The sequence below is a fragment of the Mobula birostris genome, chromosome 23 (genome assembly GCF_030028105.1).
Source record: "Mobula birostris isolate sMobBir1 chromosome 23, sMobBir1.hap1, whole genome shotgun sequence".
In the NCBI taxonomy this organism is placed as follows: Eukaryota; Metazoa; Chordata; class Chondrichthyes; order Myliobatiformes; family Myliobatidae; genus Mobula; species Mobula birostris.
In genome coordinates, this window is record NC_092392.1 from 34152525 (window position 1) to 34281310 (window position 128786).

Genomic DNA, 128786 nt, shown 5'->3' on the forward strand with positions numbered 1-128786 from the left:
AAACTTGAGGGGAAACCTCTTCACAAAGAGGGTGATGAGAGTGTGGACCGAGTTGCCAGAGCAAGTGATAGAAGTGATTTTGATTTCAATGTTTAAGAGAAGTTTGAAAAGATACATGGATGGGAGAGGTATGGAAGGCTGTGGGAGTAAGCGATTTAAATGGTTTGGGATGGACTAGATGGGCCAAATGGCCTGTTTCTGTTCTGTAGCTTTCTATGACTCTGACTCTAATGTCTTGCCACAATTATAAATGGCTTTTGTATGACACATCTGCACTATTAACCTGGAGTATTCACTGGACCACATCTGCACTGTTAAAGACACCATGGCAACAAGAGAAGATCAGGGGCAGGGAGTTCTACAGCATCTCCAAACACCAAAGAATCTTTCTGACATATACCAGACAGAAGTGTGACAGGGCACATTTCAACTGTCGAGACAAGTGTAACTCGCAATGCACAAATGAGGATGAAAAAGCACTTAATTGATCAACACCCCCCCAAACATCACCCTAAACCAGGGGTTCCCAGTCAGAGGTCTGTGGACCCCTTAGTTAATGGTAGGGGTCCATTGCATAAAAGAGGTCGGGAATCCCTGCCGTAAACATTCCATCACAAGTGCAACGTGCTTGCAGTGCGTGCCGTGCACTAAGTATTCTAGCTGCTTGCTAGGCAAGTATCCCTTCAGTTTCGAAACCTATGACTTCAACACCAAGGCAATAGTTTCTTGTCTGGCAGCACTACTGCCTGCCGATTTCTGTCATAGATAATGTTATGCGCTGCATTTGTATAGATGTGATTTACAATTTACAAGGCATCCCTGACGACACAGGCTTTGCTTCTTCCTGTTCCCTTCATGTTCACACTGCAGTGTAGACTCTAATTTCTAAAATGCTCTTCAAAATTGTGGAGAGCTTGATGTATTATTCCAAAACTATTTTTCCTTAGGGAACGTCGACTCAGACCATGAGAGGCCTGCGTCGGGTATTTTCATGCCTTACAAGGCGTAGATTGGAAGCCTGTGTGGGGCGCCACTCCTCGCACAGACACTAGAGCAATGTGTGATTAAGTGCCTTGCTCAAGGGCACAAACACGCTGCCACAGCTGAGGCTCAAACTAGCAACCTTGAGGTAACTAGACGAATGCCTTAACCACTTGGCCACGTGCCCAACACATTTTTCCTTAAGTTTTACTGAAGTCATTGATGCTTGCAACTTGCTGTTGTTTATATGTTGCTTCATCCGTAGGTGTTACCAGATTGCACAATGTTATGGACCACCAAGCACTCTACTATCAGACCTTGTGCAAGTGTCCAAATTTTATCTCTATATCTGATTGCTGAATGATGAAGTGGAGGTATGTCTTTACCAAAGGTGGAGTAATATGCACCGTCCCTCTGCTAGCCTGCAGGTCCCCCTTGGGCAAAGTGTAGCACCCGCTTAGCCTCCTTGATCAGGGTCACGTGAAGCCATAGGAGCAGGTGGTGGATGGTCGTATGAGCAGCTGGTGCATATCACAGGTCCTGGTTATATGACCACTGATGCCAGACAGACAACCTCTGAAGAGTATTGATAATGCCTGGAGTGACTCGTCTTTTAAAGACGCTGTCCAGAAGAAGGCAATGGCAAACAACTCCTGTGGAAAAATTTGTCAAGAACAATCATGATCATGGAAAGACCATGACTGCCCACGTCATATGACATGGCACATAATGATGATGTTGATACCTCACTGCAGAGGGAATGAGGCAGATTATGGTACCCTACCTTATCCTTGGATGAGTGTAGCTAATTCATTATAAGCTCACGATTCAATTTGGGATTTTCTTGTCATTTTTAATAGTTAGAAAACAGAGGGCCAGGAATCCATGAGCCAACAAAGAAATTCATTGCAAAAATCTAACAAGAGAATTTTACTTTTAACATTATGCTCAAAATGAGTAAATTCATGAATAATAATAAATCATGAAGTCATTTGAAATTCGGTAAAAAGCCTTCAATAAATTTGGAGACTTTTAAAATTTTAGATTGCACCAGGGACTCCTTGAGGTTAGAAAAGGGTCTCTTGCACGGTACCCTTGCATTCAAATATAAGAGTGTTATAAAAGTGTTCACTGTCTGCAAATTACAGTTAGCCTTTTATTGAACAGGTTTTATATGAGATCTGACGCCAAAGCATTTTCAAGTACCTTATGGTGTTTACAAAGCCAATAATTAGTATTCAATTATTATTTATGGTAAATCCCTATCTATTTGTCCCATTTTCCCCACAAATAATAGCAGAAAAGGACATTATTATAGGCCTGATTTGCAGCTCATCACTGTTCATGGAATATTCCACTGTGATAATCAGGATAATTGATTGCAGCATGGATCGTAAAGGCAGTCACTGATGTCATAATAATCAAATTATCATCATTGGGATTAATTAAGAACACCTACTCCACTCATCAAAGCATCTTAATTGAAACAACCCTGTGCTCAAAACAGTACTATATTAGCAAACTGTGAAACTGCACCAGGACAGGATTTAGAAACAGAGGTCAGAAGGCTGAAACATGAGGGATAGAATAAAGGAGAAATTCCTGTTCAGATGCAGATCAGAATTGAAAATGTCCCAACCTCGCTTGCAATCCCTTTCCTGTCCGTTCATGATGTGTACTTTTCCATTTTGTATGGCAAGATTCCACCAGCACTGCTAAGAACATTAAGGCTTTATTACTGTGCAAACCTCAGTGCTGGGCTGGTTGTCTGGATGAATGGAATTGACAAGAACAGAACAGGAGGTTCCATGCAACACCCTCGCAGATTTATTGAAAGTGACCTTAAAGTAATGTTCCACGAAATGAGTTGAACCTCGGGAAGGAAGGTTAATGATCGGAGGAGCTATGGACTGAGGAGGTGTTTCACAAGTCAGACATGATATCTTCCTTCCAAAGCACATCTACCTCCATCTGACCCGACTGCAGAGTGTGTTGCAAAAAAAAAGAGAAATCAATAAGTTATAACACAGGTTGCTAGTCCCTTGCCCTCTCTGCAGAGCTACACTGATGGAATGTTAGCAACAATAGTTATAAAAGTCACAACGTGCCTGAACAGTTCAGTTATATGATTACACTGTGTTACTAAGCTGGCAACCCTGTTATATCGGAATAGTTATTCAACAAGTAGAGATGGGCTACTGTTTGATCTTTTCAATGTCAGAATCAGATTCAATATCATCGATGTATGTCGTGAAATTTGTTGACTCTGTGGCAGCAGTACATCACAAACCACAATAATACAAAAAAAACAGAATTATAATAATTATATTTATATTAAATAGTTAAATTAAAATGAGTAGTGCAAAAAATAGAAATAGTTAGGCTGTGTTCATGGCTTCAACGTCCATTCAGATGGCAGAGGAGAAGAAGCTGTTCCTGAATTTTTGAGTGTGTGGCTTCAGGCTTCTGTACCTCTGGTAGCAATGAGAACAGGGCATGACCTGGGAGATGGGTTTTGAGGCATCGCTCCTTGAAGGTGTCTCTGTAGTATCCAAGACAAAGTAGACTGAATGCTGTTTGCTTCCTTCAATGTAGATTGCAGGCAGGAGAGGGGAATAGTTGACTTCCTCAATCACAACCTTCCACAATGACTGGCAGATTTAAATCAAAAAATTGAGCCCTTGTTCTTAACGTAAAATTTTGCAGCAATGTTCAGCATGTTGGGATTGATGTTTTATGTGGGTAGAATCATTTCCTGGCAGCTAATTTACTAGGTTCTAATTATGGAGGATGATTCCGAACTAGTTGGCTTAACTTCCTGCCGGCTATGATTCATCCTGTTGCTGCATCCCATATTGGCAATAGTTGAAGGTGAACTTTAACCAATAATTACATGAAGGTCTTTAATGACAGACAGATGAAAGCTACCCCACAATATTTAACTACGTTATTTATACTTCATGTTAAAGATCTTATTTTGGTGCCTAAAGCTGTTGGAACATGAGATTAAAATATTGGGCTCACTGCATTCTTCATTGGTTATGTAAGTTCAATGCACCTTCAGTAGGCCCTGATCACGCACAGTACAGATCCATTTCATTGAACTGGCTTTCTGTTTTTAAACACTATCTGATCATATCAGTAATTCACCTGGCTCACTCTGATGAAGCATGTACATTTTTGGCAAAGGCGTAGTCACTTTAGACTGAAGGGCTGTTCTTTGCTGATGCTTCTGATGTGGTGTCAGAAGCCAGGGTCTGGCCTTAACCAGAGTATAATTAATGTAGACAAGGAGATGCAGAACTTTGGTATTATTTGCAGTGGCCCTGAGGATCTGCAGTTAGGTGTATGCCTTGTCCGCTCACTCTTTCTGAAGTACATATAGTTAGGGAAAGGCCTACAATATCTGATTGGGAAGTGCTTGGCAGTGTGCTTTGGTGAGTGGGTTGAGGTAGATTAGATTTGGATGGTTTGAGGAGATTTGGTATGACAGCAAAAATATTGGCAAATTTCTACAGATGTACCATGGAGAGCATTCTAACTGGCTACCTCACCGTCTGGTATGGGGGAACTACTGCACAGGATTGAAATAAGCTGCAAAGAGTTGTGAACTCAATCAGCTACGTCATGGACACTAGCCTGCGTAGCATCCAGGACACCTTTAAGGAATGATGCCTTCAAATAGCAGCACCAATCATTAAAGATTGCCACCACCCAGTACAAGCTTTGTTCTCATTGGGAAGGAGATACAGAACTGTGAAAGTACACGCTCAATGATTCAGAAACAGCTTCTTCCCCTCTGCCATCCGATTTCTGAATGAGCATTGAACCTATGAACACCATCTCACTACATTTTTAGTTCTATTTTTTCCTATTTAGTTTAACTATTTGGTATATATTTGTTGTTTTCCTCTTCACACCTTGTGGCCCATCAAGTGGCAACCTTGCCGTTTGTTTTAGCATTTGTCCATTTTTTGCAATGGCCAAGTTGCTAGTACGACACTCAACCCAGCACAGATGGAAAGCGAGCAAGGAGTGGTCTGGAATCGAACCCAGGACCACTTGCCTCAAAGACCAGTCTGGATGCCACTACACCACCAGCCAAATAAATATGTATACATACTGTAATTCACAGTATTTTTCCTATTATTTTGTACTGCATTGTACTGCTGCCGCAAAGACTGCAAATTTTGCGACATATGTCGGTGATTATAAACTTGATTCTGATTCTGACACAGTTAAAAAAAAAAGGTGGGCAAAGCTGGATGGGGCAGGAGAGGAGAGCATTGGAAGGAAATGGTTTGGAGTGGATAGAACAGAACGGGTAGCCTGGCAGCTCAGGACAGAATGGAATCGAGTCGAATAGGATGATGTGAAGTGCAGCTGGGAAAAGTGGATGGAGTGGATTGAAGTGTGGTGAGGTAGGTGGTGGCAGGTGGATTTGTTTGTGCGAAGGAATGTACTGGATTGGAATGAGTTGGAATTGTGTGGGGTGTAGTGTTATGGGGTCCAAAGTTTTGGCATGTGGTGGGTTGGAATCAGGTAGAAAGGGATGGGTATTGTGGCGTTGGGTACTGTGGGGAAGGTGGAGTGTGGTGTTTTGCATGTAGTTTGGGAGATGGTGTAGTGATGGGGTGGATTGTAATTGACTAGAGTGAAGTTGGTTAGAGCAATTGGTTACACTGAGGTAGATTGGGATGATTCTCTTCCAGAAAACAACAGCAGTGAACCACTTAATAACCTTTATCTTCACCGGTCCAGCCCAAGCCTTGTCTGGGATCCAACTCACACTGGGGAGTCCTGCTCCAAAATGAAGATTAGGACAAGACATCTTAGAGATTCCAACTATCCCGGCAAGTTCCCACTTGGGGTACAGTTGGAGCAATGACATAAATGTACAAATTCAGGAACAATTTCAGAATAAAAAATGCAACCTTACCCTCTTCATATTATAAAGTTTGAAATCCCTCCAAAGCCTACATTGAATTTGCTTGTGTCATGTCCTATGGATGGTAAATGAGATGTTGATATTGAAGTTCAAGCAGTGATATTACTGAATCATTTTCAATCCCTGCATAACACACACAAAACACTGGAGGATCTCAGCAGGTCAGGCAGCGTCCATGGAAATGGCGTTTCGGGCTGAGACCCTTCTTCAGGACTGAGAAGGAAGGGGAAGACGCCAGAATGAAAAGGTGGGGGGAGGGGAAAGAGGATAACTGGAAGGCGATAGGTGAAGCCAGGTGGGTCGGAAAGAAAAAAGGGCTGGAGAGGAAAGAAACTGATAGGAGAGGAGAGTGGACCATAGGAGATAGGGAAAGAGGAGTAAGAAACCAGAGAGGGGAACAGAAGGGAGAGGGAATTTTTTTTTACCAGAAGGAGAAATTGATGTTCATGCCATGAGGTTGGAGGCTACCCAGATGGAATATAAGTTGTTGTTCCTCCACGCTGAGGGTGGTCTCATTGTGACACAAGAGGAGGCCTTGGACCGACCTGTCAGATCAGGAATGGGAATCGGAATTAAAATGTTCGGCCACTGGGAAGTTCTGCTTTTGGCAGATGGAGCAGTGGTGCTCGACAAAGCGCCCCCACCCCCCCCCCGCCCAATTTCAATCCCTTCCATCATCAGTGTTCTGGAGCTGCTCCGGCCTAGGGTCAGGCCACACTTAGATCCCCTCCAGTTCGCCTACCAGCCCCGACTAGGAGTTGAGGATGCCATCATCTACCTGCTGAACCATGTCTACGCCCACCTGGACAAGCCAGCGAGCACTGTGAGGGTCATGTTTTTTGACTTCTCCAGTGCATTCAACACCATCCGCCCTGCTCCACTGGGGGAGAAGCTGACAGCAATACAGGTGGATGCTTTCCTGGTGTCATGGATTCTTGATTACCTGACTGGCAGACCACAGTACGTGTGCTTGCAACACTGTGTGTCCGACAGAGTGATCAGCAGCACTGGGGCTCCACAGGGGACTGTCTTGTCTCCCTTTCTCTTCACCATTTACACCTCGAACTTCAACTACTGCACAGAGTCTTGTCATCTTCAGAAGTTTTCTGATGACTCGCCATAGTTGGATGCATCAGCAAGGGAGATGAGGCTGAGTACAGGTCTACGGTAGGAAACTTTGTCACATGGTGTGAGCAGAATTATCTGCAGCTTAATGTGAAAAAGACAAAAGAGCTGGTGGTAGACCTGAGGAGAGCTAAGGTACCGGTGACCCCTGTTTCCATCCAGGGGGTCAGTGTGGACATGGTGGAGGATTACAAATACCTGGGGATAAGAATTGACAATAAACTGGACTGGTCAAAGAACACTGAGGCTGTCTACAAGAAGGGTCAGAGCCGTCTCTATTTCCTGAGGAGACTGAGGTCCTTTAACATCTGCCAGATGATGCTGAGGATGTTCTACGAGTCTGTGATGGCCAGTGCTATCATGTTTGCTGTTGTGTGCTGGGGCAGCAGGCTGAGGGTAGCAGACAGCAACAGAATCAACAAACTCATTCGTAAGGCCAGTGATCTTGTGGGAATGGAACTGGACTCTCTGATGGTGGTGTCCGAAAAGAGGATGCTGTCCAAGTTGCATGCCATCTTGGACAATGTCTCCCATCCACTACATAATGTACTGGTTGGGCACAGGAGTACATTCAGCCGGAGACTCATTCCACCGAGATGCAACACAGAGCATCATAGGAAGTCATTCCTGCCTGTGGCCATCAAACTTTACAACTCCTCCCTTGGAGGGTCAGACATCCTGAGCCAATAGGCTGGTCCTGGACTTATTTCCTGGCATAATTTACATATTACTATTTAACTATTTATGATTTTATTACTATTTAATTATTTACGGTGCAACTGTAATGAAAACCAATTTCCCCTGGGATCAATAAAGTATGACTATGACTATGACTATGTATCGGAACTTGATGCAGAGGAGAAATAAATTTGTTTTATTACCTAAACTAGGAAGAAATCGATAATAACTGGAATGTTGTTCCCATGCCTGCTGCATGATCCTCGAGATGAATGTGCTGAATAAATATAACTTCCAAGGACTCCTTGGAATTCCTGGTTTATAGCAATTGAAGGGTCCCGTGGTATGACAAGATAGACTCTTGACCTCATAATCGACCTCATAATGGCCTTGCAGCTTATTATCTGCCTGCACTGCACTTTTTCAGAAACTGTAACACTTTATTTTGCATTCTGTTGTTGTTTTCCCTTGTACTACCTCAATGCTCTGGCGTAATGAAATGATCTGTTTGGACAACATTCAAAACAAAGTTTTTCACTGTACATCTGACAGTAATGAGCCAATTTACCAACTTACCAAATCAGAGAAGGAATGTGTGTGTTGGTGATGACAACTTGGAATCCATGCCCATGATGAAATCCTAGAGGACATGCATTTATGGTAGAGGTGGAAAGTTTAAAGGAGATATGCAGGGCAGGTTTCTTTACACAGAAGGTGGTAGGAATCTGAAGTGGGCTGCTGGGGGTAATGGTGGAAGCAGACAGTGGATTTTTAAATGTGTTGTGAAATCTGATAAAGCATGGGGTGTCTTACATCCAGTCAAACAAGATCCTCAGCATGGGAAGAGGGAAAAGAAGATGCAAGCAGTTTAAAGCATTGCGTGTCCAGCACTTGTGAAGGATTTAAAAAGCTGCCAAAACAAACTCAGTTGAAATGGGGGTTTTGAGAAGGTTTACAAAGTGAAGAGAATGGTGAATGAGGGAAGGAAGAATGATGGAGGCTATAGAGGTAAGGTGGCCATTAGAGGCTTCTTCTCTATGAACTTACAATTAAATAAAATAAACAGCACAGTGGTAAGTTATGATAGCGGCATTTAATAGGTCCTGCCATTTTATTCTTATACTCCACACCTCAAGGACTAAGATACATTCATTATCAAAGTATGTACACAGTATACAACTCTGAAATTCATCTTCTCCTTAGACAGCCACGAAAGAAAGAAAACTATGATAGCCTTTCAAAGAAAAACATCAACAGCCCCCACGCAAAAAAAAACAAATTGTGCAAAAGCAACAAGAACATCAACCCCACCCACACACAAAAAACAAATCATGCAAACGACAAGGACATCAACAGCCCCCAGGCAAAAAAAAAACAAATTGCTCAAACGGCTATAATATCAACCCCACCCGCACACAAAAAAAGAAAGTGCAAACTACAAGAACATTAACCCCACCCACACACAAAAAAAAACAAATCACGCAAACAGCAACAAGAGCATCAATGGCACCAAGTGCAAAATCATGCAAATGGCAACAAGAAAGTCATTTTGTTGCTTTATCATTTCCTGTCAGAGTCACCTTATATTCAGATACTTTATGTACATATGGAATATGTATATAAGCTTATTTTATGTGTATGTGTACAGTCATGCTTAACAGATACTAGTACATTGTGTTTTATATTTATATTTATTGTGTTTTTTTGAGCTACATTTGATCCAAAGTAATAATCACTTTGTTCTCCTTTACACTGAACAATGATGGTGGTGGGGTGGAGATGTGTCTTTACCAAAGGAGGTGTGATGCTCCTTCCTTCCATTAGTCTGCAGGTCTCCCTTGCGCAAGATGTAGCACCTGCCTAGCACCCCCCCACCCCCCGCAATCAGGGTCCATAGGAGCAAGTAGTGGACGGCCGTATGAGCAGCTGATGCATGTTACAAGTCATGGTTATGTGACCACAGACTCCAGGCAGACAATCTGTCAAGAAGGCAATGGCAAACCACTTCTGTAGAAAAGATTAGCCAAGAACAGTCATGGTACACATGGAAAACCATGATTACCCATGTCAAGGATATGACACACAATGATGATGCTGAGTCCATACTATATTTCCCTAATTCTGACTAATGAGCTCTGGATGATGTAGTTTCCACATTTTCTATTAATGGCCATTGTGTTACCTTCCGCCTTGTACCAGACACTCATCCTCATCCGTCCTTCTTTAGCTTCAGCCAAGAATTTGTTACTGCAGCTCTAACCCATGGTTCAAAGTGGTTCCTTTGATTTCAGAAGGGAAATCTGGGAAATTCATTAGAGACCAGCTTGTGCTGTTGGTTTCCTTTGATGTTGGCAATCAAACCATTAGAAACAATTTCACTCTGTCCAGACCCCAGTCATTCCATGTTGCAGATGACACACTGCAGAGTGAAGAGGAGGGTAAAATTACCAGAAAGGTTGATAGAGTAGTGGTACTATTTGTTGATTGTAAATAAAGACCGTGATGATTGCTTGCTAATTCAAGTGATCCCTTTCATTTACTTGAAAGGATTAAACAGCTTCCTTCTGAATGAGCAGAGAGACCAGATACATGCAAAGGAAAATATTACAAATGAATTATTTCTCTTTATTCTGTGCATTGTTACTTGTAGGTGGCATCTTCGCCTGACAAAGTATTGCCCTGGATCTTTGCCATGTCCATATGGTGGAAAGATTTTAGCAACATTGTTAATTTCAAAGGTCAAAGTAAATTTTATTATCAAAGTACATATACAACCCTAAGATTCATTTTCTTGTGAGCATATTCACTAAGTTATAGATTAATAACCATTATAGAATCAATGAAAGACTGCCCAACCAGAATGCAAAAGATAACGAATTGTGCAAATACCAAAAAGAATACATCATAATAATCAATAATAATAATAACAATAATAAATAAATAAACAATAAATCTTGAGAACATGAGATGAAGAGACCTTGTAAGTGAGTTCTTTAGTTGTAGGAACAGCCCAAAGATGGTGCAAGTGAAGCTAATCAATTGAAATGGATGTAATGTTATATAATATGTTTTGCTATGTTATTGACACAAACATGGGCCATTTGGCAAAAAAAAAACAAAGAAAATATTTCATTTCAGTTAGTGTGTGGATTGTACTTTCTCAGTATGCTGTGTTCCTTGGATTGGTTACCTTTTATGTCCAATTGTTTGTCTTTGGATTAGCTTTGTGTTTCAGGTGTCTCATTTGGGACCATGGGGATTGTAAAGCTCTTTTTGTATTTATCACTTTTATTCAATTTGGGATAATTGAATTAGCACAGAATTTTCAATGTCTTGCATTGTAGTTGTTATCTTGCAGGGTTATTGCTTCGTCTGGACACCGGGGCTGTCTGACTGGTCCTGAGTTCCTACGTGCTCCAGGGTGTATTTCAGGGGGGCTTGCCAACCCCTCTTTGCTTGGTCGTTGTGGGTCTTTGTCTGGTGAAACTCTGTCCGAGTTCTTCTATATATCATGAGTGATTCCAGTTCTTCAAGATTCTGTATAGGATGCCTGAGTTCTTGTTAGTTTTGCTGGTTGATTTCTGTAATAAATCTTTTGTTCTGTTTAAACAAAAGATTATACGGTGTATAACCATATAACTATAATGGTTATTAAGGAGGAGGAGGAGAAGATGGCAGTACGACACAGCGCGCGCGGCCTCTCCAGTGAATGATATCTGTTATGTGTCAAGTAGGGTACCGTGCACAATTCTGATTTGATGGAGACGGACGTGGGAGTACAGAGGAACATCTGGAGAAACTTCTGAAATGCCTGCTTCGCTGCCGCTGTTACTGTGTGGTCTGGAATCTCTGGAGCAGAGGGGCCGAATCCTCGGCTTTGCTTGTTTCGGCGGCCGGGGCGAGGTCGAAGGTGCTCGGCAGAGGATGGTGCTCGGGAGGCGGTATCGGAGGGGCTGGTCAGAGGCTCGAAGTTTTCAGACGAATGGACTCAGTGTCGGCTGTGGTCGGTGCTTCCAATGCATCGGCAGTTGTCGGTGCCTGGAGGTTTATGGCAGGGAGTTTCTCCCTTTTGCCGCCTGCTATCGGGGACTCGGGAGTCGATCGGGACTTGAGACCTTTTTTTTACCATGCCCATGGTCTGTTCTTTATCAAATTATGGTATTGCTTTGCACTGTTGTAACTATATGTTATAATTATGTGGTTGTGTCAATGTTAGTCTTTGGTTTGTCCTGTTTTTCTGTGATAACACTCTGGAGGAACATTGTATCATTTCTTAATGCATGTATGCATTTGTAAATGACAATAAACGAGGACTGAGTGTTCTCATAATCTAAATTGCCAAAGTCTCTGGGATTCCTGCACTAGAGTTCATGAGTGACTTTGACAGTTATGTTTCTCTTTAATTGAACTATGTACTTTGCCTTTAAGGATGTGGTATACATTGTGTGCATGTGCAATATATTGAAAGTTAATGAGGAAGTCATTTCCCTTTCCTGGTGATGTTGACAGGATGCCGCTGCTCCTTCCTAACTTACCTAATGCATGAAACATTTTCTCTGGTTTCTCTTTTTCATGGTACTTCTATTCTGAGTGTCATTTTCTACAGATGTAGTGTGGAGAGCCTTCTACTGCATGCATCACCATCCAGTATGGGGTGATGGGGCGGGGGTACTCCTGCTCAGGATCAAAATAAGCAGCAGAGAGTTGTAAACTCAGTCTGCTCCATCATGGGCACCAGCCTCCCCAGCATCCAGAACATCTTCCAGGATGATGCCTCAGAAAGGCGGCATCCATCATTAAGGACGCCAATCACCCAGGGCATGCCCTCTTCTCATTGCTACCATCAGGGAGGAGGTACAGTAGCCAGAAGGCACACACTCAGCAATTCAGGAACAGCTTCTTCCCTTCTGCCATCTGATTTCTGAATGGACATTGAACCTATGAACACCTCCTCACTACTTTTATTTATTTCTATTTTTGCACTACTTATTTAATTTAATATATATATATATTTACTGTAATTGATGTTTTTCCCTCTATTATTATGTATTGCAATGTACTGCTGCCACTAAGTCAATAAATTTCATGACATCGCCAGTAATATTAAACCTGATTCTGAATAAATTGAAGGTATATAATGTTCAGTCAGCATTCATTGACTGCAAACCTCACAGAACATTTGGATTTATTAGTGTAAGGCAAAACTCAGATGCTGGTTGTCATTGTAAGCATCTTTGCCGGTTCGCTGCGACAGGGACACTTCCAATTTATAGACACTAATTGTTTTGTGAAGAAAGAACATCGAAAGTCAAACTCCAGCTTTCAGCGTCTATGAATAGTCCTCCTGTAGCTTTCTGGCTGTGTTTTGTCTAATGTGGCATGTGGTGCAATAAATTAATGGTTTTTACCAGTGAGATGACCGTGACATTTCCAAATGATGAAATGAGAGTTCAGGCCTACCCTCAGGAACTATAATACATCACACATTTTAATTTTGAAACTGTTGCTATTTTACACATGGTTAGGAGGAAACCATATGTAGTTCACAGCAATATTCTACATTTCTGGACATTCTTAATGTATCTGCAAGACTGGAACCACTTGAGTGTTATAAATGGCTTTAATGTACCGGAGTGTTGAGAGCTTTACAAAATTAATGATTCATTTCGGATAAAGTATTTTTTTCCTACCAGATGGATGTTTATTTTAGCAGAAATATGGCCAAGGAATTGTAGTGCATCCTTAAGAATGCACTGGATAGATGTGCAGTGAAGTGCCAGTAGCTTTTTTTGAATTTTGGCTCCCCGTGTGTTCATTATTTATTCTATATTTCAAAGCAATAGTATTGTAGGAAAGGTAGATAATAGTGCTGAAAATGAGGTAGCTGGTTTACAAACAGAGGCAATGGGTAGTGAGAAGAGCCTGTTGATAGGGCAAAAATCCAGGCAACAGGATGAGATGCAACGTAAAAGGCAGACAAAATCGAAAAGGGTGAATAAAGGACCGAAGGTGTTATATTTGAATGCGTGCAGTAGACGGAATAAGGTAGATGAACTTGTAGCACAGTTGTAGATTGGCAGGTATGATGTTGTTGGTATCACTGAATCATGGTTGAAAGATTATAGCCAGGAGTTTAATATCCAAGGATACACATTGTATATTGTATCCAAAGGATAGGCAGGAAGGCGGGGTGGGGGGGGAGTTGGTGGTGGTGTTGCTCTGTTGGTAAAAAATGAAATCAAATCATTAGAGAGAGGTGACATAGGGATGGAAGGTGTTGAATCATTGTGGATAGAGCAAAGGAACTGCAAGGGTAAAAAGACCCTGATGGGAGTTGATACAGACCCCGATGGGGGTTGTATGCAGACCCCAAATAGCAGTAAGGATGTGACCTACAAATTACAATGGGAGATAGAAAATGCATGCCAAAAAGGCAATGTTACAATAGTCATGGGGGCTTCAATATGAAGGTAGATTGTGAAAGTCGGGTTGGTGCTGGATTCCAGGAGAAGGAATTTCTAGAGTGCCTATGAGATAGTTTTTTAGAGCAGCTCATGGTTAAGCCCACTAGGGGATCAACTATTTTGGATTGGGTGTTGTGCCATGAAGTGGAATTGATTAGAGAGCTTAAGCTAAAAGAACCCTAAGGGGAAAGTGATCATAACATGATTGAATTCACCCTGAAATGTGAGAAGGAGAAGCTAAAGTCAAATCTGTCAGTTTTATAGTGGAATAAACGGAATTACAGAGGCATGAGAGAGGAGTTGGCCAGAATTGATTGGAAAAGAACACTGGCAGGGATGATGACAGTGCAGCAATGGCTGGAATTTCTGGCAGCAATTCGGAAGGCTTGATGTGATGTGATGTGGTTGAGGAGCTTGGAGAAGTCAGAGAACTGTATCTGGCATGGGTGGGATGATTAAGGAGATCAAGGAGCAGCACCATGCTAGGGATGGGCATCGTGGAGAAGTGAGTCTCTGTCATGCTTCAGTTATGGGTGATGGTGAGATGGAGAGGGGCTGAGCTGAAGATGACATTACAGCAGTGTGTGAGGTAAGTCACATCACTGTGCTAGAGAATTGTATGATAGGAGGATTGGAGGAGGTGTGGCCTATGTGTTTTCGGATTAAGAGTGATGGGGAAGAGGGTGTGGTGGTAATTGGAAATGGTTGATGGAAACAATAAATCAGAATTCAACCATTTAACTCTCCCCAAGTTACAGAAACTACAGAACTAAATATTCGTCAGACAGATACTTAGCTAAGAGTGCATGTTAAGCATACCTTCCCAAAGGTTCTGTGAAGCATGCTCTGGGGACAAAGGAAAGAAAGAGACCAAGCCTCCCATGCATGCTATTTTATGCTTCCAAGGTACTCGGAAACAGAAATTGGTGCCATGACATGCAATCCAACCAATAGGAAAGAGCGGCTGCAGTCAGATGGACCAATCAATGACCGACATGGTGGAAGCGGTTTTCAACTAGCAAATAAGCCACACTCCCCCTCAACGCTGCTGCTGCTGCAAACAAAAATTTCATGAGTGATGATAAACCTGATTCTGATATGGGTCTCTGTTGTGGATTGAGAGTGGGAACGGGGCAGGGAGAGGGGAATCATGGCTGGGAAAAGGGGAAGGGAGAGAGGAGGGAGTCTGACGCACCAGAGAGACATTTTGTAATGATCAGTAAACCAATTCTTTGGAATCAAATTACCTTCCCTGGCGTCTCCGAGTTGGGTGTGTCTGTACCCTCACTACACCCACCCCAGCACTCCTTCTCTGCCATCTGTCCCACAGCGTTCCACCCTTCAACCATCCCCAGCATTGTTTGCTCTCACCTGATTTAAAAACTTGCTCTTTGCTCCACTTTGGCAAATACATTACTGTACAAAAGCCTTAGACACTCCAGCTATATCTAAGTGTCTAGGACTTTTGCACAGTACTGTAGAATCCAACTATTATATCATTTGCCCTTGATTTCAATGACCAAAAGAGCTATAAGTTTTCCCTATTCCCACCTGTGGTGTAGTGGCATCTGCTCCGGACATCAAGGTGCATAGTCTCAGGTTCGAATCCGGCCAGCTCCTGGCACGCTTTCCATCCGTGCTGGGCTGAGCTTCAAGCTAGCAACTTGTCCTCATAAAGAACAGATAAATGCTAAAGAAATGGCAGGGTTGCCACCCGATGCACCACAATGCGCGAAGAGGAATTACAACCATAAGATCATAAGGCCATAAGATATAGGAGCTGAAGTAGGCCATTCGACCCATTGAGTCTTCTCCATCATTCAATCATGGGCTGATCCAATTCTTCCAGTCATCCCCAATCCCCTGCCTTCTCCCCATACCTTTTGGTGCCCTGGCTAATTAAGAACCTATGTATCTCTGCCTTAAATGCACCCAATGACTTGGCCTCCACAGCCGCTCGTGGCGACAAATTCCACAGATTTACCACCCTCTGACTAAAGTAATTTCTCCACATCTCTGTTCTAAATGGACGTCCTTCAATCCTGAAGTCGCGCCCTCTTGTCCTAGACTCCCCTACCATGGAAAATAACTTTGTCATATCTAATCTGTTCAGGCCTTTTAACATTCGGAACATTTCTATGAACTCTCCCCTCATTATCCTGAACTGCAGGGAATACAGCCCAAGAGCTGCCAGACGTTCCTCATACAGTAACGCTTTCATTCCTGGAATAATTCTTGTGAATCTTCTCTGAACCTTCTCCAATGTCTCTGAGCCCCCACCTGTGCATAACAAATTCTGTCTCCTTTCACTTCTCTGGTGTCTTGTTCATAACTTACCTGTCAAGCAGACTCATTCAGAAAGAATGGCCATTGGGAATTTGGACTTCTGTGAAAAAGTGTTATCCTGATCTCTGCTGCCAGAAGGTAGAATATTCTACATGTTGCAGCAATGTTAAAGAGTGTCCATGGATCCTTTATCCTCAAAAGAGCGGAAATAACTTTTAGTTTTGGACTTACCATGATAGGGAATCTTAATGTTGAAGTAGCCGGGGGACATAGAGTGGATAAGGCCCCACTGCCTATTAAATTCTGCCAATGATGGATGAGATCTACAGTGAGATCCAATGGCTAGGAAGGCTGTATTGCAACACTCCATGGAGAGCAAAGAGTATGACAAGGCAGAGAAGATATCACAGTCATCTACTGCAACCAAGGAACACCCAATATGTTCGTACGACAGGATCCGGACTTCTGAGGTTGTGAGAGTGGAACTACCCCAGTGCAACTTTAAAATCTCTCCTGCGCAGGTTTCCTGTCATCATCAGACGCGAGCGATAACATTCATCCAGAAATCATGAGCAAAGGATTAAAAGTGGATGAAATCATTTTCTTTTGCAGTAGATGTCCAAGTATTTGCTAGAGGCCCTTAGGAACTTGAGCACCCAACAGAACAATAGCAGATTAGCATTTATATAGAATATTTATTGTTGCAAGATGTGCCAAAGTGCTTCATGGGAGTGTTATCAAACAGAAAGCAAATATTTATCCTTAAGGAGAAATGTGGAAGAGGACTAAAGATTCACAGGGATGTTGTCTGAGACATGGACTGAAAAATGAATGAGAGTTAGCAAGGTGAAAAAGTTTAAACCATAAGACCGTGAGACACAGGAGCAGAATCAGGCCATTCAGGTCATCCTGTCTGCTCCACCATTTCATCGTGGCAGGTTGCTATCCCTCTCAACTGCATTCTCCAGCACTCACCGGTAACCTTTGACACCCTTACTAACCAAGAATCTATCAACCTCTGCCTTAAATATACCCAGTGATTTAGCCTGCACAGCCATCTGTAGCAATGAACTCCACAGATTCACCACCCTTCTTGTTATGTTTTGCAACTCCAAAATATAAAACTGATAGGAAACCCTGAGCCAGGAATGTATGACTTAGTTACGTTTTTACTTTTTAGCGAGATGTGTGCATATGACGTGATGGCATACTGACATATGTCATTCACGTACTTTTACATATAACCTGCAATGCTTTAAGTAAACTTAATAGAGCGATATACTTAAATATTCCTGAAATATTAAATGCACAATGCTCCTCCTTGAAGAAGAAGAAGAAGAAGAAAGCCCTTAACTCCAACTGGAGTCATCGGGACGCCGTCATGATGGCATTTTTTTAGCAGGCTTTCTTATTTTTACGAGGCCGAGTTGCTAGCTCGACACTTCACCCAGCACGGATGGAAAGCGTGCAAGGGAGCCGGCTGGATTCGAACTCGGGAGCCTTCGCTCGGAAGTCCGGCGCTGATGCCACTATGCTGCCAGCCAGAAATTACATTTGAAATTTAATGGAGCAAAATTCAGATCCTGGAAATCTGAAACAAACAGAAAATGCTGCAAGAATTCAGCAAGCTCAGCACCATCACTGCTGGGGGCAGGGTCGGGGTTGGTGGTAAGAAAGAAACTGCTTGAATTTTCAAATGTAGGATGGCATGGCAGCAGAGAGGTTAGCATTACTACCATGTAGCCCTAGGTACCCAGTTCTGTTCTGAATTTGTGGAATTTTCCTATTTCAGTTTCTGCTTTTGTGGAGTTTACATATTGTCCCTATAGTACATGGGTTTCTGCAGTTACCCAGCATATTCCCATAAAAATAGCTGCAAGGTTGCTGGGCTATACCCAGTGTGTTCATTGGCCTTCTTTTGAATTAAAATCAAAAACAAATGTACTTAGTATCATGGGGAAAGAGGACAGCTGTAGTATTCATTGAATAACTACCCACGTGTTGCCGTTAAGGCATTTATTTGACTTTGTTGGTAACTATTTTCTAGTTAAAGTTAAAGGTTGATAATTAAGTTACAGTATAACAAAGGTAAATTCATTGTCTATGGTATATCGCGGCATGTGATGACATCACCTCCAGTTTCGCCACGTCTTATGTGTAACCTCCGGTTCGGAGAAGGTGTGAAGGTGGGTGCCATGTGTGCAGCATGATCGTGAAGAGCTCCATGTATTTGAAGTAAAGATATTAACGCGGTTTCTGTTAAGGAAGCGGCGGTTGGGGCGGCGTGCGTGATGGCTTTTCAATTTCAAACGCGGGGTCGGCTCGGGCCTGATGGTGGTTTGACGGGACCCCCTCACCCGCTTCTTGGGGAAGCTGGAGACACTCGCTAAAAGAAGAGAGCACACGTGTTCTCCAGAATGAAACGGACGCTGCTTATGTTTGTATTTTTTTATCAACAGTTTTCTCCATACGATGTTAATGTGGAAGAGTGAACAGTAAATGGTTAACCTTACTACGACGCTGTCTTCATTGGCTCTGGTTTAACTTAGTGTTTAGTCAGAGTTTCAACACACTGCACGAGAACACTACAACCCAAATGGGAAAAAACATTGAGAATGCTGAATTTGTTGTCCTCATTATGATTTAAGGATTTTCAAAAAATCACAGAATGAAGTTTTATCTAAGAAGCTTCAAGTTAAGATTTAATAGTTTATGTATCCTGTGTTTTAATCATATATTTTTACTGGTTTTGTTTAAATGTTTTTTTCAAATTTCACCAGTGTGGAGAAGTTATGCTTTGCAAATGGTTTCACTTTAGAAATTGAGATGCAATTGTTCCTCCTTGCTTAGTTATAAATTCCAACTCAATGCTTCTCAACTTACGTACATATATGTATGTATGTATGTATGTATGTATGTATGTATGTATGTATATATATATATATATATATATACAGAGAGAGAGAGAGAGAGAGAGAGAGTAATCTGTGAATATATATATAGCTATATATCCACAGATTATTATATAATACAATTACTATATAGACATCCACTGCAGAGTAAATTTTAAATTGTCCAATCAAGGCCTAAAGATTTAATCTGTGGAGGAATTCTTACTCTCCTTGGATAATGTCTTCCCTAACTGGGGGGTTGTTCACTCTGCTTGGTAGGTGATGCTTGTATCTCTGAAACATTTCAGGATCTGAAGCCTCCTCCATGGTGGTTATAGGAGTTGACTCCAGGGCTGCAGGAAGTGGTTTTGACAGCTCTGGAACCTTTCTTCTCCTTTCTTCTTTCTCCTCCAATTGAGATTGTATTGAGATACAATGCAGAATAGGCCTTTCTGGCCCTTTGAGCCATGCCACCCAGGAACCTACATGTTTAACCCTAGCCTAATCACGGGACAATTTACAATGACCAATTAGCCGGCTAACCAATACGTCTTTGGACTGCAGAAGGAAACCCACCAGGTCATGGGGAGAACATACAAACCCCTTACAGATAGCATTCGGAATTGAGCCTGGGTCGCAGGTAATGTGAAGTGTTGTGTTAATCACTATGCTACTGGGATGTAGGAGAAAAACTTGGAATGCCAAGGACTTTGCTTCAGGCCGAGCTGCAGAGCTAAGAATCAGGCAAGCAAATTCTTGGAATACTGTAAGCTGCAGTCTCTCTGAAGACTCCTGCAGATCTTATTGCAGTGACCCACCATATTTACCCAGGCCATCAGTGTTCAGCTATGTTAAAGCTCATTAACATCTGACTGTACACTCTGGCATTACAACCTCCTCCCCAACTTGCCACTGGACAAATAAGTCATGACTGCGAGCATTCTGAAATGTAGTGTCGAGATGTAAATCTAACGGGCTGACAGCTCATTCACCCATCTTGAACAAATTAAAAAGAAGACACTGCTTCGTTTTTACTAAGCTGATCTAATCACCGGCAGTTTGGAAATGTCGGAGACTGGATACTGAGTAAGAGGCCAATAAAGAAAACACACACATACAAACAGCCACACAAAAAAACACACACACACACACACACACACACACACACACTCACACCCCAGATGGAATTCGGTTTAAATTTCACAGGAACCTAATACCACTTCCATAAATTATATCCATCTGCACTGTGCACTTGAGACTTGCCATTACATTTAACAATCAATATTACTATTTTAAATGCATCAATGTCAGCCTCTCATCCCAAGCATTAGTCCATATCACCAGGAGCACATTTTCTCCATTTTTTTTCAATTATATTTTGGCAATGAAGACATAGAATGGGGAAATGTATTCAAAATTTGCTATATAAACTGCAAAATATATTAGGATTATCATTTTCCTAAAAACGTCACAGATTCAGGGAGCACTGAATCTTGACAGGGTCTTGAGCTCGCTCTTTACACCAGCCATCCAATGCTGTAGAACATCCCTGGGTTATTATCACTGGACTTCAAAGTTAAGAGTTCAAAGTTCACAGTAACTTTACCATATACAGCCCTGAAGTTCATCGTCTTGCAGTCATACTTATAGACACCTGTATTTATGTAAGAGCTTCCATAAATATTTAAATTCAACAATCAAATGTATAGTACTGTGTAAAGGTCTTGGGCACATATACAGGTAGCTAGGGTGCTTCAGACTTTAGCACAGTCCTGTAGTAACTTTACGTATTGCTCTGTACTACTACCACAAAAAAAACAAACAAGTCTCATGACATATGTGAGTGGTGTAAACAGGACCAATGGACAGCAAGCTGTGCAAATACAGATATAAATAAACAGCAATAAATAAGGAGCATGAAACAACAAGATAAGTGAGTGCTTAAATGAGTGTAGTTATCCTCCTTTGCTCAAGAGCCTGATAATTGTGGGGTAATAGTTGTTCTTAAACCTGGTGGTGCGAGTCCTGAGACATCTGTACCTTCTACCTGATGGCAGCAGTGAGAAAAGAGCATGGCCTGGGTGGTGAGGATCTTTGATGATGGATGCTGCTTTTCAACAGCCACGTTTCATGTAGATGTGGTCAATAGTTGGGAGTGTTTTATCTGTGAAGCACTGGACCAAATCCATTACCTTTTGTAGGATTTTACACTTAAAGGCATTGGTGTTCCCATACCCAGCTGTAATGCAGCCAGTCAGCACACTTTCCACCACACATCTATAGAAATTTGCCAAGGTTTTTGACATGCAGATTCTTCATAGACTCCTGAGGAAGTAGAGGTGCTTTCTTCACAATTGCATTTATATGATGGACCCAGGACAGGTCCTCTAAGATAGTGACACCCAGGAATTTAAAGTTACTGAGCCTCTGATCCTCCAGTGTTTACTGGCTCATGGACCTCTGGATTCCTTTATTAATCAGCAATATCCACATTAAATTAGTGTAAACCTCAGGGAAAAGCCATGATAAACCAACTCAGTTTACTGTCCAGTCCTGAAGAAGGATCTCGGCCCGAAATGTCAACTGTTTATTTGTTTCCATAGATGCTGCCTGACCTGCTGAGTTCTTCCAGCTTTCTGTGTGTGTGTGTGTGTGTGTGTGTGTGTGTGTGTGTTGCTTCGGATTTCCAGTAATTGCAACATCTCTTGTGTTTAGTTTACTGCGCTTGATAAGGCCCATAGAGGCAGATCTGTTCATCTGGCAGTACTTCTGCTTGAGTCAGAAGGTTTTACATTAAAATCTAAGCCATTGTACTGCAGCAGCTTTATATAGTCAAAGGAGCTAACTTTTAAATGAGACGTTTAATCAAGACCTTATGCGCTTGTTCTTAAGAACCTTTGAGACATTTTGAAGAGAACCAGCAGTTCTGGAATCCTGGCTGGGACACATTCTCCAACCAAGCCAAAAAAAAATATATTGGCTCTCTTCCATCTAATTTACTATTAATAGGGGCTAGGTGCATACAAACACTACCATACGGGGCACCACGGTAGCGTAGCAGTTAGCAGGACACTATTACAGCTCAGGGCGACGGAATTTGGAGTTCAATCCTAGCATCCTCTGTAGGAAGTCTCTGTAAGTCCTCGTCGTGAACTGCGTGGATTTTCTGCAGCTCCTCCAGTTTCCTCCCACAGTCCAAAGATGTGCTAGATAGGTTATTTGGCCATTGTAAGTTGCCCTGTAAAATCAGGATTATCGGGGGATGCTGGGTGTGCGGCTTGAAAGGCCGGAAGGGCCTACTCCACGTTGTATCTCTAATTAAAATAAATTAATAAAAGTATTACATAACAACAGTGGGGTGGGTAATGTGTTCCTCAGTTTGTAAGACTTCAAAATTATTTTATTTCATAATGCTAATTTATGTAGCCTGACTGCATTGTTGCAGTTTAGAGGTAAAGTCCAAGGAGAGATTAAATGATAAGTTATTTGCTGCCACTATAGCTGAGTTCACTTCCTTGTCAACTAGATCTAGTCTAAGGAGCAGTGTACTCAATATGAAGGCAATTCACATTTCTCTCATAGATTCCTGGTTTGAAGAGGTTGTCTAGTGAGAAACAACCGAACAGTTTAGGACTACATTCATTGGAAAGAAGAAGAACAAGAGGCAATCTTATTGAAATACATTTAATTTAATACAATCTTATTGAAATGCATATAATTCTGAGGGGACTTGACAGTGTAGATGCTGAGGATGTTTCACCTTGTGAGGGAATCTAGAGGGCACAGTTTCTGGATAATAGATAGCTTATTTTAAACTGAGATTAGGTGGAATTTCTTCTCTCGCCAGTCTGAGAAAGTATTTTAGTTAACAGAGGAGTCAAGGGTTATGGGAATAAATCGGAGAGTGTCATTGTCATTGAGATCATTTCTTAAATCTCACTGATTGGCGGAGTGGACTTGAAGACATAGATGTCTCCTTCCCGCTCCTCTTCTTATGCTCCTAAATAAAAAATAACTTGGAGACTATCGAACAATGTTGATACTGAAAAAAGTGGAGTTCTATTTGGAAGAGAAAACTGACCAAGTATAATTTTTGACCTGGCCCCTCCAAAACTGGGAAGGAATCTGATAGGACAGGCGAGTGGACCATAGGAGATAAGGATGGAGGGGGAGTCCCAGGAGGAGGTGATAGTCAGGTAGGAGGAGGAAGAGGCCTGTCACCTCCCCAGGGACTCTTCCTCTTTCCCTTTCTCCTATGGTCCGCTCTCATCTCCTACCAGATTCTTTCTTCTCCAGCCCTTTATCTTTCCCACCCTCCTGGATTCATCTATCACCTTCCAGCTATCCTCCTTCCCCTTCCCCACCTATTCATTCTGGCATCTTCCCCCTTCCTTTACAGTCCTGAAGAAGGGTCTTGGCTTAAATGTCGACTGTTTTAATAATTTCCATAGATGCTGCCTGACCCACTGAGTTCCTCCAGCATTTTGTGTGTGTGTGTGTGTGTGTGTGTGTGTGTGTGTGTGTGTGGTGTGGTGTGGTGTGTGTGTGTGTGTGTGTGTGTGTGTGTGTGTGTGTGTGTGTGTGTGTGTGTGGTGTGGTGTGTGTGTGTGTGTGTGTGTGTGTGTGTGTGTGTGTGTGTGTGGTGCTTTAGGTTTCCAGCATCTACACTTCCTCGTGTTTATGAAAAAGCAAAATAATTACAGACACTGGAAAACAGAAATAAAATGCAGAATGCTGGATACACACAGCAGGTCGGGCAACACCTGCAGAGAGAAACCAAGTGAATGTTTCGATGAATGCTGATTTGCCTTGTTGTGCCAATCCCAAACCGAGTGCTATCGATCGACGGATGAGAAGATAACGTTTTGTTCTCTGTGAAAAGCAGCAACTGTACGTGAGGAATAACTAGACTTTAAATCAGGATTTCCCAGCCTGGGGTCCATGGACATCTTGCTTAATGTTACCGATATGTCCACTGAGATGCAACACAGAGCGTCATGGGAAGTCATTCCTGCCTGTGGCCATCAAACTTTACAACCCCTCCCTTGGAGGGTCAGACACCCTGAGCCAATAGGCTGGTCCTGGACTTACTTCCTGGCATAATTTACATATTACTATTTAACTATTTATGGTTTTATTACTATTTAATTATTTATGGTGCAACTGTAACGAAAACCAATTTCCCCCGGGATCAATAAAGTATGACTGTGACTATGACTATGACTACAACTGTGTTATTGGTCCATGGCATAAAGAAGGTTGGGAACCCCTGATTAGAGCAAGTTCTACAACAATGGTGCTGAGTTAGTACATATGTAGTGCCGACAGCTTAATTGGAGGAGGGTAACGAAACATAATGAATTATCCAATGAGACACCGTCTCTAAATCCTCTAAATTATCTGTTGTTTAAGGGTGGAGCTCACGATTAAAGAGGGCTGTGTGATGATTACCAAGAAGCAAACCATTGGTTCACAATGACACAGTATCGAAAAGTGGAGATGACTGCTTCCTGTGGAAACATGAAAGTGATCTGTTAGCTTCCCACGTGCTACATCTAGGGTGGTCTGGAAGTGCAGATCTTATGATTGTGACAGGCAGGAAGAAAGTGCCATTGTTTTCAATTTACTAACGTACTGAGAATGTCAATGTGCACAACACATCCTTAATTCCTCCAATAAACATGGGCAGGAGCTGAATTTGAGATCACACACAGGAAGTCTAGATCCAGCAATGGCAAAGAAATGAAAAATTATTTCCAATTCTTTATGGCATACGAGCTACAGAGGAACCTGTTGATGGTTCTGTGCCCATGTACCCACTGACTTGGAGCAGAGGTTAATGGTATAGCAGGTACTTGAATAGTCAAGGTGAGTTACAACAATGCATCTTGGCCAGTGGTCTTTAGGGGTAGTGTACAAGGCAGTACTGTGGAAAAGTATATATAGCTAGGATGCATAAGAGTTTTGCACAGTACTATAGTCATTTTACATATTGTTCTGTACTGCTGCCACAAAACCTTGCCTGGTGTTTCGGAGCTGGGTGTGTCTGCACCTGCACCACTCTCCCCTGTCCCCACTGGCACTCCTTCTCTGCCACCTGCCCCACACCCCTCCCAGTGCACTCCACCTTCACCATTCCCAACATCGTTCTTTACTGCCAGATTTACAAACTTGTTCTTTGCTCCACGTTGACAGATACAGTACTCTGCAAAAGTCTTAGACACCTTAGATACATGTGCCTAAGATTTTTGCACAGTGCTGTATCTATTTGTATAACTTGTATAATCCATTTTGATACTTGCTTTAACCACTGCAGGTATCTGTCTTCGTTCTAATTTGATTGTTCCTTTTCAATGGAGGTACATACCTGTAAATATCCTCAAAATGGTATCCCTGGTCACCATTTTATCTAAGTGTTCAATCGCTGCCTCTGAATCGAATCTGAATTAATTGGAATATTTACCTTTTAGCAACTTGCTCACAGTTACACTTCCATGTGTGGGACAAACCTGCCACCTAGTGTTGATTGAGAGATAAATGCAGTTTCATTGAGTTTTGCTAGTGAATGCAACAGGCCAGGCAGCATCTATAGGAACAGGTACAGTCGACGTCTACTATAAGCCTACGGACTCTTGCAGCTACCTGGACTGTTCCTCTTCCCACCCTGTCTCTTGCAAAACTGCCATCCCCTTCTCACAATTCCTCCATCTCTGCTGCATCTACTCTCAGGATGAGGCTTTTCATTCCAGGACGAAGGAGGTGTCCTTTTTTAAAGAAAGAGGCTTCCCTTCCTCCACCATCAATTCTGCTCTCAAACGCATCTCTCCCATTTCACGTATATCTGCTTTCACCCCATCCTCCCGCCATCCCACTAGGAATAGGGTTCCCCTTGTCCTAACCTACCACCCCACCAGCCTCCGGGTCCAATATATAATTCTCCGTAACCTCCGCCACCTCCAACGGGATCCCACCACTAAGCACATCTTTCCCTCTACCCCCTTGCCCCGCTTTCTGCAGGGATCGCTACCTACGCGACTCCCTTGTCCATTCGTCCCCCTAATCCCTTCCCACCGATCTCCCTCCCAGCATTTATCCTTGTAAGCAGAACAAGTGCTACACATGCCCTTACACTTCCTCCCTCACCACCATTCAGGGCCCCAGACAGTCCTTCCTGTGAGTCGGCTGGGGTGATATACTGCGTCTGGTGCTCGCGATGCGGCCTTCTATATATTGGCGAGACCCGACGCAGACTGGGAGACCGTTTCGCTGAACACCTACGCTCTGTCTGCCAGAAAAAAACAGGATCTTCCAGTGGCCACACATTTTAATTCCACGTCCTATTCCCATTCTGCTATGTCCGTCCACGGCCTCCGCTACAGTCAAGATGAAGCCACACTCAGGTTGGAGGAACGACACCTTATATTCCGTCTGGGTAGCCTCCAACCTGATGGCATGAACATTGACTTCTCTAACTTCCATTAATGCCCCACCTCCCCTTTGTACCCCATCCATTATTAATTTATTTATTATTATTATTAATTTTTTTCTCTCTCTGTCCCTCTAACTATACTCCTTGCCCATCCTTTGGTCTTCCCCCCTCCCCCTTTCGATCTCCCTAGGCCTCCTGTCCCATGATCCTCTCATATCCCTTTTACCAATCAACTGTCCAGCTCTCGGCTCCATCCCTCCCCCTCCTGTCTTCTCATATCATTTCGGATCTCCCCCTCCACCTCCCACTTTCAAATCTCTTACTAGATCTTCTTTCAGTTAGTCCTGACGAAGGGTCTCAGCCCGAAATGTCAACTGTACCTCTTCCTATAGATGCTGCCTGGCCTGCTGCATTCACCAGCACTTTTTATGTGTGTTGCTTGAAATTCCAGCATCTGAAGATTTCCTCATGTTTTCATTGAGTTTTAACTGTTCTCCAATGCATATGTACTTGATGAGCTAACTATGCTTCAATATCATCAGAGATTTCTTATCTCCAAAAGACTTTCTTTTCTTTTCTTTCTTTTCTTTTCTTTCTTTCTTTTCTACCACTAATGTTTCAGAATTTTTCTTACAAGCCGTTCCAAACAGCAAAGTTATTAATGGTGATAATTACTGCACTATAAAAAAAAGCTTGTGTTGTTAATTTGGGAAGGGTGATAGTGATAGTCATACTTGTATGTTCAAAGTTCAAAGTTCAAAGTGCTTTTACTATCAAAGTATGTATATAATATACAACCTAGAGATTCATCTCTTGCAGGCAGCCACAAAACAAAGAAACACAAAAGAGCTCATTAAAAAAATCCCCACACAAAAGACTGTAAAACATCCAATGTGCAAAAAAAAAGAACAAATCACGCAAACAGCAAAAAAATGAACAAATAACACACAGCAAAATAAATGATGTTGAAAGTTTAAGCAAATCCGCTGATAGAAAGGTTGTGAGTGGTGGTAAAAATCTTCTGAGGTGTATATATTTCAATGCTAGGAGTATTGCGGGGAAGGTGGATGAGTTGAGGGCGTGGATTGACACGTGGAATTATGATGTTGTAGCAATTAGTGAAACTTGGCTACAGGAGGGGCAGGACTGGCAGCTTAATATTCCGGGGTTCAAATGTTTCAGATGTGATCGAGGCAGAGGAATGAAAGGTGGGGGAGTAGCATTGCTTGTTAGGGAAAATATTACAGCAGTGCTCAGGCAGGACAGATTAGAGGGCTTGTCTACTGAGTCCTTATGGGTGGAGCTGAGAAACAGGAAAGGTATGGCCACATTAGTGGGATTGTATTACAGACCACCCAATAGTCAATGAGACTTGGAAGAGCAAATCTGCAGAGAGATAGCAGGCAACTGCAGGAAACATAAAGTTGTGGTGGTAGGGGATTTTAATTTTCCATACATTGATTGGGACTCCCATACTGTTAGGGGTCTAGATGGTTTAGAGTTTGTAAAATGTGTTCAGGAAAGTTTTCTAAATCAATATATAGAGGAACCAACTAGAGGGGATGCAATATTGGATCTCCTGTTAGGAAACGAATTAGGGCAAGTGACAGAAGTCTGTGTAGGGGAGCACTTTGGTTCCAGTGATCATAACACCATTAGTTTCAATTTGATCATGGACAAGGATAGATCTGGTCCTAGGGTTGAGGTTCTGAAGGCCAAATTTGAAGAAATGAGAAAGGATCTAAAAAGCGTGGATTGGGACAGGTTGTTCTCTGGCAAAGATGTGTTTGGTAGGTGGGAAGCCTTCAAAGGGTAAATTTTGAGAGTGCAGAGTTTGTATGTTCCTGTCAGGATTAATGGCAAATTGAATAGGAATAAGGAACCTTGGTTCTCAAGGGATATTGCAACTCTGATAAAGAAGAAGAGGGAGTTGTATGAAATGTATAGGAAACAGGGGGTAAATCAGGTGCTTGAGGAGTATAAGAAGTGCAAGAAAATACTTAAGAAAGAAATCAGGAGGGCTAAAAGAAGCCATGAGGTTGCCTTGGCAGTCAAAGTGAAGGATAATCCAAAGAGCTTTTACAAGTATATTAAGAGCAAAAGGATTGTAAGGGATAAAATTGGTCCTCTTGAAGATCAGAGTGGTCGGCTTTGTGCAGAACCAAAGGAAATGGGGGAGATCTTAAATAGGTTTTTTGCGTCTGTATTTACTAAGGAAGCTGGCATGAAACCTATGGAATTGAGGGAATCAAGTAGTGAGACCATGGAAACTGTACAGATTGAAAAGGAGGAGGTGCTTGCTGTCTTGAGGAAAATTAAAGTGGATAAATCCCCGGGACCTGACAGAGTGTTCCCTCGGACCTTGAAGGAGACTAGTGTTGAAATTGCGGGGGCCCTGGCAGAAATATTTAAAATGTCGCTGTCTACGGGTGAAGTGCCGGAGGATTGGAGAGTGGCTCATGTTGTTCTGTTTTTTAAAAAAGGATCGAAAAGTAATCCGGGAAATTATAGGCCGGTGAGTTTAACGTCAGTAGTAGGTAAGTTATTGGAGGGAGTACTAAGAGACAGAATCTACAAGCATTTGGATAGACAGGGGCTTATTAGGGAGAGTCAACATGGCTTTGTGCGTGGTAGGTCATGTTTGACCAATCTGTTGGAGTTTTTCGAGAAGGTTACCAGGAAAGTGGATGAAGGGAAGGCAGTGGATATTGTCTACATGGACTTCAGTAAGGCCTTTGACAAGGTCCCGCATGGGAGGTTAGTTAGGAAAATTCAGTCGCTAGGTATACATGGAGAGGTGGTAAATTGGATTAGACATTGGCTCGATGGAAGAAGCCAGAGAGTGGTGGTAGAGAATTGCTTCTCTGAGTGAAGGTCTGTGACTAGTGGTGTGCCACAGGGATCAGTGCTGGGTCCATTGTTATTTGTCATCTATATCAATGATCTGGATGATAATGTGGTAAATTGGATCAGCAAGTTTGCTGATGATACAAAGATTGGAGGTGTGGTAGACAGTGAGGAAGGTTTTCAGAGCCTGCAGAGGGACTTGGACCAGCTGGAAAATATGGGCTGAAAAATGGCAGATGGAGTTTAATACTGACAAGTGTGAGGTATTGCACGTTGGAAGGACAAACCAGCGTAGAACATACAGGGTTAATGGTAAGGCACTGAGGAGTGCCGTGGAACAGAGGGATCTGGGAATACAGATACAAAATTCTCTAAAAGTGTTGTCACAGGTAGATAGGGTCGTAAAGAGAGCTTTTGGTACATTGGCCTTTATCAATCGAAGTATTGAGTATAAGAGCTGGAGTGTTATGATGAGGTTGTATAAAGCATTGGTGAGGCCGAATTTGGAGTATTGTGTTCAGTTTTGGTCACCAAATTACAGGAAGGATATAAATAAGGTTGAAAGAGTGCAGAGAAGGTTTACAAGGATGTTGCCGGGACTTGAGAAACTCAGTTACAGAGGAAGGTTGAATAGGTTGGGACTTTATTCCCTGGAGCGTAGAAGAATGAGGGGAGATTTGGTAGCGGTATATAAAATTATGATGGGTATAGATAGAGTGAATGCAAGCAGGCTTTTTCCACTGAGGCAAGGGGAGAAAAAAACCAGAGGACATGGGTTAAGGGTGAGGGGAGAAAAGTTTAAAGGGAACATTAGGGGGGGCTTCTTCACACAGAGAGTGGCGGGAGTATGGAATGAGCTGCCAGATGAGGTGGTAAATGCGGGTTCTTTTTTAACATTTAAGAATAAATTGGACAGATACATGGATGGGAGGTGTATGGAGGGATATGGTCCGTGTGCAGGTCAGTGGGACTAGGCAGAAAATGGTTCGGCACAGCCAAGAAGGGCCAAAGGGCCTGTTTCTGTGCTGTAGTTTCTATGGTTCTATGGTTCTATAGAACATGAACTGCAGAGTCACCGAGAGTAGAATCTGTTCATCAGTGAGGCGAGTGAAGCCAGTCCAGGAGCCCGGTGGTTGCAGGCCACAGCCATGGAGTCAGATCAGCACTGAGCCGAGTACCACAGGTTGCACGTTCAGCACTGACGTGAACAAACCGTGCAGAGTAGTGAGCAGAACACCAATTCATTTTTTACTCTCAGCCTTGGCGCCTTGATTAAATTGTACAGATAGTTTAAAAAGAAGTAAATAAAAACAGATGGAACGTGAACTGCAGAATCCGCGCAAGTGAGTCCACAGGGGCGTGGAGCCCATTCAGCGGTGAGGCGAGTCAGGCCCGTCCAGGAGCCCGATGGTGGCAGGGTAACAACTGCTTCTGAACCTCACGGCACGGGACCCAAGGCTTCTGCATCTCCCGCCTGATGGGAGTAGGGAGAAGAGAGGGAGGCCGGTCAAATGCAGGCAGACAGTGCTGAGCACTTGATCATTTTCCGCTCTCATCCTCAACAATTTTAACCTTGCTTGATGCTCTAATCGTCACAGGGAAATGGAGATGACCACAGATTTGTCTTCCACCATCAGGTCTCAACACAGTGTCCTTCCAACAGCAATGACTTCCCCATCTGTACCTGCACCCTCGAGAGTCTAGTTCACCAACACACACCCCTCCCAGACCCAGGAGATCACAAAAGCACCAGATTGTGCTGCAGACCACAGTGATCACAGTTCAGAAGAAGAAGTATATCTATAGAGTATCTAGTAGCTTTGCCTACAGACCATCACCAATGGTCACTTCTGCCATCTAAGTATGTTGCTCAGAATAAAAGTTGAAAGCACATATGTGAGGCAGCTGGTAAAACACTTGCTTGAGTCAGAAAATTAATGTCTCTCTCTCTCCCTTGATGCCGTTGAAGGATGGTATCAGTATCCTGTGTCTCGTGATTGACATGGTTTGTGGATTGGACTCTGTAGTTCAAGTTATGATGTGTTTCTGTTATCTGGTTGCTCCTTTTTTTGTTGCTATTTTAGGCAACTTTGAATTGGGGTGGCCTGCAGATCACAAAGTTCTACTGAATGTGCCTGGACTCTTTCAATTTTGTGTTTTGTATGCTGTGTGTTTGCTTGTTTTTTTGTTTCCATTTGCAAATTCGTGGGTTTTTTTGCCTGTGTGGGGTATTTTGATGTTTTTCTTTGAATGGGTTCCATGCTTTTCTTTGTTTTGTGGCTGTCAGTGGGAAGATGAGACCCGGGTGTTGTATACTACATACATACTTTGATAACAAATGTACTTTGAATCTTTGAGTTAAGATGCACTGCAGACTTTTAGTCTGGAAGTGTAGAATGGCAGCGTGAGAGGGTTACCACTGATGAAGATATTGTCATTTGGAACACACATTAAAATGAGGCCCTATCTGCTCATAGAGAATGGCATTAGTATTCCAAAGACTGGCTGTTACTTTTCTTTCAACCAAATTCTGAAAAAGGAAAATACTTGGAAAGACCAACTTAGGTCTGTTTCTGCAACATTTCTCCATGAACATTAACTTTGTGTATCCTATGTTAAATAGTAATAAACTAAGAAAATATTTGTAAAGCCCTGAGTAAGATTTCCACTGTTTTGCTGTGAGGTATTTTTATTTTAGCAGTTTTCTGTAGAAGCAGTGTGTACTGTTTATAAGAGTGTTTTGATTTCAGCTAAAGGTAAGGAGCCATGGTGTCCAACTTCGGAATGTGGTGTCAGCCAGTTGGGGTTGCCTTGGTGTGTGTTGTAACTTTCTACCCAGGGGAACATCTGAGAGTACTGGGTGGGAGTAGATTTCTGAAGGACAGTAGTTTGGTTTGGGGTCTTTTTTTGGCGGGAGCTGTGGAGTGGGGCAGATGGGAAGGTGGCGCAGAATGGGGAATCCCCATTGCAAGAAGTGCTCTGTGCAGATGAAAGGCTCCAAGGAGAAAGGGCCAGTACTCCTGAGAGAGAGAGAGAGAGCCAGTTCTTTTGAGATGGACTTCAAGGGAAGTTCAGACTGTGGTGGGTGGCTTCACGCAGACTGAGTTCAGCATGTGAGTAAAGTGATACGCACCCGACTACTCCAGAAATGAGCTGCAACATTGGATGGATTTAACTGGAATAGGCCCTTTTATTTTTCTTCTCTATTTTCTTTAACTGTAAAATTTGGTAAATATATTCTTCATAATTTTATGCCGGTGTACGATCTGTTAATTTTCCAGCGAATGATAACTTTGCATAGAGCAGTATTCACACAGTATTCGCTGTGTGATTTGTCCTTTAATTGCAATAATACAACGTTCCTGGTTGGATGAACCCCAAATCGTACCAACCCTAGACATATATTGTTTGTGAAATGTGACCTTCTCACTGTTGAGTCACATGACTGTTAGTAGCTAACGATCCAAGTCTGTATACGAGCCCCAGTGAGGGTGCTACATATTGTTAGTAAGACATTTTTGCCATTTTGAAGTCCTAGGCCTGCTAAGTGAATGCAAGACCTTTAGTAGAGGTGTGGGAAGGCATTACATTTTGAGATATAGTGGTGTAGTACTTGCTGGAGGACTATTATCCAGAGTGCTGACCTGGAATCACAAGTTCACATCCTACCAGTGCAGCAGGGAATTCAAATTGAATTAATGCTTAAGACTGATAGAGGCTAATTCTATTTTGTGTGCGTGTACCCACATGCCTAAGTGTTTTATTTATATAGTGTGCAAATCCATTATGTAAAAAATGTGACAGTTATTATGGATTGATGTGACAAATTAAAGATTTGCATTCATGAAAGGCATAATGCACTATAACCAAATAAGCCATTTACAAATTGCTGCTAATTTCCTTTGACTGCACTGGCTTACGTGTTCAAAGTTCGAAGTTCAAACTACGTTGATTATCGAAGTATGTATCCAGTATACAACTCTGAGACAGACAGCCACGAAACAAAGAAAACAGTAAAATCCGAGAATTATCAAACCTCACCCCCACGCGCAAAAAAAAAAACGAATTGTGCAAATGGCAACAAAAAAGAGCAGAAACACAGAATATAAAAAAAACAAAATCAAAGGTCATATTCAGTTAAGCTCGGTGTTCTTTATCTGCAGGCTGCCCTGATTCAAAATCGGCCAAACTCTCAATCGGCCAAAATAGGAGCGACCAGAAAAACTAGAAATACCTCATGCATGAATTAGAGTCCGCAATCCACAAACTGCAATGAGTAAACCTTGTTCCGGCAACAACCTCCGACAGCATCGAGGGGGACAGAGAGAGACCGTCACACACAGACACTTTACTCCAACAGAATCGAGGGGGAGAGAGAACAATTACTCGAACGCAAGGACCTTCACTCAGGAGCAGTGAATGAGAGGGAGAAAAAGAGACTCACACACAGACAGTGTCCTCTGACAGTATGGAGGGGAAGAGAGAGAAAGAGATCACTTGAACACAAGGACCTTTGCTCGGGAGCAGTGAGCAAGAGGGAGAGAGAGACCATCACACACAGGCAACTTCCTCTTTCAGCAGCGAGTGAGAGGTTGGTAGACGGTGCTGAACACTTGCTCACCCTCCACACCCTGGGCGCTTTAATTGGTGAGATCAGCGAGAGATGGAGTCGGTCATCGGCTTGAGCCCTGGCCCCTGACTTCCTGGCCTCTGCGCTGCACAGTTTGTTCACAGCCTCGTGAAACACTCTCGGAGACAGCAAAGCGCCAGATCGCCTGATGAGTCCGTAAACAAACCACTAGAATGGAGGTAACAGGTTCCAACTGAAGCAGAACTATCTCTGAAATAATCAGAATCAGATTTATTATCATGACATATGTCAAGAAAATTTGTTAACTTTATGGCAGCAGTGCAATGGTAATATATAGAAAAAACTGTATAACAGTAAGTATATTAAATTAAATAAGTAGTGCAAAAGCAGAAATAAAAAGAAGACATAAAAGAAGTGAAAGGAGTTGCTTTGTGAGACTCATCTTGAGGACGTCGCCTTTGGTAGCATTGTTTGCTGGCTTCCCAATCCCAGAGCAATGTGTTTGATTCATATCTGTCCATTTGGGGTGGATAATATATGGTAGAATAACCAGGTACACCATCAATCTGGGAAGGAATAATAACTGGGCACATTCAATAAATTGTAATACAAGAGACGGCAGTGACTGGAACCCAAAGCACCAAGCAGCCTACTGGAGGAAATCAGTGGATCCAGCAGCATCATTGAGAGGGAAGAGGTTGTCAATATTTCAGGTCAAAACTCTGCATCTTGCAGTAAGTATTTGGTGTTCAGGAAGGAGGTACAGAAGCCTGAAGGTACACACTCAACAATTCAGGAACAGCTTCTTCCCTTCTGCCATCCAATTCTGAACGGATATTGAACCCATGAACACTACCTCACTACATTTTTATTTCTATATTTGTACTACTTCAAAGTTCAAAGTAAAATTTATTTTCAGAGGACATGCATGACACCACATACAGCCCTGATATTCTTTTTTTGTGGGCATACTTAGCAAATCTATAGAACAGTAACTGTAAACTGTAAACATCAGGAATTGTTAACGTCAACAAACTGCGCAAATTAGATTAGATTAGATTAGATTCAACTTTATTGTCATTGTGCCGAGTACAGATACAAAGCCAATGAAATGCAATTAGTATCTGACCAGAAGTGCAAAAGAATAGTATTATTTACAAAATAACTGTACATAAAAAGTAAGTGCTACAGCATACAAATTTAAAAGTACTGAGACAGTCCAATATGGGTGCAATACTGCTTAGCTCTGTGATGTGAGGTTCAGCAGGGTCACAGCCTCAGGGAAGAAGCTCTTCCTAAATCTGCTGGTGCGGCAGCGGAGGCTCCTGTAGCGCCTACCGGATGGGAGGAGAGTAAAAGGTCCATGGTTAGGGTGAGATGCATCCTTGATAATGCTTTTCACCCTGCCCAGACAGCGTTTATGGTAAATGTTCCCAATGGTGGGCAATTGGGTGCCAATAATCCACTGGGCAGTTTTCACCACCTGCTGGAGTGCTTTGTGGTCCAATATGGGACAATTGCCATACCACACTGAGATGCAGTTGGTGAGTATGCTCTCAATGGTACGGCGGTAAAAGTCAGTCAGTATCCTGGGACAGAGGTGAGCTTTCTTGATGTGCCGCAGGAAATAAAGGCAATAAATAGCAAAAAAAAATACGAGCATGAAATAACAATATAACAGACTCTTTAAATTAGTGTAGTACCCCCTTTTGTTCAAGAGTCTGGTGGTTGAGGGGGTAGTAACTGTTCTTGAACCTGGTGGTGTGAGTCCTGAGACACCTGTACCTTTTACCTGATGGCAGCAGCGAGGAAAGAGCATGGCCTGGGTGGTGAGGATCTTTGATAATGGATGCTGCTTTTCTACAGCAAAGTTTCATGTAGATGTGCTCACTTGTTGGGAGGGTTTTACCCATGAAGTACTGGGCTGAATCCACTACCTTTCATAGGATTTTCTGCTCAAAGGCATTGGTGTTCCCATACCAGGCCATAATGCAACCAGCACACTTTTCATCACACATCTATAGAAGTTTGCCAAGGCTTTCAACGACATGCAAAACCTCCACAGACACCTGAGGAGATAGAGGCACTGTTGTGTTTTCTTTGCAATAATATTTATGTGATGGGTCCAGGACAGGTCCTCTAAGATAGTGACACCCAGGAATTTCAAATTACTGACCCTCTCCACCTCTGACCCTCCGATGATTACCAGCTCATGGACCTGAGTTCTATAATCAGTTCCTTCGTCTTACTGGCATTGAGTTAGAGCTTGTTGTTATTTCGTCACCCAGCCAAGTTTTCAATCTCCCTCCTGTATGCTGATTCATCACCCTCTCTGGTACAACCCACAATGGTGGTGTCATCAGCAAACTTGTGTTAGAGCTGTATTTAGAAACAGTCACAGATGTAGAGTGAAGGGAGCAGGGGGCTAAGCACACGTCCCTGCAGTGCTCTTGTGCTGATGGAGATTGTGGAGGATGTGTTTTTACCAATCCCAACTGACTGGGGTCTTCAAGTGTGGAAATCCAGGATCCAATTGCTAGAATCCAACTGCACAAGGTGTTATTGAGGCCTAGGTCTTGGAGTTTACTGACTAGTTTTGAGGGGGTGATGGTGTTAAATGCTGAGCAGTGATTGATAAAAAGGTATCCTGATGTATGTGTCTTTGCTGTCCTATGTTCTAGGGTTGTGTGAAGAGCTAACAAGATAGCATCTGCTGTAGACCTGTTGCTTCAGTAGGCAAATTGGATCGGATCCAAGACACCAGTGAGACAGGAGCTGATAAGTTTCTCAAAACATTTCATCACTGTGGATGTAAGTGCCACTGGACGATAGTCATTTAGACAGGTTACCATGCTTTTCTTGGGCACCTGTATGATTGAAGCCTGCTTGAAGCAGGTGGGTACCACGCACTGCCAGGGCGAGAGACTGAAGATATCTGTGAATACACTAGCCAGTTGGCTGGTACAGGTCATCAGTATTTGGCCAGGTACTCAGTTCGGACCAGATGCTTTCCTTGGATTCACTCTCTTGAAGGCAGCCTGCATGCCATCTTCAGATACTGAGACCGAAGGATCATTGGGAGACTTGGGGGTGAGTGATGGTTCCTCCCCGTTCTGGTGGTCAAAGTGAGCATAGAAGGCATTGAGCTTATCTGGAAGCAAAGCTCTGCTGTCCCCTATGTCACAAGATTTAACTTTGTAGGAGGTTATGGCATTCAAACCCTGCCACAGCTGCCAAGCAACTCTTGATGATTCTAGTCCAGTCCGGAATCGCCACTTCACCCGAGGGGTGGCTTTTTGGAGATCATACGTGCACCTCTTGTAGCATCCTTGATCTCCAGACTTGAATGCCTCTGATCTGGCTCTCAGCAGGTTCCGGATTTCATTGTTCATCCAGGACTTCTGATTGGGGTAAACCCTGAACAATTTCATGGGGACACACTCATCCACAGCTGTTTTAATGAAGTCCGTAATGACCCTGGTGTAGTCATTCAGGTCCTCAGATAAGTTCTTGAACATGGCCCAGTTCACTGACTCAAGTCAAACCTGTAACCATTTCTCGGCCTCCCATGACCACCTCTTGATTGCCTTGATCTCTGGAACCATGGTCTTTAGGCTCTGTCTGTATGCAGGTAGTAGGAGTACAGACAAATGATCCGATTTGCCAAAATGCCGTCTTGGAAAGGAACGATAGGCATTCCTTACTGTAATGCAGCAGCGGTCTCATGTGTTGAGACAGGTTACGTGCTGGTGATAATTGGTAGGGTTTTCTTCAAACAGGCCTGGTTAAAGTCACCGACTATAACTTGAAGAGCATCAGGATGGGCTGTTACTTGCTTACTGACAGAATCACATAGATTTGTGAGTGCTTGCTTATAATTGCCACTGGGGTATGTAAACTGTGGTCAGGATCACAGATGAGAACTCTTAAGGCAAACAGAATAGTCTACATTTAGTCATTAGTTGTTCTAAGTCAGGGGAACAAGAAGCTTACATAACCTCAACATCCATGCACCAATGAGAATTGACTGAAAAACATACTCCTCCACGTCTTTCCTTACCAGAATTCAAGGTTCAAAAGCCATTCTGAAAATCGTAGAACACTCAGGTCGGGTAGCTGCATCCGGCGTGTTCACTGATAACCAAGTCTCAGTGCAACAAACAATTGAGATTTGCCTCATCTGCCTTGCCCTGAGATCATCAATCTTACTTGCAAGTGACCGCACATTCGCGAACAAGATGGTAGGCAGAGGAGGCCTCAACCCTCTGTGCTTCTGCCTGCTTTGAATCCTGCCTCTCCTGCCACATTTTCAGCCTTGGCATTGACCTTTAAAGGCACCACACTTTACGGGCCCACATTTAACCTGCAAACTTGACATCTGAAGATCATTGATGTAATCCTGCAGAACGTTGTTAAGAGGAAATTTACATGCTGCAGTTTGCAATGAAAGTAGTTCAAAAGGGGCATACTTAAGAGGAAAATTGATATGAATTCCTGCAGCCTGCAGAGTCGCCAATGCACACGGGCACCATTTTAATTTAACGATTTTATATATATATATATATTTACTGTAATTATTGTTTTTTTCTATTATTATGTATTGCATTTTATTGCTTCTGCAAAGGCAACAAACTTCACGACATATGCTAGTGATATTAAATCTGATACTGATTCTGAAATAGTTTAGGACAATGTCAGCACCTTTATCATAGTGCAGCACAGTATGGAATGAAAGAACATGCTGCACATAACATTCTGGGAGCATATTTTGTGAATTTGTTCAGGAAATGGTGATTGAAGAAACAGTAACTCTTGCGCTTGCGTGATAGAACTGAAACATCTCCATGGACACTACTACAGTACACTGGGAATGCAGTTATGTTGGAGATTGGATGAAGATCTTCCTGTCTTCTTGAGAGATTGCAAAGGTTCCATGATCCTCCACAAAGGAGGTCAGGAAAATCGCCCTTGGTCGCCTGGTCAATATTTGGCCACCAACCAAAATCACATCAAATCACATTTGTTTGCTGGGTACAACTGGCTGCTGTGTTTCAAAGTTTCAAAATATATTTTTACCAAAGTATACAATCCTGAGATTCATCTTCCCCACAGATAGCCAGGAAGCAAAGAAAATCATGGAACCAATTCAAGGATAAAATTCAAACCCACCCCCGCCTCCACGCTCAAAAAAGAATAAATCATGCATATGATAACAAAAAATTGAGAGAGAAACACAGAGTATAAAACACAAAGTCGTAAAATCCCAGCATATTCCATTCAGCACAGTGTTTGTTACCTGCAGGCCGCCCCAATTCAAACACATCATAACGTGAACTACAGAGTCCAACCCACAAACCACGTCGATAAAAACCTTTCCCGAAACCCAGGACTCCGCGCCACCCTCCAACAGCATGGGGAGAGATCATTCAAATGCAGGAACCTTCCTCCAATAGCAGTGCGCGAGAGGCTGGAGGGCAACACTGAACACCCCCTCAAATTCCACACTCTCATTAATGATTCCAGTCTTCCGCGGTGGTTAATCGGCAAGATCGGACAGAAACGGCGTCAATCATGAAGACCTGTCTCCAGGCCGCATGCGTTGATTGAAACCTCACTGAACAACCTTGGAGACAGCAAAGCGCCAGATTGCTCAATCGGTCTGAAAACACACGACCAAAATGTAGATCACAGACTCCAACCACATTCGAAAGAAGCAGAAGACGTGAAAGAAATAGCTTCCTCTAGAGGATGTCGCCTTTGGTCACATTGTTCACTGACACCATCTTCTTCCGACTTAGAACAGTGACATTACTTCAAAAATAGCCACTTGGGATATCCTGAAGTCAAGTTAGTTTTTTATATTTGTAAAATGCAAGTCTCCATAATGATTTACAAGTCATTTTTATCTGCTCAGTGGAATCATATGTGAAAACTTCCCACTGATCTCCCTCCTAGCACTTAACCTTACAAGCAGAACCTGTCCCTGCACCTTCTCCTTCACTACCATTCAGGGCCCAAACAGTCCTTTCAGGTGAGGTGGTACTTCATATACTGCGTTTGGTGCTCCCAGTGTGGCCTCTCGTATATCGGTGAGACCCAACGTAGATTGGGAGACTGCTTCACCGAGCATCTACGCTCCATCCACCAGAACAAGTGCGATCTCCCAGTGGCCACTCATTTCAATTCCACTTCCCATTCCCATTCCAATATGTCCATCCATGGTCTCCTCCACTGTCATGATAAAGTCACACTTAGGTTGGAGGAACAGCACCTCATATTCCATTTGGGTAGCCTCCAATCTGATGGCATGAACATCGATTTCTCAAACTTCCAGTAATGTCTCCACCACCCCCCATCCTTTACCATTTCCCATCCCCTTGTCCCTCTCCCATGTTATCTCCTTGCCTGCCATCGCCTCCCTCTGGTGCTCCTCCCCTCTCACCCCTTTTTTCTTTCTTCTATGGCCTTCTGTCTCTTTCATCAATCAACTTCCTAGCTCTTTGCTTCATCCCTCCTCTTCCAAGCTTCACCTGTCACCTGGTGTTTCTCTCTCCCCTTCCCCACCTTTCAAACCTACTCCTCAGCTTCTTTTCTTCAGTCCTGCCGAAGGGTTACGGCCCGAAACGTCAACTGTACTTTTTCCCATCGATGCTGCCTGACCTGCTGAGTTCCACCAGCATCTTGTGTGTGTTGCTTGGGATTTCCAGCACCTGCAGATTTTCTCTTGTTTGTGATTTGAAAACTCCTCATGTTTCTGAATTGCATAAATGTTAGCGAGTCCTATTTTCACACATGTTTTCCACTAGTAAATATTAGTGGAAATTCCACTGAAGCAATCTAAGCAACTAATTACATCATGTTTAGGGAATTCCCATAATTTCATGACAGGCAATGGGGAAACTCCTCTAGAAATACTACCCCTACGTAATTTCAAATAATCTCTAATTCTTCACAAACTTAACTATGTTTTTCTTAAACAGAAATTGTTTAAGCTCAAAACACATCTTGCTTTCTTTTTTCTCTCCTTAGAAATACACCATCCATGCCCAATCCTCAAAGCACAAAGCAAATGATTAAAAGAGGATGATCTGAAAGTCATTTTTATGCGCATCCTCTATTCTGAGGCTGTGTCCCCTGGTCTTAGACTCTCCCACCATAGAAAATATCCTGTGGTGGGAGAATTTAAGCGCGGGGCTGGATAGATTGAAAAGGCCGGGCGTCAGGAACCACAGGCAAGGGTCAGGCCAGCTCTGCTTGCTGCTCCGCGATGATTATTTTGCTCTCCGTGGCACCGAGGCCGAGGCTGTGGGCTTGCTCCTGCTGCTCTTGGCTTCATGTCTATGTACTCACTTTCATTCTGAATGTTGTTACTTGTTTTATTGTTTGCACAATCTGTGCTTTTCTGTCTCTCTCTCTCTCCCTCTCTGCACATTGGGTATTTGTTAAATTTTTTAAGGAATTCTTTCAGGTTTCTTGTTTTGTTTTTATTTCGATAATGTGCTTTTTTTAAACCTAATCTCTATAGTTCTAACATATAGTAGCCTCTCATTCAGATTGTTTTTCCCCAAAAGCTTCACCAGAAATCCCAGAATGTTGTATTTCTATCCCCAGTTGGGATATCTCTTCCTAAAAGAAATGTTTGGGCAGTTAGACATTATGTGTCTTTTCTGAACCTACAAAGATAATGGACCATGGATTAATAGCCACCAATGTAATCCTTAATGCATTGACGATAAACAATTAAGTTACCTTCCAAAGGTTGGTGTGAATTGATTGATTCAAATAAGTGATAAAGCTGGTCCAATCAGCCAGTTAGTGGTTAGGAAAGGAGGTGGCTGAGTTGGCTCAACTGGAAGCTGGCTGTGTTTTGCTTGATGCGTGAGTGTGTTTTGGAACCTGTTGAGGGAAAGAGAATGGGGAAGGAACGGAAATTGCTGGGAGGGGGTTGTGTGGGTCCAGTAATGGCGGACAAGATAATAGGTGGGGTTGAGGGAAAGAAAGTGGAGAAGGAGAGGGATAGAGACTTGGGACCAGAGGTAGGCAGCTGGGGAGAGGTGGATTATTGTGAAGGGAAAAATAAAGGGAATGAGGAGGTAGTGAGGGGTCGGATGAATAAAAGCCAAGACAAAGGGAATAAAAGAATAAGAGATGATAGTGGAGAAAGCTCTGAAAGTGAGGAAGATGAACAAGCTCAGAGAGGAGGTGTTGCCATAATTAGGTTTAATGAGAAGGCTTAGGGACATATGAAGAAAATTAACCCGTTTGTGCTAACAACAACTCTGACAAATAAGATAGGGGAAATAGTATTTGCAGAAGTCCTTAATGATGGCAACTTATTGGTAAGATGTGCGAATGAGGAACAACTTGAGAAAGCACTCAAGCTAAAAGAGATAGGAAAATGCAAGGTGGAATACACTGAGGGTGGGAGCACAAAACAGTGGTTGTAAAGGAGTGATCACGGGGATACCAATGAGTATAAATATGGAGGAGATAAAGAGGAATATCAAAGGAGGGAAAGTAATGAATGTTCAAAGACTGAAAACAACAAAGGAGGGAGTGAAAAAGGAAAGTGAATCAGTATTGATTGAATTTGAAGAAGGAAGAGTGCCAAGGAAGGTGTTCCTAGGTTTCATGAGTTACCCAGTAAGGGTGTATGTGCCAAAGCCACTGAGGTGTTATAATTGTCAAAGGTTTGGACACGTGGCTAAAAACTGTAACAGGCAGAGGAGATGTGCTAGATGTGGGGGTGATCATGAATATGGAAAGTGCGGAACAGGAGTTCAACCAAAATGCTGCAATTGTGGAGGAGCTCATAATGTTGCATATAGTGGGTGTGCGGTTGTGAGACGGGAGACTAAAATTCAAGAAATAAGAGTGAAAAGAAAGATCACTTATGCAGAAGCTGTAAGAATGTCAAGAGAACAGAATAATGTTCCTAATGAACAGGGAGCAATAGGGATACGAGAGATGCAACAAAGAACAAATGACGGGATTTATGTAGACAAAAAGGCTCTAGTAACATTCATTGCAGGAGTGATTAACAGTACTGCTGAGGTAAAGTCAAAAAGTGACAAAATTCAGCTGGTGGTAAAAGCAGCAGTAAACCATTTAGGGTTAGTAGGACTGACATGGGAGGAAGTGAGGGAGAACCTCAGTAATCAGTCAAGCCAGGAAGTGTCATGTGTTGGTTAATACTAATTATGGTGATTCTTTTACAATGGAATGCAAGGAGCTTACTGGCCAATAGCCAGGAATTCAAGCACTTTATTAAAGAAATGGTTGTAAAACCGGATGTAGTGTGTATTCAGGAAACTTGGTTGAAACCAACTTTAGACTTTGTGGTATATGGGTATACAATGATAAGGAAAGATAGAAATCTAGGGGGAGGAGGGGGTTGTGCTATGTTAATCAAGCAAGGTATACCATATAGGGTACTGGAAAAAGGAGATGATCAGGAATACATAGTGGTGGAAGTGTGGGAGAGAGGGGAGGGAGTGGTTATAATTAACTACTACAATCCATGTAAAAGGTTGGATTTGGACAGCCTATTAAAAATACAAGGACAAAACAAACATAAAGTAGTGTGGTGTGCAGATTTCAATGCTCATAGCACAATATGGGGGGATCAGATTACAGATCCGAATGGAAAGGTAATTGAAGATTTGATGGAAGAAAGGGATTTGGTGTGTATGAATGATGGTAGTGGCACAAGGATAGATATAACAACAGGAACTGAGTCAATGTTAGATATTACGTTAGTGTCTAATACCTTGGCTGGCATTAGTAACTGGGGAGTTTGGACTGCTTCAACAGTAGGCAGTGATCACTACCCAGTTTTAAGTTCAGTGGGTGAAAGAGTTGAAGTAAGACCAGGTGGCGGAACCCCAAAGTGGGTGTTTGAAAAAGCTGATTGGGGTAAGTTCCAGAAGTTGAGTGAAGAAGGGTTGACAAAGATTGATATTTCTGGAAATGTAGATGAATTAAACAGTCAGGTGACTTCAGCAATTATCATGGCAGCAGAAGGATCTATACCTAGGAGTAAAAATAGGATGAATAGAAAACTGGTACCATGGTGGACAGAGGAATGTTGTCAGGCTGTAAAAAACAGAAATAGAGCATTCAGGCTAGTTAAAAGAACCCATAATATGCAGCATTTGGTTCAATATAAGAAAGCACAGGCAGTGGTGAGAAGAACTATACGTCAAGCTAAAAGGGCAAGTTGGAGGAGTTTTTGCGACAAGGTAGGAAGAACAACACCTGTGGGAGAGATATGGGGAATGATTAAGAGGATGGGAGGAGATAGAAGGGAATGAGAATATCCAGTAATGATATCTGAGGAGGAAACTGCAGTCTCCAGTAGGGATAAGGCTGAGGTCATGGCCAAGTCATTTGTACTGATACACAGTTCAGAAAATTTGTCTGAAGAAGGGAAAGAATAATGAGCCAACACCCAGGTGTGTTAAGCAGGAGGGAAGGAACAGATGATATAATTGATGATCCATTTACATTAGCAGAAATGGTGAGAGCAATAAAGAGATCGAGACCAACCTCCCCAGGGAAAGATCTGATATGCTCTGTGATGCTAAAAAATCTAGGAGAAGGAGCGCTCTTGAAGTTGCTGCATTTTTATAACAGAGTGTGGGAGGAGGGAAGATTACCAAGTGCATGGAAAGAAGCAGTAGTAATTCCAATAAGGAAGCCTGGCAAGGATCTGTCAAAACCCACTAGCTACAGACCAATTGCATTAACATCAAGTATATGTAAGATAATGGAAAGGATGATAACAGAAAGGTTATCATATGAGCTTGAGAAAAGGGGAATGCTGGCAAGTTATCAGAGTGGTTTTAGAAAGGGAAGGAATTCCATGGACTCAGTGATTATGTTAGAGACTGAAATAAGGAAGGCCCAGGCAAATAGAGCGTCAGTAGTGGCAGTGTTCTTTGACATTGAAAAAGCCTATGATATGATGTGGAAGGAAGGATTATTAATTAAACTGCACAAGATGGGGGTTGGTGGGAGAGTTTTTAATTGGATTAAAGATTTTTTGTTTGGTAGAAAAATTCAAGTTCAGATTGGATCAGAATTATCAAAACAGTACATAGTGGAAAATGGCACACCTCAAGGTAGTGTGATTAGCCCATTACTTTTCATGATTATGATCAATGATGTCTTCACAAAGGTACCAGTGGATATAGGTAGGTCACTGTTTGCGGATGATGGGGCCTTGTGGAAAAGAGGCAGGAACATGGACCATATAATCAGGAAACTACAAGAAGCAATTGATGAAGTGGTGGAGTGGGGTTATGATTGGGGATGTAAATTTTCAGTAGACAAAACTCAATCTGTATTTTTTACCAGGAAAAGGGTTGAGGTAGGGAAGAAGTTAAGGATGTATGGGGTTGAATTAGAAAGGGTTGCATCATTTAAATTTCTGGGAGTTATATTTGATTCACGATTAACATGGGCAGACCATATCAGGAAAGTTGAGGAGAAATGTAAAAAAGTAATAAATGTGATGAGATGTTTGACTGGTAGGGAATGGGGAGCAAGTTGTTCAGCTTTGAAGAGAATGTATGTGGCTTTAGTAAGATCTGTATTGGATTATGGAAATATAGTATATGGATCAGCAGCTAGGTCTCTTATAAGGAAACTGGATGTGATTCAGGCTCAGGCCTTGAGAGTGTGCAGTGGGGCTTTTAAAACATCACCAGTGTCAGCCCTACAGGTAGAAATGGGAATAATGCCTTTGGAACTAAGAAGGATGCAACTGATGGCAAACTACTGGGCTAACTTACAGGGGCACAATGATTCTCACCCTACTAAAGGAGTGTTGCAGGAGTGCTGGGAAAATGGGAGGTTCCAGAGGGATACCTTTAGTCGGGTAGGGAATGATATCACGAAAGAATGTGGAGTATTTGATCTGAGGATAAGTCCTTCAGTAGTTTATCCGGTTGTAGCTCCATGGAAGCTTGTATGGCCTGACATAGGCTGGCATTTGTTAGAGGTAAAAAGGAAAGAAAGATATAAAACAGATTTGGTAAATGCATTTAACTGTCATGTGATGGAAAAGTATAGCGATTATACTCACATTTATACGGATGGTGCGAAGGAACCTGCAACAGGAGTGACAGGGTTTGGGGTGGTCATACCAGCAAAAGAAATTGGAATCAGCAGAAGAACATCTAATAAGTTAGGAGTGTTTACAGTGGAGATGCTGGCGGTGTTGGTTGCGTTGCAATGGGTGCAGAAAGCCAGACAAGTCAAAGCATTGATATGTTCAGATTCATCCTCAGTTCTAGCAAGTTTGAGGTCTTTTCACACAAACAGTCGGCAAGGTGTACTTTATGAAGTCCTTCAGTTAGTTACAAGAATTGCAAATCAGGGAGGTCAGGTAAAATTTCTATGGGTTCCAGCACATGTAGAGGTGAAGGGGAATGAGAGGGTGGATGAGTTGGCAAAGAGGGCGTTAAAGAAAGAAAATGTGGAAATGCACATTAGTATCAGTAAAGCAGAGGTTAAGTGTGTAATCTGGGAAAAAGTCAACCGAATGTGGCAAGAAAGATGGGACAGGGAGGGGAAAGGGAGGCATTTATATCAAATACAAAAGAGTGTTGCAGTTACTAGGGTAGGTAATGGAAACAGAAGAGAGGAAATTGTGTGGACTAGGTTAAGGCTGGGGCATTGTGCATTAAACAAAACATTGAAAATGATAGGGAAACACCAGACAGGATTGTGTGAGGAATGTCAGGAAGAGGAGTCAGTAGAACATGTAGTTCTGAGTTGCAGGAAGTATGGGATACAGAGAGAGATGATGAGAAATAAATTAAGGGAGTTGGGGATGCAGGAACTCACATTAAAAGGGTTGCTGGGCATGGGTGAGAGAGCACAAGTCCGGGTATTTTTAGCATTTTTAAGGGGTACAGGGTTTTTTTTTATAGAATATGACAAATAAACAGGAATAGGATACTAGGATGGTCAAAGATGGGAGGGTGAAGTGTAGGTTTGTGTGTGTGTGTGTGTGTGTGATTGGGTGAAGGGATTTAGAATGTATGTCTAGTGCACATTCTGGAGTAGAGGGTGGCGGTAATGCACCATTAAGCTGGATGCCAACCGCCGTAAAACAAGATACAGACAGACAGTTAGTGGTTAGTTAGAGCGCTGTCACAGGAAAGCAGCATCCATCATCAGGGACCCCCACCACCCAGGGCATGCTCTCTTCTCGCTGCTGCCATAAGGAAGAAGTTACAGGAGCCTCAGGACTCATATTATCAGGTTCAGGAACAGCTATTACCCCTCAACCATCAGGCTCTTGAGCAAAAGGGGATAACTTCACTCAATTTCACTCACTCATAACTGAACTGTTCCCACAGTCCATGTGATAAACCTGGTCCAAGCAACCAGGTAGTGACTTTCAAGGACTCTTCATCTCATGTTCTCAATATTTATTGCTTATTTATTATCATTATTTCTTTTTTTTTCATTTTGTGGTTGCACAAGTTGTTGGCTTTTGCATATTGCTTGCTTGTCCGCCCTGTTTGGTGTGGTCTTTCATTGATTTTATTATGGTTATTGGATTTACTGTGTATGCCCACAGGGAAACAAACCGCAGGGTTGTATGGGGTGACACATACTGTATGTACTTTGATACTAAAATTTTCTTTGAACTTCTGAACTCTAGTTTTAGTTCCTTGTGTTGCTTTATAGTGAGAACACAATATTAATCTAATTCAAAAACTATGAGAATCCTGGTGTAAACTCTGCAAAAATAATTTAATGCACAGATATAAATGGAAGCAGAGTTGTGACCTCATGTCTTGACAACCTTTGTCCTCCCAACAGATGGATCTTGCAAACTCTTTGCCATGGAAACAGTGCCTCGTTAAGGAGCTTCTGTTTGGAGGTTCACCATTAATATAACTGGGTTTTGACCATAGTCAAGACTGTGAAAGTTGAATTGATTTTACATGTAAATTGAGATCTCAGCTTCACATTTATTGTAACCCAAGAACCTATCAAGATATAGATTTGAAAGTCAGAGGACAGGAGTTAACCAGGGAGCAGTAATTGGATCTACCTTTTATAAGTTTTCTGTAAAATTCAATAGAACGAAAAGGTTTTACATGTTCTTATTGGGAGCCACGCTGTCTGTTTTTTTTTTTTTGGATGTTCCTACCAAAAATCAATATCAACAGAATTTACAAGTGTAACCAATAACCAGACAGAGGAGTTACTTATGCCTGACAAATAAGCCTGACCCCCTCATCACAACAAGACTACTTAGCTAGTTAAAGTACAGCCATCTGTCGAAGGGCCTCCAGAGAGCTGTGTCTGATTTGATGCTTAACGTTTATATTTCAGTGCTCTGATTTAACTCTTAATTTTCTGTTTTTCAAACTTCCCTTGCACAGAGTATATGCAACCCATTTTCTATGGGTTTCCTCCAGCCAATGAAGTAAAGGCCTATTTCGAATTTCATTACATTTTTGCAACAAAATAAAACAATACTAATAAGTGTGTTTGGTTGCCTCTTCATCAAATAAGGGTAAAGGAATTAGAATAATCTACTTGTTGAGGACAACTCATTCAGTCATTCATTATGGGCCATGTTATGACGTGGGCGATCATGGACTTTCCATGCCCATGATATTCTTGGCAGCTTTTTCTACAGAAGTATTTTGCCATTGTCTTCTTCTGGGCAGTGTCTTTAGAGGACGGGTGACCCCAGCGATTATCAATACTCTTTAGAGATTGTCTAGGAGGACCTGCGATATGTACTGGCTGCTCCCATGACCCCGATTGGGGGCTAAGCAGGTGCTACACCTTGCCCTATGGTGTCCTGCAGGCTAGCAGAGGAAAGGAGTGCCTTACACCTTCCTTGGTAGAGAAATATCTCCACCCTGCCACCCATGGACAACTACAGACATAAATTGGAGCAGCATGGCACAATGCTTTAAGTGCAGATGACCCGGATTTAATTCCCACCACTGCCTGCAAGGAGCTTGTATGTTCTCCCTGTGCCTGCATGGGTTTCCTCCCACAGTCCAAAGACATGTGGTTGGTAGGTCTATTGGTCAATGTAAATTATCCTATGATTAGGCTAGGATTAAATTGGGGTATTGCTGTGCAATGTGGCTCGAAGGGCCTGAAGGGCTTATTCCACATTGTTTCTCAATAAGTAAATAAATCAAGAAAATAGTGCAGAACTAAAGAGAGCAAACAGAATATGAAGTGGGTGAAACCCAGTTGACAATCATGAGGACAGATATGCTTTTATTTGCTAGCACGGAACAGAAATACTTCAGTCCCTAGCCTTTTTTGACTTCCACGTAGGCGGGGGAATTGTTTATTGACAGATAAATCCAACCATGTTTAATGCTGTTCTTCACTGTAATTGTCTTTGCTGTGGATCAGGACTTGCACAGCATCACAAGATGGAGGCAAGTTTCGGCAGAGCATTGAAATTGAGAAGGATCTTCCATGCTCACTCCTGCTGATGCAGATAAAGGTTGGTTTGAAAGGGCCACATATTGTAGTTGGGATTTCTGCCTTCATCGGTTTGTCACAGACTAATGATCGAGTCCACCAAGCAGGCAGAATCCACACTCCGATTTGGGAAGCTGCTTTCTGGCCACAGGGAGGATGAAATTAAGGGGGACCCTGGCAATGACTTGCCCTGTGCCAGACAGCAAAGTGACTCAGCTCTAGCTTCTGTTGAAGATGGTCACAATTACATTATATTTGTGGTCCCTGTAGAGAAGTTGATGATTTATATTTACTTATTGTAATTATTTAGCAATACAGCACAAATTAGGCTCATCCAGCCGTCTCAGCGACCCCACAAGTGATTAACCCCAACCTAACCACGGGACAATTAAAATGTTAACAAATTTCCATAGATGTGTAATGGAGTGTATTATGGCTGCATCAAGGCCTGCTATGGAAACACAAATGCCTTTGAATCAAAAACCATACAAGTAGTAGTGGATATGGACCATTCCATCACAGGTAAATCCCTCCCAACCATTGAGCACATCTACATGAAATGCTATTATAGGAAAGCAGCATCCATCGTTAGAGATCCCCATCTCTCAAGCCATGCTCAATTCTCGCTGCTGCCATCAGATAAAGGTACAAGTGCCTCAGGGCTCACACCACTTGGTTCAGGAACAGTTACTACCCCTCCATAGAAACTGCAGCACAGAAACAGGCCTTTTGGCCCTTCTTGGCTGTGCCAGACCATTTTCTGCCTAGTCCCACTGACCTGCACACAGACCATATCCCTCTATACACCTCCCATCCATGTATCTGTCCAATTTATTCTTAAATGTTAAAAAAGAACTCGCATTTACCACCTCATTCCATACTCCCACCACTCTCCATGAAGAAGCCCCCCCCCTACTGTTCCCTTTAAACTTTTTCCCCCTCACCCTTAACCCATGTCCTCTGGTTTTTTTCTCCCCTAGCCTCAGTGGAAAAGGCCTATCTCTACCCATAATTTTATATACCTCTATCAAATCTCCCCATTCTTCTACACTCCAGGGAATGAAGTCCTAACCTATTCAACCTTTCTCTGTAACTGAGTTTCTCAAGTCCTGGCAACATCCTTGTAAACCTTCTCTGCACTCTTTCAACCTTATTTATATCCTTCCTGTAATTTGGTGACCAAAACTGAACACAGTACTCCAGATTGGGCCTCACCAATGCCTTATACAACCTCATCATAACATTCCAGCTCTTATACTCAATACTTTGATTAATAAAGGCCAATGTACCAAAAGCTCTCTTTACTACCCTATCTACCTGTGACGACACTTTTAGGGAATTTTGTATCTATATTCCCTGATCCCTCTGTTCCACTGCACTCCTCAGTGCCTTACCATTAACCCTGTATGTTCTACCTTGGTTTGTCCTTCCAACATGCAATACCTCACACTTGTCTATATTAAACTCCATCTGCCATTTTTCAGCCCATTTTTCCAGCTGGTCCAAGTCCCTCTGCAGGCTCTGAAAACCTTCCTGTCTACTACACCTCCAATCTTTGTATCATCAGCAAATTTGCTGATCCAATTTACCACATTATCATCCAGATCATTGATATAGATGACAAATAACAATGGACCCAGCCCTCAACTGGGCTCTTGATAAAAGGGGGTAACTATACTCACTAGCCCATCATTAACCTGGTTCCCACAATAAATACTTGCACTTTATATCTCATGTTTTTGTTATTTATTTCTGACTCCAACTTTGTTCAATCTGTACCTCAGTGACATTCCTGAAACCAAATCTGCTAAATTTGAATATGCTGATGACTGGGCCTCTGCCTTCCAATCAAATGATGCCAAATCCATTGAAAAAATCCTTACCCAAGATATCAACTCCCTATCTAACTAATTCTCAAAGTGGTACCTATAGTGGTTCTAGAAAGTTTGTGAACACTGTAGAATTTTCTGTATTTCTGCATAAATGAGTTTCAAAAGATGGAGGGCTATGCAGTAGTTTCTAGAGTAGGTTACATGGTCAGCCTGTAATATGCTGTAGATTTCCAATTTTCTGACAGTATTCCTCAGTATTCACCAGGAATTTTCATGACTGACAGTAGTAAAAACTGAGCTATTACAATGATGAAGTCCTGGCCACTGACAGAGATGAAGCAATGACCTTTCATTGCTACCTTAAACTCCAGCGGCATAACAGGTAGTAGATAGATCAAATTAAATGCAGAAACAAAATCACAAATTTCTCAAACTCAGCATTTTAAAAAAAAGGAAATTGTCACATATTTGCCGCAAACGCATTAATGTTTTTAGTTTGAAATGGCACATTGTCCTAATCAAGTGCTTAGCCTTTAGTTTAGAAAAAAAATATACAGCTGAAGTACAGGCTGCAAGGTAAATGTTCCTCCTCATTGTATAAATTGGAGTTACAACAGCCTTTCGGTCTTCCGAAATTGAAGTCCATGGAAAGAATTTCAAAGGTAAATTCAAAAACAAATACATTAATACTTTGGGCGGTTACCATGTACAACATGGGTGCAATTCTTGATTAGATTACACAGACGATCTCATGTGAAAAAAATTCTCTCAAATGTTTATGGTCTAGAGTGAGGAAACATCAGGTGATCGACAGTTAACACGAGGGATCTAAAGATTACGGGGATGACATTGAAATTAAATGTGGTAATATAATGTAGTGTCAAAACAATTAATTTCAATTTCATGAACCAAACCACTCTCCAACGATGAGAGAGAGAGACACACACACACACACACACACACACACACACACACACAAACCAACAAAATTAGAGGAACATAGCAAGTCAGGCAGCATCCATGGAAATAAACAAACAGTTGCATTGTGAACCAGGACCCTGAGAAGGAAAGGGAAAGGCACCAGAATAAAAAGGTGCAGGGAGGGGAAGGAGGACAGCAAAAAGGTGATAGGTGAAGGCCAGTGGGTGGGACAGGTAAAAGGCAGGAGTGGAAAGAATCTGACAGGATAGGAAAGTGGACTATAAGAGAAAGGGAGGGGGGAGGGGGCACCAGGGGGAGGTGGAAGTAGGCAAGAGGCCAGAGTGAGTAATAGAGGAAGAGGGGAGTGGGAGGGGATAAATTATTGGGCTCAAGGCTACACAGATGGAATACAAAGTGAAACATGTGATAATCTAATGTAGTGCCAAAATAACTTTTCAATTTCATAAATAAAACTATATTCCAACAATGATACAGGATTCACAACAAAAAACCTCTTTCAGATACATAACTCAATGTCATTACGCAGCAATTGTGCAACGTTGGAACAGTCAGCATTCCAGAGGAATTTACTAGCATCTGACGCATTACAAAATGTCTTTTTTAATTGATGAATTGTTCACATAAAATAGATAAAAAGTGAAGTATTGATGACATATAGAAATGAGAAGACAGCATTTTGACCCAAGGAGTTTAAAATACAACAAGCCATGAAAAGATGGTCCTTCATGTAAACAAATTACATTGGCAACATGCAACTATTGTAAATACAATATCAGTCCTGTATCTGAAAGGCTGTCCTTTTCAAAATATACAGAGATTTCTTGTAGAAGAAAAATAAATGTCAAATTGTGGGTCAAAGGTCTTCATGAAGTGCATCATCTGCTAACTCTTTAGGTTCAACATTTGCCTCTTCTGCCATCTCTACTTCAGCTGCAGGAAATAGAAATGAAGAGTTATAGTAAGCAAATATACCTTATTAATATAACTGATGACCAAGAACAGAACTGATATCTATGATGTCACTGAAGGACATTAAACTTTGAGCTACGGTGCAAAATGGCAGATGCCAAATGAGCAGACCACTTCACCTTCATTCCACTTTGATTTTTAGAGTCAATGGAGATATAGTGTTCACATTTAGTTTTCCTCATGGCGAGGGTATGTGACATATGGCAGAGGAGTGCCAGGGGCTAAGGGACACTGTGGGTGCAGAAACACCCAGCCTTGATATACCAGGCAAGGTTATTTGGTTCCAAACAATTGGTTTATTGATCATTACAGAATGTCTCTCTGATGCTTCTCACTGTTCCCTTTACTCAACCATGATTCCCCTCTCCCAGCCCGTTCTCACTCTCATTCCACAATAGAGAACCACATCATCACTCACATGTCATGAAATTTGACTTTTTGTGACAGCAGGACAGTGCAATACATATGTATGTATGCCTGACTTTTGCACAGTACTGAACAGTGAACATTCTTTTCTTTTTAAATTACAAAATACATTAGACCAGGGGTTCCTAAACTTTTTGTGCCATAGACCCCTACCATTAACAAAGGGGTCCGTGGAGCCCAGGTTGGGAACCATTGCCTTAGACTCTTGCACAAGTTCCTCTGCAACAAATTAAAGATGACATTTCTATACCGGGTCCAAGCTGACAGAGACTGCTCATGCAAGGGCTGAGATTTGAAATCTTCAAATACCAGTTCTTTAAAGGAGCTGAGTAGCAGGCCAAAGTCACAGACCCACTGCATCCAAGCAACCCTGAATGTCCACACAAGTACATGGGGGCAGAGAAATCCCAGACATGCCGACAACTACACAGGACATTTCTCTATAGCATTTAGACCATCGTTTAGTTTTGTTTTTATTTCATTAAGTACTGTATTTAGAATTTTGGGTTATTATATTCCCGAGACTTTAGCAAACTTGTATGGATGTGTAGTGGAATTTCTTGACTGGCTGCATCAGTCTGGTATGGAAACACAAATGCCCTTGAATGAAAAATCCTACAAAAAGTAGTGGATTTGGCCCAATACATCACTTATAAATCCCTCCCAACCACTGAGCATATCTACATAAAATGCCATCGTAGGAAAGCAGCATCCATCATCAGGGAACCCCACCACCCAGGACATGTTCTCTTCTCTCTGCTGCCATCAGGAAGATGGTCTCAGGACTTGCACCACCAGGTTCAGGAACAGTTACTGCTCCTCAGCCATCAGGCTCTTCAACTAAAGGGGATAACTTCACTCGCCCAATCATTGAGGTGTTCCCACAAAGGTTTCACTTTCAAGAATTCTCATCTCATATTCTCGTTAATTTTTTTGCTATTTATATTTGCATTGCACACTTCGTCTTCTGCACTCTGGTTGATCTTTCATTGACCCTGTTATAGTGACTATTCTATGGATTTGTTGAGTATGCCCACAAGAAAATGAATCACAGGGTTGTACACGCTGACATACATGTTCTTGGTTAATAACATCTACTTTGAACTTTATTAAAAATGTCAGGAAATCCTTCATGCTCTTGAAAAGAACTGATTTTAACCTTAGATCTAATGTGACAGCAGATGGAAAGTTTGATTTGAGTGTTAACCTCAAAATTTGTCCCTCAGCAGAGCATGTACACTACACATTAACAGAATGTAACACTGATAGGATTCAGAATGTCAAGTATATATCCAAGGGCTACACCAAAATAGCTAAAAAGAAATTAAACGAGCCAATTACTTCCATTCACCTCACGTTTTCCAGGCTCAAAGTCATTAATATTGTGATTACATTAGGATTGTTAATATTTTTGTGGTATTATATAGCTTGGGGTGGAGATACGTCTCTACCCAAGGAGGTGCAAGGCACTCCTTCCCTTCACTAGCCTGCAGGTCACCCTTGGGCAAGGTGTAGCACCTGCTTAGCCTCCCTCTACCCCCACCAATCAAGGTCATGTGAAGCCATGGAAGCAGGTGGTGGACAGTTGTACGAGCAGTTGATGCATATCACAAGCCCTGGTTATGTGACCATTGACGCCAAGCAGATAATCTCTGAAGTGCATTGATAATGGCTGGGGTTACCAGTCCTGTAAAGACACTGCCGAGGAGGTGGAAAACTACTTCTGTAGAAAAATTTGCCAAGAACAATCATGGTCATAGAAAGGCGATGATCACCTGCACGATATGACATGGCACATACAAGAATGAACGATTATATAGTATAGGAAAAGATTTTAGCTGTTTATCCTTTTAAGCACTTACATTCATTTCGAAGTTGGGTACAAGGCATCAGTTGGAATTAAAATTTATCAGCATACCTGGTGTTTTTACTTCTACACAGACTCCATTCTGGTTTTCATAGCCTGCTGTGCAGGCACATTCAAAGCTGCCTTCAGTGTTAACACAGTCTTCATTTTCACGTGTACATACTTCTTCAGCCAGGCTGCATTCATTTATATCTAACAGAAAGAATTTGGGGTTAAAACATAACATTTTAAAATGACTCAAACTTAACTATTTTACTATTTAGGACCCCCAACGCCAAAATTAGTGTTAAATTCCCTTCTCTTCCTTTGTTTACTTTCAAAGTGCCTGTTCTTCTCTGTAGACTATACTATTGCATAGAACTGCTGTGAATTACTCAACACAATCAGAACTGAAGCATATTGCACTTAGAATTAGATTTATTGAGGCTTCTTTCTTACATTGAACAGAATGTACAACAGTACAGCACAGGAACAGGCCCTTCAGCTCAATGTTGTACCAAACCAGTAAAAAAGTAATCAAAAAACCCCAAAAAACTAACCCCTCCTACTTACACAACGTCTATATCCCTCCATCTTCCTCACATTCATCTGCCTATATAAATGTCTCAAAAGTCTAAATTATTTGCCTCCATCATCATACCTGGAATGTGCTGCCTGGTATCAACTACCAAGTAAAAAACTTACCCCTCATCCCCCTTGAACCTACCCCCTCTCACTTTTAAAAGCATGCCCTCTGGTATTAGACATTTACTACCCTGGGAAAAAGATACTTACCTACCCTGACCATGCCTCCCAATCTTACAAACATTTATCAGATCTCCCCTTGGCCTCTGCTGCTCTGGAAATTTGTTCAAAGTACTTGCCAAAGGACAGCTTAATCACCAACCACCTAAATGAATCAAAATTCCCAGATAACCAACTACATCCCGATTACAAAATCAAGAATGACACATGATCTCAACATTGTGTTATCTTTTTGTAAAATGATGGCAATCTACAGTCCTGTACAACTGCCTTAGGCACATATATACAGCTAGGGTGCCTAAGATTTTTGCACTGTATTTGTCAACGTGGAGCGAAAAGCAATTTTATAAATCTGACGGGAGCAAAGGATGTTGAGAAGGGTGAGTGTGGAATGCCTTGAGAGGTGCGTGGGACAGGTGGCAGAGAGGAAGCGCCAGGGGAGGGGGAACACTGGTATAGACACACCCAGCCCTGAGACACTAGTCAAGGTCATTTAATTCCAAACATTCAGTTTATTGGTCATTACAGAATGTCTCTTTGGTGCTTCCCTCTCCCTCCACACTTCCCATTCTCAGTCCACAATAGAGATTCACATCAGAATCAGGTTAATCATCACTCACATGCCATGAAATTTGTTTTTTTTTTTGGTGGCAGCAGTCCAGTACAACACATAAAATACATCCTGTTGAACTGGCCAAGTTTCTGCTTGCTGATTACTTCATTGGCCAGCAGGAGGCAAGCAGTTATTCACTCCAGAACAATAAACTTTACAACTTAAAGAACCCTCCATTAAACTATGTGTTGTGTTTGAGAAAAATACCATAAATTGTCCTCCCTTGCTTTCCTCTCAATTTGAAAGATGCCTGTGAGAATTACTTTAAGATTCTGAAAATATTTCTTGTTGTACCAACTTCTCAATTCATTCAAATCTGATCTCACCAACTATTAGTATGGACGTTGCAGTAAAGACAACAACAGCCTGGGGCAGTTGTAGTCAAGAAAGATCTTTGAAGTAAGACTGCCAGAGAAACATGTGCTTACTACAGATAAGATGGACAGTGTGTGCTCAAGCCAAACGAGTGGGACCTCTGTAGTGAGAATTTTCCAGAAAGGTCCGCCTGAGGGATAATATCCCTTTACACAAGAGGGAATGCCGGAGACAGATGAGCTAACAGAAGGATGTCAAATGTACCAAACAATTAAGGCTCCATTGTCTTTACCAACTTCAAAATATCATCTGCTGTCCGCTTGAAGTTTTGGTTGAATTTAACAACTTTATTGTGAATGGTGATTGATTTGTGAGTAAGGAATTCAAACATGTACAATTTACAATGATGCATACCCTCAAACTAATTCTGTATAAAAACAGCAGTTTTCAATTCAGACTTCAGAACAGTGTGGGATACAGGGGCCATGCTGTCCCCCTTATGCACAAAATAAAAAGAATACTTGAGTTGTAAGAGCTTGCATGTTCTGGCCTCAGTTATTTCATTTTCGGTGACAATAGTTACTTCAACATTAGCAATTCACATACCTACACATTTTGATCCTTCCATTGAGTATCCAGTGGTGCAGTTTAAACAGCTTTCTGGTCCTTCTCCGGTACATGCATCACAGGCATTATGACAAGCTGAAGAGCACAATGAAAAGTTTCACCAGTTAAAGTTCACTACAGTACAGTATAACAACATCATAAATAAAATTCCTGACGGTAGACCTGCTTGTAGGGGAACTTTTAAAATACACTTGTAAAACACCAGAGCTGAACTGAAATATGCCTTTTGGTTATGCATTTCATATCCTGGTGTTTTTACTCTTCTGTTGCCATTTGGGCAATTTGTTTTTTTTTAACATGGGGGTGGAAGGAGGGGTTGATACCCCCCCTCCCCGAACGGATTCCATGGTTCTACTCTGTTTTGTGGCTGTCTGTGTTGCATACTGCATAAATACTTTGATAATAAATTTACTTTGAATCATTATTCACAATCTTTAACTTTCTGCATTGTTTTAATGGCTCCTTTCTTCTCTTCTCAAATCAAAGTGAAATCTGATCAATTTATCCACAAATAAGTAAAGAGAATAACAAATATTTCAGAAGGTCCGGGGCATATGAAGTTTACGCATGTGCTTTGGAACAGAAATACCTCCTGTCCTAGAGGCAGGTATGGTCCGAAGTCTTGGAAATCTAAAGCTACAAACAGTGTGCTGGAGGAACAACAGGTCATGCAGCATCTGTGGAAAGAAAGAACTGTCGACGCTTTGGACTGAAACCCTGCATCAGGACTGACAGTTGAGTGGCAAGAAAGGATACTGAGGCAATTGGTGGACTGAAGAGGGGTGAAAAATGGCAGGAAGTAATGCCAGGTAGGGGAGGAGAGCAGGGGTGGCCTTGGGAGACTGTGGCAAGTGAATGATAGATGGAAGCCGACAGAAGGGAAAAATGGGAAAAGTAGTACAAAGTAGATGGAGTGAAGTGGGGGAAGGGAGAGGAGACAAAATCTAAACTTTGAGACACGCATTCTGCAATGTGTACATTCTTTGTAGAATCTATTGGAGTCATGCATCTCAGATATAGCGTGAATATGACTTCTCTGGCTGCAAGCAACTTATATTGTACCTAATGAAATCAATTTGATGACCATTATATCAATTACCAGGTAAAACCAAGTGACTTTTAGAGGTAAAGAGAACCCCTCCAGAATTCAAGATTCATGTATGCACCTACGAGTCCTTTTAAGTCAGGGGTTCCCAATCTTTTTTATGCCACGGGACCCCCATTAACTGAGGGGTCCATGAACCACCAATTGGGAACCTCTGCTTTAAGTATAACTGGACAACCAGGTGACCCGTTGGGGCACCTTTTGAGAGAAAGATAGTGCAGTCTGATGTGATGTATGTTGGAAATTAAAGAGGAAAATCTCAGTTTATTAAAGGAGAAATACGCATAGCAAGACAAATATAGCCTCTCATTGTTTAACAAAGGATACTTTTGACATTTCTGGTTGATCTGCCACCCTTCAAGCAGTCCAACACACATTCATATACTTCTCTTTGCTCATTATTCAATAGGGTACTCTTTGCTGCATATTCTCGAGTTGATCTTTCTTTTTTTTCCCCTCTGTTTCTTTCTTTCTCCATCTTCTCTGCCTGTTTTTGTCATTCTGGAGACGTGCAGCCCTTTCATCCTTCGTCTCTTCATCTCTTCTACCATTTGTTTTTTTCTCTCTGATCCTGGAGCTGTGCGGCCCTGGCCTCATCTGATTGTTGTTCTCTCCCTCTCCTTGCCGCTTCCCGACGACGATTGGCGTCATCTCTTGACCATAATGTCCCCCTTCTCTTTCCACATGGCATAATCAGGCTGTCCATCTTTTTTTTTTTACCCTAATGCTTGATAGAAGATATGAAGCAATAACACCGAAGCCTCCAGGATGCCGATTTTTCTTGATGATGTTCCTAAATGGACGTGATAGCCCTGCCCTTTTGCTGCGGTTGGTGTCGCTGCTGTGAACATCATGATGCGTTGCTGAGGCTGGCCGTGCGCATGCGTTGTGGTGTCGCGTCATGGTTTCCATGGAAGGTGGAATCGGCTTGGGTTGTGGAAAGCGGGGCCTGTTGATTGATGAGTGAGCAATTTTATACGAATATAACCCTGAACTTTGCATGCATTCTGTAAGTTAGCGCATTTTAAGTCGATTTAGTCAAAAAAAGTGCCACTGTAATGCACCGTTTGGGCTAATTGGAGGTCACAAACAGAGCATGAGAATTTTAGTAGTATATAGATAGGTCAGGCAACATGCTTTAGAACACCATCGGCTTTCAGCAGTTCCAAATGTTCTGAATCTTCATGTTTGGCTTTCATGTTTAAAAAAAAGACAAGTCTAACCTGTAGGACTAAACATATATTCCACCACTATCCAGCTTCCCCCGCCAAATTCACTCCTATTTTCTGCTCTCTCCTGAAGAAAAGTGGATTAGGTTAAATGACTATTCTTCACATGAAGCTGGAAAAATTGGCTTCAAGTTCATAGGTCACTTTCCCTTCAGCCAAAGTTTTATAAGGCATTGGTTAAGCCTTGCTTGGTGAGCAGTTTTGGGTCCCTTATCTAAAAAAGGATGTGCTGACATTGGAGATGGTGCAAAGGAGGTTCACGAGAATTATTTCGGGATTGAAAGACTGATTGCGAGGAGCATTTGATGGCTCCAGGCCTGTATTCGCTGGAATTCAGAAGAACAAGGGGTGACCTCATTGAAACGTATTGAATGTTGAAAGGCCTCGACAGAATAGATGTGGAGAGGATATTTCCTATGGGGGGGTCTAAGAGCAGAAGACACACAAAAGAGGGATGTCTATTTAGCATGAAGATGAAGAATTTCTCCAGCCGGAGGGTGGTGAATCTGTGGAATTCGTCACCACACACAGCTGTGGAAGCCAAGTCACTGGGTATATTTACAGCAGAGATTGATAGATTCTTGATTTGTCAGGGCACGAAGGCAGACGGGAAAAGGCAGGAGATCGGGGCTGAGAGGAAAATGGATCAGCCAAGATGAAACGGCAGAATTAAACACCTAAATTGATTGATCGAGATAAAGTGCGGAATAGGTCCTTCAGGCCCCTTGAGCTGTGTCACCCAGCAACCAACTTAATCCTAGCCTGACCTCAGGACAATTTACAATGCTAGCCAGTAAATCTTTGGACTGTGAGAGGAAACTGGAGCACCCGGAGGAAACCCATGCATTCCATGGAGAGGACATACAAACTCCTTAGAGGACATCGAATTGAAATCTGAACTCTGATGCTCTGAGCTGTAATAGAGTCGTGTTAACCGCTAGGCTACTGTGATGCTTTAATTGGTTCCATTAACTCTCCCAAATATCCAGAAAACTTCCAGGCCTTCGAGCCGCACAACCCCTGACACCCGATTAACCCTAACCTAACCACGAGACAATTTACAATGACCAATTAACTTACCCGGCATGTCTTTGGACTGTGGGAGTAAACTGGAGCACCCAGAGGAAGCCCACACGTTCCACAAGGAGTCTGTACGCATGTCCTCCTCACAGAACGGTGCTGGAATTGAACTCCAAACTCTGGAATGCCCCAAGCTGTAATAGTGTTCCCTTCAGAGCAGGGGTTCCCAACCTCTTATGCCATGGACCAATATCACTAAGCAAACGGTCCATGGACTCCAGGTTGGGAACCCCTGCTTTAGACTAAAGAGTCATTCCGAAACAAGCAGAGAGTGGCAGCAGAATGCATTACTGGTGTAGGTCGTACTTTTCACCACCTCAAGTTTCCTCATGGCTTCCACTGTAGTTAGGAAGGAGTCGTTTTGTCAGGGCATGAATGGAACATTGCTGTCTCTAAATTTCAACACTGGAGTGCAGAACGATTACGCTATATGTACCAGCTGTTTTCAGGCGTACACTGGAGGCGGAATGTAGTGCACATTTTTACAGCAGAAGGCAACCAGACGCTCAACAATCAAGGACACAAAGAAAATCTTAAGCCACACACACAGAATTCTGGAGGAACTCAACAGGTCAGGTACCATCTATGTAGGGAAAGAAACAGTGGCGTTTCGGGCAAAGACTCTTACCCGGTCCGAGACATCACTAGTTACTTCCCTCCAATAGACACCATCTGACCTCCTGAGTTCCTTCCGCATTTTGTGTGTGTTATTTAAAAATCAAAATACATTATGGCAAAGGAAACAGATGTACCTTCACAGGAATAAGACCCTTCCGTGTTTGAACAATACTTGCGCTCTTTACATGGAAAGATTTCTGCTGCACATTCGTCAATGTCTGCAAAACAAGTAGAGACATTTAAGATGGCCAGTGGATATGAAAGCAATTGAACCGCCAAAGGAACATGCAGATACTGGAAATCTGAAATAAAAAGCTTAAAATGCTGGAAACATTCAGCAGGTCAGGCAGTATCTGTGGCGAGGGGAAGAGGGTTAACATTTCAGTTGATGACCTTTCTTCAGATCTGGAACATTTAGAAAACAGTTGTATTTAAACTTGTTGGGAAGGGAGAGCTAGAATGAACAAAGAATATTTCTGATAGCAAGAAGGTCAGGAAATGATGGGTGACAGAAATTGGTGTTAATCAGGAGAAGATTTTGAAGGCTTGTTAAAGGAAGCTTTTTAACAAGCTTTCAAAACTACCCTTACCTACACACTAAATCAGTGTGTCATTTTTGATTCTATCCTGTGAAAGACATTATTCGCTCCACTCCCTGTCTCTAATGTTTAAAAGACATGCATTCCTCAAGTTTTCTTATTCTGAAGAAAGCTCACAGCCTTCTACATTGATCTTTTGTTCACTCCGTAGATGTTGTCTGACTTGCTGGCTATCTCCACCACTGTATTTTTTTTTTGAAGAACAGAAAGACCAGATACCAAAGGAACACTATCTGATATGGAAAAAGTCCCCACTCAATAAAAAACACTCAAGTCAATCACACATTAGCACAGGATACTTCACAACAAATGATGGTACCACAATAAATCTTTCTGACATGGTTTTGGGTACTTTCAGCACAATTATCTGTATCTGTTCTCCATGTCGTGAGCTAATGAGACATTTTGTATTTAATACAACTCTACAGCCATCTGCTGGCAGGAACGTGGCAGTGCAAGTATTTCCCAATCAAGTTTATACAAAATATAGATGCAACCTACTTTTGCAGCACTTAACCCATGCAACCTGTTCATATTCTATCCCTTCACAGTATGGTCTGGGTCAATTTTGACCCGGCCCAAGAATCCCCTCATAACAAGCATCTAGACCAAATTCTGAACCACAGATCTATTTAGAATGTATAAATAGCCTATCTGACATTAATTAAGGATTAATCACCCATTCATTGATGTTTCAGAGATCTAAAATCCATTTCAATAGATACGGGTCAAATTTGACCCGGAACAGCCTCAATATACTAAAATTTGTAGCACCCGTTTTAAAAATTTTTAAATATTTTCATTTTTGCGCATTTTGGGTCACTAGGAAAAGTCATCAAATTTCGGCTAAAAAAAAATGGCACTTAGGGTGTTTTTAGTGCTGGCAAATGACAAAATGGGTCAAATTTGACCCAAACAGTATATAAGGGTTAAGTAAATGCACTTAATCAAATACCAACCATAATACCAAATGCTCCTATTAATGACTAGTAGAAACTACAGGCTGGTGTGGGGGGGGGGGGGGCGGGGGATGGAGTAAAGAGAGAATTTATAGAACATTTAATTTAAATTCTGAGTACTTGTATATGTGGGGCGCCACAGTAGCTTAGAGGTAAGAGCGACATTACAGCTCGGGGTGTCAGAGTTTGGAGTTCAATTCCAATATCATCTGAAAGGAGTCTGTATGTCCTCCACATGGAATGCGTGGGTTTCCTCCGGGTGCTCTGGTTTCCTCCCACAGTCCAAAGAAGGTTAATTGGTCATTGTAAATTGCCCCATGAGGTTAGGATTAACTGGGGTTCTGGGGTAGCATGGCTCTCTCTCTATATACAAAATCAATTAATTGATCAATAATTAAACAAACAAAAAAAACTTGATAATCACAAAGCAACACACACACACACACAATGCTGGTGGAACTCAGCAGGTCAGGCAGCACCTATGGAAAAAGAGTAGAGTCAATGTTTTGGGCTGAGATCCTTCAGCTCCTCCAGCATTTTGTCTGCGTTGCTTCGATTTCCAGCATCTGCACATTTTCTCTTGTTTGTCATTGACAATCTTAAAGGACCATTTGGGGAGTTCAGAAGCTCACAGGAGAAAGTTTATTAATTCAATGATAATAACAGGCAGCATCATCAGTATCGGGAGAATTTCAGCATTGAAGAGTTTTCAAGGTACCTGTAACCCAAAACTGGAAACCCAGGAAAGCACAATGCACAGCACTGTAATACAGGTGTGCTTACCATCACATGCCACTCCGTCTTCATTCGTGACTGTTTCGACCCAGCCATTTGCACATTCACTGCAGTTGTGATTCGACGGGCCACTGCACGTTTTGCAGGCAGGATGACAAGCTGTGCAAAGCAAAATATTTTTATATAACTGACTGCAAGTCCACTCACTGGAAAGGAAGACATTTCATTTTGGTTCTCCATTCCATAATTTCTAGCCTTCTCAAAGCTCTTAGAAATATACAGGACAGAATGCAGCCCATTTCACCCATGGTATGTGTATGTATGTTTGTGTATATGTGTGTGCAAAGGGTGTATGGGGTGTCCAACGAGGGGTAGCGCCTCTGGTCAGAGGGCTTGTCATTTCTATTCTGGGGCCACTCACTCACCTTTGGTCCCCACCAGACACCCAACTCTCACCTGTGGCTCCAAGTAGCTGTTTGCATGCGACAACAGCCACACCCGGTACACTGATTCAGCAGGTGAGATAAACCAGGTGAGGGCAGCTGGCGGCCTCATACCCCAATGAATAGGGCTGCCTACCCTAGCATGCAAAGTCAGCTCTGGCAGAACGGGCAGATGAGATCTTCAGTGAGACCACCGGCCAGGAAGAGCCTGAAAGCATGTACCTCCAGGCTCAAGGGCACCTTCCGTTTGCTGTTACAAGAGTATTGGGTAGTCCCTAACATGATAAAAATGGGCATTTGACCTTGCAATTTTCCTTGTTGTAGCCTTGCATCTTATCGTCTACCTGACCACAATTTTCCTGTAATGTCTTTTATTCTGCTTTTTTATTGTTTTCCCTTGTACAACCTCAACACACTATTATCAATAAATTATTTGCACGGACCGCAAACAGAACAGGTCTGTTACATCAGTATGCGACGGTAAAAGCAATTTACCTTGCCACAGCATCTTCCTCCTAGTTGACTTAAGGTCGTGATAGAGACCAAGAAATTTTAAAAAAATATATGTACAAGTATTTGGACAGGTAATTAGACTTTTGCACAGTGGTGGGAGTGATTGCAGAATAAAACATATTACAGGAAAATTGTGGTCAGGTAGACAATAAGCAGCAAGGCTACAATGAGGAAGATTATGAGGTCAAATGCCCATTTTACCATGTTAGGGGACTACCCAATAGTCTTATAACAGAAAATGGAAGGTGCCCTTGAGCCTGGAGGTACATGCTTTCAGGCTCTTCTATTTCTGCCTGAAGGCTGAGAGGGGAGAAGAGAAGAGTGATTATCCAGGGTGGGTGGGACCTTTGGTTAGATTGGCTACTTAACCACTGTAGACAATAGACCTTGGAGGGAGGCTGACTTCTCCATGATATGCTGAAGTCACTGTCAGTTTGGGAACAGAGGTCTTGAGTATTGGGCTTATGAGTTATTTAATATATCAAAGTTTAGAGCTAATATGCAACATTAGAATCAGGATTGTTATGTCTTTCGGCCTACTGCTTCCACATCAGCTTATTCTGTGTCATTTTTTTTTCCTCTGCACAGTTTGAGATTGCCTGAGCCATTACCTCTACTGAGTAGTGCAGATTTAAAAAGCAAGCCTGGTCTTTTGGGGATTTCTGCTTAGTTTGAGATCGATTCAGTTATTAGGCAACTGGCAAAGGTCAATAAAATTCTAGATACAAGCAGAGCGGCCATTGTGGGAGCAGACAGAGGCCATTATGGGAACTGAGGCTTTGGTGAGGAGAGGCAGAGGCTGAAGTCAATTTTTGGAATGGCCATTGTGTGAGTGAGCCAGGTCTGAGGTTCGAGGATTTGACTGGAGAAGCTTTAGCAAGATGGTACAAGTGAGTCAGATCCTTTTCAAAAATGCAGTAGTTACTTAAATGGACGGCGGGGTGGAGACATGTCTTTATCAAAGGAGGAGCAAGGTGCTCCTTCCCTCCACTAGCCTGCAGATCACCCTTGGGCAAGGTGTAGCACCTGCGCAGCAAATGTACCCCCCCACCCCCCACCGAACGGAGCCATGTGAAGCCATGGGAGCAGGTGGTGGATGGTCGTATGAGCAGCTGATGCATATCTGTAGAAAATTTGCCAAAAATAATCAGAGTCATAGATAGACCATGATCACCTATGTCATATGACATGGTACATAACAAACAAGTAAACTAAAAAAAATGACTTGAATTACAGTAGGGATAAAAGATCAGAAGATGTGTTGCATCTGCATGATGTGGCAGCTGGTGGTCTCCATTGTGGTTCCTGGTAGGGTTGCCAACTGTCCCGTATTTGCCGGGACATCCCGTCTATTGGGCTAAATTGGTTTGTCCCATACGGGACCGCCCTTGTCCCGTATTTCCCCCGCTAAGGTAGAGCGTTCCTATGAAACCTTTCATGCCGAAATGGCGTAAAGTGAAGAAGCAATTACCATTAATTTATATGGGAAACATTTTTGAGCGTTCCCAGACCCAAAAAATAACCTACCAAATAACACATAAAACCTAAAATAACACTAACATATAGTAAAAGCAGGAATGATATGATAAATACACAGCCTATGTAAAGTAGAAATAATGTATGTAGTGTAGTTTCACTGAACAGAATCGCTAAAACCAATTTGTAGAGAAAAAAAATCGGCACGTCACGTATGCGCACACAGGTGCCGTGCAAGGCTTCATGGTCATGGTAGTCTTTCTCGGGGTAAACACGTGTCCCGTATATGACTGCTACTTTTGTCCCTTATTTGGGAGTGAGAAAGTTGGCAACCCTGGTTCCTGGTGACCACGTCTGCAGCAGGTGTTGGCTGCTCGAAGAACTTGGGCTCAAAGCTAATGATCTGGCATCTAAGTTTCAAACACTGCAATGCGTCAGGGCATCGGGGAAGGGGGGATAGGCAGTTACCCGGACACTGTTTCAAGAGGCAGTTACACCCATTTGGTTAACTGCTTCAAAAATTCGGTCAAGGGCCAGGGACAAGAGGGTCTGACTGTGAGCGAGGAAGGTAGGGGATCCGAAAGGTTGTGCTGGAGGAGCCTCGGTCCTTGGGCAGACGAACCTGTCTGAGACTGCTGCTCCCTGCGAGGATAAGAGTGGTAGCTGTAGCAGGAAGGATGAGCAAACTGAACGGTGGCACTGTGGTTCAAGGACTAAATTAAAACGCAGAACAATAAAAAGTTAATAACCTCCGGATGGCTACCTGAGCCACGTGTAAACTGGCACTGGGTTAGTGAGAGCAGCAAGTTAAATGTGTGGCCTAAAGATTCATATTGGAGAAATGAGTATGAATTCTTGGCACAAGTACTGGGGGAAAGACAGCTGTTCCAACGTGAACAGCTCCACCCAAATGACGTTGGGACCAGGGTCCTGGCGAATCACATTACTAGGACTGAATAGGGCTTTAAACTGAATAGTGGGTTCAATGGGTGACAAGGTGGAGATGAGTCTCTACTAAAGAAGTTTAAGGTGATCTCTCCCTTTACTAGCCTGCAGGTCACCCTTGGGTAAGGTGCAGCACCTGCTGGTCCTGCGACCACTGAAGAGCACTGATAATCTCTGGGGTCACCTGTCTTGTAAAGGTGACAATGGCAAAGCACTTCTGCAGAAAAATTTGTCAAGAATGATAGTCATGAGACCTTGATCACCAACATCATGAACATACCACAAAATGCAGCTGCTGATAGTGATGAGTGGGTTCAAAAGCATGGAAAAGTATGACTAAAGTAAAGAAGGAGAAGGAGAATGCTGGGGAGGTTAGTGAAGACTCCAGAATAAGTGAGACAGAGTACTTAGAAAGGAAAAAAGCAACTTGGAGACTAAATTGAAAAGAAGCATAGTTTCATAGAACATGGTTCTTAACAGCTCAGTACATATCCATGATGCGCTGACCTTGTAACCTTCTCCAAGATCAATCTAACCTTTCACTCCTACACAGCCTTCTATTTTCTATCATCCAATTGCCAGTTTGAGTTTCTTAGTTGGCCCTAATGTATCTGCCTCTACCACCAACATGGCAGGGCACTCCACGCACCATCTCTCTCTGACATCACTCCTATACTTTTCTGCAATCACCTTCAAATTGTGTCCTGTATTGTTAGCCATTTCTGCCCTGGGGAAAAAAAAATCTCTGGCTCTACTGTATGCCTCGTGTCACCTTGTATAGTTCTATCAAGTCACCTCTCATCCTCCTTCACTCCAAAGAAAAAAAGCCCTAGTGGACCAGATGGTGGCGCAATGACATCAGTGCCGGACTCTGGAGCGGAGGTTCCCGGGTTCGAACCCAGTCGAGGCCGCTCCCGAGTACGTTTTCCATCCGTGCCGGGTTGAGTGTGGAGATTGCAACTCAACCTCGTAAAACAAAAGGGAAAGATACTGCCAAATGTCAGTTTTACGAGGTCGAGTTGCAATCTTGAGGGTTTTATAGAGCTGCAACACCTGCCCCTCCCCCCCAATGAAGCCAACACACCATACGTCATCTTAACAACACTAATCAACTTGCGCAGCAACTTTGAAGGATCTATGGATGAAGACTCTAAGGTCTCTCGATTCCTCCGCACTGCCAAGAATCCTGCCATGAGCCTTTTAAGTCTGCCTTCAAATTTGACCTTCCAAAAGGAATCACTTCACACTTTTACATGTTGAACTCCACCTGCTACTTCTCAGCCCAGCTCTATCAATGCCCCACTGCAATCTGTGACAAACTCAAAGTTCAAGGAAATTGATCATAGTACGTGTGTCTCCATTTTTTGTGGCCATGCTCAATGAACCTATAGATTAATAGCCACGACAGGATCAATGGTGGAGTACCCAACTAGAGCTTTCAACCAGTGTGCAAAAGAAAGCAAACTCTGCAAATACAAAAGGAAATAATAAAAATGATGCTTTAGTTGGTTCCATCAAGTTTCCCAAACATCCAGAAAATTTCCAGGCCTTCGAGCCACGCCACCCCAGCAACCCCAATGATAGGACAAGTGAAGTTATCCCCTTTGGTTCAACAGCCTGATTGTTGAGGGATAATAACTGTCCCTGAACCTGGTGGCGCGAGTCCTGAGGCTCCTGTACCTTCTTCCTGATGTCAGCAAGAAGGGAGCATAATTTGGGTGGTGCCTATCCCTAATGATGGAGGCTGCTTTCCTGCATTTCATGTAGATGTGCTCAATGGTGGGGAGGACTTTACCCATGATGGCCTGAACTATATTCACTACTTTATGTAGTGTTTCAAGGGCATTAATGTTTCCATACCAGGCTGTGGTGCAGCCAGTCAATATATTCCCCACTACACACCTATAGAACCTTCTACAATACCCACAACTTCACCAACCTTCAAGTAATCGGCAAAGTTAATAACCCACCTTTCCAGTTGCTCAACTAAGTCATCTATAAAAAATAATTCAAAGAGCAGGGGGTCCCAGAACAGATACCTGTGGAATACCACTGGTCACAGACCTTCAGTAATAAAACGGTGCATCTAATGCCGTGAGCAAGCCAATTCTGAATCCACACAGACCAAGGAGCCAATTATTGACTTCAGAAGGAGACCAGAGGCCCATTAGCCAGTCCTCAGACGACCAGAGGCGGAGAGGGCTAGCAACTTTAAATTCCTCAGTGTTATTATTTCGTAGGACTTGTCATACAAGGTTGGAGAGATTTTTGCAGAATTGGGGAATTAAGGGTTATGAGAAGGGACAGGTGGGTGGAGATGAGTCCATGGCCAGATCAGTCACGATCTTATCGAATGGTGGAGCTGGCGTGACATTCTGGATGGCCTACACCTGCTCCTTTTTCTTAAGTTCTTGGGTCATGAGCCCAACACGCAAGTTGCAATTACTTTACTTTATTGTCACCAAACAATTGATACTAGGGCGTACAATCATCACAGTGATATTTGATTCTGTGCTTTGTACTCCAGGGAGCGCGAATCGATAGTAAATAGTAGAAATTTAAATTATAAATCATAAATAGAAAGTAGAAAAGGGAAAGTAAGGTAGTGCAAAAAACCAAGAGGCAGATCCGGATATTTGGGGGGTACGGCCGAGATCCGAGTCAGGATCCACTCAGCAGTCTTATCACAGTTGGAAAGAAGCTGTTCCCAAATCTGGCCGTATGAGTCTGCAAGCTCCTGAGCCTTCTCCCAGAGGGAAGAGGGACGAAAAGTGTGTTGGCTGGATGGGTCGTGTCCTTGATTATCCTGGCAGCACTTCTCCGACAGTGTGCGGTGTAAAGTGAGTCCAAGGACGGAAGATTGGTTTGTGTGATGTGCTGCGCTGTGTTCATGATCTTCTGCAGCTTCTTCCGGTCTTGGACAGGACAACTTCCATACCAGGTTGTGATGCACCCTAGAAGAATGCTTTCTACGGTGCATCTATAAAAATTAGTGAGGGTTTTAGGGGACAGGCCAAATTTCTTTAGCTTTCTCAGGAAGTAAAGGCACTGGTGGGCTTTCTTGGCAGTGGACTCTGCTTGGTTGGACCGAGTCAGGTCATTTGTGATATTGAGCCCAAGGAACTTAAAGCTTTTGATCTGTTCCACTTGCGCACCACCGATGTAAATGGGGTCATGCGGTCCGCTACTCCTTCTGAACTCAACAACCAATTCCTTCGTCTTGCTGACATTGAGGGATAGGTTATTGTCTTCGCACTATGCCACCAGGTGCTTAATTTCCTCTCTGTACTCAAACTCATCATTATCCGAGATACGGCCTACAATTGTGGTGTCATCAGCAAACTTGTATATTGAGTTTGATGGAAACTTGGCTACACAATCATGGGTATACAGTGAGTACCGCAAGGGACCGAGTACACAGCCTTGTGGGGCACCAGTGCTCAGAGTGATTGTTGAGGAGAGCTTGTCCCCTATTTTTACAGCCTGGGTCCTGTCTGTGAGGAAGTTGAAGATCCAGCTGCAGATCAGAGTGCTAAGGCCTAGGTTCCAGAGCTTAGGAATCAGATTATTATTATGATTATGAGGACACGCAGTCCCCTTTTACTGTCATTCAGTAATGCATACATTAAGAAATGATAAAAATGATTACGAAGAAAGTAAAGCAACTGCTCCACTTCCTAAACTTCTATAGATGCGTGGAAGAGAGTATATTGACTGCTATATCACAGCCTCGTATGGCAACACCAATGCCTTTGAATGGAAAGTCCTACAAGTGGTAGTGGATACAGCCCAGTCCATCACACGTAAAGCCCTCCCCACCACTGAGCACATCTACATGAAGCACTGTCATAGGAAAACAGCATCCTGCATCAGGGACCTCCACCAGCCAGGAACTGCTCTCTTCTCGCTCTGCAGGAGTCTCAAGACTCACACCACCAGGTTCAGGAACAGTTATTTTACCCCTCAACCACCAGGCTCTTGAGCCAAAGGGGGTAACTTCACTTAAACTCACTTGCCCCAGCAATGAAATATTCCCACAACCTATGGACTCACTCTCAAGGATTCCATCTAAAGTTCTCAATATATATTGCTTATTTAATTATTTACTTTTCTTTTTGTATTTGCAGTTTGGCTTTTGTACACTTATTGAATACCCAAGTTGGTGTGGCTTTCATTGATTCTATTATGGTTATTATTCTATTATGGATTTATTGAGCATGTGCACAAGAAAAAGAATCTAGGGTTGTATATGATATCATGCATGTATTTTGATAATCTATTTGCTTTGAGTGCGGAGTTCAATCCCAGTGTCCTCTGTAAGCAGTGTGTATATTCTCCCTGTAGAGTACCTGGGTTTTCTCTGGGTGCTCTGGTTTCTTCCTGAAGCATTAGAAATAAACTGGACAACAGGATAACCCGTTGGCGCACCTTTTGAGAGAAGGATAGTGCAGTCTGATGTGACCAGAATGAACATTAAATTTTCCTGAATGCTATTGGTATCGCTTTGCTTTGGAAACTGAAGTAGAAAACCTCAGTTTATTGAAGAAGAACGACATGTAGCAATACAAATGTAGCTGCTCCTCATTTAACGAAGGACACTTTTGATGGCATCATTTCTGGTTTATCTGGAACCCTTGTGCCTCTCGTTGTCATTCTGGAGACATGCAGCCCTTTCATCCCCCATCTCTTCTGCTGTTTGTTGTTTGTCTCTGATCCTGCAGACATGCATGCCTCTCCTCCTCTGTCTCTTCTTCTCTCATCCTTTTTTTGTCCTGACTCTTTGATCCTGGAGTCGTGCGGCCCTGGCCTCATCCGATTCTTGTTCTCTCCCTCTCCTTGCCGCTTCCCGATGTTTGGCACCATCTCTTGACCATAATGTCCCCCTTCCCTTTCCACGTGGCATAATTAAGCTGACCATTTTTTTTTTTTTACCCTAATGCTGGATAGAAGATACAAAGCAGTAACACCGAAGGATGCTGATTATTCTTGATGATGTGGTTGGTGCTCTCCTAAATGGACGTGATATAGTCACCGCTGTCCTTTGACTGCAGCAAAGGGTTTTATGGGTGTCTCGAAGTATGTCATTACAATAAGATTTAATTATCTCTTGTTGATGGGTGGCAGTTAGACATGTCCCAATCCTGCACATGCTGATGGTGATGAGCAGAATGTGACCCCTCGAAATAGAGAGTTGCCCTGCCCTTTTGCTCCCGGGTGTCACTGCTGAGACTGGCCATGTGCATGCGTCAGGCTGTCGCATCCCGATTTCCATGATGGCCGATCGAGTCTCGGGTTAAAAGAGAGCCTGTTTATTTTGGCGAATGAGCAATTTTATACGAATATATAACCCTGAACTTTGCCTGCATTCTGCAAGTTAGCACATTTTAATTCGATTTAGCCAAAAAAAGTGCCGCTGTAATGCACCGTTTGCACTAATTGGAGGTCACAGAGCAAGACAGTTTTAGTAGTATATAGATGCGTAGACTAATTTCCAAATGGAGCAAAATCAGAAATTGGCAGCGCAAAGGAACTTAGGAGTCCTTCTGCAGGATTCCCCAAAGGTTAACTTGCAGGTTGAGTCAGTTGTGAGGAAGGCAAATCCATTGTTAGCATTTATTGAGAGGAATTGAATATAAAAGCAAGGATGTAATGCTGAGGCTTTAGACCACATTTGGAGTGTTGCGAGGAGTTTTGGGCTCCATATCTAAGAAAAGATGTGCTGGCATTGGAGAGGATCCAGAAGACGGTTACAAGTATGATCTCAGAGGAAAAGAGTTAACACATGAGGAGCATTTGATGGCTCTGGGCCTGGGGTCTTGCTGGAGTTCAGAAGAATGATGGGGGGAGCTCACTGAAATAGACCAAATATTGAAATGTCTAGATAGAATGGATGTGGAGAGGATGATTCCTGTAGTGATGTGGTCTAGGACCAGACAACACAGCCTCAGAATAGAAGTACATCCCTTTAAGACAGATGAAGAGATATTTTGTTAGCCAGACAGTGGCGAATCTGTGGACTTTATTGCCACAGACGGCAGTGGAAGCCGTCGTTTGGGTATATTTAAAGCGGAGGATGATAAGTTTTTGCTTAGTAAGAGCACCTAAAATTAGGGGAAGGAGGCAGATGGGGTTGAGAGGGTTAACAAATCAGAGACCATGAGGGAATGGTGGACCAGACCCAATGGGCCAAAAGACCCAATTCGACTCCTATATCTTATGGTCATTTAAAAACACCTTCTCCAAAGCACCATTTATGGTCATATCTGCAGATCAGCAGCATCAACTGAACAGCAAGCAGAAAAAAGTGCACTCTTTTACACATTGCTTAAGACAGTTTGTGGAAGCAGAGTTCAAATACGTTCATTCTGCCCCAGACCTCGCCATACTTGCTCCACTTGATGCAGACACCAGATAAAGAGTATTTAATTGTTTCATAGTGACACTCATCACTTGGAGAATCATACCAAATATGCCAGTATTAGGTGTACACAGACACTTTAGATATACAGTTTTAATGATTTTTTTGAATTTCAAAAGTACCATTTATTAATTTAACAGAATTTCAGTAGAAATATCTTTCACAGGCAGAAAACAATCCAAATTTTTTTTCTCTTTGGTATTAAATGTATGATTGTTAGTTAATATTGCTCTAAGACAAGGGTTCCCAACCTGGGATCCACCATCCCCTTGCTTAATGGTATTGGTCCTTGGCATAAAATAGATTGGTGTAGGAGCCAATTCTTTTTGAATTGTACTGTATTGCTCATTTATTATGGTAACACAAGTGGGGGCGTGGTAAAAGCGAAGGGAATAAATTACATCTTCATGCTTTGTTCACTGCAGTTTGTAGTTGCTGGGGACCGGTGGAGGTCATATCTTTTGATGACTGCACAATAACACTTAGCTTACATTTGGATATGCTTAAGTTTTATTGCTTCCAGATTGTATGTCTGCTAATTCCCAATAAAGGATCGAATACATCTTGATGATTGGAGCAATTAGAGTGAGGGTGTGTCATACAAGTATAACAAATCCATCGGGTCACCGGCAGCGGCAATTGTTTCGGTTTTGGTTCTGGCTTGGTTTGCCCGCTACAGGTTGGGAACCCCTGATCTAAGATTACAGTTCCAATTTTTTTAAATTATTAAAACAAACTTATATCAACCAGCCCACTTCACCAAATTAACTGGTCACAATTCCATTTATACACAAGGAACCTCATTTTCTATGAATTGTCTGTGCCCACCTGTTTGATCAACTGGTAAAATATCAAAAAAGTGAATTGTGATGCAGTTTAGGACAATCGTTCAGGAGTACACAAAGGAAAGCTTACCTGTACAGAGCGAATCTGTTTCATTCTGGAATTCACTGTAGTAGCCATCAGCACAGTCCAGACACTCTGGTCCCTTGTACTCCTTCGTGCAGCTGCACGAGCCATCGCCAGCCCGCGTCCCATCACCATCACAGGTACCGTGCCCACTACAGGGCTTGTCCATCCCACCAGGACACCCTGAAATCACACATCAATATTGTTCACAAGCTGCCACTTAGGCAAAATAATCACTGACCTGAAGATTAATATCCTCCATAAAGTTTAGTGAGGATACAGTGTCCAACTGTAATTACTTAGAATGTTGGCAAATTTACAAGGTCACAGAAGGATTTGTGGCAATGGATACGACTGCATCCCAACAAGTGTGCCCACCTGCAGTAGCCACTATTAAGGAATCTCAAAGTGAGAAATACAGGTGATTGCCATGCACACCAATGCCAAGTTCCTGCGATGCCAACGTTATCCTAACTAAAATCTGTACGAACACAAAAAGGCACATTTGTGATTTATATTAATGGCTGGCAGCCAATTTGCCAGTGACATTAACAGTGGCTAGAGCAACACTACTACAGTTTGGGCATTCCGGATGTCAATTCCAGCACCATCTGTAAGGGGTCTCTGCATGTCCTCCCAGTGGAACGCATGGATTTTCTCCAGTGATCTGGACAGTCCAAAGACACACCGGCTTGGTTAACTGCTCATTGAAAATTATCTTATTACCAGGTTAGAGTTAATTGAGCTCGTCAGGGGTTGCTGGGGCAGCGTGGCTCAAATGGCTGGAAGGGATTAGCCCTGTGCTGCATCGCTGCAGATGTGGTTTGCCATTGCCTTCTTCTGGGCAGTGTCTTTACAAGACAGGTGACTCCAGCCACTATCACTACTCTTCAGAGTGTGCTTGCCTGGCGTCAGTGGTCGCATTACCAGGACATGTGACGTGACATGCACCTGTTCCCATGGCTTCACATGACCCTGATCCGGAGTGGGGGTGGGGGGGGGTAGGTGGTACACCTTACTCAAGGGTGACCTGTAGGCTAGCAGAGGAATAGAGTGCCTTACACCTTCATTGGTAGAGATATATGCCCCACTATCTGAACTGTTGTATAGTTCACTACAAGTTGCATGCAATATACATCCTTCACATCTACAGAAAATATTAACACAATATAATACATAATTTTTCTGTTCATATTATGGCATTAAGTATTTTGTTTGCTGAATGTGACTATTTGCAGTGTCTTGCACACTGGTCCGAGAAAAGTTGTGTCCTTTAGCTGTATACGTTTATATGGTTAAATGACAATAAGCTTGAACAGATGCAACCAAACTTATCTATACAACTATTTGGAAGGCTAGGAAACAAACACTGAACACCTAGACACCAAAAATCAAAAACAACCACTGACCTGGTAGCAATTACTAGAAAAAACAAAAACACTCATGCATTTGGGCAAAACCTTAGCTTACCACCATTTCTCAAACAGCAGCTGATATTCTGGGGAAATGACATGCATAGATTTGTACCTACTAGGAAAAAAAAATTACACTTCATCTCAAAGTTAACAGGTATTACATGAGTTAGTGTCTATAAAAAGTATTCACACCCCCGCCCCCCTGAAGTTTTCATGTTTTATTGTATTACAATATTGAATCACAGTGGATTTAATTTGGCTTTTTTTGACACTGATCAACAGAAGAAGACTCTTTGGTGTCAGTGAAAACAAATCTCTGCAAAATGATCTAAATTAACTACAAATGTAATACACAAAATAATTGATTTCACAAGTACCCAACCCCTTCATGTCAGTATTTAGATGTATCTTTGGTAGCAATTACAGGCTTGAATCTGTAGATAGGTCTCTATCAGCTTTGCACAACTGGACACTGCAATTTTCCCCCCATTTTTCTTTACAAAACTGGTCGAGGTCTGTCAGATTGCATGGGGATTGTGAGTGAACAGCCTTTTTAAGTCCAGCCACAAACTTTCAATTGGATTGAGGTCTGGACTCTGAATTAGCCACTCCAGGAGATTAACTTTGTTGTTTCTAAGCCATTCCTGTGTAGCTCTTTGTGTTTTATGTTTGTAAAAATTTTAGATCACTTTGTAGAGATCTGTTTTCACTTTGACACGAAAGAGTTCTTTTCTGCTGATCAGTGTCCAAAAAAAAAAGCCAAATTGAATCCACTGATGTAAAACAATAAAACATGAAAACTTCTAAAGGGAATGAATATGTTTTATAGACACTGTATGTCTCAGTTCTAGATCACGGGTTCCCAACCTGGGGTCTACGGATTCCTTGCATAATGTTATTGGTGCATGAAATATAAAAGGTTGGGAACCCCTATTTTAGATAATCTCACTAGGAGACACCCTCTCAGCATCTGCCCTGTCAACTCCCCTCAGAATCTTAAATTAGATCACTTAGTACAATCACAGTCTACAGCTCTTTGAGATCTCTCTATATCCTTTCTCCTCCCCATGTACAAATACACCCAGGTCTATATCACCAACTTAGAAAATAGCACTTTGCCCCCTCAATCAAATTGTTGACACAAGATGAGAACAGCTGGATCCAAGCACTAATTGCTGAGGTACTTAAGTTACATTACTGTTACAGTAGTTAAAAATGTGGGTTATGACCTTTAATTTTACCAAAGGGAAAAAATGGCTGGCATCATTTAGCATGTTAGTGCAAGGATGTTTATTAGGTGTGTTAAAAATCAAGCTTACAAAAATTAGTGAAAGTAGTGGAAAGAAAAATGCCAATATTACAATACGTTGTAATTACAAAAAGTTATCTACAAGGAACAATAATAACCCTGTACTTATAATTGTCGAGTGTGAACTCCTGGCCCCAATCTCTAGCTCACTGAGAGGGTGATGAGTTCCTTTTACTGGCACCAGGACATACCATCTTTAATTATCAACAGAGTTTACTTAAGGTTACACACGAATCAGAATATGATACACCCCACAATGTAGCTGCAATCATATTACAAAATCAACAGAAGTATTATACTTTATTGTCGCCAAACAATTGGTATTAGAATGTACAATCATCACAGCGATATTTGATTCTGTGCTTCCCACTCCCTGGATTATAAATATTAAATATTAAAAATAGTAAAATTAGTAAATATTAAAAATTTAAGTTATAAATCATAAATAGAAAATAGAAAAATGGAAAGTAAGGTAGTGCAAAAAAACCAAGAGGCAGGTCCGGATATTTGGAGGATACAGCCCAGATCCGGGTCAGGATCCGTTCAGCAGTCTTATCACAGTTGGAAAGAAGCTGTTCCCGAATCTGGTCGTACGAGTCTTCAAGCTCCTGAGCCTTCTCCCGAAGGGAAGAGGGATGAAAAGTGTGTTGGCTGGGTGAGTCATGTCCTTGATTATCCTGGTAGCACTGCTCCGACAGCGTGCGGTGTAAAGTGAGTCCACGGACGGAAGATTGGTTTGTGTGATGTGCTGAGCCATGTTCACGATCTTCTGCAGCTTCTTTCGGTCTTGGACAGGACAACTTCCATGCCAGGTTGTGATGCACCCTAGAAGAATGCTTTCTACGGTGCATCTATAAAAATTAGTGAGGGTTTTAGGAGACAGGCCAAATTTCTTTAGTTTTCTCAGGAAGTAAAGGCGCTGGTAGGCCTTCTTGGCAGTGGACTCTGCTTGGTTGGACCAAGTCAGGTCATTTGTGATATTGACCCTGAGGAACTTAAAGCTTTTGACCTGTTCCACTTGCGCACCACTGATGTAAATTGGGTCATGCGGTCCGCTACTCCTTCTGAAGTCAACAACCAATTCCATTGTCTTGCTGACGTTGAGGGATAGGTTATTGTCTTCGCACCATGCCACCAGGTTCTTAATTTCCTCTCTGTACTCAAACTCATTATTACCCGAGATACGGCCTACAATTTATTACCTTAAATACACAATGCAAACAACATATACCCATCCCCAGTACTAAAGAACTGGAATATTCCAGTGTGCGTGGCAGGAAAGGCACCAGAGAACATCAGATCAATTTATCATCCAGTGGATGTCACAGGACGGCCGGAAAACTACTGTGTGAAACAGCAGAACGCTCAACACGATTGCACACTTACACTTAACCAGAAATAAAGACGAAATTATATTAAACTTCGGTGTCTGACTCTGAATGTATGTAGCAATGCAAAGGGAACGCAGTGGGTGAATTATGAAATTAGACCTGGGAAAGATATCAAAGTGCATACACTCAGTGCAACAACAGCAGAATGATAAGGCAACGTTTGCATGTGAGTGTATGCAAGAAATGCACTTAGTGAAAGCGCTCCTTCCCATTCAATCAACCAGAGAAAAATTAATTTATTCCCATAACCAATGTTCTCACTTTAACAACTATCTCATGTTCTTGTTATTTATATTTGCATTTGCAGAGATTTGCTGTGTATGCCCACAGGAAAGTGCTGTATATTGTGACAGGCATGTACTTTGATAATAAATTTACTTTAAACTTGCTGTAATTTATAGTTTTTATTATGTATTGCAATGTACTGCTGCTGCATATTAAACTTTATGACATGTGGAGGGTGACATTAAACCTGGTTCTGAGTCACTAGCTCCCCTTGACCTATCCTTAAAAAAACTCCAAAAGCTTAGTCAAATATGGTTTTCCTTTCTTAAATTCACGCTGCTCCTGTTCAACCTCATTTTCTTTCCTTGGTATTCTATTCTTGTAAACATTAACTACTACGATTATTCACTAACTGCTTAAATGTAAAGTTTTTACCCCAGTCTAGCAGGTACATGTATATATATCTCAAAGTACTTACTTAAAGGAGCCCCAAGAAGGTTATTAAACAAAAGGACTCCTAAACTACACAAACGCAAGAAAATGGTACATTCAAAACTAAGATATTGTCACAAGCACAAGAAAAACTGCAGATGCTGGAAATCCAAAGTAACACCCCCAAAATGCTGGAGGACCTCAGCAGGCCAGGAAGCATCTACGGAAAAGAGTAAACAGTCGACATTTCGGGCTGAGACTCTTCATTGGGACTCAGGCTGGCGGATACCGCCAGCATTTTGTGTGTTTTGCTTTAAATATTTTGTCAAATTCATGCAGATTATTTTTTTTTTTAAACTTAGAAAGTGTAAATGTTGTAATCACAATTACAATACGTGCAAGTCAGGTCATCAGAAAATGCAATTATACCCGTTCATTACATACCATCACAGTCTACACCAAAGCTTCCAGCTGGACAGCACACTTTAATCGTGTCCACACAGAACCAGTGGAAGAAGTCAGAATGTTCTTTCTGCCTGTGATGAAGAAAAAGTAAATCGAATGAATGAGTATCAAAATGTGATTGAGACATAAATTGTTCACTCTGATAGAACAATACCTCTCAGAACCATTGGGCACACTATAACAATGAACAGTCTTTAGAAACAAATTGTCAGTCTCTTTCACTGTTTCTCATAGGGCTGGGGGTGTTTTTGTTTCAACAGCAAATACAATTTATCTTTGAAACCTGCTGGTTCAGCCCCTTCAAATGCACACCACTGTAAATACAAAAAAAAAGTGCACTTGCAAGAATCACTAGATTTTGTTTTAGTTACAGCAATGGACAGGAATGAGCCAGCAATTCCAGGTATGCAGATCAGCATATTCCCAATTTTTATGCCTGTTTATCGCAGCGCAAGAAAGAGCTGAGGTTAGATGCCAGTAATGTTCCCTCTAATTTTATTTTTAAATAGCTGTGCAAGAGATAATGAGTGGACCATGGGGGGGAAAGGAAAGGAGGAGAGGATAACCATTGGTCTGAGGAGGAAATTTATTTATATGGCCTGAAAACTGCACAGCATTTTAAATGTTTTTTTCTGGAACATGCATACTACGAGCAGCACGGTAGTGTAGTGGTTAGCACAACAATCTACAGTACAGGTGACACAGGGTCAATTCCAGCCGAGTTTGTACATTCACTACGTGACCATGTGGGTTTCCTCTGGGTACTCTGGTTTCCTCCCACAGTCCAAAGACACACTGGTTGGTAGACAAATTGGTCATTGTAAATTGTCCCGTAACTGGTCCAGGATTAAGTTGGGGGATTGCTGGGCAGCACAGTTCAAAGGGCCTACCCTGGGCTGTTTTTCAATAAAGGAACCAACAACCAGATTAAAATATTTAGAAGGAAAATTGAAACACTGACAATTTAAGTATGTTGAAGTTCCAAAATATTTCAAAGTAAAAGTTGCGATACGTTTATTATATTAGCATTATATAAAAGAAAATTCCAGCTGCTTGGCAACAAAGACTACATGCGCGGGAGCATCTCAGTTACTGCGCAGCCATTTACCCACACAGCTTAGAGCGAACACCGGATACCAACACACTCACCCTCAGATGCTGGGTTCTGCACCAAACAGGGTGAATAATCTAAACTGAATACAGCTCATGGCTTCGGGTAATAAATTTGAATTCTTGGAGACAGTTAGAAAAAGTTGAAGACTTTTTTTTGATAACTGTGAGGGTTTTGTTTGGGGATGTGGTCTCTGGCAAAGCCTCAAGATCCAGCACTGAGATCAAGCCACAGCTTGTGGAGTGCTATACTTCACAGAATGGCTGCAGCTATTTCAAAGGATAGAGTCATAGTGTAATATAGCGCAGAAACTGGTCCTAGAGCCCAATACACCTATGTCAATAAAGATTTGAATTCCAAGTATTTCCCCTCCCCCCTTCCTCTACTCCCCACTCCAGCATTTCTCACCTGCCTATCACTTCCCCCGGATCCTCTCCTCCTTTCCTTTTCCCCCATGGTCCACTCCATTATCTCAGATTGCTTCTTCTCCAGCCCTTTATCTTTTTTGCCAATCCAACTTCACCCATCTCCTTCTAGCTATTCTCCTTTCCCTCCCACCTTTTTATTCTGGCATCTTCCCCCTTCCTTTCCAGTCTTAGAAAAGGGTCTTGGCCCCCTGATGTTAACTGCTTATTCAATTCTAAAGATGCTGTCTGACCTGACTTCCTCCAGTACTTTCTGTGTGGTGCTTTAGATAATCCTATTTATCCACATTTGGCTCATATCCCTCTTAACCTTTCCTATTCACGTATGTATCCAAGTGACTTTTAAACACAGAGTGGGTGCAAGTGGTGGTGGTGAATGCAAGGACCTGGCCAGATCAAACACCTAGCATAGAAGTTATATAAAAAAAAACAGGATTTCTATCACTAGAATATAGCATAAAGCCATTCAGAACTAATCCTTTCATTCATTATGTGATGTGGGCAATCAGGGTCCATGACCATGGTTGTTCTTGGCACATTTTTCCAAAAGAAGAGAAGTGGTTTGCCTTTGCCTTCTTCTGGGCAGTGTCTTTACAAGACAGATGACCCCAGCCATCATCAATACTCTTCAGAGATTGCCTGTCTGGTATCAGTGGTCGTACACCCAGAACTTGTGATACACACCAGCTGCTCGTACGACCATCCACCATCTGCTCCCATGGCTTCACGTGACCGTGAGCAGGAGCTATACCTTACCCAAGGGTGACCCTGTAGGCTAGTGGAGGGAAGGAGTTCCTCACACCTCCTCTGGTAGGGACACATCTCCATCCCACCATCCTCCAGGTTTGGTAAGACAAAAAAAAATGCAAATCAGAAAATCACTTACATCGTGAACCACCAACGTTCAATATGGTCTTCATTGGTTTCCACCATGAGATGACATTCAAATTCAGAATTCTCACACAGCGATTCCATAATTTCAACAAGACGAGTCTCACTAAATTAAAAATAAAATCCTGCTTTATTCACACAACTGAAAATTCTTACGTCTCATTTTACTAAACATCAGTTCAAAACTCCTAATCTATATGGACAAAATAATTAAATGTAATATGCTTTTTATGACATAATCACACTTTTACTGGACAGCCTTTTGTTTGCATACAGTGGATTCCAGTTAATTGAGCCATCCATTAAATGGGGCAGTCACCTATTTGGGCCAATTTTTAAAGAACAAAAACTAATCGAGAAAATAGCCAGCATTACCTTCATTTATTTGGGACACTATTCCATTTAATTGGGACAGGAGGCTGTTGCCAAACAGTTTCTAAGTAGTGTTAATCACATGCACTTGTGCGGCCAAACAATTTTAAATATAGCCAGTTGCATGTACTTGTGTCTAAAAAAAAAGTGTGATTTTTGTCACTTATAGTTGGTGAGAAATAAGCAGTAAGAATTCAGAAACATTTTTCCCACTATGGTTTCAAGCATTCAGGCTTGGAGATGCCAGAAATGGCCAGGAGTGAAAATGACATTTCACTACAGGTTAGGAACTACAAAGAATTTGAAGGTATCAACAATCATCGTAAATGTTAAAATGAAAATGAAGATGTGACAGATGCAATCATCAAAAGTATTGTACAAAGTCATTCCATTAGCTACACTAAGTTTCTGCACTGTTTTTGTTAATTTACAGTCAATTAGAAGAACACAGCACAATGGATGAATTCCAGTGATAACTATTAGGAACTAATAGTTTTATAGAACTGTAGTAGTAGTGGTAGTGCTCTAATTTGTTCTGTATTTCATCCAAATAGATAATTTGTTACTCAGTTAAATGGTAGTCTGTCTTTTTTTTTAAATATACCTTTTTAAACCATTTCCATGAAACTTTTGCTGCCTAATTCCACCAAAATGAATCGGTTCCAATGTGTCCCAATTAACAAGAACACACTAGTTTAACCTACAACAAATCAATTTGCCATAGTTTACTTCATGGCAGCGAGAATAAAGTCAACTCCCTGACAAAAACATTGGTCTGTGCAAGAACAGTCAGGATGTAGACAATAAATTACATTGGACAGGATGTGCTTTCAGAGGAGATATTTCTGAAGCAGTGCAGGGAGCAAGTTCCCAATACTTTGCCCGCCAGGCTTACATAGGACAGTGTCTATTAGAAGAATTGGGCCATTAAAACCTTCCTGAACTCAGGACCTATCCTAACAATGCAAACTTCTGTAACTCGCAACAATATTTTTCACCCCAATGTTGCCCTTTACTTACCTGTAGCTAGCTGATAATACATCTCTAATTGATACATCCTTACTCTGATCAGAAAGTTGCTATTACAAATTGCTGAATACTTGAAGTAGGAGCCACGAATCTATTTTCTGTCTGTGTTATATTTTGTGTTGCGCCTTTATTATGGGTAATTTGTCACATGTGTTGCAGTGTAGAAGCAAACGAGTACAGTTACGTAATCATGCTCTGCCTTTAGGTCTATTTACTCTAGGTAGAGACAGGGTGTGGGCCACAGGGTGATTTATTTCATTGACTGCTGCCGCTGGACTTATTGGATCACTAGTTTTAAAAAAATCATTACAAGATTGTTCATCTTGGTTGATTTCATGATAAAGGATAAAACATACTCTTTTGAACTTTGGAACTTCATTATTTGGAAGGCATCGTACTCCTTGCTTAGTCTCAGAGGTTTTGGTTCATTTTCAAGTAACTGCTACACTTGAGATAAACTGGTATTTTGTTTTCAGACCCTTCAGTTCTCTTCAACATCTCCATGCTCCAGGCCAGAATTCCATCAGTGATGTACAGAATTCAACCTCTGGGTGAGGAGGAAACAGCGTCTTCCTCAACCCAAAGTTCAGCTTTGACTGTACACATGCAACCTGTTACCGTGACAACTTTCTTCATCTTTCAACTAAAAACCTTGAACATAGTCTGAATTTCTGTAATAACAAAGGGCTAGGTGGACACCCTTGCTCCAGGAGACATCGGCAATGAAACCATACATTCAATTTTTTCACAGTGTATCAGCACACTAGCTTTAAAACTTCTTGTGTGTTTACCCAGCACTTCAGCAACCTTCATTGTGCTCCTTACTGCAAGTACAGGAGAAATAAACTGTTGTGTCCATATTTGATTAATAAATATGTTTAATAAAGTCACGAGCATAATCCGAGTTAAGTCTAGGAGGCACTGTACATGTGAACTTCCAGAGAACTTTTGATAAGTAAAAAACATGAGGCACCATAACAAGATCGGTTCTTATGTTATCAGCAGAACCTTAATTTACCATTGTAATACTTGGCTATCATACTATAAAATCTCAGCCAAAGCTTTACATACTATATACAAATGTGATCCGAATGAAGGAGCTCAGCCAGCACAGGACGACAATCACAGAGGGTGAAGTGAAGGTGACCTTGTGGATAATACAAGACTCACATGATTTCCTGGGCTGCTTTTGGGGTAAGAGCAATCTCTCAAGAACAATTTTCCTCTTACTGGACTTCTCTCTATGGTGATCTGTGATGGATATACGCTGACCAGTTCTTGGTCGGGCGGGGGCTTTGCCAAGCTCAGTTTTCCAACACAGCTGACACATTCAGAGATCATAAAGATGCTCAGAGCAAGTTAAATTTCCAATCAATATTCTTTGTTTAGCTTTTTGTCATAAACAAGAACCAGTCTTCGGTTCTTAATGGAAAAAGCAAGCAATAATCAATCTGAAGTTAGGAGGACAGCTTGGCAAACGAACAGCATTGTCTACAGAGCACAGACTGCTGGCCCATGAGGCTGACTGCTCAGGAGAAGCAATGCAAGACAATGGGGTTTATGTTAATTGACCTATCAAACTAGACAACACTGGCTAAATCATTTACTTCAAAGAAGCTTGCAGATCAGATTGGTACTATTATTGATGCACAGCAAACAGCTGATCTATCAACAGTTGGAAGATTTGTGTACCCAAAGAGTCAGCATTCATGGCACTAATTCGGGGTGTCTGCCCCCAGAAGCTTCTATACCATCTGTGTGCAAAGTTATCTGAAAAAATATCACATCTGCATGAAGTCTCACTCAAGTGGCAAAAAGAAGAACAGTATGACTGCTAGAACACAGTCAGGTTTGTTAGGAGTGGTCAAGGAACAGCAAGACAAATGTCAGAAAGATTAGAATCCATTCTTCCGCCTGCAGTTTCTGCAACAGATGACTTGCTTGCATGTCTTTTTAGCTCTTAGTAATTGTATCTGTATTTTAAAAATACTCGTGGTTTTGAAATTGATTGTAATTTGGAAGTCTTTTATAAGACAGGAAAAACCTCTGAATTTTAAAGTGTTTTAAGAATTTTAAACAAACGTATCAGTATAAAAAATGAACTGAGTTGAAACTACTTTTAGCTGGAAGTGTCTCCTGGTGGGGGGTGGGGGGGGGGGGGGAGAAACCTACCACTCAAATAATGGGTATTGGCAGCTAACCATGGCATGGAGGATAAACAGAGGAGTGATCTAGTCTTTGAAGAATAGGTGGCTACATTAAAACTTAACTTTAGTGAGGGTACTCATTGTTATCCATGTATATAGGATAATGCTTAAGATTTTTATTTGAACTCAGAAATTCTTGGTCAGCGAACCTCATACCATCACAAATCATAGTGGTGACAAAAGGTGGAGTGAAGAGGGAATAAAGTGGGAGAATATGAAGGATGGAAGATGTGTTATGTGCAGAATCTGCCTCGTGTTTCGGGCAACAAGACCATGGAACAAGCTTGTAAGATCAACTGCTACCTTCCTGTCTCTCAACACAATGTCCTAAGTGAGGTGTAAAAATATTGCCTTGTAAAGGATTCATTACAAACTGCATACATACCTGATTTCATATTTTGACAAATATCTTTCTTCCCAGTCTGTATTTCCACCACCAAAATTCTTCCTGGATGTATTTTCGACACCCTATTTAATTTTATAAATGTAATAATTTTGAAAAACCATTTTGAAATATTTCAAATGATTTAGCCCTAGAAATTTAACCCTGCTACATTGGACAAAACTTAAACCAAGAATTATTAGTGCAAAGTTACAGATTTGAGTTCACCAACATACATTGTTGATTGAGTACGTTCCTCAGTCAAGACAATTTCAAAAGCTAATCTAGTCTGAAAAGCATCTAATGTACTGTATATTCAATACTAACAGATTTCTAGGATTTATGCTCCTTAAGAACTCTGAATTTGAGGGGAAAAAAACTATATAGGTTTGTTTTTCACCCTTTGCAAAGACATTAAAAATGTAAACATAAACAAGGGCACCTTAAATCTAACTGGTCAAAGATTGTGAAGAGTTTGCATTCAAATGTCCATCCTGTCTCCATATTTGTATATAGGAAATAGAAATGTACAGTATATATCCAACAAAGAATGGATACGGCCCAGTTCATCACGGGTAAAGCCCTCCCCACTTCTGAGCACATCTACGCAAAGCACTGTCACAGGAAAGCAGCATTCACCATCAGGGACGCCCACCACCCAGGGCATGCTCTCTTCTCGCTGCTGCCATCGAGGAGATGGTACAGGAACCTCAGAACTCACCCTACTAGGTTTAGGAATAGTTATTACCCCTCAACCATCAGGCTCTTGGACCAAATACAATGTTCATCTAACTTCACTTGCCCTTATCACTGAGATATTCTCACAGCCTATGGACTCAGTTTCAAGGTCTCTTCATCTCACGTTCTTGATATTTATTACTATCTTTTCTCTCCTTTTGTGTTTGCAGTTTATTGCCTTTTGGACACTGGTTGAATACACGAGTTAGTGCAGTCTTTCATTGATTCTATTACAGATTTATTGAGTGTGCCTGTAAGAAAATGAACCTCAGGGTTGTATATCGTGACACGTTTATTTTAATATATACTTTGAACTTCTAATATAAAAAGTTTCAAAGATGAATTTACATGCATGTACCAGCCAATGTTACATTGGGGAATCCTTCATAAACCAAACACACTAAAGATTATTTTGGTGCTCATAACCTGTCGTCTTCAACATGCGAAATCTAACGTCAGGATAAGCTCAGATCTTAGTAGGATAAACATCACTGCAAACCTTGGGACTTTCCTGATAACCATTCAGTCTACTGTATATTTGAACTGATTCACACAGTTCAAGTGTCTTACACAACATGGGACATAATGAATGAAAATGTGTCTGGCACACAAAAACAATCTCATTGAAAGTTTTAAAAATTCTTGCCTCAACGGTATTTTGAAATGATCCAGATCCTCACTACCTTTTATAAAACCTGATTTTTACATTGCCCCCAACATCCAACCCCTGCCCCTCATAGTTCTGCACTGTTCACAAAGCCTGTATTAGTCATAGAAAAGCACAACACAGAAACAGGACTTTTGGCCCATCTAATCTATGCCAAACCATTTAAACCACCTACTCCCATCAACCTGCACCAGCCTGCTGTACCCTATCATCCATGTACCTATCCAAACTTCTCTTAAGCAATGAAATCGAGTTTGCATGCCCCATTTCTGCTGGCAGCTCATTCGCCCCATTTCTGCTGGCAGCTCATTCCACACTCTCACCACCCTCTGAGTGAAGAAGTTTCCCCTCATGTTCCTGTTAGACTTTTCACCTTTCACCCTTAACCTATGACCTCTAGTTGTAGTCCTACCCAACCTCAGTGGAAAAAAGCCCCTGCTTGCATTTACCCTATCCATACAACTAATTTTGTATTCCTCTATCAAATCTCCCCTCAATATTTTACCTTCCAAGGAATAAAGTCCTAACCTACTCAATCCTTCCTTGAAACTCAGGTCCTCCAGACCCAGCAACATCATTGTAAGTGTTCTAATTACTTAACCATTTTTTGAAGCTAGTACATTTTTCCTTGTTCTGCTGCTGTAGAATTTTCCTATTCCGTGTTTAACATGTCCAAGAGCTACAAATTTCCAGTATTTGATTTGGGTTAAGTTACTGATGGAGACATTCTCTACAAAGCCTCCGAGATGCTGATCAACTACTGTGAAATTCAAAACCATAAGAAATAATTGGATCAGTACTCACCTTTAAGAAATTGTTACCTATTTTTTTGCAAGTAGAACACGACAAATTGTCATGGCTTGATGAAAGACCGCATAACACCAACAATCCAACAAGTACAAACTGGAGACTTCTGCAATCCATTTTATGCATACAATGGAAATTTAAATTCTAAAAAAAAGACACTTGAAAAGATGACTTCCTATGGCGTTCCAGAGTTGCGAGTCTTCTTGGGCAGTACTGAGTAATGATGTGCTGGAAGTGAATGCGGGCCCTTAGCATGAGCTCTTCTCTGCTCCCTGCACTGTTGGCAGGTGACCGTGCCGTAATCACCAGGTTAGACCAACCCTACAACATCACCTCTGGCTGAATCTGTAAACCACCGGCCCAAAAGGCGCTCAATCCCGGATATTCTCCAGACCCCGCCTTCCCCGCCGGCCATCCTCCACACCCGATTGGTCCAGGCCGATGTCCGTCAACGCAGCCGCCAACCAGGGTTCGACACGCCGAGAGCGGTCGCTCACCCACGTGTAGCCCGGCGAACTGAATGGTGATATGTATCACGATTGCTGCAGGCAGACACAAATTCAATCAAAGGCACGGCTAGCGACAATCTGAAAACTGCACGTAAATGGAGACAAACATCAGCAATGCATTCATATAGAAAACAAATCCAAGGATTTAATACAGGGAATGCACGGGCAAACAAAGCCAGCTTAATACAGTGAACAATTACACATTAATAGACAAACACATGGCTACGCATAATTGCATATAAATCAACAATTTTCAATAATATATACTCACAAGAAAAAACATCAATCCATGCATACATTCATATGCATCCCAAAATACAGGTAAACGTTGATGCAGGAAAACAAAAGATACACACATCTATGTATAAATCTACATTTATGTACGTCAATGCAATATCAGATGCTGAATAAATACCAGGTAATGGTGCCGGGTTGAAAGAATGAAATCTCAGTCGCCCTTCCAGCATTTCGTAGGCGGTGACATCCTGCGCAGTCGCCTATGAACTGGATGTTGTTAGCCGTCATCAAACCGGCCTCAGCTGCCCGTTGGCATGTGCCGCAGAGTTCTTATCCTCAGATTTTATTTCATAATGGAGTCTTCCTTAATTCCGCTCCAATGAGAATTGTAGGACATTATGTGGCTTTGCAATAAGCCCGTTGAGTACATGCAGTAGGTTGTGAAATGTGTATTTAATATCGGAGGGCAAGGCGCTGAGTACAGGTGGTGGTGCTGGAGGAGATTCCTCAAGTCTTTAGCGGGCTTGTTCGCATCTTGTTCTCGGTCGCCCGGAGTACAGCCATGGCTGAGGGCAGCCGGATAATGCAAAGGGAACTGTTGCTCCTGGTCCTTGTGGCTTGTATCCACTTGTTGATCTGTCCTTTTACTAAAGTGGAAGAAAGCTTCAACCTGCAAGCGATACACGACCTACTGTACCACCGCCTGCACTTGGACAAGGTATCAGTTTTGGTGACCTACCAAATTTTTTGGCCACTCCGCTGGTCGCAACTGTGTTACTTTTTGCTTTCGTTCAGTTAGAATTGACTATTTAGAGACCCGTGTTCAATTCCTCCTCCTCTTCCCCCCCCCATTCTGTAAGAAGTTTGTACCTACTCCCCGTGACTGCGTGTTTCTTCCAGATACTGCGGTTTCCTCCCACCGTACAAAGACGTACTGGTTGATAGGTTAATTGGTCAAAAAAAGGGGGGATAACTACACTCACTTGCCAATCTATTGAGATGTTCCCACAACCAATGATCTAATTTTAAGTAGTGAAAGGGGCTTCCCTTCCTCCACTATCAACTCTGCTCTTAAACGCATCTCCCCCATTTCACATACATCTGCTCTCACTCCATCCTCCCGCCACCCCCCTGGTCCCCACCTACCACCCCACCAGCCTCCGGGTCCAACATATTATTCTCTATAACTTCCGCCACCTCCAACGGGATCCCACCACTAAGCACATCTTTCCCTCCCCCTGCATTCCGCAGGGATCGCTCCGTACGCGACACCCTTGTCCATTTGTCCCCCCATCCCTCCCCACTGATCTCCCTCCTGGCACTTATCCATGTAAACGGAACAAGTGCTACACATGCCCTTACACTTCCTCCCTTACCACCATTCAGGCCCCTAAACAGTCCTTCTAGGTGAGGCAACACTTCACCTGTGAGTCGGCTGGGGTGATATACTGCGTCCGGTGCTCCCGATGTGGCCTTTTATATATTGGCGAGACCCAACGCAGACTGGGAGACCGCTTTGCTGAACACCTACGCTCTGTCCGCCAGAGAAAGCAGGATCTCCCAGTGGCCACACATTTTAATTCCACATCCCATTCCCATTCTGACATGTCCATCCACGGCCTCCTCTACTGTAAAGATGAAGCCACACTCAGGTTGGAGGAACAACACCTTATATTCCGTCTGGGTAGCCTCCAACCTGATGGCATGAACATCGACTTCTCTAACTTGCGCTAATGCCCCACCTCCCCCTCGTACCCCATCTGTTACTTATTTTTATACACACATTCTTTCTCTCACTCTCCTTTTTCTCCCTCTGTCCCTCTGAATATACCCCTTGTCCATCCTCTGAGTTCCCCCTCCCCTTGTCTTTCTCCCCAGACCTCCTGTCCCATGATCCTCTCATATCCCCTTTGCCAATCACCTGTCCAGCTCTTGGCTCTATCCCTCCCCCTCCTGTCTTCTCCTATCATTTTGGATCTCCCCCTCCCCCTCCAACTTTCAAATCCCTTACTCACTCTTCCTTCAGTTAGTCCTGACGAAGGGTCTCGGCCTGAAACGTCAACTGTACCTCTTCCTAGAGATGCTGCGTGGCCTGCTGCGTTCACCAGCAACTTTGATGTGTGTTGATCTAATTTTAAGGATTCTTTACAAACACGAGAAAACTGCAGATGCTGGAAATCCAGAACAGCACACACAAAATGCTGGAGGAACTCAGCAGACCAGGCAGTATCTATGGAAAAAAGGAAATAGTCGACGTTTAGGACTGAGACCCTTCATCAGGGCTGGATGAAGGACTTTTTCCATAGGTGCTGCCTGTCCTGCTGAGTTCCTCCAACTGTTTGTGTGTGTGTGTGTTGCTTAAGGTCTCTTTATTTCATTATCTCATGTTCTCGGTGTTTATTGCTATTTATTTATATTTGCATTTACACAGTTTGTTGCCTTCTGCATTCTGGCTGATCTGTCATTGATAGTGTTATAGTTGTGATTCTATAGATTTATTGAGTATGCCTGCAGGAAAATTAATCCCAGGATAGTACATGGTGACATATATGTACTTTGATAATAAAATTTACTTTGAACTTTGATTAAGGTAGGGTTAAATAGGGGATTGCTGGGTGGTGTGGCTCGTAAAGCATGGAAGGGTCTACTCCATGCTGTATCGTAATAAGTAAATAAATTATTGGTGACCAAGATGTGACTGGCATTTCCCTCTCCCCCTTGCATTGCAGTACGATCATCACGAATTTCCCGGAGTTGTTCCAAGGACCTTTGTGGGACCGCTTTTTATTTCCCTGCTCTCTGCACCAGTTGCTTGTGTCCTCTCGGTTCTCAACGTGTGCAAGTTTTACTCACAACTTCTAGGTATGACTGGCCTAAATTAAGTTGCACTCTATTTGGTTTCAAAACTAAGAAGTGTGGGGGTGGGGAATCCCACAGTCGTTATTTGCATAAAATATATTCAAGAAAAGATTTATTTTTATGTATGTGCGGCATACAGTATAGCACTCCTACGTAGATACAGCTGATAGCATGTCATCTGGTGTAAATTGGAGTTACCTTACTATTTTTTGAAGTATCACTCCCAAATGACTGACATTTTGTCATGTCACCAGGCTGCTAGATTGATTGGTACCTGTCTGGTAGAAGGTACAAGAGCCTCAGGACTCGCACCACCAGGTTCAGGAACTGTTACTACCCTTCAACCATCAGGCTCTTGAACAAAATGGGATAACTACACTCACTTGCCCATCCATTGAGAAGTTCCCACAAACAATAATGTTACTTTAACGATTTTTTATCTCGTTATTTATTGCTATTTATTTATATTGGCATTGCACTGTTTGGCTTCTTCTACACTCTGGCTGAATGAGGCATTGATCGTGTGGATAGTCAGAGGCCTTTTCCCAGGGCGGAAATGGCTAGCACGAGAGGGCACAGTTTTAAGGTACCTGGAGGCCCCCTGGGCCTGAGTCCATGTTGTAGAGGTGGATACAGAGGAGATGTCAGGGGTAAGTTTTTTCCGCAGAGTGGTGAGTACGTGGAATGGGCTGCCAGCGACTGTGGGGGAGGCGGATACAATAGGGTCTTTTTAGAAACTCCTGGACAGGTATCTGGAGCTCAGAAAAATAGAGGGCTATGGATAACCCTAGGAAATTTCTCAGGTAAGGACATGTTCGGCACAGCTTTGTGGGCCAAAGGGCTTGTATTGTGCTGTGGGTTTTCTATGTTTCTATGCTCTTTCATTGATCATGTTATAGTTACTATGCTATAAATTTGCTGAGTATGCCCACAGGAAAATTAATCTCATGGTGACATATATGTACTTCGATAATAACATTTACTTTGAACTTTGGATTTTGCCTGTGTCAGTTAAAACACTCAGTATATAGTTCAGTTTATCATTAAAGTTTATCAATCATCACAGTAATTAAACTTCTTAAGACTACTTTAAAAAAAAAATCCAGCTATATATTCAGATGGTAATTGTGGTTGAAATATCCTAGTTTCTCTAAGGGGGAAACTGTAAACATTTGAACTTATCTTGTGTGGCTAACTTCTCCTTTGATGAATTTGACAGGTTGGGTTTTGTTATATTGTCCACCTGAATGTAGAAACTTTCTTTAGTCAGTTGAGAAAAGTTCATCTAGTCAAAGGTGAAAGGTCATTAACTCTAGCTCTTTCTATTGATGGTTCCAGACTGGTTGAGTATTTTGAGCATTTTCTTCCCGTATTTCAATGTTAAACATTGATTGGGAGTCATTTAACCACAATATTGGCTTAGCAGAAATGGGGGGGATAGTACGCATCATTTTTGTATCAACTGTCTTTATTTGTGGAAAAACAGCATAATTATTTAGAAAATTCTACTAACCCAACAGAAATATAGAGTTTCAAAGTGATACTTATATTTCAATTTAATGTAATAGAACACAGAAGTACAGTTTTAGAATTCAAGTTTCAGGAATTATACTTTGTGGAGTCAAATTGTATACAGAAGAAACAACAATGTAATTTATATTTTAAAGCTGATTTTTTAAAAAACTATTTTTCAGTGATACAGCTTCCTTGCCTTGAAGTGATAATGCCACTAACTTAATGTACTATTGGAAAAGTATAGCTTCATGGGGGAAATTCAGTTTAACTAATTTGAGTATTTTGAGGGGGACAACTAAGAATACAATTTTGGGCAATGGGGGTGGAGATCCGTTTCTACCAAAGGAGGTATAAGGCTCCTTCCGTCTGCTAGCCTGTTGGTCTCCCTTGGGCAAGGTTTAGCACCTGCTTAGCCGTTCCCCCCAACCCACCGATCGGGGTCACGTGAAGCCATTGGAGCAGGTGGTGGATGGTCGTATGGGGAGCTGGTGCATATCACAAGTCCTGGGTATGCAACCACTGACCCCAGGCAGACAGTCTCTGAAGAGTATTGATAATGGCTGGGGTCACCTGTCTTGTAAAGATACTGCCCAGAAGAAGGCAATGGCAAACAACTGCACTTTTGTAGAAAAATTTGCTAAGAACAATCATGGTCATGTTCCATGATCGTCCATTCCATACGACTTGGCAGATAATGATGATGATGAACTAAGAAGATTAGTGAAGGTACTGTGGTAGACATTTTCCATGTGGATGTTAATAAGGCATTTAATAAGGTGCAACATGGTATGATGACCAAAAGGTTTAGACATATGGGATCCCAGATGAGCTGGCTAATTATATTGAAAATTGGCTTGGTAATAGTTCAAAGTAAATTTATTATCAAACTATGGTAGTATGCTATACTACCCTGGGATTCATTTTCTTGTGGACATTTAGAGCAGAATATTGCATGCCTCTCTGGTAGCCTGACTACAAGAAAGATGATTATGCTAGAGAGAGTTTAGTGTAAATTCACTAAGTTGTTGTCTGAATTGGAGGACTTTAGGTATGAGGAAAGACTGGATAAGCTGAGTTTGCTTTCTCTGGAGGGGAACAGGCTGAGAAGTGACTGATAAAGATGCAGTGTATAAAATTATGAGAGGGATAAATGAGGCTGATCAGCAGAAATTTTTTCTCCCCCTCCCCCATAGTATGGGTATGAAAAAACAGGCAATTTGCTTTAAACTGAGAGTAAAGAGTTTTAAGGGGGATTTGAGGGGAAAGTTATTTTGCTTAGAGTGGTTAATATCTTGAGCTTTCTGCTAGAGGAGGTGGCAGAATCACATACCCTTCAGAGACTGACTTGCTGTCCATTACACTGCTGCTCCTTCGTCTCTGACTGTCCTTACCGTTGCATACAGATAAAGAAGGATTCTTCATTGCTCTTTCCATATTTTATTTTCAGTCAGGGTTGTTGGCCCTGAGCTGAACCTCTGAACCTGGAGGATCGGTGGACCACTCTTAGTCAGGCCTCTACTCTTTGACCTGTTTGGCATGGGTAATCCTACCAAGAGCCAAAGCACAAGTCCCTGACTGCAGCCAACATAGCTCTCCTGGTCATTGAGACACGCAAGCCTGCAAACCCTACGACAAGGTTGCGGTCTTCTTGGAGGCCTTCAGAGACGCGGACACATAAATAGGCAAAACATAGAACGATATAGACCGAACGTTGACAAATGGCACTAATATAGATGAGAAAAAATTGGTCAGTATGGATGTGGTCGGCTGAATGACCTGGTTCGGTGCTGTATGTCTCTTAGTCTCATTTTGATTTTGTGATGTTCTGAATATGATTGCAAAATAAGATTAATGTATATTTAATTGTGGTCATCTTCCTTTGTGTTTTAAATAGTTCGAGGCTGCCTCGGTCTCTGTGTGATCTATGCACTCTGGAAGTTCCAGAAAGAAGTCCAGAAACAATATGGCACAAGAGTAGCTGTTTTCTTCTGTTGGATCTCAGCAACACAATTTCACCTGCTCTTTTACTGCACAAGAACTCTCCCAAATATATTTGCACTGCCCATTGGTGAGTTCAACTTTATTGTCCATTCCTTTCATTTAATTTGGGGAGATAGCGTTCGTTGTTGCAGCATGCTTATTTACAATAAATTCAGAAAGTGTGAGTCATTTTCATAATCGCAAACAAGAAAAAATCTGCAGAAGCTGGAAATCCAAGCAACACACACAAAATGTTGGAGAAACTCAGCAGGCCAGGCAGCATCTGTGGAAAAAGACTACAGTAGACGTTTCGGGCCAAGACCCTTGGGCAGCTCCTGTGGATAGGTGAGATCCAACAGCCAGAGAGGTGGTTCTACAACACTCCGTATAGAGCAAAGGGCATGGCGAGGCACAGAAGTTACGATCATGCATTTCAACAAAGGATAACCCCAGATGTGATGACTACTACTGGACCTGGATGTCCGAGGTCACGAGTGGAACTACCCCAGTGCAAGTGCTTTTCCACTTTTAAAAACTCTCCTGCATAGGTGTCCTGTCATCGTGGGAAACAACCATCACCATCGTTGTGGGAAAGCATAATGGTCAGTTAGCAAGGGCTCATGAATCATTGGAAATATAATCTATTTTTAGTTAAGGAATCAAAAGCAAAAATATAACTAATTGAACTAGGGAAAATGAGGTCTTCTTTGTCTGCCAGATCATGGGAAATGTCTTGACAAATGTTTCACTAAGGTGCTGGAAGCTCTGATAGTGCAACACTCTGTCCTAATCCAGCATTAGCCTTGGTTAAGCACACAGATGCGGTGTGAAGCATGAACCCACAAACTTCTAAATCAGGACAACCATTACAGCTGAGCCGGACTGACCTTTGACGGTAGCAAGAGAATATATTGTGTATGTGTATAGTGTATTGTGAGACTGTGCTGAATTTAAATAACAATATATAAATTATTCACTTCCAGAGAACAACGCTTGAAGCATTTTCATAAGCGTAATATTAACATGAGAACGTCTGCGGATTCTGGTAGTCCAAAGCAACACACACACACACAAAATGCTGGAGGAGCTCAGCAGGTCAGTCAGCATCTGTGGAAATGAATAAACAATCAACGTTTCGGGCTGAGACCCTTCTTCATGTCTGGAAAAAAAGGGGGAAGATGCCAGAATAAAAAAAGTGGGGTTGAGAGGGAGGAGGCTAGCTGGCAGATGATAGGTGAAGCCAGGTGGCTGGAAAAGGTAAAGGGCTGGAGAAGAAGGAATCTGATAGGAGAGGAAAGTGGACCACAGGAGAAAGGGAAGGAGAAGAGGGCCCAGGGGGAAGTGATAGGCAGATGAGAAGAGGTAAAAAATCAGAGTGAGGGATAGAGGAGGGTGGGAATATTTTAATGTGCAATATTGAAAAATGTTTCTAATGCTGATATCTTCAATGTCTTATATTTTAAGTAATCAGTCCCGAAGGAGGATCTCAGCCCAAAATATCGACTGTTTATTCATTTCCATAGATGTTGTCTGACCAGCTGAGTTCTTCCAGCATGTTGCGTGTGTGTGTGTGTGTGTTGCCTCATAAGCATATTCTTTGGTTCATTTGTAAACAGAATATTTCATCTTTCCTGCAGTTCTCTTGGCGTTTACAGCCTGGATGCAGCAGAACCACGGCATGTTTATATGGCTTTCTGCTCTAGCTATCATTGTATTCCGGTTCGAGCTTTCCATATTCCTGGGTCTCATGCTGCTGTTGTCTTTAGTGAGCCATCATCTTTCCATTCTCCAGAGTCTTTGCCATGCAGTGCCAGCTGGCTTGGTGTGGCTGGGTGAGTAGCATGTCGTTTATAGACTTGAATTTCAGAATCGGGTTTAATATCACCGGCATATGTTGTAAAAATATGTTAATTAGTGGCAGCTGTACAATGCAATACATAATAACATAGAAAAAATAAATCAGTTACAGTATTAATACATATGTATATTAAATAGTTAAATTAAAAATAGTGCAAAAACCAAAATATTGTTCTTAAAAGTGAGGTAGAGTTTATGGGTTCAATGTCCATTTAGGAATCATATGGCAGAGGGGAAGAAGCTGTTCCTGAATTGCTCAGTGTGTGCCATAAGGCTTCTGTACCTCCTTCCTGACAGTAACAATGAGAAGAGGGCATGTTCTGGGTGATGCAGGTCCTTGAGAATGGATGCCGGCCTTCTGAGGCACTGCTCCTTGAAGATGTCTTGGATACTACGAAGGCTAATACCCATGATGGGGCTGGCTAATTTTACAACTTTCTGTAGCTTCTTTCAATCCTGTGTGGTAGCACCCCCCCCCCCCCAACCTCCCATACCAGGCAGTAATGCAGCCTGTCAGAATGCTCTCCACAGTACATGTAGAAGTTTTCGAGTGTTTTTGGTGACAAGCCAAATCTCCTCAAACTCCTAATGAAATAAAGCTGCTGTCTTGTCTTCTTTATAGCTGCATTGATATGTTGAGACCAGGTTAGATCCTCAGAAATCTTGACACCCAGGAACTTGAAATTGCTCACTTTCTCTACTTCTGATCCCCCTGAGGATTGGTTCGTGCTCCCTCATACTACCCTTTCTGAAGTTTTACTGAAATTGACTGCAGGGTAGTTGCTGCGACACCACTCAACAAGCTGGTATATCTCGCTCTTGCACACCCTCTCGTTTCCTTCTGAGATTCTACCAACAGTGGTTGTATCACCAGCAAATCAACAGATGGCATCTTAGCTATACCTAGCCACACAATCATAGATATAGAGAGAGTAGAGCAGTGGGCTAAGCACATATTCCTGAGGTGCACCGGTGTTGATTGTCAGCGAGGAGGAGATATTATCACCAATCCACACTGATTGTGGTCTTCCAGTTAGAAAGTTGAGATTCCAATTGCAGAGGGAGGTACAGAGGCCCAGGTTGTGTAGACTATTGATCAGGACTGTGGGAATGATGGTGTTAAATGCTGAGCTCTCGTCAACAAACAGCATCCTGACAGCAGTTTGTATTGTCCATGCACTTATCATTCATTAAATTAACACATTCATTAACATTCTTGTGAATTTCTTTTCAGCTCTAACCATATTGGTGGATTCTGTGTTTTGGAGACGACTCCTCTGGCCTGAGGGAGAAGTACTTTGGTACAATACAATCTTGAATAAGAGTTCTGAATGGGGATTATCCTTTACACAAACTTCAGCTTGCTGTAGGAAAATGCAAAGTCTGATCAGAGGAAAATTAAAATGTGATTGACCCTGCATGGATTGTACTATAATTTGAAAAATATAATCCAACTGCACGTTAGCTGAAATATGAAGTATTGAGTTGAGGCCCCTGTGGGTCAGGATCGACTGTGGATGTTGCACCCTAGCTGTCTAGATATGCAAGCCTGAGCAGTACGAAATGGAGAGCAAGCTGTAACCCTTGTAGCAAGCTTCCCCTCTCTAAGCAGCTAGTGAATCCAGTGGAACGGCAGAGACTGATACAGTTTGGCACCCACTAGCAGCGTCTCAGGAGTTGCCAATCGTAGGAATGCCTTACGGACTCCAGCTCTGGATTTTTCCCTCAGGGTTTACTCCGAAGCCTGCCTTCATGAATCAGCTTGGCCACAGGGCAGCGGGGGTTTGAGGTCAGAGTTTTCCCTTCTAAGATGATCTGCCAACCCCGGCTGATGAGCCCCATATGCCCGAAGCAACAGGCTTTAAGGTGCCAGTAACCTGCATTTGCCCCCTCTCCTGTCAGTAGAAATGGCTCCAGCAGGCTTAGCTAAGCCAGACATGAAGGCCAGGAGCACACATAAAGGTTGCTGGTAAACGCAGCAGGCCAGGAGCTGGACTTGGTTGTCAGAGGCTATTTGAAGTGCACGCCATTAGTAGTATTTAATAGGTAGTGGGAGCTTATCCTCATTACTACCCCAGGCTATGATGACCTTAAGGAATCAAATGTAAAGTACGCATTTTTAAAATTTTCATATTATCAATGGATTTTGCTGTTAATTTTCAAAGGCATAATTGCTCATTACTCAACATTTCATTACACATTGACAGGAAGATTGGGAATATCAATAATAATTCATAGAATCATTGAGCAGCAGTACAGTGTTAATATAGGCCCTTTGGCTCAACCAGTCCAGATCAACCATCCAGCTAGCCCCAGTGTCCTGCATTCAGACCCTATCTTTATAACCCCCACCCCTTTACATATCTGTCCATTTGCTTCTTAAATGATACGTGTCCCTCAGGCCCCTCTTTAACTCATTCTCCTCTCATCCTAACCTTACAGTTTTGGACTCTCCTACTCTGGGACAAAGACTGTTACCATTCACCTTATCTAATTTTAAACACTTTTCTAAGGTTGCCCCTCATTCTCCTACATTCCAAGGAAAAAAGACAATCTCTCCTATAACGCAGGCCCTCCAGCCTCATCATAAATTTTTCCTGCTTGTTTTACAGTTGAAACACATCTTTCCTGTTAAAGACTGACCAAAACTGTCCCTCTGTTCCATTGTGCTGCCTGTTGCCTTACCATTCATAGCTTATTTGACTCTCCAAAATGTGTCACCCCACACTTACCTGTACAGAAATTCATTTGCCACTTCTTAGCCCACATCTACATAACATCACAGCTCCCCTGTAAGATATAATAACCTTCTTCACTACCAACCACTCTTAATGTTGTGTCATCTGCAAATTATTGATCAATCCTTGTGTATTCATATCCAAATCATTTATTTAAATAGCGAATAACAATGGTCCCAACTCCAGCCCCCGAGGTACACTAGTCACTGGCTTCCATCAGGAGAAACATCCCTCTCCTTCCTACTTCTAAGCCAGTCATGAATCCACCTAATCGACTCCAAGGGACCTACCAGTCTGCCATACGAAACCTTGTTCAAAGCTTTTCTAAGTCCAAATAAGTAACATCTACTGCCCTACCCCATCTCCCTTTTTGGTTAGCTCTTCAAAAATATGAAGTATGACTTTCCATACACAAATTCATGCTGACTCCTCCAAATCAGACCCCTGTCTATCCAAAATGTTTATTGATCTGTCCCTTGGAATTCTCTCCTGTAACTTCCCCATTGATGGCAGAAATAATTGGTATGAACCAGAATTATTTCATGTCTGAAATATTGGAAACCGCATGGCAAGAAAAGTAATGGGTTCAGTGTCCTTCTAGAAATCTGATGGCAGAGGAGAAGAAGCTGTTCCTGAATTGTTAAATGTGTGCCCTCATGCTCCTGCACCTCCTTCCTGAAGGTAGCAGTGGCACCTGCGTGGTCAATTAGATTATTATTTTTAAAGTTACTCCCTGACAATCATTATGTCTTTTGTCAAATTGTTAGGTTTTTCATGAATGATTTTTGAGAATCATCAAGAAATACAGAACTAATTTGGAAAAACCAGGAATAAAATAGAAATATATTTTCTAACTGTACACATCACATGTGTTTTTTAATAGACATCAAGAGTTTACTTTAGTACATTTGGTGTAACAAAACTATGAGTTACTGTGCACTAAAAGTAGTGGGCAGAATATTACAAAATGCACAATTCCTGAAGTATCTTTGTGGTAGGTGAGACTGTTTGTAAATATAGTATTATCCCTCTGAGAATAATACTATATTCTGCTGATCGTAGAAGAGTGATTCAATTAGTGGCTAAATACTTTTGCAATGTAGACTGCCTTCCCTATCCTGGGGAAAAAAAAATCATTTTAGTGGCATGATTTGAACTTGTTGATACCATGAATTAAACAGACCTTTCACCTAGCTTGTGGGTTGAAATTCAATCTTGATTGATGTTGCAGTTTAATTGAGGCCTCCAGGCTCTGTGAAATCACTTTGGGAATTGGTAATCAGCATGAATGCTTATTATAACATGTAATTTGTCACTTACTCATAATCTAACTTCAAGGAGATTATAGCCATATCTGATTTGAGTAGCGTCACATTACTATCAATTATGAGATGGAGGGGGTGTGGTTGTGGGAAATCATTTTTGGAATAGACAAGGGTACTCCATTTAAATCCACCCCATGCTGAATCTGGGAATACTGGAAATTGTCTTTGAGGTAAGTTTGAACAAGTGACTGTTACTAATTTGAGAGTTTGTTCAGTTCTGTTAGTAACCTTGACTCATTTCTCTTGGTATCCTTGGAAAATTATTTTAATACCCTTAGCTAATTTAAGTTAATTTCCCAAAAGACAGACTGGAAAAATGCAATGCATTAATTGCACTGACTTGCTAATTTCTCATGTGTATATATATATTTATTGATCTGAATTATTCTGCATGTGCATGTGGTTCCTTAACTGAGAATCTATTCAGACGTCACCCTTTTTATGGTATTTTTACTCGGTACTGCCTCGTGCTCTTGGTTGTACTGTTATTTTTCTGCCTCTTGGAGCACAAGACAGGAGGAGCTGGAAGCTGCTTTTCCCATCACTTGGTTTCATCTTTTTATACTCATTTCTACCTCACAAAGAACTGCGCTTTATAATCTACACTTTTCCTGTCTTAAATGTTGTTGCAGCGATGGGATGTTCATCCCTGTAAGTATTCACGGACTTTGTCCTTTTTTTAAAAAAAAATTGGTAGCTTTATTGATTATACTTGTAAAACAAACACTATTTGGATGATTTTGGGCCTTAATTGTACAAAAAGAAATAGTCTTGTGTCACCAGGACTTATTTTTAATAGAGTGATAAAAATGTAATGTAACTATTTATAAACATGAGAAATTCTGCAGATGCTGGAAATCCAAAGTATCACACAAAAATGCTGGAGGAACTCAGCAGATCAGGCAGCATCTATGGAAATGAGTAAACAGTTGACATTCTGCGCCGAGGCTGTTCTTCAGGATTGATAAGGAAGGGGGAAGACACCAGAATTTAAAAAAAAAAAGTGGGGAGAGGGGAAGGAGGCTAGCTAGAAGGTGATAGGTGAAGCCAGGTCAGTGGGAAAGGTAAAGGGCTGAAGAAGAAGGAATCTGATGGAGGAAAGTGCTCCTCTGTAACTCCTCTATGACTATCTAGCAGTGAAATACTGAAGAAGAGCCTTAATTCAATATTAATGAATTAAATAGTAATTATCCTCCAAATATTATTATAATCAGCGGATCACAGATGTGTCAGTCTAATATAATTTGAGAAGAAATGTGAGAGTAATGAAAAAGATGACAAGGACTCTATTTGGGATGATGAAAAAATATTTTACTTTTATGTGGATATTTGTATTAGACAGTAGCATTTGATTCAGGTTAGCAGAGTTATTTCTAATTTCAGTTTGGAGAAAGGAATTGAATTTTTTAAAACAGCTATCTTAAGATATGACTCGGCACACAATGACGATAATGATCTTTTAAGATAATTTCTTAGCAAGATAAAGTTGTCGAAGAAATTGTAAAGGGAGGATTGACCATCAACTGCAAGAAGACCGAATGTATGGTTGGCACGAAGAAGGAAGAAATACAGAAATACGAAATGAAAATGGCCAACAAAACAAACATGAAAGTTCAGTTACTTAGAGAGCACAATAACATCTGACGGTAGGGCTGATACTGAAATTAGAACAAGGATTGGGTCTGTTAAATGCACATTCAAATGTTTGAGCAAGATATCAAGGAATAACAATTTCTATGGGCATGAAACTCAGTGTTGTGGTGCCTTGTTCTTTTCACATAACATGGACATGAATGTTGGACAATATCAAAGCAAAATGAGGGAAGACTCAAAGCTACAGAAGTGTGATTTTTGAGGAAAATACATATGCTGTGGAAGGACAAGGTAACAAATGAGGAAGTGTTATGAAAAACCAGAATAAGAAAAGAACTGATATCATCAATCAGGAAACAGCAGCTGGAATTTCTGGGACATGTACTGAGGAAAGAGAAGTTCAAACACCTTGCAGTGACTGGAAAAACTGATGGAAGAAAAAGTGGTGTTTGATAGCGCATGACATTCACGAGTTACATCAAGAGATGGACAAGCAAAAGTTTTGAGTTTATTAGAACTTCTCCAATTAAAGACAGATGGAAGACCATGATTGCCTATGTCATACAACAAGGTACATGATGATCTTTTAGAGATAAAGATTAGCTTTATCTGTCACATGCACATCGACACATGCAGCAAAATGCACTGTTTGTGTCAATGATGGATGCAAGCCAAGATATACTGGGGGCAGCCCACAAGTGTCGCCATGCTTGCTGCCCTAACTCTTATGTCTTTGGAATGTGGGAAGAAATCGGAACACCTAGAGGAAACCCACATGATCATCGGGAGAATGTTCAAATCCTTGCAGGCAGTGTTGTAAAGCATTGCACAAATCACTATGCTATCTGTAAAGAAACTTAGTGTTGCAAGTAAAATTCACTTAAAGTGTGCTTTTAATGATCTGGAGTCCTGCATAGTATATGTGAACGATTAGGGAGACTAGGTCATTGCAATAATGCAGGCTTATCACCCTTGGATCTGAGTGAAACAATATCGAAGTTTAAGAGTACAAAATTAAAAAGGAGTCATTGAACAAAAGTTAGTGCAGATAAAAGTGATCAAAAAGACTAATAAAAGTGTAGACTTTTAACCCAGTGATTGAGTAGAGAAGGTGAGATGTGTCAATATTTTGACCCTATTGGGTTTTGGCCATTGAATCTTTGTAAAGATGTGTAAGGCCTTGGAAAAGATATGGTAGATCACTCCAATGATTCCAAGATTGAAAAAAAAAAATCAATTATGAGGATGAAGTGCTTTAACTTGGTTTTCATTCCTTTTGCTTTTGAAATATAAAGGGTGATTTATGTATGTATAATATGATTTTAAAAGATGAATAAGGCAGATGGAGAAATGTAGAAAAGGAAGTATGTTCCTAAAGCTAGTGTCATCCATTTGGAGTGGAACAGTTAGATAGAAACATAGCCTACAGCACAATACAGGCCCTTCGATCCACAAAGCTGTGCTGAACATGTCCTTACTACAGAAATTCCCTAGGGTTACCTGTGACTCTCTATTTTTCTAAGCCCCATGTACCTATCCAGAGTCTCTTAAAAGACCCTATCGTATCCGCCTCCACCACCGTTGCTGGCAGCCCATTCCACGCACTCACCACTCTCTGTGTTTTCTTAAAGAAAAAAGACAACAACCTCCCCCGGACATCTTCTCTGTACCTACTTCCAAGCACCTTAAAACTGTGCTTTCTCATGCTAGCCATTCCAGCCCTGGGATCTAGCCTCTGACTATCCACACAATCAATGCCTCTCATCATCTTATACACCTCTGTCAGGTAACCTCTCATCCTGGGTCGCTCCAAGGAGAAAAGGCCAAGTTCACTCAACCTGTTTTCATAAGGCATGCTCCCCAATCCAGGCAACATCCTTGTAAATCTCCTCTGCACCCTTTCTGTAGTTTCCACATCCTTCCTGTAGTAAGGTGACCAGAACTGAGCACAGTACTCCAAGTGGGGTCTGGCCGGGGTCCTATATAGCTACAACATTACCTCTCGGCTCTTAAACTCAATCCCCCATTGATGAAAGCCAATGCACTGTATGCCTTCTTTAACAACAGAGTCAACCTGTGCAGCAGCTTTGAGTGTCCTATGGACTCAGACCCCAAGATCCCTCTGATCCTCCACACTGCCAAGAGTCTTGCCATTAATTCTATATTCTGCCATCAGATTTGACCTACCAAAATGAACCATCTCACACTTATCGGGGTTGAGCTCCATCTGCCACTTCTCAGCCCAGTTTTGCATCCTATCGATGATGCTGGATTTGTGGAACTTCCCTCTCCTCGTGTAGATATTTGATAAGTAGAAATGTACAAGATTTGAGTGAGTACCAGAGAATGTGAATCAGAGGAGCTAAGAGGAGTTTGAAGTAATGATAACCTTTAAAGTTCAAAGTAAATTTCATTATCAAAGTACATATATGTCACCATGAGATGCATTTTCTTGTGGGCATTCTCAGCAAATCAATAGAATAGTAACTATAACAGCATCAGTGAAAGATCAGCCAGAGTGCAGAAGATAACAAACTGTGCAAATGCAAATATAAATAAATAGCAATAAACAACGAGGATGTGAGATAAAAGAGTTTTTAAAGTGAGATACACATAAAAGTTGCTGGTGAACGCAGCAGGCCAGGCAACATCTCTAGGAAGAGGTACAGTCGACGTTTCGGGCCGAGACCCTTCGTCAGGACTAACTGAAAAAAGAGCTAGTAAGAGATTTGAAAGTGGGAGGGGGAGGGGGAGATCCAAAATGATAGGAGAAGACAGGAGGGGGAGGGATGGAGCCAAGAGCTGGACAGGTGATTGGCAAAGGGGATACGAGAGGATCATGGGACAGGAGGCCTAGGGAGAAAGAAGGGGAGGGGGGAAGCCCAGAGGATGGGCAAGGGGTATAGTGAGAGGGACAGAGGGAGAAAAAGGAGGGAGAGAAAAAGAATGTGTGTATATAAATAAATAAATAACAGATGGGGTACGAGGGGGAGGTGGGGCATTAGTGGAAGTGAGAGAAGTCAATGTTCAAAGTGAGATCATTGGTTGTGGGAACACTTCAGTAAGAGAGTAGTTAGCTCCATGTATTGAAGAGCCTGATGGGTGAGGGGTAGTAACTGTTCCTAAACCTGGTGGTGTGTGTCCTGTGGCTCTTGTACCTTCTACCTGTGGGCAGCAGAAAGAAGAAAGCATGGTGCATGGTGGGGATCTCTGATAATGGACGCCACTTTCCTATGACAGCATTTCATGCAGAAGTAGTCAGTGTCTGGGAGGGCTTTACCCGTGTTGTTCTGAACGTATGATTCAATTGGATTTTAAGGCAGACCTCCTGAACCCACATTCCTAAATATGATTTTTGGTGATTTAACATCACTAATTACTATTTTGTTTCTTTTATTGCACAGAGTGATCAACTACCACAAATCGCTGTTTTATAAATTGGGTTTCTTTGCTGTGATTGCACATTTCATAGCAAATGTCTGCTACACTGGGTCGTTACTATATGTATCCCACCATAACTACCCAGGTGGAGTTGCTATGCAAAAACTTCATGAGATGGTGCCTCCAACAACAGGTCTGTGACATTTTACAGTTGTCTTGTTTTAAAATCCAATGGTGATGGCATTCAGTTGCAATTAGTTGCTCTTTTACTACTATTGTTGCATTTTGTTGGGGTGCCTGACATCGATGATCTTGGCATAAGATATTACCTGACTGCAGTTTGATTGTTGTTCCATTAACAACAAGAAATGGTACACTTATTTGGCTTTTTAAAAAATGTTCTACTTATTAGAACTAGTTAAATATCCTGCATGGATAATTATCTTGATTCATTTACTAGTATCCTTGCCTCTGAATTAGAGCAGCATACAGAAAGCTGGAGGGATTCGTTAAATCAGGAGCATCTATAGAGGGGAATAAAGTTGACATTTTGGGCTAAGACCCTTCAATGGGACTTTTTGAAAACCTTGGCTGTAATTCTTGATGCTATTTTATACTTAATCATGGTATTTTATAACACGGGCATGGGCAATGCTTGTAGCAGCCATTCTAACAAACCAATTGCCACTGCTGGCAACCTAGTGTGGATTGTTATCCTTGTACGATGCGCCCTCTGATCACTACAGTGATAGTGTTCCGCAAGTCGAAGAACTGTTTTTGATCTTTCATCAAAAACGGCAAAACATACAATCTTGAAGTGATGAAACTTGAGCATAATTAAGCGTAACTAAATGGAATTAAGCATTCAACAAAAGGATACTGTATGACAGCCGTCTGTCCCCAGCTCCAAACTGCCCAGGACAAAGCACGGATATATATTCCCTTTGCTTTTACCACACCTCTCACTCACGTGACTAGTTACCATAGTAAACACACAACACAGAAGACAGTGCAGATAAAGAATAGAGGCATGGCTTCTACAAAAAATACTTGAAAGGGTCAGCCACTATTTCTTTTAGTTTTAGAGTTGTTAGTTTTTAATTCAGTTGTAACCTACATATCATTCTAAATAACTTGGATATTATTTTAAATTTCATCATTATGTCTTTAGTAACTGAATTGCAGTATGCTGTTTTGTACTGAATAGAGTAGCACTGAAATCTCCTTGTCCTCAGCAATGATAATAAAGCTCTAATTCAATTGAACTGCATGTTCTTGGATTCAAGCTTCACTTGGAATCTGAGGGTATTTTGCCTGGATTGATACAGATAAATTACTAAGTTGTATAGTTAGCGATTTTTCAGAATCAAATAGTAAATAAAGGGCCTGTTTATCCATTAAAGGCACTTAAATAGCAATGTTCCTCTTTCGAAATACCACAAGATCAGGTGATTTGCTGTCTGTGGGCTGTTGCTGTGCACCAGTAATAACTGTTTTGTTCACATAGCTAAGAACCATAATCTGGTGAAGGTGTTAATTCATCTAATTTTATAGTATTTTAAAATTTTCACATTTACATTTGCCCTAGTAAAGCAGGGTTATCATGAGGTGAGGGTGTGATCATTTCTGTTCTTCCTCAGTTCTCACTTTACAGCTGATGATTAATTCATGCCTTGTTTTCAAAGTACAGTGGGGTCTGGATGGAAACAATTGCAGTTAGCATAACATTTCAGAACTAAAATAGGAAATTATTGGTTGCAGCACTGCATATAAGTTAGAAGTTCTAAGCTTTAAAATAATATTGCGGAGAAAACAAGTAAAGGAAGAAGAAAAACAAGCCGGTATTAGCATTTTACTAGTTTGAGTTAAAACTACGCTAATAATGCAGTGCTTGCTGTTCTTTGTTTTTGTGTTACACTGTACTGGAAAACAAACATTAGCCAGCAGAAAAAGACCTCATTTCCTTGAATTGATGCCAGTGTAAATGCTATCATGTATTATGTGAGAATAATCACTAACCAGCATTCAGTATAATCTTTTCAGACACAAGTTATGTGTGCTTGTTGTTACTAGGAGTTAGACCATGGTAGAGAAGGCAAAGTAAGTGTTGAATTACATCTGCTTGCATACTTACGTTTCCATTGTTATAAGGGTTAGCAACAATACAGAAAATCCGCGGATGCTGGAAATCCAAAGCAACACACACAAAATGCTGGATAAACTCAGCAGGTCGGCAAGCGTCTATGGAGAAGACTAAACAGTCGACGTTTTGGGCTGAGACCCTTGATCAGTCCTGGATCAAGCCTCGTATTTTTATCTTGGCAAATCAACTTCAGATTTTGCAGATGAGAAGAACTTCGGAGATAGCATTGTCTGGAATGAGTCTCTTTGGACACCTGCCACAACATTGCAGAATTCTATTAATTAATTTTAGCATTTTTTGTGATTTTTGTTTTAAATGAAGTGTTTATTAGATTACTAAAAATATATACTATTATACTTTTTTAATGTTTTCCTTATTTATTAGGAATCTCTAATAGTTGCTCATGCTTTAATAGTATGCTGTGAACACCTTCTAGCATTCAAATCATTTTGCTTTTGTAGCTCAATCTTTAAGATAAGGGCTACCAGTTGAATTGTTTAGGGTTTTATTTATTGAGAGATATAGCACGGAATAGGCCCTCCCAGCCCTTTGAGCCGTGCGTCTGGCAACCAGAATTTAACCCTAATCATAGGACAATTTAGGAATGCACCCTTACAGGTGTATGTAACGAGTAATTGACCTGCTGAACTAACTGTAGAACTATGGGAGGAAACTGGAGCATCCGGAGGAAACCCGCACATTCCACGGGGAGGGCCTACAAACTCCTTAGAGAGGACGCCAGGATTGAACTCTGAACTCTGGTATCCCCAGCTGTAATAGCATTACGCTAACCGCTAAGCTGCCGTGGCGCCCCATGAGCGCCATTCTGCTGTTGAGCAGTAATGGTGCCCAAGTGCGAATCAGTGCACGTTTTCTTAGGTTTATTTATTTTGATTTCCCAATCACAGGAAGAGAGCCAAGTACTTTTACGGCCAGTTACTTCGTCTCGATAATATAATGATTGTATGAGTTAAAGCTTAAATTGCCAAATTTGTAGGGAAATAGCTTTATTCTGTAAATATTTGACTGTGCTGGAGTACTCTTCTGGTGTACTCCCTTGCGGTCACTATGACATGATTTATCTTGGTGTAGTTGTTAACTTTATCAAGTGTACTGAATCTTGATAATTTGCAGTTAGTTCACCAGGTCCCAGCTATTTACAAACAAGAGAAAATCAGCAGATGCTGGAAATCCAAGCAATACACACAAAATGCAGGAGGAACTCAGCAGGCCAGGCAGTACCTACGGAAAAGAGTACAGTCGGCGTTTTGGGCCGAAGCCCTTCAGCAGGACTGGAGAAAAGAAGATAAGGAGTAGATTTAAAAGGTGGGGGAGGGGAGAGAGAAACACAAGGTGATAGGTGAAATGGGGGGGCGGGGTTGTTGGTGAATGAAGTAAAGAGCTAGGAAGTTGATTGGTGAAAGAGATACAGGGCTGGAGAAGTGGGAGTCTGATAGGAGGGAACAGAAGGCCATGGAAGAAAGAAAAGGAGGGAGGTGATGGGCAGGCAAGGAGATAAGGTGAGAGAGGGAAAAGGGGATGGGGAATAGTGAAGGTGAAGGGGGGGCGGTACCATTACCATAAATTGGAGAAATCGATGTTCATACCATCAGGTTGGAGACTACCTAGATGGAATATAAGGTGTTGCTCCTCCAACCTGAGTGTGGCTTCATCGCAACAGTCAATACATGGATTGATGTATCGGAATGGGAGTGGGAAGTGGAACCATTGGGAGATCCTGCTGCTTCTGGCAGACGGAGCGTAGGTGCTCAGCAAAACGGGTCTCCTAGTCTACGTCGGGTCTCACCACACAGGGAGCACCAGACACATTACACCTCCTCCCTCACTACCATTCAGGGCCCCAAACAGTCCTTAGGGGTGAGGTGACACTTCACCTGTGAGTCTGTTGGGGTCATATACTGTGTCTCGAACTTCCAGTAATGGCCCCCCTTCCCAGCTCTTTAATTCATCCACTCCCCCCCGGTCTCACCTATCCCCTTGTGTTTCTCTCTCCCCTCCCCCATTTTTTAAATCTACTCATCTTTTTCTTTTCAGCAGTCCTGCTGAAGGGTCTCAGTCCGAAACGTCGACTATCCTTTTTTCCCATTGATGCCGCCTGGCCTGCTGAGTTCCTCCAGCACTTTGTGTGTGTTTCCCAGCAATTTAGTCCATCTTGTTGCAATTGTACCAATGCTCTCCACGTTCTTACCACTTTTAAAAAGGTACTTCATGATCTTTCCTCTACCCTACAACCATTCAACACATTCATACCTTTGTCACCCTAAGCAGTCTGGGCGTGCCACTTTTCCTTAAGTCTCAGTCAGTAGTAGTTTTCATCTGCACATCATATATCACACAGTGTTCAGGTAGACTCCCAGACTCTGATACATAGCCTTGTTAACCTAACACTTGATTGCTTGCTCAACCACTACAGCCATCACAGCATTCCGTAATTTTTTTTTTTTTTGTTTTTCGTTGATTACTAGGTTTAGCAATTTCTTAAAATTCTGTTTTTAAGCATTCTTGTTCCACTGTGGCTGTTTTCTCAAAAACAGCATTTTATTTCATGACTCTTTTGAAATTTTCTTCGTGGACATTTCACGATGGAGAAGATTTTCCTAAGCTTCATTCTCACCATTATCTTTCTGTCCAGCTGTTTCCGTGCATATCGATGTCGCTTCTGCTCAGACCGGTGTTTCTCGGTTTCTTGAACTCAATCAAAATTGGAGGTACGTTATTTCCAAATGGATTTTCAGTACACTTTTATTTTATGCATGTTTGTATTTAATGATGCACTTCAGTTTATTATTCAACAAATACCTAATGTTCCTGTTAGTATAAAATTGATTTTAAAAAAAACACCATATTGCTCTAAGAACTCAGCAGATCAATCAGCATCCATGAAGGAAAAGGGATGGTCAATGTTTTGTGTTGAGAACCACCTTGAGGACTGAATGCGTTGAAGAGAGATGCATGGTGCACCACACGGCTACACTTATAACTGTGTGGCTAAACACATTCCAGTGCTATTTTCAAGTTGCTGAAGACCACTGTCATAGGCCAAATCAAATGTGGAGATCGGTGGGAAGGGACGGGGGGGGTCGAATGGACAAGGGAGTCATGTTGGGAGCGATCCCCGCCAAAAGCAGAAAGAGGGGGGAGGGAAAGATGTGCTTGGTGGTGGGATCCCGTTGGAGGTGGCGCAAGTTACGGAGGATTATATGTTGGACCCGGAGGCTGGTAGGGTGCTAGGTTAGGACAAGGGGAACCCTATTCCTAGTGGGGTGGTGGGAGGATGGGGTGAGAGCAGTTGTGCATGAAATGGGAGAGATGCGTTTGAGAGCAGAGTTGATGGTGGAGGAAGGGAAGCCTCTTTCTTTAAAAAAGGAAGACATGTCCTTTGTCCTGGAATGAAAAGCCTCATCCTGAGAGCAGATGCGGCGGAGACGGAAGAATTGCGAGAAGGGGATGGCATTTTTGCAAGAGACAGGATGGGAAGAGGAATAGTCCAGGTAGCTGTGAGAATCCGTAGGCTTATAGTAGACATCAGTAGATAAGCTGTCTCCAGAGATAGAGACAGAAAGATCAAGAAAGGGGGGGGAGGTGTTGGAAATGGACCAGGTAAACTTGAGGGCAGGGTGAAAGTTGGAGGCAAAATTAATGAAGTCAACAAGCTCAGCATGCGTGCAGGAAGCAGCGCCAATGCTGTCGTCGGTGTAGCAAAGGAAAAGAGAGGGACAGATACCAGTATAGGCTTGGAACATGGATTGTTCCACAAAGCCAATGAAAAGGCAGGCATAGCTGGGACCCATACCAAGGGTGGAATATTGGGTGGATGGAATCAGCTGCAAAATATATAGGAGACCCTGTAGATTGAGTTTGTGGAAGATGGGCAGATGGAACTGGGTGGGGAGAGAAGCAGGGTAACAGAGCTGGAGAGGACTGGATCGATCAGAAAGAGGGGGAGAGACACAGGAGATGTGTGTTACTCATACTGGAAAATTCACTGTTTTTACCATTAGGCTGTTGACCACCCAAGTGCCATATGAGTTTGCATAAAATTGTCAAACCCTGCCACAGCTTTTCAATGATTCTATCTGTATACTACTAAAACTCTCATGCTCTGTCTGTCTGTTTGTGATCTCCAATTAGCGCAAATGGTGCATTACAGTGGCACTTTTTTTGGCTAAATCGAATTAAAAGGCACTAACTTGCAGAATGCAGGCAAAGTTCGGTGTTATATATTTGTATAAAATTGCTCATTCGCCAAAAATCAACAGGCTGCCTTTCACCCGAGACCCAATCGGCCATCATGGAAATCAGGATGCGACAGCCCGACGCATACGCACGGCCAGCCTCAGCAGAGACACCTACCAGAGCAAAAGGGCAGGGCAGCTCTATTTCGAGGGGTCACATTCTGCTAATCACTATCAGCATGTGCAGGATTGGGATAGATCTAACTGGGACCCATCAATAAGAGATAATTAAACCTTATTGTAATGACGTACTTCGAGACACCCATGAAACCCTTTGCTGCAGTCAAAGGACAGCGGTGACTATATCACGTCCATTTAGGAGACCGCCAACCACATCACCAAGAATCGTCAGCATCCTTTGGTGTTAGTGCTTTATATCTTCTATCCTGCATTAGGTTTATAAGAAAGGTCAGCCTAAGTATGCCACGTGGAAAGGGAAGGGGGACATTATGGTTAAGAGATGACGCTAAGCGTCTTTGAGAAGCGGCAAGGAGAGGGAGAGAACAAGAATCGGATGAGGCCAAGGCCGCGCGACTCCAGGATCAAAGAGTCAGGACAAAAAAAGATGAGAGAAGAAGAAACGGAGGAGGAGAGGCATGCACGTCTCCAGAATCAGAGACAAACAACAAACAGCAGAAGAGATGAAGAGACAGGGGATGAAAGGGCTGCACATCTCCAGAATGACAAGGGTGGCAGAGCAACACTCACAACACGCTGGAGGAACTCAGCAGGTCAGGCAGCATCAGTCAATGTTTCGGGCTGGAACCCTTCGTCAGGACTGAAGAGGGAAGGGGCAGAGGCCCTATAAAGGAGGTGGGGGGGGAGGGTGGGAAGGAGAAGGCTGGAAGGTTCCAGGTGAAAAACCAGTAAGGGGAAAGATAAAGGGGTGGGGAAGGGGAAGCAGGGAGGTGATAGGCAGGAAAGGTGAAGAAGGAATAGGGGAAAGCACAATGGGTAGTAGAAGGAGGTGGAACCATGAGAGAGGTGATAGGCAGCTGGGGGAGGGGGCAGAGTGAAACAGGGATGGGGGAAGGGAGGGGGAGGGAATTACCGGAAGTTGGAGAATTCGGTGTTCATGCCCAGGGGCTGGAAACTACCCAGACGGTATATGAGGTGTTGCTCCTCCAACCTGAGTTTAGTCTCATCTTGGCAGTAGAGGAGGCCATGTATGGACATATCTGAATGGGAATGGGAAGCAGAGTTGAAGTGGGTGGCTACTGGGAGATCCTGTCTGTTGTGGCGGACGGAGTGGAGGTGCTCGATGAAGCAGTCCCCCAATCTGCGTCGGGTTTCACCGATGTAGAGGAGGCCGGACTGGGAGCACCGTATGCCATAGATGACCCCAACAGATTCACAATTGAAGTGTTGCCTCACCTGGAAGGACTGTTTGGGTCCCTGAATGGTGGCAAGAGAGGAGGTGTAGGGGCAGGTGTAGCACTTACGCTTACAGGGATAAGTGCCAGGTGGGAAATCCGTGGGGAGGGATGTGTGGACCAGGGAATCTCGGAGGCAACGATCCCTGCAGAAAGCAGAGAGGGGTGGAGAGAGAAAGATGCTTATGGTGGGGTCCTGTTGAAGGTGGCGGAAGTTGCGGAGGATAATGTGCTGGATCTGGAGGCTGGTGGGGTGGTAGGTGAGGGCAAGGGGAACTCTGTCCCTGTTGTGGTGACAGTAGAATGGAGTGAGGGCCGAAGTGCAGGAAATGGAGGAGATGCAGGTGAGGGCATCATTGATGATGGCAGAAGGGAAACCATGATCCTTAAAGAGGACATTTGAGATGTCCTGGATGGCAGATAAGCCAGAAATAATGCCAACAAAAGTGTCCTTGTTAAACGAGGAGGAGCTATATTTGCTTTGTTACGCGTCGTTCTTCTTTAATAAACTGGGGTTTATTACTTCAGTTTCCAAAGCAAAGCGATACCAATAGCATTCAGTAAAATTTAATATTCATTCTGGTCACATCAGACTGCACTACCCTTCTCTCAAAGGGTGCCCCAACGGGTCACCCTGTTTTCTAGTCATTTATAATCAGGACATAACTGCTTCGCTGGAAAAACTAAAAGTTCATGATAAGAAATCTTAACTTATAAGGAATTACAAAAATTAGCTTAATAAATATGTTTTTAGAATTCTTATCTGTAAAAATTGTCCTTTTTTTTTTCTTTTTTTTGTGATAAGGTATGACAAGAGGGAAGATCTTAAACCAGGAGAAGTTGGCACCAAAGAATACACACACAACCTAATGGAAATGGATCCAAATTACGTATCACAGTACAGAAACACACATAGGATAATGTTCAATATTTCTGGCTTTAGTGGGATTGGATTTAATATCTCTCGATTACCTCCATTTTACATTAAAATGGAAACAAAATTAGTGGCACTAGAAAAAATACGCACATTAATGAGAAAAAGATAAAATAAAATGTAGCCCATTTTGCTCAGTGATTAAGACTACCAAAATTCTGTGAGTTCCTGTTGATTCTGCCATTTATTACAAAAGAAAATCTTAATTCACAGCACTAATTGGGAGTCTGCAATAATGTGTGGGATGTTGTGAAGATGTTGTTCATTAAGTTATGCCAAGGTAAAGAAAAATTGCTCATTTGTTACTAGCACAATTTGGTATTTCTACACCTTCAAGTTCTTTTGATTTTAAAAAGTGCAATATATCCTTCTCAATGTTATAATGAAGAAAATGGAGACAAGAATTTTACTTGGGTGTGTGCCATAATTTTCCAAACATTGAAATGAGTGGAAAGGAAACTGGATGACAATGGAAGTGATATTTCAATCACTTTATCTTTAAGAAGTGCAGATTTATTGCACAAGACCAAATGATAATTATGCATTCACGTTGTACCTGATTATATTGAAAATAAGACCAAGTATAACTATTTAATCATGCTTCTGATTTCATCTGCTGGAAAGGAATAATGAATCAAACTACTAGTCCAGTGAGTGATATTGAAAACATGAGTTCACTTCAGTTCTCCTTTGTTATAAGAACTTTTAATGGATCACAAATTATATTGATTCTCTGGTGTACAGATTAAACTGGTCATACTTTGGGCTGAAGTTAAATTGAATACAACAAAAGCAAAAATAGATATTTCTAGTTGCGCTATTATTTCAACTCATGCCTAATTGATACTATTTTCTGTCCTTTTAATGTTTTAGAGGATGATTGTTTGGTAAGAACTTTTGACTTCAGTGGAACATAAATATTAAAATGCTGTTAATCATTGTCTTGAAATATACACAAAATTTAAATTCTTGCAGCAGTGTATCTGTTTCTGAATTTTATAAATAAATACAAAATTGTCAATTTTTATTAAGAGAGCATGGATGTTGCTGTTCTTCTCACCTGCCTGTTACTTCCTCCTGGGTCCCCTCCTCCTTCCCTTCCTTCTCTGCTCCACTCTTCTTTCTTATCAGATTCTTTCTCTCCAGCCCTTGACCTTTCCCACCCACCAGGCTTCACCTATCATCTTCTAGCTAACCTCTTTACCCTCCTCCCCACTTTTTTATTCAGGCAGCTCCCTCCTCAGTGCCAATGAAGGGTCTCAGCTTGAAATGTTGACTGTTCACTCTTTTCCATAGATGCTGCCTGATCTGCGAAGTTTCTCCGGCATCTTGTGTTGTGTGTTTTGCTGTGGATTTCCAGCATCTGCATATTTTCTCATCTTTGTGATTTTTCCCATTTCTTATGTTCCCAAATTGAAAGATTTGTAAGGCTGCTTCAAGAACAATTATGGGTCAACCACACTGCCTAGTCCAGAGTTGTATACAGATGAACTAGAGAATATTTGGTGGTTATCATTTCGTGAGGAACATGAGTGAATTATTTTTTTTAGACTGCCTTTGGTTAATTGGGGCGGCTGCTTATTTGGGACAACTCTTAAAGAACGAAAACTATTCAATAAAATAGCTGGGATTCCCTTTGTTTATTTGGGACACGATGCTGCTTAATTAGGGCAGGAGATTGTTGCCAAACAGCTTCCAACTAGCACCAGCTGCATGCTCTTCTTAGACGTTACACCGTGCTTAGAGCGAGCAATCTTTAAATGGTGTCAGTGGCATGTGCTTGTATTCAAAAACCAGTGATTTTTGTCACTGATAGTTGGCGAGAAATAAGCAGTAAGACAATTCGGAACTGTTTTGCTCAATGCAATTTCAAGCATTCAGGCTTGGAGATGCTAGAAATGACTGGGAGTGAATAAAAAATGAATTCACTACTTCAATAATTCAGGAGCGATGAAAAATCTGAAAATTATCGACAATCATCTTGAATGTTACAACACAAATGAAGATTTGGAGGATGAAATCATTGATAGCATTGTCTGAAGGCATCCATTATGTACACTAAATATCTGCTGATTTTGTTCCTTTACAGTCAATCAAAAGATGTACAATGAATTATTAGGAACTAATATACTTTATACTTTATTGTCGCCAAGCAATTGATACTAGAGCGTACAATCATCACAGCGATATTTGATTCTGTGCTTCCCGCTCCCAGGATTACAAATCGATAGTAAATATTAAAACTTTAAATTATAATTATAATTTAAATTTAAATTATAAATCATAAATATAAAATATAAAAATGGAAAGTAAGGAAGTGCAAAAAAAACCGAGAGGCAGGTCCGGATATTTGGGGGGTACGGCCCAGATCCGGGTCAGGATCCGTTCAGCAGTCTTATCACAGTTGGAAAGAAGCTGTTCCCAAATCTGGCCGTACGAGTCTTCAAGCTCCTGAGCCTTCTCCCAGAGGGAAGAGGGATGAAAAGTCTGTTGGCTGGGTGGGTCGTGTCCTTGATTATCCTGGCTGCACTGCTCGGACATCATGCGGTGTAAAGTGAGTCCAAGGACAGAAGATTGGTTTGTGTGGCGTGCTGCGCCGTGTTTACGATCTTCTGCAGCTTCTTTCGGTCTTGGACAGGACAATTTCCATACCAGGTTGTGATGCACCCTAGAAGAATGCTTTCTATGGTGCCCCTATAAAAACTAGTGAGGGTTTTAGGGGACAGGCCAAATTTCGTTAGTTTTCTCAGGAAGTAAAGGCACTGGTGGGCCTTCTTGGCAGTGGACTCTACTTGGTTGGACCAAGTCAGGTCATTTGTGATATTGACCCCAAGGAACTTAAAGCTTTTGACCTGTTCCACTTGTGCGCCACCGATGTAAAATGGGTCGTGCGGTCCGCTACTCTTCCTGAAGTCAACAACCAATTCCTTTGTCTTGCTGACATTGAGGGATAGGTTATTGTCTTCGCACCTTGCCACCAGTTCTTAATTTCCTCTCTCTACTCAAACTCGTCATTACCCGAGATATGGCCTACAATTGTTGTGTCATCAGCAAACTTACATATTGAGTTCGATGGAGACTTAGCTACACAATCATGGGTGTACCGTGAGTACAGCAGGGGGCTGAGTACACAGCCTTGTGGGGCACCGGTGCTCAGAGTGATTGTAGAGGAGAGTTTGTCCCCTATTTTTACAGCCTGGGTCCTGTCTATGAGGAAGTTGAAGATCCAGCTGCAGATTTGAGTGCTAAGGCCCAGGTTCCGGAGCATAGGAGTCAGTTGATTTGGAATGATGGTATTAAATATACCACTTTATACCACTGCACTATAATACACAGTGTTATAGTACAGTAGCAGTATTGGTAGTGTCTAATTTGTTCTGTGTTTCATTTAAATACATAATTTGTTTCTCAGTTAAATGGTAGCTGATGTTTTTATTCCTTTTTAAGCATTTCCATGAAACTTTGGCTAATTGTGGCAGCCACTTAATTAGGCCAAAATGTATTGGCCCTAATACTCCAATTAAGCAGATTTTTTTGTGTGTGTGATGTCACTGTCATAAAGAGGCCAAATGCAAGCTTGAAAGATGGCATCTCATCATCTGGACATAATATTGAATTCTACAACTTTAGGTGCTTTGATTTCTCGCCATATTAGTCGTTCACTCATAATATTAGCTAGGTTTTTTGCATTTTTATGTTGTTGTGGGAGTAGAGAATATGCTCACACTGAAATCTTCCTGCTCTCATCTTCTGTCTATCTGACTCTATCTGCTCCCATTCAGTCATGGACTAGATAACCCCATGTCCAGTTGATCCCCATGTCATTCTGGTTTTACCCTTTCAAAAACATTTCCCTTCCCCTCCCTCCCTGCAGCTTAATAAGCTGCTTTTGTCTCCTTCCCAGTGCTGACAAAGGCTCTTCAACCAGAAACGTTGGCTCTGTTTCTCTTTTCACTGATGGGTCCTGCTGAAGGGTCTTGGCCCAAAATGTCGACTGTACTTTTTTTCATAGATGCCGCCTGGCCTGCTGAGTTCCTCCAGCATTTTGTGTGTGTTGCTTGGATTTCCAGCAAATGCAGATTTTCTCTTGATTGTGGTCTGAACCATTGAGTGTTTCCAGAATTTCCTGTTATTTTCAAGTCTAGTTACTGAAAATTATTAAACTTGCCCCCATTAGAACACAGTTTCCAAATATCTTAGTGATTCTTTTACAAATTTGCATAACTATTTAATTTTGTCAAACTTTATAACTACAATATTTTCAGAAAGATTAACAGTATTGTGATGAACTACATAAATAATCTTTTTTCCATCTTTTATTGCAACTTGGAAATATTAAATTTATCCTCAGTATGCTGTAACTTCTTTGGCGTGTTACGCTGATGGCGTCTAGGTCAGCAATGAAGATCCACCATCTCTGGTGGTGTCCATGGCTTCCTTCATCGTGTCAGTAGCTTCCTCTCGGTTTACTGTCAGTCATGCAAGTCCCGGGTGGAGACTCAGGAATACCGTCCCCCTCAAATGTAGAAGGTTTCTTCATTGCTGCTTCTGTAACGGTTTTGTTTGACCGGTCAGGGTTGTTAGCCCTGAGCTGAACCCACGAACCTGAAGGACTGGTGGACCAAGTCTGGCCTCGACCCTTTGACCTGTCTGGCATGGGTGACCCTACCAAGAGTCAAAGCATAAAGCCCTGACCCCAGCCGGCATAGCTCTCTGGGTCATTGAAGCATGCACGTCTCCAAACCATGACTAGGTTGTAATCCTCTTGGAGGATGCTTTAAATAGTCATAGTGAAATGAATTATGCCCAATAGTCAAGTATGTTCAAAATTAATTTCAATTTAGTATTGGTAAATATGGTATCCAGAAATGAAGATTTCAAGTCTCAATAACAATATTTGGAAAATGTTCTTTCTTTCATGACTGTGTGGAAGTCAAATTTTATGGTTGTATACTGCATACATACTTTGATAATAAGTGTACATTGAACTTGGAATATTTCTGTAATCTTACATTAATTTTCTATTTCCTGAACATATTAACAGTTTTGAAAAATAATTTTGTCATTGTAGATATTAAAAGTGTATAAATAGCTTATTTCATAGAAAAAAAATGTCTGTGTTTTCTGTTGGTGAGGTTGAAAATTTTACTTGAAGAGGATTTTAATCTTCAAACAATAGCGTCTGTTGGCATACTCTTTGAAAATACAAGTTAAAAACGTTTCAGCTTCATTAATCAGATACAATTCAGCATAGTTCTCCCTGAAGAGGGTGTCTTGTAGAATAAGTTTTAACAGAGGTGCCTTGAGTTGTGAAATTTATGCCAAGTAGCAGAACTACTGTTTTTATTCACTCATCCTGTTTATCAAGTCTTGGCTTTAAATAAGTCACCTACGGTGAAAACTAAATACTGTACTTGGTCGGATTCCAGTTAGCTGTCACTTCCTTCCTGTCAACTGCAGAATTTGCTTTAGCAGAAACACTTAATTAATTACTGTTGATGGTGATGGATTAGTTCCACAAGATTGCATTCCAGAAGGCATTCAGGCATGTAGAATCAGGTGGTCCATTTGGTTTGGATGTTTGGCATCATTTGTTTCTGAGACATATTTTTCCCACAATTTATTCAGCATTTTGCCTCTGATAAGCAACAGATGTGTTCAGATAATATATTAAGCAATATGAATCTGTAAACATTCACCGAGTCTAGATGGCTTTACAATCATTACCTAAGAAGATAGTGAATAACTATGTGTTCTATTTCGTGTTTTGTATATCATCAGCAACAGAGAAACCAGGGTCATATTGAAATGCTTATTCAAGCTACTATGAAGAATTCAAATGCTTCTTACATTTCTTCAGCAATCAAAGTTCAAAGTAAGTTTATTATCAAAGTACATATAGGTCACGATAAACAACCCTGAGATTCATTTTCTTGTGGGTATACTCAATAAATCCATTAATCATAATACTATCAATGAAAGACCACACCAGTGTGCAAAATACATCAAACTGTGCAAATACAAAGAAAGAAAGACAAGCAAGCAAATAATAAATATTAAGAACATGAGATGAAGAGTCCTTGAAATTGAGTCCATAGGTTGTGGGAACAGTTCAGTAATAGAGCAAGTGAAGTTCAGGTTCTTGATGGTTGAGGGGTAATAACTGTTCCTGTACCCTTTTCCTGATGGCAGCAGTGAGAAGAGAGCATGCCTGGTTGATGGGGGTCCTTGATGATGGATGCTGCTTTCCTGCGGATGTGCTCAATGGAGAGGAGGGCTTTATCCATGATGGATGGGCTTGTATCACTACTTTTTGGAGCATTTTCCATACCAGGCTGTGATGCAGCTAGTCGATATACTCTCCACCACATACCTCTGCAAGTTTGTCAGAGTTTTAGATGTAATGCCGTAACCTTGCAAACTCCTAAGTAGAGGTGTTGCTGTGCCTTTTTTGTAATTGTATTTACATATTGGGCCCAGGACAGGAATTTAAAGTTGCTGACCCTCTCCACCTCTGATGAGGACTGACTCAGGGACCTCCAGTTTTCTCCTCTTCGAGTCAGTAATCAGTTCCTTGGTCTTGCTAACAATGGGTAAGAGGTTGTTGTGGCACCACTCAAACAGATTTTCAATCTCCCTCCTATAATCTATCTTAGTTTTGAATTTATTCTGCTTAAGTTCAAGCAGAGCAGTGATATGTAGGAGAATCAAATTCTATGCAGTGATTAGTTGGGTAATGTTGCCTCTAGTTTTATTGTTTATCCAAATGCCAACTGTAAAGTAGCTATATGGACCCTCTGCCTTATGGTAATAATGTTATAGTTTACCTCGCATATATATTCTTGACGCACCAGTCTTGGAGAAGATGAATATTGGCAGATTATACTGTAGATTTGTCAACAAACTATTGAACCCAACTTTTTCCACAGTAGAAAACTGCCATATGTCCATTGTTAAAATTTCAGGAAAGTTATTGATATATTTTGTTTTGGTACTTAATGGAATTGTTCATTTATTATTGTTCCAAGTTAGATGTATTTTACATGGGAGCTCTTAACGAAGAAAGTAAGCCTCTGATTTACCATGTCGAAGATGTTGATGCAAAGGAGCATCAGGTTTGCTTTTCTGAGAATATAAATGCCCAAAGGATTCTTAGTGTTTGGTTTGTTTTGCAAAAGGTAGCCAAGTGTTTCCATAAATCTGATACGAGTTTAGTAAAAAAAAATAATGCCCAGTTCATTCATCGTTGCCTCTAATGAAAGAAATTTCTGTTCTTTCCAGAGATAACAACACATATCTGAGCAGGAAATTGTAACACTGAGCAGGTATAAGAATTGGTTCCAATATACCGATGTAATTACCTCATAAAAATAATTGATATGAAGATTATCCCTCTTCTATTGTTTGTTTTTGACACCAAAATAATCAATACATATTGGGTTTGCAATAGGGCTGTGCAAACATGATAATAATATGTCAGACAAATATTTGGAGTAGTAGGTCTAAGTATCGACTAAAATGGTAGAAGTTGTAGGTATGATGAAAAATTCCAGTGAAAATGAAAAAGGATTTTCTGCATGGCTGCAATTGTGCACAAGTAATAATGAATAAGAATAACATGGATCATTCTCATTTTACGTCACTGAGCAGATTCAAAGTTTACTTAATTTATTGGATATTGGGATAGCAATAAATATAAGACACCTTGTGTACACATGCAAACATTATGAAACTCAACCTGCGTTCCATCAATGAAAAATGACTTTCAGTATTGACTTTGGTGAGTAGAAGACTTGAGAATATAAGAAACAGAAGCAGATGTACACAAACACAAGGGAGACTGCAGATCATGGAAAACTGGAGTCGCACAATGAAGGGAAATGGACTGTTAACACGAGGAAATCTGCAGATGCTGGAATTTCAAACAACACACATCAAAGTTGCTGGTGAACGCAGCAGGCCAGGCAGCTTCTCTAGGAAGAGGTACAGTCGACGTTTTGGTCCGAGACCCTTCGTCAGGACTAACTGAAAGAAGAGCTAGTAAGAGATTTGAAAGTCCTTCCAGGTGAGGCGACACTTCACCTGTGAGTCGGCTGGGGTGACATACTGTGTCTGGTGCTCCCAATGTGGCCTTCTATATATTGGCAAGACCCAACACAGACTGGGAGATCATTTCGCTGAACGCCTACGCTCTGTCTGCCAGAGAAAGCAGGATCTCCCAGTGGCCACACATTTTACTTCCACATCCCATTCCCATTCTGACATGTCTATCCACGGCCTCCTCTACTGTAAAGATGAGCCACACTCAGGTTGGAGGAACAACACCTTATATTCCGCCTGGGTAGCCTCCAGCCTGATGGCATGAACATTGACTTCTCTAACTTCCGCTAATGCCCCACCTCCCCCTTGGACTCCATCCGTTATTCATATACGCACATTCTTTCTCTCTCTCCTTTTTCTCCCTCTGTCCCTCTGACTATACCCCTTGCCCATCCTCTGGCCTTCCCCCCCCCCTTTCCCTTCTCCCTGGGCCTCCTGTCCCATGATCCTCTCGTATCCCTTTTGCCAATCACCTGTCCAGCTCTTGGCTCCATCCCTCCCCCTCCTGTCTTCTCCTATCATTTTGGATCTCCCCCTCCCTCTCCCACTTTCAAATCTCTTACTAGCTCTTCTTTTAGTTAGTCCTGACGAAGGGGCTCGGCCAGAAACGTTGACCATACCTCTTCCTAGAAATGGACTGTTGATGTTTTGGGTCAGGATCAATCAGTCCTGATGAAAGGTCTCAACCTGAAAAAACGGACTCTCTATTTTGCTCCATAGATGCTGTTTGATCTGCTAAGTTCCTCTAGCATTTTGTAGAGGATGTATCCTAGTTAACCCATTCGGTGCACTAAAATGATAGATTCTCAGAGTAAAGAAATGGTAACTGAGCATAACAAGTAAATAAAGTTGGCAGAATCATCATGAATTTGTGAATTGGAAATCATATTTGATAAGTTTCTTTTGTGGTTAAGGAGAAAGGAATGGATAGATTTTGCTGATATGGAATGCATCAAATCTGATCATCATGGTTGGTCTGTTAACTCAGTGCCTCTTTCTGATAATCCCAGATCTCTTGATTCCTTTATCAACATCACCCCCTCCCCCCCCAAAAAAAAACAATTTCTATCTTGAATATATTCAGTGACTGAGCTTCCACATCTCTCATGTAGAACACTTTTAAACTTCAGTACCCACTTGAAGAAATTTCTTCTTACCTCCGCCCTGACTGGCTATCCCTTTATTTTCTCTAGCTCTAGAAAATCCATATGTCTGCTCTCTTAATACCAATACAAATGTTGTATCCTCCAATAAGCTCACCTCTCATTCTTCTAAACCACAGAGTACATCCCCCGCCCATGTAATCAATTCAATCGGACAATGCCCTTAAGCCAGGAATTCCCAGGTATCTCGCTGATAGATCCTTGTTCCACTCATTTACAAAGGTGTATCTTTCTATTTTAAAGAGGTCAGCTTTTTACACAATTTTTCAGATGCTATCTTCCAGTTGATGGGAACGCTTCTAAAATACATAAGAAAGTGAACAGTATAGCTATTACCTCCAAAATCTGCTTTTGAAGCTTGAGAAGGTTGCAAGTAAAGAGCCATTTATTTTGTCACAAATACTATTTTCCTTTCCTCTTTTATTGATTTGTTTCATGTCAGTTTCTCTGGGCAATATTGATTTTAGAACAGCTGCAATCAAAATATTTTAAAAGCATGAAAGCTATTTCACTTGTCTATTTAGACAAATCTGCTGTTTCTTTAACTAGAAGTATGGAGTGAATAGTTGTATTAACTGTCCTATTCATCAAAATGGCTGCAATTTAAAAATTAGAGTCATTCAATAATTATGGCTATAATCTAAAATGCATTTTGTAAATATAATTTTTTGCAAAACATTGTTGTGCAAATTCCAGATTGCATTAAGATCTAGGTAGAAAAAAAACTTGCAGATAATGAATGTCAATGTAATTCTATTCTATTTTGGTTATTGTTTCTTAGATGCCATTAGTGTTTTCCATAATGATGAAAAACAATGTTTGTGTGATTAAGTATTTACGTTCTAACATTAGGCAGAAACAATCGTGAACTGCCATCTAGACAGTAAATTTAATGTATAGATTTCCAATTTTGCAGCTGTACATCAAACAGCTTTCATTTTCACTTTATAATTTGGCACCATTCCACATGGTGAGACATATGCTTTGGTTATAAAATGTCCAAAAGATTGGAGATACTGGGACAAAAATCAAGTTGCAGCATCTCCATAAATATCATTGAAAATCATGCCTGATGTGTCTTATTTGCCCTCACCTCCAGGGTACCCTTTAATGTACAGCTCTGTAGGTGTTGAGGAGATATTGCTTTCATATCCGAGTCAATGACAGGGTTAATGAGCTCTTCAACAAAGTACCAGTATGAATCAGAATCAGATTTAATATTTTAAGCCTTCAGTCTTTGTTCTTCCTGATGGTAGCAATGCAATGAGAAATGTATATCCTATTTTATCACTTGACTCTATGTATACATTTCCATTTTCACTCTTTTTTTTTGTAGTGTTATTAGATAATGCTACATGCAGCGCCTGTTTAGCATTTTAAAGAAAGGGGGAATTCTGTTCCAAGAACACTATGGAAATTTATAGTCAATCAAAAGCCACAATTTTCCATAAGATTTTTGCAAGAAATCCTGAAAGGAGTATACCAAATAAAGATCAATATATCCACATTCAAGAGCTTTGCGGACTCCCCCCCCACCACCCTCTCCCCAACAGTCTGAGCATATCACTATCTGTCCCAATCATTACCTTCCCCAGTATGAAGGCCACAGAGCCCTAGTGAATGAAAATTTGAGCGCCATTCCTCCCCCTGTATGCACATGTGACAACAGCGACTCTCAGATTGTGTGGCCCAGGATCGAGGGGGATGATCTACTCATCAGCCTCATAAAGTAATGGGCAGCTGAACGAAGACTTCCTCAAGTCTGCAAGTAACTCAGCATCATAGGTAGTTATCTTACCCAAGGTTTTAATTCCCTGGAACAACAAACTTCTGAATGTGAGGAAGGGCATATAGAGGAGGTATGAGACAACAGAGAGGTGTGGAGTACATTCAGAGAGGGAAAGGGATAGAGAGGGGCAGACTTTTATTACTTTACAACATTGAATCACAGTGGATTTAAATCAACTATTTTGGACACAGATCAACAGAAAAAGACTCTTGTGTCAAGGTGAAAACAGATGTCTACAAAGTGAACTAAATTAATTACAAATATAAAGCACTATGCAATTGTGTCTTCACCCCCTTTAACACGATACACCAAATCATCACTGGTGCAGCCAATTGGATTTAGGAGTCACATAATTAGTTAAATGGCCATCACCTGTGTGCAGTCAAGGTGTTTCAGTAGATTCTAGTAAAAATACACCAGTATCTGCAAGGTCCAACTGTTGGTGAGTCAGTATCCTGGCAAAAATTACACCACTGAGACAAAAGAATGCTCTAAGCAATTCTGTGAAAAGGTTATTTTCATGTCAGGAACTGGATATATGAAAATTTCCAAATCACTGGATAACCTTTGGAGTACAATTGTCAATCATCAAGAAATGGAAAGAATATGGCACGGCTGTAAATCTGCCTCGAGCAGGACATCCTCAAAAACTGAGTGACAATGCAAGAAGGGGACTAGTGAAGGAGGCCACCAGGAGACGTAAGCTTTAGTGGCTGAGATGGGAGAGACTACGCATACTACAACTGTTGCCTGTATGTTTCACCAGTCACAGCATTATGGGAGAGTGGCAAAGAGAAAGCCACGGATGGAAAACAAAAACTCATGAAATGTCAGTTAGAGTTTACCAGAAGGCATGTGGGAGACTCTAAAGCCAACCGGAAGAAGGTTCCATGGTCTGATGAAACCAAAATTGAGCTTTTTGGTCTTCAGTCTAAACCCTGTTTTGTACTGATCCACTTGGAGGATCAGTACTTGGAGCTATGATGTGGTGGCCATTACAGAAACTTGGATGGCTTAGGGACAGGAATGGTTACTTCAAGTGCCGGGTTTTAGATGTTTCAGAAAGAACAGGGAGGGAGGCAAAAGAGGTGGGGGTGTGGCACTGTTGATCAGAGATAGTGTCACGGCTGCAGAAAAGGTGGACGTCATGGAGGGATTGTCTACAGAGTCTCTGTGGGTGGAAGTTAGGAACGAAAAAGGGTCAATAACTCTACTGGGTGTTTTTTATAGACCACCCAACAGTAACAGGGACATCGAGGAGCAGATAGGGAGACAGATTCTGGAAAGGAGTAATAATAACAGGGTTGGCACGGTGGGAGATTTATTTCCCAAATATTGATGGGCATCTCCTTAGAGCAAGGGGTTAAATGGGGTGGAGTTTGTTAGGTGTGTTCAGGAAGGTTTCCTAACACAATATATAGATAAGCCTACAAGAGGAGAGGCTATACTTGATCTGGTATTGGGAAATGAACCTAGTCAGGTGTCAGGTCTCTCAGTGGGAGAGCATTTTGGAAATGATGATTACAATTCTATCCTCTTTACCATAGCATTGGAGAGTGATAGGAACAGACAAGTTAGGAAAGCGTTTAATTGGAGTAAGGGGAAATATGAAGCTATCAGGCAGGAACATGGAAGCATAAATTGGGAACAGATGTTCTCAGGGAAATGTACAGCAGAAATATGCCAAATATTCAGGGGATATTTGTGTGGCATTCAGCATAGAGACAGGAAAAGGATGGTAGGGTACAGGAACCATGGTGTACAAAAGCTGTTGAAAATCTAGACAAGAAGAAAAGAAAACCTTGCAAAGGGTTCAAAAAACTAGGTAATGATAGAGATCTAGAAGATTGTAAGGCTAGCAGGAGGAGCTTAAGAAACAAATTAGGAGAGCTAGAAGGGTCCATGAGAAGGCCTTGGCGGACAGGATTAAGGAAAACCCCAAGGCATTCTACAAGTATGTGAAGAGCAAGAGGATAAGATATGAGAGAATAGGACCAATCAAGTGTGATAGTGGAAAAGTGTGTATGGAACCGGAGGAGATGGCAGAGATACTTAATACTTTTCCTTGGTGAATACTGAAG

The 128786-nt window shown here is 41.8% G+C and overlaps 2 protein-coding genes across 5 annotated transcripts; one reads left to right on the forward strand and one right to left on the reverse strand.

Moving 5' to 3' along the window:
- Positions 1-52006: 52006 nt before the first annotated feature.
- On the reverse strand, positions 52007-89933 carry creld2 (cysteine-rich with EGF-like domains 2). 4 transcript variants are annotated; one of them, XM_072241051.1, is made up of 11 exons: positions 89878-89930; positions 88951-89547; positions 86745-86827; positions 82747-82857; positions 80304-80395; positions 75094-75270; positions 64432-64542; positions 62225-62308; positions 58038-58133; positions 55811-55951; positions 52009-53427 (listed from the first exon to the last, which is right to left on the reverse strand). In XM_072241051.1, exons 2-11 carry the CDS (start codon positions 89077-89079, stop codon positions 53351-53353), a joined length of 1101 nt encoding a protein of 366 aa, XP_072097152.1. In that variant the 5' UTR covers positions 89080-89547; positions 89878-89930; the 3' UTR covers positions 52009-53350. The 4 variants fall into 4 exon arrangements, with proteins under 4 accessions (XP_072097156.1, XP_072097152.1, XP_072097154.1 ...); XM_072241053.1 differs by having other exon boundaries at positions 88951-89495; positions 89878-89893; XM_072241052.1 differs by lacking the exon at positions 89878-89930 and adding an exon at positions 89734-89813 and having other exon boundaries at positions 88951-89495.
- Positions 89934-89986: 53 nt separating this feature from the next.
- On the forward strand, positions 89987-120677 carry alg12 (ALG12 alpha-1,6-mannosyltransferase). Its single transcript, XM_072241050.1, has 9 exons — positions 89987-90417; positions 92429-92561; positions 95968-96141; positions 97691-97885; positions 99145-99248; positions 102401-102624; positions 106971-107140; positions 111744-111819; positions 115525-120677. Exons 1-9 carry the CDS (start codon positions 90262-90264, stop codon positions 115763-115765), a joined length of 1473 nt encoding a protein of 490 aa, XP_072097151.1. The 5' UTR covers positions 89987-90261; the 3' UTR covers positions 115766-120677.
- The last annotated feature ends 8109 nt before the right edge of the window (positions 120678-128786 follow it).

What these genes read in the sequence shown, in the direction of transcription:
- alg12 (XM_072241050.1), top strand. Translation starts at nt 90,262, where the DNA reads ATGGCTGAGGGCAGCCGGATAATGCAAAGGGAACTGTTGCTCCTGGTC. An exon ending in GATGGTGCCTCCAACAACAG is followed by an intron (nt 107,141 to 111,743) that starts GTCTGTGACATT and finishes CTTTCTGTCCAG; the next exon opens with CTGTTTCCGTGCATATCGAT. An exon ending in GAACTCAATCAAAATTGGAG is followed by an intron (nt 111,820 to 115,524) that starts GTACGTTATTTC and finishes TTTTGTGATAAG; the next exon opens with GTATGACAAGAGGGAAGATC.
- creld2 (XM_072241051.1), bottom strand. Translation starts at nt 89,079, where the DNA reads ATGCATAAAATGGATTGCAGAAGTCTCCAGTTTGTACTTGTTGGATTG. An exon ending in AGACGGAGTGGCATGTGATG is followed by an intron (nt 62,309 to 64,431) that starts GTAAGCACACCT and finishes CTTGTTTTGCAG; the next exon opens with ACATTGACGAATGTGCAGCA. An exon ending in TGTAGAAGTAAAAACACCAG is followed by an intron (nt 53,428 to 55,810) that starts GTATGCTGATAA and finishes TATTTCCTGCAG; the next exon opens with CTGAAGTAGAGATGGCAGAA.